The sequence below is a fragment of the Ammodytes marinus genome (assembly GCF_949987685.1).
Source record: "Ammodytes marinus genome assembly, chromosome: 22".
Classification (NCBI taxonomy): domain Eukaryota; kingdom Metazoa; phylum Chordata; class Actinopteri; order Uranoscopiformes; family Ammodytidae; genus Ammodytes; species Ammodytes marinus.
This window is the reverse complement of record NC_137226.1, coordinates 21,395,651-21,512,060: the sequence shown is the minus strand read 5'-3', so window position 1 is coordinate 21,512,060 and position 116,410 is coordinate 21,395,651. Positions and strand designations below refer to the sequence as shown.

Genomic DNA, 116,410 nt, shown 5'->3' with positions numbered 1-116,410 from the left:
ATTTCCAGGTCGGGTGGGGGAAAAAACTGTCTTCAACCACAGAAATCATCTAATAACAAATGAAGAGAACAGCCCACAACCGTACATTTTATATGCTCTTACATGCAAGTTTTGTATATGTCATCAAGTAATTAAGAGTTTTGTAAAGATGAAGAAGACACAATAAAACATGGAGTTTATGATTATTCAAATACAAAAGTGCTCGGAAATAAACAGGAAGAATATTTCCCAGTATGCAATGATGGTCAGTTCACAGTTTATGTTTGTCATAACATCATAATTTGGTTCTTTAGTGTGTATTTCAACTTTTTTTTATTGTGATACTGTGATAACTATGCACTTTTAAGGAGTTGCTCTCTGAATCTCATTGTACTGTGTATAACGACAATTAAAGCTTTCTATTGACAGAGTTGAAATGGGGCAGAGAGGGGAGTGACATGCAGAGAACGACCGCGGGCTGGAATCGAACCCGGGTCCGCTGCTGGCCGAGGCCCATGGGGGGGACGCCCTACCAACTGAGTTAAGGGCTCCCCCACTATTCTATTCTATTCTATTCTAACCATGTGCTGTCAAGACAAGAGAGGAGGTGTCTGTCATAATTCCAATCTGCACAACTGTTGACATTGAGGACATCAAGTAATTAAGGCTGGTGCTGTGTCTAAAAGATTGAATGCATGCAAAGGAATGGCACATTGTCTTAAATATGTTTTTCTCTCAAGCAACTGATAGCAATTCAGAGTATAACAATACACATGTCTGGATGAGTGTATGAACTGTGCATTTTGAAATGTGTCTCATAGATGACTTGGTTATTAGGAAATGCAGATTTCAAAACAGCAAAGGAGCCAACTTAAGTATAGGCTATTTTTGTAAAGTCCATTTAGATATATTGTAAATTATCTTGGCCGTTTTAGTAACTGGGTAAAGATCATTGCCTTCTCACTTTAGAACAGTGAAAATACCATACTGTGAGAAGAAAGGAGCAGTGGAACCTTTCAGCCTGTCTCCCAGTGCGCAATAGGCAAATAAAGAACACTGATTTTTTCTGCATATGAAGGACACCTCTACAGGAGGGGGGGGCATACATACCCAGACCCACACATGGATCTGAATTAAGAAGAAATCAAAGAGGAAACATATTATTTTGACATTATGTTAGGGGGGCTGTGGCGAAGTGGATAGGGTGTGGACCCGCAACTATAGGGTTGGTGGTTTGATCCCCAGTCTCCCCGCCACATGTCCAAGTGTCCCTGAGCAAGACGCTGAACCCTCCTGATAGTTTGCCAGCACCCTGCTTGGTAGCTGCTGCTATCGGTGTATGAATGTGTGCTCCAGTTGTAAGTCGCTTTGGATAAAAGCGTCTGCTAAATGACATGTAATGTAATGTTAGACCTAATACAAATCCAGTTTACTCTAGAACAAATTGAGCCACTTGTATACCTGACTTGACTGTTTTTTTTCTGCTACTTTATACTTCTACTCCACTACAATTCAGTGGAATATATTCTAATTTTCATTCCACTACATAAACTGATAACTTAATATACTAATTACTTTACCAATTAAAATGTTTGCACACAAAGGTGTGTTTGGGGTCGTTATGATGTTGGAATTCTGCCCTGCGGCCCAGTTTACGAAGGTTGAGTGCACGTGCTTAGCGTCATACACAGAGGTTGGCTTTGGAAAATAGATGTATGAGTGCTGCCAGCATTGCTGAAGGGCTTGAAGGGGTGGGGGGTCAACCTGTCAGTGCTCAGACCATACGCCACACACTGCATCATACTGGTCTGCATGGCTGTCGTCCCAGAAGGAAAGACAAGCAGACTACGGACATGGATCACTGGAACCATATCCTGTGGTCTGATGAGACCAAGAACTTATTTGGTTCAGATGGTGTCAAGCGTGTATGGCGGCAACCAGGTGAGGAGTACAAATACAAGTGTGTCTTGCCTACAGTCAAGAATGGTGGTGGGAGTGTCATGGTCTGGGGCTGCATGAGTGCTGCCAGCACTGGGGAGCTACAGTTCATTGAAGGAACCATGAATAACAACATATAGGTTACTGTGACATACTGTAGCAGAGCATGATTTCCTCCCTTCTTGGCCGCAGGCAGTATTCCAACATGATAACGACTCCAAACACCTCCAAGACGACCACTGCCTTGCTAAAGAAGCTGAGGGTAAAGGTGATGGACTGGCCAAGCATGTCTCCAGACCTAAACCCTATTGAGCATCTTTGGGTCATCCTCAAACGGAAGGTGGAGGAGTGCAAGGTCTCTAATATCCACCAGCTCTGTGATGTTGTCATGGAAGAGGATTCCAGTGGCAACCTGTGAAGCTCTGGTGAACTACATGCCCATGAGGGTTAAGGCAGTGCTGGAAATTAATGGTGGCCACACAAAATATTGTCAATTTGGGCCCAATTTGGATATTTTCACTTAGGGGTGTACTCACTTTTGTTTCCAGCACTTAAGACATTAATGGCTGTGTGTTGAGTTATTTTGAGGGAACAGTAAATAAATGTACAGTTATACAAGCTGTACACTGACTACTTTACATTGTATCAAAGTGTCATTTCTTCAGTGTTGTCCCATGAAAAGATATAATGAAAGATTTGCAGAAATGTGAGGGGTGTACTCACTTTTGTGAGATACTGTGTACACTTCTACTTGGGTAACGTCTTCAATACAGGACTTGTATTCATTCCATTCATACCAGAGTCATTTTAACATTTTAGTATTTTTCTTTTACTTTAATACAGTACATGGTCTGAATACTTCCTCTACCACTAAGCAGTACATCTAGCATTACACATTTCATAAATAATCACCCTGATACATAAATACTTTTGAAAATAGGTGGTGTAATAGGTGACTTGTAACAGAGTCATTTGTCTATATTTCTACTCTTACTGGTTTTCAGCTACTCTTCACACCATTGTACCAATCTCTGCATTGTTAGACATATAATTCTGATATTCATATGTGTGCTGTTGTGCAGCAATATGACAACACATCTGTATGTGCAGCTCGAAGATGTCCCAGCAAATCAACAACACACACACAAACTGGACAAAAGAAAATCGAAATATTCAAACCCTCTCTAAGACTTCTCCATTTGGAAACCATGGCAATCTTTATTCCAACGTGACTGTCACAGCTCCATGAAGAATGTTAACACCAGTTTACAGCAGCCAAAGAGAAAAAGGAGAGCAGCCAATAATCACAATCGACTAAACAAACACAATTAAAGAAGGACCAATCAGCTGTTAGTACTTCCTTTTAAGATTATGCATAACTGTTGTTTGACCGTCATTGTCAACAGTTGAAGCAAATGCGTTCACAGCATCTCTCCATATCCCGATGTTTAGTTAATGTTTCCACGGTAACAATCTCACTTTATGTTTTCAAAAGTTTACGCGATTGTTTTAAAAACTTTCATCATGCACACGGTTTCCGAAAAACGAGACAAAAACGTCTTATGGTGAAAATGTGTGCATGTAAACAATTTGTTAACTGTAACCCAAAATGAATGCCACTAACGTTCATGAAGCTTTTGGTGTGAGCTTAGTGTTACAAGTATAGCAAATGACAAGCTTTCTGTCCTCTTGTTTCACTGCGTTGAACTTGTGAAAACAGAAGACATGCTGTTAGTGACTGGAGCGCTGCAGGGCTGTCAGCGGCTACCTTCCTGACCCTTTCTGCTTCAAAATAAAAGTCAACTCACGTTTGTCCAGTGAGATGCTTTTAATGTGAAGCCGTAGCCTTAATTCTGTTTGTTACCAGTTACTTTACTGCTACGCGCTGATCTATAGATAGCCTAGTGTTTTTTTAATGTAGAAAGCTGTGTCCCGGGCATTACCGGTGGTAACGCAAGTTTATTTAGCTAGAAAAGCCGGCAGAGCACACATCTTTCACCAGCCAGTGTGGCGGTTGGTCTCAATGACTGTTTGACAGCAGGAGCCGTGATGTAGGCTAGTTATCACAGGGAACAGCATTGATATTCACATGGTGACGCTGGAGTTGAGTTTTGAAAAGATTTCACTCTGGAACCTGGTTTAAAAGTTTACCTTTGCAAGACTGAGAACGCTGTTATCATGTAAATGATAGGCCGCAAACGTGAAAATACCTTTGCGTTTGTGCCGTTATCTACTGTGTAAAGTGTAAAGTGCCTCTTAAGGACAGAATCACATACATGTCATACACATGTAGTTCCACCATGAAGCCTTCAGAGTGGACTCTTCACTGACTTCAGTATTACTTTTCATATCTGGAGCACAAAGGCTGTACAGTTACCATATACAAATATGTACTATCACAGACATTAATAAACCCGGGCATGCACATCAAACTGTCACCTTTATGCTTTGCTCACCATTTATAGATATGGAAATTGAAAGGGATGCAGTGCAACTGGGGAAATATAAATTATTGATTTTGACAACATTCAACCATCATTTTGAAAAACATTTGAGAATACAGAAGCGGAATGTTAGACCTGAAAATCCATAGAAAAAAATATACGCATTCACGTTTGAATCAGTATTTTTGAAGTGGTGTTTGTATGAAGTACTTCTGCATAGTTAGTGTGTTACCTTATGGAGGTGGGGATGAGTGCAGTCACAAGATGTCACTGAAGCAGAAGTCAGCATTGTACTGACGCAGAGGGTGCAAAGAGAAAAACTTTTTTATTTTCACAGCATACTGTATATAAATGCTTAAGTTTTACACTTAATGTAGGATTTTTTGAGCGCTGATTTGCGAACTGTTTATTTTTGCACTTTTTTCAAGCGTATTCAGCCATGAATTACTACACCTTTTTGCGTTTTAGCAGTGAAAAAATCTTACAGATATTCATTTTTAAGTAAGAACTTATATATATTGCGGAAAAACCTTTTTGGCTGGCCCCATCTGCAACAGTACAATGCTGACTTCTGATCATCTCCATAAGGTTACACACTAACTATGCTTAAGTACCTCATACAACCCCACTTCAATAATACTGAACTGTCCCTTTAACCTCAAGCAGTCCCAGCTCAGGGCAGCAAACTGGTCACAGAATATAAACATTATCACAATGGACATTAATATAAAATCTCTTAATTGATTTCAAGGATAAGGTTTGTGAGATACTGCATTCATATTATTTGCAACAAATCCCATGAAAAAGATCAAAACCGAGCCTGACATTCACTTGAGCCATAGAGCTCTGGAGTTTACTTTAAATCAACCTCCAAAAAGGTTCATTTAGTCGAACATGAGTAATTCACTTGAATGTTCGTATGTATACAGTCTATGTTAAGCAAAAGGTACAAGAACATTCAAGTTAATTAACCTGCGTTCCAATCCCCATACTGTCTACTATTTAGTATGCCAGAAAAAGATTTAGGATGTCCCAATACATGCACGTCAATTGTAGTATGCTGAAAATACATAAATGCCCCACTAACTCCAATAGCATTGTGGAGTATTCGTCTTTATTCTTGACATTTCTCGACATAATGAAAAAAAATCTTCATTATCTGATTTTTTTTCTCTCCCGTGGCCCTAAAACTCTTCTGTACTTTAGTATGTAGTGTAGTAAAAAGAAAGAGTATGTGATTTGGAACGCAGGGTAAGTCAACATGCCACAAATACTCACTAAGGTGACCTGCTATGAGGCCAGTTGGGGGTGCTAGTGGGCTATGTATCAAATCATGTACTGTACCAGTCACTGAGCTGTCATTATGATGAGAGTAGAACTTAAAAAACAAACAAAACTGAGTTGATAGGAATCCACTTAAACAAAAAACACGATCAGCTACAAAGAGTAGGTTGAGAGGAATAGAGTAAAGCACATAAAGCAGCTGCCTGTAAAGTGAAGTTCACCCAGCACAGGCAGGGTAGTTCTTACTGGACATTCCTCTCTCAAATAAGCATGGGCCAGTATGATATTATGACGGGCAAGAATACCACGGTTTTCACAGTATTGTGACTACAGCTCCAAAATGTGTTATTTTGAAACGTCTTGGTGAAAAAACTTTTTTTTTCCCCCCGGCTGAACAAAATCTTTTTATTTCGTAACAGCATAAAGGATATTTAGAACCTTAATAAACATGTATCTTTAAAATCCTGTAGAAGGGTGCTAATACCTTAGAACGGTGCGATGGTAAGTAATAGCAGTTTTAAAAACCTTGACTTTTTAAAACGGCAATATACAGCCGTGGAAAAAATTAAGAGACCACTCAAAATGTTCAGTGTCTCTTGTTTTACTATTTATAGGCATATGTTTGAGTATAATGAACATTTTGGTTTTATTTTGTAAACTACTGACAACATTTCTACCAAATTCACAATAAAAATATTGTCATTTAGAGCATTTTCAATAAATCATGTAGAGATGAAGATTGAAGAAAAATCCAGACTGGTCTCTTAATTTTTTGCACGGCTGTACCTTGAAACCGGTTATTGGCCCATGCCTACTCTCAGATCTCATGTTTGGTGAACTTCAGGGCACTCAACATGAACATGAACACGTGGGGAGGGGGGGAACACAGTTTGCAGTGGGGCATAGGGGCACTGGAGAGCTGGCTAGCTAGCCTCAGTGTTTCTTGAGAGAGTCCAGCACGCGCAGGATGTGCAGGAAGAGGTTGACGATGTCCAGGTAGAGGTTGATGGAGGCCAGCACATGCTCCTCGGGGGACAGCTGCTTCATCAGCATGTGGGTGTCATAGATGATGAAGCCACAGAAGACCAGAGCCCCACCTCCAGCCATCACCAGCTCCATACCATCGCTCTCAAAGAAGAACTGCAGAAGAGAGAGAGCAGAGACAGGCGATAGTACTGCTGCTGTGTGTGATGGCTCTGTCCAAACCTTCACATGGTGCTATGTGGACCAACCTGTTCCACCAGACATCACTCTGGGGCTCGGCCATTCATGGAGTTAAGTTATGAAAATAATATTAGACGTTATGAGTCTCTAACTGACTTGCTAATTGTATTTTTATTTTCATTTAACCTTTATTTATTGAAAAAAAAATAATAATAAAAAGTAAATAAAAAACTTCCTAATTTTTGTTCCTTCCCTGTGGCCCTAATACTCATCTGTACTAACCTGAAGGTTAATACAGAAGGAATTGTTCATAATATGAACAATTCCTTCTTATGTTGTTTATGAAAAAATATTGTTTTAATGTCAGTAATCAACTGGCAAAGTTTCATAATCTTTAAGTTAAAATGTTTACCCTAGTCACCTGTAGTGTGTCACCTTAAAGCCACATCATCGGGCAAGGGAGCAAACATTCTTGGAAGATAACCATAGATTCTGATGGTCACTTCACAATAAACAAAATAAAGATACAATGTGCCTTAACAGAGTTGTAAAGGGTTGTAGTATTTTACAACCCTGTGCAGCCACATTCTGACGGGAGTCTTTCTTTCCTTTCATTTCCTCCTTCATGTAGCTGGAGATAGCTACAACACTCAACACTGTGAACTCTATGCAAAAGCATCATCTTTAGCTGAGAGGTGTGAAGAACATTGGTGTCTGTTCATTTGTAAGGCCAATGCCATTAGGGGAATGCTCCCTCCCGACATTGCTTCCATGTTTCAATGTAATCTCAGCTACATTGAAAATGAGCGCTTGCCCTCAATTGTGCCTCTGAGAATAAAATAAAGTTTGATGATGAGGTAGTTGAACTTACCCTCATGAAGCCTGCTATGATGAGGATCCACAGGCAGGCGAACAGGCTGGAATGAGAGGGACAGATCAGATAACATTTGCCTGTACAGGTTTCTGCCACACCCACACATGTATTAAAATGGTTTTCTACTACATGTTCTTAAAAGCGATTGTATATGTGAAATAAACTAAACTAAACTAAACTAATTAGACTGTTGGTTAGCGCCCTGTGCAGGACCACTGACAGTAGGTCACACGCTCTCACCCTGCTCCCATCCGGCTGAAGTCTCTCTTGGACTGGAACGTGTAGACGGTCAGCCCGGCAAACACAGCGCAGGTCAGGAACAGGGCCTGCAGCACAATGGAGTATTCATAGAAGGTCACTGTGGGGGGGGGGGGGGGGGGGGGAGAGAGAGAGAGAGAGAGAGACCAACAGTCAGGACAGTGTGCTAGAACCAAAAAGAATGTTACATTGACAAGAGTCCTTCAAGAGCTACTTACCAGCTGTGGCCACCGACACTGATTCCAGCAGAGTCTGAAAAACCACACACACACAATTAGTGGCACTGATAGAACAAGGCTACAGTCACTTAAGATGTACATCCAGTTGATTGCATATTGCACACATTGTAAATATTGTTCATCACATTTCATTTTAACTTATCTACTTTTTATATAGTGTTTTTTATCATCATCATCATCATCATCATCATCCTCAACCACTTATCCGAAATGGGGTCGCGGGGGCAGCAAGTGTTTTTTATATTGCACATAAAATGCCTTTGGACTACTTAGTATTTAGAAGTCATCTTATGTAAATATTGTTTATGTTTATCTTATTTAAATGTGAAGTAAGCGGTTTATTTATGTTAATATAAGTGTTAAATCGCTCTTTATTCATACAGTGATCACTTACATAATGTGCGCGTTTCATAAAGCCGATCTCAGTCAGCTGCTTTGCATGTAATCGGCAAATAAACTTATTGGAGTATCCCAAAATTTTTTATCCAATTAGAAGAGAGAACGCTACAAACCGACACTCCATGGTCTCACTGCCGGTGCACGCCAGAGCAACAGATGGGTGAATGTGTATGCACCTACAATGGCGGAGCAGGTAAACATCCTTCCCAATGTCTGTTTTGATGGTTTTTATCATGTTTTATCACACTTATGGATCTGAGATGATGCTAGATAACTTGCTGCTTGAAGACCGCAGTGCATTAATGTGGTGATGTGGGGACGAGGGAGGGGACTGCTAACTGCAGTCACTGACAGAAAGTTAGCTAAAAGAACCATTCCGCTTAAAGCACCTTTAACTCTATATTTTGTTATTGTATTGTTCCAACTGCACTGTGGGCCAGAGATAAACGCCATTTTGATTCTGATGTATGTCTTGCATATATCAGAACTGACAATAAAAGACTTTAATTGACTGAGCAGCTGAGCTAGCATCACAAAGTCAAACTTATGAAGTAATGGGTGAATGTTACAGTCAGGGTTTTAAGAGGAGCAGATGATCTAAATGACACTGAGCTACAACTAGGATCAAACAATTGACTTCTTACAAATACGGAGAGCAGGTAGAGGTTGACTGGATGCTGGTGTCTGTATACAGCCAGGGCACACAGGAGAACCAGGGAGCCCACCGCCGAAACCAAGACCACCGCAGGACTGGGGAGGAAGAGAGAGAGCACAGTCAGGCACAACACGGCCCACACAGACGCCACTTTTAACACATGAACATCAGTACATCAGTTATAAAGACAAGCTACATGATTGTTTAAACATTACAGTCAACAACAGTAATAGGACTACACAAATAATACATTACACAAGGGTCTAGCTTACCTTAAAGATATCCCACAGTTCAAAAATATGCACTGTTTGATATCACTCTGCAGTTGAAGAAATATCATTATTGTGATTTGGATTTGTTACTATTGTCTTGTTTCTACCGAGCAGAGCGCCTTGGTTTGGTGCGGCTCAGTCCGCTTATATTGGCGTTTCCATTGCCAAAAGTTGGGTAGGGTCCCAAAATAAATGAGATGAGCCACTCTGAGCCGCTCCTATTTTCAGTACTCCTCCGCTGGGGTACCTGCCGTCTGAAAGGGTGCCGAAAAGGTGGAGCTACACACTGCCGTCCATTGATTGGTCGAAAGAATCGATTCCATAGATAGTGTTTTTTTAATGTAGAAAGCTGTGTCCCGGGCATTACCGGTGGTGACACAAGTTTATTTAGCTAGAAAAGCCGGCAGAGCACATATCTTCCACCAGCCAAAGTGGCGATATAACATGCCTACGCATGTGTGGAGTGGAGCCGTGATGTCATAGTTATCACAGGGAACAGCAATGCTATTCACATGGTGACACTGGAGTTGAGTTTTGAAAACGTGAAAATACTTTATACGATAACGCGTTTGTGCCATTATTGTTACCCTGTAGAGTGCCCCTTATATGCATTTCCTATTGTCTAACTGACCAAGAACAGAATCACCTCCCAGAAACAGTAAAGAGGCCATGGCCCTATAAGCTCTCTAGGTCTAGTGGGTCATTCTTCACATGTTGTTAGACAGTCACCTGGCATGGACAAACTCCTTGATGGTTGTGGAGAACATGAAGAGAGCCGAGGTGGCCGTGGTCAGGATGATCTGCAGGCTCAGGAGGGTGTACACCTTCCGCAGGAAGTCTGAAACACACACACACACACACACATGCACAAGCATGCACAAGCATGCACAAGCGAACACACACACACACACACAAGCGAACACACACACACACACACACACACACGTTACAGCAGCTGGATGGATACATGTAAGCAACCAGAGGCAATGGCCTGTGTGTGAACTAATGTGTAACACTAATGTTTTACCAGTCTAAAAATCACTCAATAATGGAAGGCCAAAACAATTCTCCGACTTGATTCCTTCCTATGGACCCACTAGACGTCTACGGTCATCTGGAGCCAGGCTGCTAACTGTTCCTAGGTTTAAAACTAAAATATGGGGGAGCTGCTTTCAGCTGGAATAAACTACATAAAGAAATCAGATCAGCCCAAACCGTTTCTGCCTATTAAACTAAAGAGGACCTTCATGTTCACCTGTGCTTTTAACTGAATGTAGCTACAGTGTATTGATAAAGCTGAAAAGAGAGACAGTAGATAATTAATTTTCTCTAATAATAGTGATTCTTCAGCTCCTTTCATTCTTCATGTACATGCTTTTTAATGATGCCCTCCCTCTTTTATTCATCTTTTATCATCTATTTTAAATGTGTTATGTAAAGCACTTTGAATTGCCATCGTGTGCAAGGCCTATTTATCAATTCGCCTTGTCTTTAGAACCACTAGGCTACTGGCAGCTGGATAGCTTTCAATAGTGGCATCGCTGACTCTGGGTCTAGGTTACAATAACGTTGCCCATGTATTAATATAACTTTAGGTTAACATTATATGTTAATAGGAACTGTTCAGCCAGCTAGTAATAACTGCCGTTTAATGATGGCTACAATGACAACAGTACACAGGCACACAGCGTATGACGTCTAGCAGCGTTAGCAGACGTGGCTAGCTGCTATCACGGTCTGGACAGCGCTTTACTTACCCATCCGTATCTGGACACTGGCTGTAGCGACATTGGTGCCATAGTTAAAGTCGTCTTCTATAGAAGAGCGGGGATATTTTTCAGTGCTCATGGTGGTAATGTAGCGTTTCTCAGCCTGATACTGAGTCGGGCGGAGTAGCTCTGCTGTTAATCCACGGAGAAAACACGGAAGTCCTACTGCGCTCGGCCGTGACGTCAGAGAGTTTGAGAATTCACAAATGTATTCAGTACCATCCAAAAAGCTTATACGGAGCCCCTCTCATGACAGATCTGTTCCCCCAGATGTCACCAGAGGGGCTCCGTACTTACATTGTTCACTGAGCAGCTATAAAAAATATATAAAATTTGAAAAACATAGAAGTACGTAAGAAAATGTAATCAATAAACAAAACATCAAATAATGTAATTGAATACATTATAAACCAAAATAAAAAATAAAAAAAGCTAAAAAATAAATAATAAAAATAATAAACTATAGGGATAAAAATTTGAAAGATTTCTAAACATTCAAGGCTTGTTTGCAATTTACATTTTAATTTGTTTTATTACAATTAAACAGTACATTATAGAAATGTTTAAATAATGGTTTAGAACCAGTAAATGGATACAGTCTGTCATAATTTCCTTGTATTACATAATTTGTCCTGCATAACAGTTCCAAATGTAATATAATGAAATTCTAACTTGAATGAATGATTGTCTTTTCCAGAACAACATCAGATAGCTCAGTTTAAAAAAGAATAAAAAAAAGATAGTATTATGTCCAATGGACAATACTAAAATTGAAACTGAAACAAGGGTTCATGTTCACAGGCAGTGCGCGGTTATAGTTGTATAGTTATGCGTTGCTCAACAAGTAGAAAACAGGAGAATGTATTTGTGTATAAAGCAACACTTCATATAGCCGACAGATAATGTAGTTGATCTATGATCCGCTGATTTTTTTATAATAATTATTAGATCATGTATGCTTGTTTTTGTTCTTAGTTTTATGAGCCAACACGGTGAGCTTTTCATGAAATTAATTTCAATTAACAATTAAATAAATTTAATACAATAAACTTGCTTCCTTAAACTTTTGGAAAGAAAGAAAAGTCAAACAGAAGAAAGAACAAACAATATAGCATTTACCATCAAGAGTCACACATAACCAGTTGGTGAATCTTTATTTATATATATATAAAAAACAAACAACAAAAAAACAGGCTCTACGAGTCAGCAAGCAAGGTGACTCAGGGACACATGACCAAGATAAAGAACAGCCATAAAAAACACATTGCTACTGTAACGCTGAGGGGAAAAAGGTGCTTTCCACGCGCATGCACATGCACACTTTGTTATGCACTTCTGAATTCCTATTGTATAAAGACTGATAACACTGGCCTGTGATCTGATGGATTTTTTTTTTCATTTTCTGTCCATGTTTTATAAACGAAACCTGCACATTCACAGGCTGAAAGACATAATACATAAATCAACACATTTCACACATTAATAAAGTATATCCATACCACATCATGTCACCAACAGGACATAATGCAGAATAATAGAAAAGGAAACAGTCAAAGGACATAGACAATACACTACTGTACACTATACATGAGACAGGCTAAAGCAGCTCATCCTCACCTGCTGTGAGGAGGCCGGAGCAACTTCTTTCACCCAGTTTTTAATTATATAAATAACAGGGTAGTACACAAAGCTGCATTTCAGTTCTCTTTGCTTTTGTTTTCTTTTAATGCTCTCTGTCTCTTTGCCATTGTTTCTAACTCTTTTCTAAAGGGCTCAATGGGATCAAACGTTGGGGGGAAAAACTAGTCCACATGCCTGGATTGAAATTTTTGTTAAGAAGGGGGACTGAACAGGCATACTATTGGAGTATGATCTAGAAGGGATTTTTTTCCCTTCTTGCTTAACATTCAGTATAGAGATGAATCAATCAGGTAAAGTTTACGCATCATGAAAATCAAGTCATTTTTCTTTACATAACAACTGTATTTTATTAAAAAAATATATATATATGACAATAACAAAACATCCCATTTGGTGGCATATACATCTGGGTAGATTGAGGATTGGGATTTGGGAACATTGAAATGACTGTCTCACTTACCCACACTCATCAAACAAGAACAGACATTTATATAGCATACGGAACAAGTATTATACTCGTCCTACTGCTCTACCACTAAACAGGAAAACACACTGTGGGCAATTGAGTTATTGCTTGTGACTACAAAAAAACACAGACTAAAAAAAAAGCAAAGACGGCGGGAGAATGACAGAGGGGAGGATGGGACAGAGAGAGAGATAATAGGAATAGAGAATGGTCTCTAAACTGTGGCACTCAAATACACACTTGTTATGGGGCGTTACTGCAGAACAAATGTGTGTTTTTCCTCAGTCTAATGAAGATGCTGAAGAACTAAGGGGTTTTTGATTTTTGGAGAGTTGCCCCACAAACCCTCCCTGTCCATGAAAAACCAAACCTGTCTGCTCATATTCTACCCGGTAACAGTGTAGTGTGAATTACTGATTGGCTGGTGTCAGTGTTTGGTGGGCTGTCTTTGAGAGCCTGACTATATGCACAGCTCTATACTTTCGCTTTATACCAGCTCTGAACTGACAGGGATCACACGCTCCACATACGCGTTAAACTAAACCAAGAATTATGTATGATCTGAGGGTCCTGGTTCTTGCCTTGCTGGCTGTTGTCCACTGCCTTGGGGAAACCAAAATATGTAAGTACTTGTACTTTATTTTCATCTACTTGCTTTAACTTAACTTAGAATACCAGAAACTGCTTAAGTAAAATGGCTCTCGCCCTTGATGGCTGCAGGCACACTTTATGGCAGTTTGATTAATGATTAGGCTCTAATGCTTTTATTAACAAACATACAGAATAGAAGGAATAGAACTGTATGTAAACTGAAAAAGTGAACACACAAACAACGGACAACATTAAATAAACAACTATGGCGTACTCTACTTAACAGGTTTCTAAGGACATTGTTTAAACTAAAGGCAAATGTTAAGCAAAGAAATAAAAAGTCAAAAAGGTGTCATGAAGGTCACTTCAGTACTGTTATATAGTCAAGGAAAGGCTGACATAACTGTCTAAATGTTTAAGCTTTCCCTGAAATCTCATAATGGATGTTCTCCCTATATAGAGTAGAGAACTCCATGAGCCACATATCAAAACAGGGGGCTATCTCCTTATTCCAGAAGTGTATGTATTTTAATAAGTTGCTTCTGATGTGTTAGAAAGCCAGAGAGGTTAATGTAGAAGTCAATGTGAAAGAGAAACATTATAAAACATTTTTTTTTTAATTCGGTGGTATTCCCCTAAACAGTTTGGTTTGCTTTCGATTTCCTGTAAAAACAACTGTGTCACCACCCCCTCCCTCCCTCCCTCCCTCTCTCTATCTCTCCTTCCCTCTCTCCCTCCACTGTTCAGCACACACACACACACACACACACACACACACACACACACACACACACACACACACACACACACACACACACACACACACACACACACACACACACACACACACGGACACTGGTATTTGGATGATCCCCAAAAGTCCAGAGGGTGAATCTCTTAAAGCCACATCAGTGAAATAAACCCTCAGATGAACTGCAGTCAGAAAAGTGATAATAAAAAGATACGGTGTGCCTTGGTAGAGACAGGCTAAGACAGTGGAGGACTATTCCTATTGCTCCTTTTATTCAGCCAGTTAAAGGTAAAGTGATTCTGGAGAATGCTTGTCGTCAAAATAACCCTTTGTCAAAATCCGTGAATATCTCCTCACGATCAGCTACCTGTCCGTACTGTGTGTGCTTGCTGAAAAACAATCTGGTGTTAATTACATAGCCTAGGCTCTGTAAATGGGTAGGTAAACAAAGGGGCCCAGCTATGCTGGAAAGATGCCTGTTTACAGAGCCTAGGCTGTGTATTAACACTGGATTTCATTCAGTGCACCCATAGTACGGACAGGTAGCGGATCTTACCAAATTGAAATTTACCGATTTTGGCGTTTACAGACAAGCGTTATTCCCCAAAATCACTCCAATCCTGAGGAGATATTCACTGATTGTGACAACAGCAGGCATTCTCCAGAATGGCTGACTACGCTTTTTAATGTGGCAGAAAATCAATCAATTGTTATAAGCTTGTGACATCCTTTTCCTTTCCCCCCCCGCGTTGCCTCTGTAGCTCCGCCCAAGGTCCAGGTGTACAGCCGTGACCCTGGAGAGTTTGGGAAGAACAACATGTTGATCTGCCACGTGAGCGACTTCCACCCCCCAGACATCAGCATCCAGCTGACCAGGAACGGAGAGGAGCTGCCCAACGCAGAGCAGACCGACCTGGCCTTCAAGCCTGACTGGCGCTTCCATCTCACCAAGAACGTGGGCTTCACACCCACCGATGGAGAAAAGTACAGCTGCAAAGTCACACACGGGCAGAGCGTTAAGGACTATGCCTGGGGTGAGTAAAGACGGTGCTGATGCCCAAATGTGTGTGGGAAACGTTCTCACAACCAAAGAGTGGACAGGAAAATAAGACCGTATCAGCAGCAAAGTAATAATAGTTATAATAAAACATAGTAGTTTTGTAAAGCGCTTTTGTAGAACTCAGAGTTACTCCAAAAAGAGGTGTTAAGTTAAAAAATAAACTATTTTACATAGTGATAGTAACAGTCTAGGAGAACATGCCTTTCCATAGATTGCAACAAGGAATTAAAATGTGATTTTCATAATATACATTTTGAAGTTTTATTTTACATGCATTTGTATGCAGGTCTGCAGAAAGTTACACAGTGGTATAGGCAATATATTGTGCATATTTTCCTCTTGATTAACTAAATATCTGGAAATATACAAGTGTATCAAATGAATCATACGAAGCATATTAATGCATATGGAGAAGTTTTTTGATAATATGAGATTGATCAAAAAACTTGCGTGTTGTTTTTTTTTCTTTTTCTCACAGAGCCAAACATGTAACTCAGCCGGCCTTCCCTACAGCGGCATTCACTCTGCACATCTTCAATCAACAGGATCTCTCTCTCCAGACCTTCTACCTTTTTCCTTTCCCAAATCCAAACAGCAATATCAAACTACGGGGGCTTGACCAATTCAAAGAATTGGCAGGCTTGCAGCTTATATTTTAGCAGAGTGTGGCCTAAGATTATTTGCACCTTATTTTTCCAACCTTTGATACTGTTTTTCGAGCCTTTGAAAGGCATTTTAGTGTGTACATTTAGGTGAAATGATAAGATGCTTTTGTTTGTTCAGTCTGTAATATGTGTGTGTGTGTTGGGTTGAACTAAATGAAACTTTCTTCTACCTATATGAGGCGATCAGATAAATGATTATTGGACAGGTGAATCAATAAAGGGTTGTTCTGAATGCACCTGACAGGTGTGTTCAACAGTTATAATTTGTTATTTCAAGTCTCTGTTAATGCCCTTTACAAAGTAAATGCCTCTTGAAAATTCATATACGTCTTCATTTTTTCAATTTCAAACCATACAATTTATTATTATTATTTATTACAAATAATCAATGTGCATTGAACTATCTGTATGGCTGTACCCAGGATGTGCCCTTCCACTTCAAGGCCTGAGACACATTTGACCTGCATTGTGGACCATTCTTAGCCTGGCTCCGCCCGCCTACCTACCTCCGCTCAAATTTCATTTTCCCTTTAGTAGTCAGTCTGGGGCTGCGGTGTATTCATGGGTTCCTGCTCGAACAGATTTCTGCCGGTCCAATCAGCGAACAGAGGGAGTGGCTGAGAACGATGACATCAAGGTTGTGCACCAGTTTCAGTTGTAGTCACAGGAAGACAATGGATAAGGATACGAGAGAAGCTATTCAGTCTGTTGTGGCAACGCTGCCGAAAATCGATAAATTAAAGCCCGGAGCAAGAACAAGCTTTGCTGAGTTTTGTTGGTTACCGGCTGGTCCCGGCGCAAGACATACGTCACAACCAAAATGCGATTAGTTATGGCAGATCCGGAGTGGCACTGGGCAGATCCAATCATTTTAAACCTTAACAGACACCTGCCTCCAAGTGAGTGAACGTTTGTCAATTGAGCAGTTCCAGACCTTCTGTACAAATGAAATAAAGTACAGTGGTCTGGTAGCACCAGGCTAGACCATTCTTGAAGGCCTACTTGAGAGAGCATATATATGGGGTTATCCCTGTTCCAAAGGTCCTATTTTAATATGCTGTGTGGGCACTGGGGGTTCCCTACTCACGTCTTCCATCACTACTTGCTAACATTTGGGCCTGTTCACCATTTTTAACAGTTTAGGCTCTTAACTGTTAGGCTAATATAATATTATAGTGCCCACTGCCCATAGTCAGGAGTTGAGTTTTTCATTTTATTGAGACACAACATCTTGCAGGTTACTTCAATGACCACTCTTTGCACATGTTAAAACCTGGAATGCTGGTTAGATGAGTATTGATCATGAATTGACTATAGACAAGGTGTGGAAGATAAATGCTTTTAGCAGTCCATTCCTTATTGTATGTGAAGACAGAACAGAAGGAAATCTTCTGTCTGATGGTAATATTCACTATTGTTCATGCTGATCTTTAAATACCATCATCATAATCTTCCCCAGTGGATCAATGTTCCCTGGCCAGCTAATTGCTATATTTTCGTCGCCAAAGTTGGTTTAAACTGTGTTTATGAGAGTGGCTTTTAGGTGCTTATAAGTCAGAGGAGGAAGCATTGCTGAGGGTGACAAACTGACAAAAGTTAGGCCTATGAGTAGTGTAGAGAGAAAATGAGATAATAAGGCTGTAATAATCAAGCAAAGAGTATTTAATCAAACAAACAGAAGCTTCATGTTCCTGGATCCTAAGAACATGGAGGTCCATCCAATCCAGGAAGCCCCGGTGGCTTCCTGAGCAGAATGGCCAGGAACAGTTCAGGGCTCAGGTCTCTTATCCTGGCAACAACAATGGCTTTAGTTCACCATAACAACAATGCAATGCTCTCAATTGGCCATGGTCATGTGAGGGGGGGACGGTGTGGGGGACAGTTTGAAGATACAGCAGGGGGAGTTCTGAGCATAAAACAATAGAAGAGGTGTGGCCCGTCTGAGTGGTTTGTTGGATACGCATTTGAGGAATCTACATTTCAGTTTAGAATTAAACAACATGCAATATATCTCATTACACGTATAAGTCTATACAAGATAAAAACAATGTTTCCTATTGCATTAATAAGCATTCTAACATTTGAGTCCAGAGATATATATGCAATATCTGCCTCCACAGTAGTCATGTTCAAGGAAAATGGCATAGAGAGGAATATAGGGCCCTAGGAAATATTAATGCTATTTTATAGGCCAGCCTAGGCAACTATAAACATTCTTCACATGATAATCTTTAAACACATTGAGATAACGACTATCTCTGTTCATCAGTCGTTCTCTGCTCTGTAAAGGACATGGCTGGTGAAAAGGGTGGACTTGGACAGAAACACGATGCCAGACAAATGCTATACATGCAGTAGCCTTGGTTCTTTTTTTCTGCAAACACAGCCTGCACACATGCAGTTTAAGCTGAACACTGAGCGTTTCCTGCTGCTTTAAGTGTAACAAATGTAGGCCTAAATACTATAATTAGGCTATCAGTGCATCGGATAGGCTTGGCTATTGAACTTTGTCTTTTGACTGTTCCTGTAGGCATAGGCTACCTTTGTATCTGTCTCCTATATAAAGTAACTTTGCATTTGAAATTACAATTGGTCTATATCAAGTTACAAGTATGTCATGTGTGTAGGCTATGTGGGAGAGTGAAGTAACAGTAGGTATAACCAACAGTTATTGTGAACCAGGCAGTTGGCCCAGGCTAACTCCCAAGCAGCTCAAATACTTCGAAACTGCGCAACCATAGATAGGCTAGTAGGCTATATTTAAAGTGCGCAACAGAGAGCAACATGTCTGAGTGAATTCTACCTGGCAACAGTCGGTCCTAGTATTTCTACTGGTGGAATTATGGGAAGCCATTTTGTTAACAGCCAGGGTACGCCGAAAATAGTCCTGCAGGGCGGGGTTAGAGGCGACCCCCGATTGGTTGAACCGCCCCGACGTCTTCAATCCGCCGGGGCGTACCGATGTTTACCACCAAGCACCTCGGAAGAGAAGACTTTTTACTTTCGATATTGTCGCGGAGCACTTGGCATCTCGCTTATTGGGGAAACTTACAATAGCCTACGTTTCTCATTGTACATCGACCGACTACAAGAAAAACATGAAGAAAGGTGTCTGCGCACTCTTGGTCAGTCTACTCTGCCTGTTGGGCTCTTCAATTGCCAAAGACGGTAAGGAGTCTGTTGTAGCCTACTTGTTTATGTGACAATATATTTACAAATGGCGCTGTCTCACTCTATAATGGCAGGTAGGAGTACGGGCCTTGGATATAGCCTATACAATTGATATTTTATATTTACCCTTTCACTTGGCCGCCTGCTACCAGGCCACATTTGTAGTAGGCTAGGCTTAATTGTAGGCCTGCAGGTAAAGTTCCCCTAAAAGTAGGCAACATGTGAGTTGAAAGGGTAAAGTCCACTTTTTTACCACTGCCACCCAAATAAAAAATCCCCCACACCGGGTTGTTTTTTCAATAGGCTGCCTACATTGTATTCATTTTATGATCAGTCTGATGCTAGGCCTAATAATACACCACAGCATTACATTTTAAACCAGAATTTAAAAAGTAGTAAGCCTATGTGTCTGAAATCAAAATAGTCATTACTCTCCCATGTTTCCCCCTTAAAGGTGAGGTAAGTGATTCTAGAGAATGTTTTTTGACTCCTCACAATATGCTTCCTATCCTATCCGTAGTGTGAGTGTGCTGAAAAAGACATCTGGTGTTAAAGGTGCTGTGAGCAGGCCCCCAGGAGCGGTGCTTTCCTCAATCCAGCAGTGCTCAGTGGCCGAGCCTGGTATTGAAATTGTTTTGTATGGCGGTGGTAAATTCCAAACGAAGCCCGGAAGCAGATATCCCCGTTCACTCCAATACAAGCATCAAACAGGAATGTGTCTCCGCCAAAAAATTCTGGATATCATTCAAAGGCTTTTACTTATCTTTAGACCATGTACTAATACAATTGAAGTTTTCTCTGTTCAAAATGCCACCGCAAGCGTTTAATAGCTGTTTTATTTTCAGCTTTAGCCGTTAGCCCGAAGAGGGGTGGGACCTACGACTTCTAGCTTTACAATGCAAGAGAACGAGAATATTTCTACATCCGGAACGTCATGCTTTAGGGGCGTGTTAGGCACCCATGATGCGAAAGAAATTCTGATCCTGTATGTTGCGCTGCGCCAATGAGCAGCTTTCATAGGAATGAATGGGCGCCATGTTTCAATCCATGTTCCATTTCTTTATAGGTCCCTACGTCACCATATTAATGCACTGCGATCTTCAAGCAGCGAGTTAGCTAGCATCATCTCAGATCCGTAAGTGCTTTAAGACATGATAAAAACCATCAAACCAGACATTGGGAAGGATTTTTACCTGCTCCGCCATTGCAGGCACATAAACATTCACCCCTCTGTCGCTCTCTGGGCGTGCAATGGCAGAGAGACGTATACGTTTGTAGCGTTCTCCCTTCTGATTGGTTATCAGTAGTGGGATCCCTGAAAAGTTTATTTGCCGATAACATGCAGAGCGAGTGACTGAGAGACCTGTGTTATGAAGCGAGCACACTATATAAGTGATCACTGAATGAATATAGAGCGATTTAACACGTATATTAACATAAATATAAACTTCACCTTTAATACACAGTCTAGGCTCTGTAAACTGGCATGTAGACAAACAACAAACAAACAAAATATAAACAAAGGGGACTCACTTTGTTTACTGATCGGTCAAAAAGGGGATTTTGTCAACAAGCATTCTCCAGAATAGCTTACCCCACCTTTTTAATTGTCCCTCTACATGTTTTGAAAAGGTTTGTCTGTTTCCTCTCCAGCGGCGGCCCAAGTCCAGGTGTACAGCCGTGAGCCGGGAATGTTCGGTAAAGCCAACACCCTCATCTGCCACGTGACCAAGTTCCACCCTCCAGAGATCCGCATTGATCTGCTGAAGGACGGCAAGGAGATGCCTGGGACCGTGCAGACCGACCTGGCCTTTGAGCAGAGCTGGCACTACCACCTCACCAAACACGTGGCCTTCAAGCCCACACAAGGAGAGACGTACAGCTGCAGGGTCACCCACCTGGGCAAGACCAATGTCTACCAATGGGGTGGGTGTCTCTCTGCTGAACCGTCTTCACAGTTATTAGCATGACGATAACATTGACATTAAAGCCTCGTTTTTAACAGAGCAGTTGGGGGCGGTACGGGGCGGCTAGCATTTCTTTGCGTTTCCACTGTCAAAAGTTGGGAAGGATAACAACATAAGCAAACCGTTCTGCAACTATAGTCACCTTTTTTGTTGGGGTACCAAGCCATCCCAAAAGGGTGGAGCTACACACTGCAGGCCGTTGATTGGTCGACAGAATCATAATTTCTGTACAAGAGATAAACCGCCGTATGTAGTCACCTCAGCAAGAGTTTAGAGTCTTGAGTTTAGAGAGAAATGTTGGCGCGCAGCTCTTTGTTGTGTGGTGTTTTTTCTCTTCATTGAGTTAATCAGCGTGCTACACTGAGTCCTGCTGCTATGATGTCACCATAGTAGCGGCTATCGCTGTCCGGCAAAAATTCCGCCTATGGGCTAAGGGTGCTGTTAGTAGTAGAAACAATCCAGATCTAGGGTTAACGTGCCCTGCAGAACCCTGCTGTGCTGTTCAGGGGAAAGGAGACATTAGTAATGACTGTTTGATCACAGGATTAATACAACAGTATATGGGAGCTACCATTAATAATAATCAAGAACTTCTAAAGGTTGTTTTTTGGAGGAGCTTTTCTAACATGTTTTTACTTCTCTCTATAGAACCAGATATGTAGGCTCCATGCTCAGCCTTGGCTCAGGTATGTTCAATATCCATTCTCTAATTCTCTTTTTAAATTCAGTAAGAAAGTGTGAACGACTACAAACTGTTCTTGTCCTCTGTTTGATGACCGCAGGTCTGCTGGGGGTCAAGAAGACCATCGGAATGTTTGATGTGAAATCATGGGTGATGGAGTAGCTGAAAGCATAGTATCATTATGGGGCGTTATCATTTGAATCAGGAAGAAATCTACATGTGACAAATTGGTATTTTCGCATGACATCAATTTCAACAAAGGAGCCATGTTGTCTTATCTTTTTTTCTTTTTAATCTTGTGGTAACAAACGTGTCGGGCAGAAAACCTCTGCGATCCAATGAGCCTGAGGTGGGTATATATGGAACAAATCTTACTTGGTGGAGCCTTAATATAAGCATTGACACTGATGATTGGAAAAGTCAATGTTTGAATTCCTTTGTGTGTTTGATAAGACTTTCATCTCGACTGTTCTCCTTGGGTTATTCATGTAAATGTCAAAATAAGTTTTATAAAATGATCCTGTGCACTATTTAGCTTTTTATAGAATATGATTAGGCGTATTAATAACCAGTAGAGAGATGTATTATGCAGAATGACTCCAAAACCTGAGCACTTTATTTTCTGAAATCTATGCTAGCAGACTAAATGTATTTTATTAGGGCTGTCAAATTAACGTGTTAATTTCGATTAATTAATCACAGAAAAAATAATGCAGATTAATCGCGCTTCTATAGTGCCCTTTGACCCGGTGCGTCAAAAGGGGTGTGATGATTGCGCAGCTGCACCTGTAGTTTGAGGACACGGCCCACACGGGATTAAAGAGTAAAGAAAGAAGCAGGGGAAAGGTCTATGGATGTGTTATGGGATGCTTCGGGCAAATAAGCATAAATGTAGGAAGACATCTGATGTTATTCTGCGCTGTGTCTGTGCATTATTGATTTAGTGGGTGCCTAATTAACAATGTAGGTTCAAAACTCTCAGTATCTCCCAATCTTCCTTCGTGTGTCTCACTTTTGTTTGCTAGCTGCCTCGTCTCCCGCATGAATGATGGCTACAATGGAGAGAGAAGGCTATACCGCTGTTTATAAACAGGGGTAAAAGTCTCATATAGGTATGCGATTAATTTAGATTAATTAATCACAGAGCCTGTAATTAATTAGATAGATTTTTTATATCGCTTGACAGCCCTATATTTTATATTACATTTTGTGTAACAAATGTGTTTATGAGCCCTGATAAAATTAATTTGGAAATAAATGTGTGTTGTCTTTCTGCTTCCATCAGAGTTTCACTGAATGAATCCCAAAATGTCCTCCCTGTTCACTTCATTGAGTTGTTAATCTTAACTTTTATAATATGTCCATGATCCATAGCTTATATATTTTACAACTTAAACCTACTGCAGCATTTTTGCTTTATATCTAGCAAAATAAAATGTTATTTTTCCGTTTTTAAATTTGTACACAGCTAATGGGAAAAAATGGATGATTGTTTATAGGGGAGAACGGGGTAATCTGAGCCACTTTTTACATTTGCTCCCCTCTAAGCGAGCTAAAATGATTTATCACTCAAATTTACACATTTCCCGTTAATTCAGGATGTTTCCTAGATATGGGCATTAGCAGAATTTTTTCAAGACAAAGGGCAATGAAAATATGATTGTTTTAAAAAAAGTTGTCATGTGGCTCACTTTACCCCAGCTGTGGGGTAAACTGATCCACTTACTTTTTCCACTCTGAAACTACCATAACAACACTTGTAACAATAAGAATCCTGAAAGCTAGCCACACATTCCAGAACTAATGTCGGACTAGTAAAAGAATGATGGGGTTTGGTCAATTTGGCAAAGCAAATTTTCTAAATTAGTAACTCTGAACAAAATCAAATACAACATATTATAATTCAAAAGGTTTTAATAAGATTCAAATGAAAGATAGAACCAGTTAGATTAGAACGCAGTCTGGGGGTCAGAATACAGGACCCTTAGAGCCAGCTAGTGTCTGGGGGTCAAAGCATAGGAAAATCAGAACCAGCGAGAACAGCCTGGGACTCAGAACACAGGAGAAGACCCAACTGGATTATAACATCATCATACTCTACAACTAGGCCTATCCTACATTCCAGCCCTGAAGGTTACAGGGACAGATGAGAAGGTGCTCTTTCCGTGTGGTTGCCCCAGGTCGTCTTCCTGGTGTATTTCCTTGGCATGATGGCTTTTCTACAATGTGTATGACATTAAAATAAAACATATGTCATGTAATATTACATTAAAATATGTTTAAGACTAAACTTAACTTGTGCCTCATGGTGGGGGAAAGTGAGACAGTGGCTCACTTTCCCCCACAGCATTTAGCTCACTTTCCCCTACCACCACAATTTGAGAAAAAGCTACCTCTTTTAGCATTTCAGGCTAATCTTCAGTTATCAGCATCACATGGTTTCATATGTTGGTAGTTCATCAACACGTATGATAGAAGTTTTTCTACGTGAATACATTTGCTTTGGCACAACAGTTGATTAAGTTTACAGCAAGAAAATTTACTTTTACATGCAAAATACCTATTTTGGTGAAAAAAACATGCTTACCACAGCACCATGAGGTCCTCTCTTTCAGGGCCATGGGGAAATGAGAGGGGCTTGAAAACATATATCTCACATGACCACAAATGTTTTCCGTTGCCTAGATACAAGGGGTGGCTCACATTACCCGATGCCTCAGATTCCCCCATTCTCCCCTATGTCTTATATTCAAAAGTATATAAAAGATGCACGAGTTCTTTCAGGAAATCAGAATCCTTCAAAACACTTGAAAGCAATGGTCTCAGTGAAAGGGGGACATTCTGTGTGTGAACAGTGTTTATGTTATAAGATGGGTGCTGAAGCCTTGTGGCTTTATTTTTTTTTTATTTTGAATAAAACTGAAAAGACAGAACCCTGCTCATCATTATTCTATGTTCTTTTATAGATTGTCGGTTACATTCCAAGCAATTGCCAAATTAGTTGACACAATGTTGTTATCGGCTACAAAACTCTCTCTGTATTTCTCAGTATGGCAGTGTTTACAAACTGGTGTCGCCCCCCTTGGGGTGTATCTTAGGGTCTGGAGAGTTCCCCCAATATAGAATGACAGCTTTCGCTGGGATCTCTGTATGAAAAGCAACAGATTAGATTAAAGGCTCAGTAAACAGAATGGTCAGTTTAACTAACCTCCTGTCAGTGACTGCAGTTAGCAGTCCTCTCCCTCGTCCCTACGTCACCACATTAATGCACTGCGGTCTTTTAGCAGCGAGTTATCTAGCATCATCAATTCGTAAATGTGATAAAACATGATAAAAACCATCAAAACAGACATTAGGAAGGATTTTTACCTGCTCCGCCATTGTAGGCGCATAAACATTCACCCATCTGTCGCTCTGCACGTGCACCGGCAGTGAGACGGGTGCCAGTTTGTAGCGTTCTCTCTTCTGATTGGTTATCAGTAGTGGGATCCCCGAAAAGTTTATTTGACGATTACATGCAGAGCAGGTGACTGAGAAATCGGCTTTATGAACACACGCACACTATATAAGTGATCACTGTATGAATAAAGAGCGATTTAACGCTTATATTAACATAAATAAATCGCTTCTGTCGTGTGGTGACCGAATCTCCCCCATGCTGACAAAGACAAAGGCGAGGCTGGACAATTCAATGTTCCAAGTTTATTGCAGGAGTTTCCATCAGACAATACAGAGGACTTGGTGGTAGCATGAGCAAGGAGGGCTGTCCCCCAAAAGCTAGCTAGCCCACACCTGTGCGTAGTCTTATATCAAACCCTTGGCATGCTGGTACTCCCTAAAATAGGCATTTGGTTTCATATCACAGGTCCCAGCAACAGATGATGTTTATCTATTTAAAAGGTTGTTTTCGTCTCTCACTGTGACCTCTAACATTTAAAGGCCTTTGCTCAGCAAACTCTGGTATTAACCATTCAAAATCCACCACACTTACTTCACCTTTAACTGTGACTCTATTTTCCTTTCTGAGGCGATGGCTGATGGTATTCTTGAATGGGACTGTACATTCTGTCCACCCCCTTTCAAAGTCCTGGCTTTTCATAACCATCAATGCTACTGACTATTGTTGTAGCCTAATCATTAAGGTTTTAAAAGTGTAGAAAAAAAGGCTAGACACTGCAGGTGGATGGAGTAAATTGTTTTGATCATTTTTCATCATACATACAACATTGCCAGTTGTTAACTGGCTACAATGAAAGAAGTGTTTCAGAAATGTTTGAATAAATGTGCAAATTAGGCTATATCTAACTAATTATAGGCCTAAAATGACATGTCTTCAAAAAACAAATATCTAGATGTTGGATAAAGCCAGAGTTCAGATTTAGGCTACATGAACATGTCATGTTTCTGATGGTCGATTTTAGGATTTATTTGACCTACTGTATATACCTTCATAACATGTCTTCTTTCATTTATCAAAGGTCCAAAACTTAGTCTACATGTAGGTGTTCATTTGACAAATCCTTTTCTGTTTGCCTCTGTATTTCTGCTATATCCTTAACCGCCATTATCCGAACATTAGTTTGTTCAACACTCTGAACCATACATCTCAACTTCTAAAGCACTTACATCAACTTAACTTTCCATAATAATTTGAAGGATTTGTTCATATTGTTATTTGTCTGATTTAGGCCTATAAGACATTTTCTTCTTTTGAAAACACAAGACAAGATCTTTACATAGGCCTAATTGTTTCGTATTTTTATTTATAAAAATACAAACACGCTGTAGGCCTATCCAAAATGGACTCTATTATGTTGTAAAAATTAAATAAAGATTTTAACTGTGGCTTTATCCAACATAAATATGCTAAATTATACATAATTAGTTAGATAATGTAAAATGTGCATATTTATTCAAACATTTCAGAAATATCGTCAAATAATAAATAATTGTTTTAATCAACTGGTAAAATCTTGTGATGATATCTAGGCTATAAGTCATAAAGTGTTCCATATTCACCTGCAGTGTCTCGCCTTAAACTTACCTTGACCTTTGAGGGAGACTATTAATGTGGATGTTTTTCAAAGTTACATTTGTGCAATGTGCAAATGGTCTGTATCTTTCCCTGCTCAATGCTGCGAGGAGGAAGAGCGCCTTGCTGCGATTACATCAGTGCGACAGCAGCCAACAAGTAGGCCTACTAAATTCAACATAAAAGTTTTCAATACTAAATAAATACATGAATAATTGTGAAATACATTATATACTAGGCCCGCTCGGTGAGGAGAAGTTTTGCTCAGACTTGCGCAATTATGACGCCTGTCTGGCTGAGCGCACAGCATTTTTGCAGCATTTTTGCTGTGCGCTCAGCAAGACGCGCGTCATAATTGCGCAGGTCTAACCAAGACGGCTCTTACTCAAACGAGGCTATTGTTTCCTTTCCAAGTGGAACACGGTGTTTGAATACCCGTAACTTTGGGATTTTCTCTTGTCATTCTGGGAGATTTGTCCTTTGACTCACCGCGCAGTGACTTCATCTGCCATGGTGTGGCGTCAGCGGCGCGTCTACTTGCGGGTGGTGGGGGTTTCCGTGTTTGAGCCATGGTTTGAGCAACCTTCTCTCAGTGTAACTGCGGGCTTTGCTCTGGACCAGTGTCCCTCTGTGTGAGCGAAAGAGAAGATGGATTCCTCCGTGTTCCTGTACGACGCCCCGCCGGCGCTCATAGAAACCTTCTGTCAGATCATGGACACGGGCAATGATAGGTTCGGCTGGCGGGCTCTAGGTAAGGAACAGCTGGATTGATTGCGGATTGTATGTAGCCTACTCTTGAGTTATTATCTATTAACATCTACCCTATGTGGCCTGCACTGCAGCCTGTGATGTATTTCTGGATTGTGTTCTAATATAAGTTTTATTTTAGATTATATTGTGTAGCCTATTAGGACTAGACTACTGTATATTTGAGTTATGCTCAAACTTTTCACTAGGCTATTTTCTCACATTCTCTTTTTCCACTCTACTGTAAAAATAAAAAAAGTGAGGAAAACTCAAAATGTCAAGGCAACTGTCTTCACTAGATATTTGAGTTTTGAGTTCAACAAGTATTAAAGAGAACTGCCTACTGTATATATTAGCCAATTATCTTCTGTTTAGATAACTTTTCAGGCATAATGTAAGTTTTGAGTTATATGGCTAAGAAGTCCTCAAAGTAAAAGTTCAGCCAACTTATCATTTTTTTCTGTTGAGAAAGTTTTGCCAGACAGTTTTACCATCGTTTAATGTTTGAATCCACATTGTGACCCACTTGGTGTTTGTTTTGTTTTTCAGAAGGTTCTGATACATATAGATACAATCATATTACATATGAATGACAAGTTATCTCAACAAAATATAATGAGTGAGCTCCAAACTCTAGTGGACACAGATGCCTTTAAAACTTTGCTTTTTCTAATTTTTATTTTTTTACAGAACTGAGTGATTCTCTTTATAGGTTTCATGTTGTAAAGAACAACAACTTATATTATAGTTGTGCACATGACAACCAAAGAAGTTTCAACTTTGAGATGGACTTATGTACACTGCCTCAGCACTGACTTTAACCTGTGTTAAACTAAAAGAGGTCAAACATTCTGACAGTTGGCTTTGTGGTTTGTGTTATAGTGTCTAACAATATAAGGAAGCATGTCTGACACACACACACACACACACACGCACACGCACACACACACACGCACACAAACACACACACACACACACACACACACACACACACACACACACACACACACACACACACACACACACACACATGACATACATCATAACTTTCTGTGGTGGTTGATTAGGAAGACTGTGGAAGCAATTTGAAGTGATCTTTATATGCCAGTCAGTTTCTGTACTAATGTTATATATCTGTGTGTGTGTGTGTGTGTGTGTGTGTGTGTGTGTGTGTGTGTGTGTGCGTGCGCGCGTGCTTGTGTGTGTGTGTGTGTGCGTGTGTGTGTGTAAAGGAAAGGGACAGGTGGACCTGATTTGAAATTTTATTTCTGTCCTGAATCTATCTTTTTTTCTTTCCTTGTTTCTCTCTTTGCTCTTTGTGTGTATTTCTGCTCATCTTTTGATTGAATTGTTTCCTTTATTTATCTACTTATTGACTTTATGGCTTGTTGTTTGATAGGTTGAAAAGGTGGATTATCATTTTTCCCTGCGATGAATTGTATAGTTTAATTTATAAATTGTGAATTGTAAAGTGGAGAATCATTTTGGAAAAAATAAAGCACAAATATGAAAATGTTTTTTAAAGAATCGTTAGCCTCATAGCATAATTGCCTAAATCATATTTTCTCTACTCGACTTTTACTCTACATTTACTCAATTCTACATCTATTGTACTCTACTCTACATGTACTTTTCGTTACCTTAATAGCATAATTGCCTAAGTCATATTTCAATGGTTATAGAATAGGGTAAAGTAGTTGTGGAGTAGAGTAAATATGATTTAGGCAATTATGCTATGAGTCTAACGCAATGTGTGTTGGGCTCCAGCGGTCCAGATCTCCCCCAGCTTGTTGGAGGTTCGCATGTTGGAGCGCATGGAGGCGTCTGGCCGCAGTCCCACCAGAGAGCTGCTGTGGTCCTGGGCCCAGCAGAACGCCACAGTCCAGGACCTGCTGAGGGTGCTGGGGGACATGGGCCACCACAGAGCCCTGCAGCTGCTCCAGGGGACACACCAAGGTACCTCACAAACACTCAGTCGTTTCCATGGGACAACTAGATTGGATTAAGACATATACCGAACTTGCCACTCGAACGGACCGCGTCACTTGTCTGAGTATACATGGCCTTTCAAATATTCGATAAATGGCCGGAGCATAGCTGACTCTGCTACGCTAGGTGGCGCTGTAGCCCTTTCAACAAGTGGTTATAGAGCCACGTCGGGTTCCTTTCTACTATTTATTACGTTGTCTCCTTCTACGTCCTTTGACATCAATTACAGCTTTATCTGCACAGCTCATCTCAAATAGGCTGTGTTCGAAAAGCCATGCTAGCGTCCTACTCATACTAATTTTGATGTCAATTTGAGTATGTGACGGTTGTGTATGCGAGTTTGTGTAGGCGAGAAAATGCCCGGAGGAGTACTAACTTTCTTCCGGGAAGATTTTGTGTATGGATCGATAGGTTAATACTCCTACTCAACTTCCCCACAATGCATTGCGTCTTTTCGACTGATTTAGGAAGTTCTTTTTTTAAATTCTTTATTGCTTCTGTATACTTCAGTGTAAACGGTCCGACGAACCTCGCATACACAATCGATCGTTGACATTGTAGTATGTACATGTTGAGTATGTAGGAGGGAGGACGTTATAAGGCCGTTTGGAACACAGCCATTGCCCTTCTGTGTACCATTGTGACAGAGCACAGGGTGAGTGTTAAGATCACAGTATAATCCAGTCCTAGGCTGTGTTCGGAAAGCCATACTAGCGTCCTACAACCTACATACTCACCATCTATATACTGCATACTGTCTACTCAAAGATCGATTGTGTATGCGAGGTGCGTCGAAACGTTTTCAGTTGAAGTATACTCAAGCAATGAAGAATTTATTCTTCTTCTTGTAAGATTCAGGCAGTTTAGACGCTGTTTAGCGTATAACCGCCCTCTACAGGTTAGATATTGAACTAGATTTTTACAGTCCTGTGTTCATCATCTGTGTTTTAGACCTCTTATTTTATAATAATTATGTTTTGAGGCGGAGGGTCCCTCCGATGCTCTCTGTCCGGCTCATCAGCACTCAGCTATCTGTGAGTTGAGCTGGACGAGCCGCGGTGTGTGGAACAGCAATCTGTTCTGTTCTCTCTCCACTATCAGACTCACATCACTCATTTCACTTAGTGACTCTAATGTTGTTAGGTATTTATCTTCATCTCTTATCTATTGTAAGAGTTTATGAATGACTGCACGAACAGGCATTATGGGGGCGGGACCTGATAAGCCTTTGGCTTCTTCCGTCTCCCTTCGGACAACACAAAGTATGATGTATGAAGATATGCAAGAGAAAATTGTGTATTGTGTGGAATTGTCCGAAAGAATAATAAATAAATAAATAAATAAATAAACAGTTGTCAGATCGCGGACCCCAAACAATGTCGTTGCCTAGCAACTTGCTCGAAAATATTTCATGTCATGGGCGGGTAGAATTGACCCAGTGCATTATGGGGCGGTTGAGTAGGAAAAGTATACAATCGATTCATACATTTCCACCGGTAAAGTAGGTCTTTAAGCATACATTTGCACCACTTTAATAACCAAAAATCTAAATTTGAATATCTTAATTTAATTGTTGCACCTTTAGAGTCCAAGGATTTTACAGAACAGATTTTGGATACAGGCATTTTTCATTTTAAGAAGAAATTGTATCATAAATCAGAAAATTAACAACATATGAACAAATCCATTTGGACTTGTTATGTTATACTACTATGAAAGAAGACACGTTAGCCAAAACTGTCCAAATTGACCAGCGCTTGAAATAACAACGTTGTGGCTTGCAGTGTCTTGCCTTGATGATAATAAACGCTTGGCGGACTGGGTGGGCGTAGAAGGAAATGTCGTTAGTACATGCGGTCATGTCATGGTTCCTCTTTGTGTGATTCATGTCTGATGATGTCAGAATACCATGTTGTTGTGAATTTTATTTTTGATTTCATAATCAAATGTCTCTATTTCAGTCTCACCTTTACCCCAGAGCAAACATCATGTGACGTCTTCAAGTCCAGCAGTTTGTCCCAGTAAGTAAAGTCTGTTTCTCTTCATACACACCAGTGGCAAAGTGGGTAAGGTCGCCTCTGGAGTGCAGGGTCGGAGATTCGATCCCCTGCCTACCCGCCACATGTCGAAGTGTTCCTGGGCAAGATTGCTCCAGATGGTTCAGAGAGCGCCTTGCATGGCATGTGGTATGAATGTGGTAAGAAATGTAAAGCGCTTTGGGGCTGAGAAAATCAGCTAAAAAGCGCTATATAAGTCAAGTCCATTTACCATTTTAGTGGAATTTCCACTGTGGTCATGGCTGGTGTTGAACTTTAAATGGTAGACTGAGGCAGTGGAAGTGTGGGGGCCTTGACTTTGCTCTGATTCCATGTTCCAGTCAACCCCCCAGGAGAGACCCCGCCCCCCACAATCACCTACCATGACATCATAGAGGGAACCAGAGATTTCCATCCCGATCTGAGAATAGCAGAGGGACACTTTTCAGACGTCTACACAGCTCAGATGGGAAATAGGACATTTGCAGTGAAGCTTTTTAAACAGGTGATTATTGTTTTACATGTATGCTGTACCTTATTAGTTGTGTATTCATTGTGTATTTGTTTAACCTACTAATCCTACTAATGACTTATCCTGTTTTACTTTTCTTTATTTCTGTTTCTCCGTATTTGTATATAGCCAATGTTTCTATTGTATATCTTTGTCATTTTTATTGTGACATCAACCTGCCTAATGGACTACAGATGGAAATGATCCCCCGGGCTACACTCTAGCATTTTTACGTGTACTGCTGTACATGTTCATTAATGTGCATTGTCCTGAAATCAATCAATCAATCAATCAATCAATCAATCAATCAATCAATCAATCAATCAATCAATCAATCAATCAATCAATCAATCAATCAATCAATCAATAAACATATTCTGAGCAGAAGTGGAAGTCAGCTCTCAACACAGACGCACGTCCTGTCACACACTTCCTGTTTTTTTTCCTGTTGTGACATTGACAGCTACTTCTGTCTTCCTTCTTTGCTTGTCTGGCTTACTCTCTTTGATCTGATCTGTTAATACCCCACTATTTGTGCTCATCAGTTTATGTCACTTCTGCAGACATACTCCCTGCATTCCAAATCACATACTTTTTCTTTTTACTACACTAAATACTAAAGTACAGAAGAGTTTTAGGGCCACAGGAGAGAAGAAGTTTTTTTTCATTGTGTCGAGAAATGTCAAGAAGAAAAGACGAATACTCCAAAATGCTATTGGAGTTAGATTTATGTTTTTTCAGCATACTACAATTGACATACGTATTGGGACATCCTAAATATTTTTCTGGCCTACTAAATAGTAGGGAAGTATGGGTATTGGAACACAGGGTATATGTTTCACTTTGGCAAGTTTTATTGAGGGCATCCTGCTGCCTGGTGAGCTCGTCCTGCCAGTTTGCCTTTTCACTGTTCATGTACATTTTTCCAATTTTATTTATATTTGAGAGATCAATTGAGGGGTGACCCTCATTTGCAATGATGTAGAGTCAAACAAATTCAAAGTGAAAACAACAATACAAACACAATATACAATGCAAATACATGAAATATACAACAACTGATGAAGTGAAAAAAAAAAAAAAACATTTAGACAGAGATATTAAAAATAAATAAAATAGAAAGGTCAATATTTTGGTTAAAAACCTCAAAAGGTTTATATTACTCCACAGAAGCCACAGTGAAGAGGCTGCCTGTAGTGTCTGCCCACATTATTATTATTTTCTTTGTGGGTACAGATATGTGCTGATGCCCATTATTTCAAAATGACATTAATCGGCCCGCTCCGTCTCTGGTTTCTCCTCTGTTGCTCTTTTTGAGCTTTGTATCATTTCTTCCTATACTAGGGCTTTTAAGGTCGTTTTCCCTTATCCGAATCTTCTAGGACATATGGTTCCGTATGCACAACCCCCCCCCCCCCCCCCCCCCCCCCCCCGGCGATATACAATTGATTTAAGGGCGGCAGTGGCAAAGTGGGTAGGGAGATCGCCACTGGAGTGCATGGGTCGGAGGTTCGAGCCACCGTCTCCCCGCCACATGTCGAAGTGTCCCTGGGCAAGACACTGAACCCCAAATTGCTCCCGATGGTTCAGAGAGTGCCTTGCATGGCAGCTACTGCCATTGGTGTATGAGGGTGTGTGTGAATGGGTGAATATGGTGGGAAGTGTAAAGCGCTTTGGGGCTGAGAAAGTTGGCTAAAAAGCGCTATATAGGTCAAGTCCATTTACCATTTGATTCTGATCCCTTATGCCTGTCTTCCAGATAAATAAGGCGTCCTGGAGTAAGCAGTGGGACACCTTCAGAAAAGAGATGGAAATTCATAACTTGTACGTGTCGACCCTCATGTTCAATATATCTGATAATAGAGTGTGTTCCGTATATAATGTGCTGATGTGTTTACAGGTACCAACATCCAAATATCTTAGCCCTGTTGTGCTGTTTCTCCAATGCGGGCCGCTACTGTCTGATCTACCCTTACCTGCCCAATGGGTCACTGTCCCACAGGCTACACCATCAGGTACTGCTGTGTGTCATGTATGGCTGTCTGCTTTGCCCGGCTGCCCTGTGGCTTCTTCAAGCCAACCACAGCAACATAGTTGCTAGGCAATTACCTGCAATACCAGAAAACAGGAAGTGAGATTGTTTACACACACGTGTAGTACGTTGTGTGCTTTTTTGCAGAACTTGAAAAATACTTTTATTATGACAAAATACAATTGAAACAAGAACCAACATAGAACTCATTTGTGCACAATAAATACCCTGCGTTCCAATACCCATACTTCCCTACTATTTAGTATGCCAAAAAAAGATTTAGGATGTCCCAATACATGCACGTCAATTGTAGTATGCTGAAAATGCATAAATCGTCTTTATTCTTGACATTTCTCATCATAATGAAAAAAAATCTTCCTTATCTGATTTTTTTTCTCTCCTGTGGCCCTTAAACTCTTCTGTACTTTAGTATGTAGTGTAGTAAAAAGAAAGAGCATGTGGTTTGGAACGCAGGGTTAGTATGGTGTTGTTCATATGTCCCGGAACAACATAGGCCTTATGGGATACTAAGAACATTTTAGCAAGAAACCTTCATGTTACAGATGAGTGCAGAGAGGCGGTTTTGGTGTCTTTATCTTACCACAGTGTCAACCACAATTTCCCTCTGGGGATAAATACATTACCCTTATCTATATACGGTGTAGTGTGACAGTTTGTGAACCCCTTGAACCTTTTGTAATTTTATTTATTTTTACCATTATTAATTCATTGTTATCAATACCAGTATTTTTTATATGAAATAACAGATGTTTATCAATTAATTTTTTTCTTTTCCAGAAATCAATTGTTAAAACAGATAAAACAAATTGTTTGACAACTATTGTATGTGCAAAAGTTTGTGAACCCTAAGCTGCATTGCTTAAATCGAGCAAGTAAACACAATCAGATGGGCCAAATTGAGTCATGAAATGGACCAATGTAGTGAGAGATCTTTAGGAAAGAAATTGGGCGGCACTAGATAAAACAGAGATAAAACCAGGTCAGTTTAGGCTCACCAAAGTGAACCCATACAGGTCAGACATGCTAAAAGGGAAACAAATCTCAGAGGATCTCAGGAATAGAGTTGTGATGCTGCACATTTGTCTGGGGACAGCTATAAATTATTTAAAAAAAAGTTTGAGCTCCATCGGTCCACCGTGAGGCAAATCATCTACAAATGGAGAGCTTTAAGAGTGACTGAACATCTGCCTAGAAGTAGACTTCCTTCAAAAATATCCACAAGCGCCACAAGAAAAGTGATTTTTCAGTTAAAAGCCAACCCAAACATTGGCAAATCATTTGTCTTTTAACAATTGATTTCTGGAAAAGAAAAATGTTCAATTGATAAACAAACATCTGTTATTTCATATAAAAAATACTAGTATTGATAAAAATTAATTAATAATGGTAAAAATAAATACAATTCCAAAAGGTTCAAGGGGTTCACAAACTTTCACACAGCACTGTATATATATACAAGGCCGATGGACTGGGGGTATAAGTTAGACAGGCTTGGGGGGGCCAGTAAATTTTTGTTAATTTTTGAATAACATTGTTCGGGGCCACGAAGACCAGGGGCCCATACCGAGCCACTAAAAAAAAAAAAAAAAAATCTAAGGTTGCGTTCCGAATCGTATACTCTTTCTTTTTTCTATTCTACATACTACATCCGACGATAAAAATAATCTAGTTAGGATGCAGTAGGCATACTATTGGGACATACTTTACTCTCTTATTTCATCATAACATTGCGCCTTGATTTTGCCTCTTGCTTTTATATCCGTCGCATCCCCGTTTGTTTTCATATGGAGGCTTCGTCGATGTGACGTCACTTCACGTGCGCACTGGATTGTGGGTCAGAATTTCCCAAGTAGGATGCAGTTTTCAACACTAACAATCTTGGCCGCATGAAGTAGGACATCCGGGTACTTCTAACCATCCTAAATCTGGCCACAAGAATCAGGACATCCTAAATCTTCTTTCTACATACTATATACAGTAGTAGAAAGTATGCGATTCGGAACGCAAGACTTCAAAGAGAGAAGGAGCTTCGGGATAAGGGATTTTTTTTTAATTCCCGAAGCTGATTGGATTTTTTTTACATACATGTACATGTTTTCTTTCTGCTTTTTGGTAATTCTGTGTCTCCAAATGATTCCAGAAAATAGTACTAAATAGCTCACATAGGATGCTCACACAGTTGATGTAGCCTTAGTTTTCTTCTCAAAAGGCACCAGATTGATGAATTTTACTTTAAAAGGTTCAACATTTTCTTACGAGGAACCTAGAAGGTTCAGGGTCCCCACCACAGTCTCCCAAATTCCTGTGAGAAACACTTTTATGTTTGTATGGTTATAAAGTCATTAGACGAGGGGTTGTGTTTATGTACAAGTAACGATTTGGTCATTCTTCAATAGAATTATTGTGGTGTTATCTGGCTCGGAGAGGGAACAGTCACTCATATGTTTTGGATTATAGACAAACATAGCTTTCACACGTGTATTGTAAGACAGCCTCTCAGAGGGCCCATCAGGACTTCTTGTATATAGGCCCGGAATTTGGTGCTACGCCCCTGTGTAATAAAAATAAATATACAGTATATATATCTATATCTAGCACTTTAATAAACTGTGCTATCACAGGACTGAACAACACTAGCGCTGTTACACACTGTGCTACTATGTATCTGACTATTGCACTTTAACATACTGTGCTGGGGTCTTCCGTTCAACTGTCATGTTGTTTGTATGTATTTATGTTATCTGTTTCTGTTATTATATTATTATCTTTGAAGCCTATTCTTGATTGTTCTCTTTACTCCATATGACTATCATGGGCTGGAGGAAATTATATTTCTTATAAGTATTAATGGTATGTATATGAATATAGAACAAGTCATATTGGACTTGTTGTCCTACCCACTTTTAAGGTGCTAAACTGTTTTTCTCTGCATGCAGGTGAATTATAATTATTATTTTTTTTGTCCCTCCATAGCATGGAGAGCCTCCTCTGTCCTGGACTGAGCGTCTCACCATCATCAAGGGAATGGCGAAGGCCTTACATCACCTCCACACAGCCCAGCCCTGCCCTGTCATCTGTGGAAATATCTCCAGGTACCAGCCACCAAGCACAGCTTCACTCAACTAGCACCCACACACTGATTCACTAACCCACACCTGCTCCAATCCCGATGGCTCAAATAACATGATGATGCCACACGTCCACACAATATAAAAATTACTTTCCTAAAATAAGTGTTTATTTATTTTCATTAGGGCATGTAACTGTGCTGTGTACTAGCTGGAAATGTGATTCTAATATATCTCGTTAGCCTACACAAAGTGTCTTGGACTGTAATTATGAAGAAGTACCACAGTGGACACATTATTGGTGCGGCTTTGGCGAAGCGGGTAGGGCGGTCGGCCACTGGAGTGCAGGGTCGGTGGCTCGATCCCCCGCCTCCCCGTCACATGTTGAAGTGTCCTTGGGCAAGACATTGAACCCCGAATTGCTCACGATAGTTAGCTTGCACCCTGCGTGGTAGCTGCTATCGGTGTATGAAAGTGTGTGTGAATGGGTGAATGTGTGCAAAACATTGTAAAGCGCTGTGAGTCTGTGAAAGACCAGGGAAAGGAGCTACAGTATCTCACAAAAGTGAGTACACCCCTCACATTTCTTCACATTTTTCTTTATATCTTTCCATGGGACAACACTGAATAAATGACACTTTGATACAATGTCAAGTAGTCATTGTACAGCTTGTATAACAGTGTAAATTTACTGTCCCCTCAAAATAACTCGACACACAGCCATTAAAGTCTAAACTGCTGCCAACAAAAGTGAGTACACCCCTTAGAAAAAATTTACAAATTGGGCCCAAAGTGTAAATATTTTGTGTGGGCACCATTATTTTCCAGCACTGCCTTAACCCTCTTGGGCATGTAGTTCACTAGAGCTTCACAGGTTGCAACTGGAACCCTCTTCCACCCATTTATGACAGCATCACAGAGCTGGTGGATATTAAAGACCTTGCGCTCCTCCACCTTCCGTTTGAGGATGCCCCAAAGATGCTCAATAGGGTTTAGGTCTGGAGACATGCTTGGCCAGGCCATAACCTTTACCCTCAGCTTTTTTAGCAAGCCACTGGTCGTCTTGGAGGTGTGTTTGGGGTCGTTATCATGTTGTAATACCACCCTGCGGCCCAGTTTACGAAAGTTGAGTGCACATGGTCAGCGTCGTACACAGAGGTTGGCTTTGGAAAATAGACGTATGAGTGCTGCCAGCATTGCTGAAGGGCTTGAAGGGGTGGGGGGTCAACCTGTCAGTGCTCAGACCATACGCCGCACTCTGCATCATACTGGTCTGCATGGCTGTCATCCCAGAAGGAAGCCTATTCTAAAGATGATGCACAAGAAACCCCACAAAAAGTTTGCTGAAGACAAACAGACTACGGACATGGATTACTGCAACCAAGTCCTGTGGTCTGATGAGACCAAAATACATTTATTTGGTTCAGATGGTGTTAAGAGTGTGGAGCGGCAACCAGGTGAGGAGTACAAAGACAAGTGTGTCTTGCCTAGAGTCAAGCATGGTGGTTGGAGTGTCATGGTCTGGGGCTGCATGAGTGCTGCCAGCACTGGGGATCTACAGTTCATTGAATTCTAACATGTACTGTGACATACTGAAGCAGAGCATGATCCCCTCCCTTCATAAACTGGGCCGCAGGGCAGTACTGCAACATGATAACGACCCCAAACACCCCTCCGAACGACCACTGGCTTGCTAAAGAAGCTGAGGGTAAAGGTTATGGACTGGCCAAGCATGTCTCCAGTCTTAAACCCTATTGAGCATCTTTGGGGCATCCTAAAACGGGAGATGGAGGAGCGCAAGGACTCTAATATCCACCAGCTCCTTGATGTCGTCATGAATGGGTAGAAGAGGGTTCCAGTTGCAACCTGTGAAGCTCTAGTGAACTACATGCCCAAGAGGGTTAAGGTAGTGCTAGAAAATAATGATGGCAAAACAAAATATTAACACTTTGGGCCCAATTTGGACATTTTTTCTTAGGGGTGTACTCACTTTTGTTGCCAGCAGTTTAGACATTAATGGCTGTGTGTCAAGTTATTTTGAGGGGACAGTAAATTTACACTGTTATACAAGCTGTACACTGACTACTTGACATTGTATCAAAGTGTCATTTATTCAGTGTTGTCGCATGGAAAGATATGATGAAATATTTGAAGAAATGTTAGGGGTGTACTCACTTTTGTGAGATACTGTAAGTGGAGTCCATTTACCATAAACCTGCTTCTATCACAATCAAAGTTTTGTATCGGGATAATACAGAGCCAGTCAACAGGTTAACACAGTGCCTTCTCTGCACAGTTCTAACATACTCCTGGATGACCTCCTGCAGCCCAAACTGTCTAACTTTGGGCAGGCTCGTCTGCGACCTCACTCGCCAAACAGTTACTGTACGGTCACCCTGGATACCAGTTCCCACAGCAACCCAGGCTACCTCCCTGAGGAGTACATCCGAGACGGCAAGCTGTCCTGGAGCCTGGACGTCTACAGCTTTGGAATGGTGAATATCATGCTGTGTAGAGGGGCTTGTTGGATCAGGTAGAACAAATGGAAAAATGCACAATATGAGATGATTAAACATAACAAAACCAACATTAGAAATACAATATGTACTATATACACTCACCGACCACTTTAGGATGGCAGGATGGATCCATGCTTTCAAGTTGTTTATGCCAAATTCTGACTCTACCATCTGAACTTTGCAACTGAAATGGAGACTCATCAGACCAGGCAAGATTTTTCCAATCTTCTATTCTTCTGTCTATAGCTGACAGGAGTGGCACCCGGTGGGGTCTTCTGTTGCTGTAGCCCATCTGCTTCAAGGTTGGATGTGTTGTGCATTCAGAGATGGTATTCTGCATACCCTGGTTGTAACGAGTGGTTATTTGAGTTACTGTTGCCTATCATCTCAAACCAGTCTGCCCATCCTCCTCTGACCTCTCACATCAACAAGGCATTTTATTCCACACAACTGCCGCTCACTGGATATTTTTCTTTTTTGGGCCATTCTCTGTAAACCCTACTGATGGTTGTGCATGAAAATCCTAGTAGATCAGCAGTTTCTGAAATACTCAGACCAGCCCTTCTGGCACCATCAACCATGCCACGTTCAAAGTCACTTAAAACCCCTTTTCTTCCCTATTCTGTTGCTCGGTTTGAACTTCAACAAGTGATCCTATCCAGGTCTACATGCCTAAATGCATTGAGTTGCTGCCATGTGATTGGCTGATTAGTTTAATGTGTCAACAAGAAATTGAACGGGTGTAGCTAATAAATAATAAAGTGGCCGGTGAGTGTATATAGTCCATATTAAAGTCACTGTAATGGAGATACAGTAGGACTATGTTTTCTGATGGGAACATCATTTATTGGTTGTTTCATTGGCATTGACCCAGTGTGCTCGCTCTCAGGTTATAATGGAAACAGTAACAGGACGGAGGGTCATAGAGGACACACCCAAGCATACACGACTGGTGAGTCAACACTCAAGCTTGTTTTTTTGTTAAGACTTTTTAACACTATACATTACGGTGTCTTACAACAGAAGGCCTACGGTTGTATTCAGTGATGTACCAGGGTCCAAGGAAATGGAAACAATCTGTTGCAATAGATCCAGCCTTCATAAAGCTGATATTTTTTAGTTTTAGGTGAGACTGTCCCTGTGTTCCAAATCACATACTTTTTCTTTTTACTACACTACATACTAAAGTAAAGAAGAGTTTTATCTAAAAAATCAGATAAGGAAGTTTTTTTTCATTATGTCGAGAAATGTCAAGAATAAAGGCGATTACTCCAAAATGCTATTGGAGTTAATGGGGAATTTATGTATTTTCAGCATGTTACAATCTTTTTCTGGCATACTAAATAGTAGGGAAGTATGGGGACTGGAACGCAGGGTGTGTCAGAGAGTGGTTTATTGATGCCTACTGTGGAATGCTGCCCAATGGAAGGCTTTCCTTCATTCCATTTAAATTTAAAGACCCATCTAATTGGAACAACTTACCCGTCTCACTTAGGATAGAGATTCGAATCCAAATACCTCAACCGCTCCACTTGTTCTCTTTGGTCCCTCCCCTATGGTCCCTCCCTGACATGCTCTAGTCTACACCAACAAAGTTGTGCAAAGTGAATGGACAGTCCCAACTGCCAATTAGAACAGAGAATCGGAGCCTCGCTCTGATTGGTCAAAGTGTACAGCTCATGTTAACTTTGACCAATCAGAAATCACATACCCCAGCTTTAACTCGTTTCATTTCCTTCAAGAGATCCATCTTTAAATATATTCAAACATGTTATTGTTTTTTTTTAATTTGACATGACACGGTTATTTTTTATTTATATATTAATTTTTTCATTTATTTTTTATAATTTATAGGGGAGAGTGGCCTGAGTTGTGCCAGTGGGGAAGTTGTGCCACCCCTTGTTTCTAGAAAACCGTGGAAGAAATTGGAAATGTGACCACATATTTAAGAAGAGCCATCCATTTGACTCATCTTGTAAAGAAGGGAGACACAAGGAATAAGATATAAGCACATTTAAGCTAAAAAAAAACTGTGTTTTGCCTTTCAAAGTAAAATTTCCACGATCAAGGTTTTTTGATTATTGTGTCTGAACAATTATAGAGAAGTTTGAAAACATTTGACACGTTTTGGTGCTTTAGTATGCTACATTTTGAGTATATACAGTTAGAACGATGTCAGCCCTAAACTGCTGCATCATGCTAATTATCCAAAATTCTGGGGTTGGGGTGATTTATGCCAAAGGGCCTAGGTGAGTTACAAGTAAGTAAGTAAAATGTATTTATAAAAGCACATTTATAACAGTTTGCACTGTCCAAAGTGCTGTACATAGTGCATTCAGTAGGTAAACAATGAAGGTAAAATAACAATAACAAAAATAAAAGACATAAAGCCCATGCATCCACATATAAACAAAGATAGTAGTGCAGAGGTAAGATAGTTAATGGGGAGGAAAAACCAGGGTGTACAGATGGGTTTTGAGCCTTGATTTAAAGGCAGAAATGGAGGGGGAATCGCATATGTCAGGTGGCAGTTGGTTCCACAAGCATGGAGCAACTAGTGCAAAGTACATTTCTGAGAGTTGTGCCAGTGGCATGGCTGTATACGCTGGTCACCAAAAGAAAGTGATTGTCTACAGTAGCTCAGAAGAGACTGACATCTCCATTCCACTTAACAACACCACTGACAAGAGTTCAGATGGCCAGAAAGATGATGATGGTGACTTTGTCATTGTGAGCTTTGCAGGCAAAACCACCTAGATCTGCTAGGCCTTGTCTAAGAAAATGTACCTTCAATCTTTGTAAAATATTTACTTTATTTACTTTAAATAAACCTTAAATAAGTGATTGTCTTATGGATTTGTCTTGCATTACAGTTTATGAGATATATATCAATGGCACAATTTACCCCATGGTATTCTCTCTTGTGGCACAACTTACACCACACCAGGGGCAAGTTGTGCCACAAGACAACTTTTTTTCCGAAAGCCATATTTCTTAAACAGTTTATTCCAGATCCAAAGTTTTTATTGCCAGGGATGCACAACTAACTGACATATATGTACATATTTGAGTTGGAGACATAACTGTCAAGGCCTCACTTTAAAATCACTTTGAGTAAAAAGTGGCACATCTCACCCCACTCTCCCTCTAGTGCAGGGGTATTCAACTAAAATTCAAATAGGTCCAGTTAGAGAAAATGTCCTCAAGCAAAGGTCCGGAACATCATAATGTCTAACTTGCGTTATGATTCAGTGTGATATATAGTGAAGTAGCCTAGTAGTTGTATCAACGTCTGCATGTAATTAACAACTGACTGTCAGATCAATATAGAAAGAACAATTCAAAAACATTTCAACAATATTTATTCTCACTTTTAAATAATTATAGATATATAATACTGAAGATATATGTATTATTTAAGTGACTCAACTGAAACTAATCTCTTCATAGAGAAGGGCTGCATTTAAAAATAAAATTGTGAAAATAAATATAATAATAATCTTAAAATAAAGATAAAATATATAATTCATTTTTGAAAAATTAAATAATTTTGAGAAATATTTTCAATGTATCATTTCTAAACTTCACTATACCTACTATGTTTGTTTAACATAGTAATCTCCCACTTTGTCTAATACTGGATTTTTATTTTGCCATTTTGAAAAGCTCTGAAAAAGTGACATGTCAGAAACTAAACCCCTGTAGGAGGGTCTGAGGGTTTCCCCCCCAGTAATTTTTTTTTGTGTTTTTAGAATGTAATCGGAGCATTCTGGTGCAAATAATAAAAGAAAAGGTCAACATTTAATATAGTTAAGATGAATAGAAAAATTAACAAAACAACATAACTTGCTAGCAGCCAGATAACTGGACTGAGGGACGGATGACCACTAGCTTTCGCTAATGTTAGTGGGGGCTACTGCCAAATATCTTGCTAAAAAATTAACCTGTATTTATAAATTCTGCCATTACTAAGAATATGTAAAACTTAAAATGTAGATAATTGAAACTACATACAAATTTTTTTTTTAAATAATGTTTTTCCTGTTGCTGTTGTGGGCAGTAGATGCAGTGCTGCTGGCGATTGGTGATTATGTCAATCTTATGTCTGTGTCATTCACACATAGGTTTACATCAGGGTAATAGAGAGTCCACATGATTGCACCTTGACCGGTTTTCACCAGTCTTACAAAAGGGGAAAAAACCATAGATAGTAAATAATAGGAAAAAACTCAGCTGTTGATCGCTCGTTAACTCGCTCGCGACACACGGAGCCGGTGAGCGAGCGGGCGAGCGAGAGAGAAAGCTCTCTCACTCTCCTCCCGCTGTCTTTCTCACTCTAATCTGACTTATTTCGCTGAAATTCTCGTAATTCTTGCACTTCTCTCTGTCATCTCTCGCATGATAGCTCACTGTCTCTTTGTCTGTGAGCCAGCCTGAGCCGGGAATGCACAGATTCGATTGGCTGCCTGAGTAGCAGGAGGCGGGATGGCTTAACTCGAAAGCATTTCCTGATTCGCTAAACCAGTACCGTAAAGTCTAGAAAAGCTGCGCCGGTCAAAAAAAAGCGCCCCGTCAACATTTTAAATACTTAAATAATTGATTGACTACAGGTCCGGGTCCGTATAGGACGGCGTCTGGGTCCGGACCCGGACCGCGGTCCGCCTGTTAGTGACCCCCGCTCTAGTGGGTGTTGGAGTAGTCAGGCTTGGGAGAGCTTTGTATATGTGAACATGTATATTGTGTTTAGAACTTTCTGTATATTTGTGATGAGGACCCCCTCGGACATGATTTGATTCATCTCAAGGGGTTTATCCTAATGGTAAACTAAGTGATTTCATCCAACAACCTTGTGAAGTACTTACCAAGCGCATGCTCTGCTCCCCCCTGTGTGTATGTGTGTGTGTGTGTGTGTGTGTGTGTGTGTGTGCTCTGTCAGAGAGATGTGCTGGTGACTGAGGTGGAGGACAGTGGAGGTGTGGACTCTTGTCTGCAGTTTGTGGATGTGTCGGCGGGCCGCTGGCCTGCTGCTGTGGCCCTCAGCCTCCTGCGTCTGGCGCTGGACTGCACTGCTAGCCGCCACCGCAGCAGACCCAGCATGGAGAATGTAAGCATCAGCTGTTCAGATATGCCTTTAGGAACAGTAGGACTCAATATGCTCAACTCAAAGGTCATCATCCTAGCTTTTGGTGCATTCTACTCCATCTCACAGTATTCCTTCAGCAAATGAAGCTGGTTCAAGTGATAACATGTGGTTGAATAGTGAGAAAGATGAAGATCATATTAGTCATAACAGGTTAATGCATTGTCATATTGGAATAAAAAGAAAACTTTGGTTATAGCACTATGCTGTTAACTTGGTGAGATCAGCCTGATGTCGCGTGAGCTTTACATTGGTGTATCTCCCCCAGATCAGTCTGGACTTTCTCCAATCTTCATGGGGAGGAGCCCGGCCCTGTCTGTTGGTGGAAGGAAGCCCCTGATTGGTTCATGTAGTCGTCAATCTAGCCTTCAGTCAGACAGGGCCCTCCCCACTTTCTGTCTGTTAGTGGAAGGCAGCACCTGATTGGTTCTTGGAATTGTTGTTGACGTACACACGGATGGACCAATAAGCTTGTGAGATATGGCTAGTCTCAGGAAGCTAGATTGACGACTACATGAACCAATCAGAAACTACCTTCCACTTTAAGGGACAAACTTTAAGTCAGAACGTGGGCTCTGAATGGAATTGTCATGTTTTGACCAGGCTCCTCCCCCTTAGGGAGATTGGAGAAAGTCCAGACTGATCTGCGGGAGAGAGGCAACAATGTGAAGCTCTCAAGATCAGGCTGCTCTCACCAGGCTAACATTCTGTTGCATTGGTGGTCAGAGCCATGGGACTGCGGGTACAAGTGCGACAGTCTTGGGGCGGCCCAAGGCAGAGGGGGGCCCATCAATTTTTTTTTTTAAAAAGCTCAATATAGGCCCCCGATCTCCGAAGGCCCCGAACAATGCCATTCCAAAAAACTAAACAATGTACTGGCTCATGATAGGCCCCTGACCCTTGCAAGGAGATCAGGGACCTATCATGAGCCAGTACATTTTTTGGTTATTTTTTAGATAACATTATTCAGTGCCACAAAGACCAGGGGCCTATATTGAGTCACTAAGAAAAAATTAAAAAAATACTTCAAAGAGGGAAGTAGCTTTGGGATTATTAAAAAATTCACAAAGAGGACTGGATTTTTTAAACCTGTAAATTTTTTCTTTCTGCTTTTTGGTAATTCTGTGTCTGAAAATTATTCCATAAAATAGTACTAAATAGTTCACATAGGACACAGTTGATTTAGCAGTAGTTTTCTTCTAAAAGTGCAACAGATTGATGAATTTTACTTTAAAAGGTTCACATTTTTCTTCCCGGGGAGCATTCCCCCCCCCTAGGAGGTCCAGGGTCCCCAACACAGTCTCCCAAATTCCTGTGAGAAACACTGTATGTGTGTATGGTTATTAAACATCATTAGACAAGGGGGTGTGTTTATGTACAAGTAACAATTTGGTCATTCATCAAATGAAATATTGTGGAGTTGTCTGGCTCAGCGAGCCATGTGTATTGTAAAGCCCAGGACACACCAGCCCGATAATCGCCGTCGTCAAAAAAAAAGACGAATCTGTTTGGTGTGTGCCGTGACGTCGGCCGACGTAGAGGTCGTCGGGCTTGTTTTGAGCCTGTCGGCCGCCGATTGAACATGTTCAATCGGCGGCCGACCGTCTTTCATTTGGAGCAATTTGATTTGTGGAGGGCTAGCGAATCAGTGAAGCCCGGAAGTGAGGCGGGTAGCACAAACAGCTAACAACAGCTAGCCATCGTTTTAATGTGTTTGTTCGTTTCGTTTTGCGAGTACTCACATGCATCAACCCTTGTTGACTGCTCGACACCATGCTCGACACTCTCTGCTAAAAATTGTGCTCTTATGGTCCATAAATATAAATACGTATTTCTATCTATGTTTATGCTCTAGAGAGATGTCCAATCATTTCCGGCTTTCGTATTTTTTCGGGCCACAATACAGATTAGCGCCGCCTGCTGTTGTGGAGACATTACGTCCCACGAGCGTACGGAAAATAAACAGTCGTCTCGGTGTGTTCTTTGGCCCCGACGGGAAGACTGGAGCTTCCTGAAACGGCCGACTCCATTTTTTGCGTAGTCGGAACATGTCGGACTGGTGTGTCCTGGCCTTTAGACCGCCTTTCAGGAGGCCAGTCAGGACTTTTTGTAAAGGGGCCCAGAATTTGGTGCTACGCCCCTGCTGGTGATTACAGTTAGCCTTCAAATCCAGATCCATATCTAGAACGATAGAGGGTCTGGCCACGATCAATAGTTATTCCAAACTCAAGGGGCGGCTCCTACTCGATTTCAAATGCCACTGCACGCAATTGGATAGCACTACTACAACCAATCAGAGCAATGAACAAGGTGACGTATTAAGCCCCGTTCGTTTAGCGAACAGCGGGATTAGCTGTTAAATTAAACTTTTGCCGTGGTCGTTCGGCAAAACGGAACATCCCCCTCTCCTTACACCAGAGGACTTTTAAAAGACTTTGAAAAGACTGAAGATTGAAACCCTCTCACATCTAAAGACAACTAGTCATTAGTTTTCAGTCACAGAGTGAGATTTTGAAAAGACAGGGGGTCTCATATTGCAAGACTACAACTAGATTCCTTTTGAGATTAATATTAATTCCGCAAACGCGATTGTGATTATTTCATAAAAAATAAGTTAATTATATATTCCGAGCGGGGGACTTCCTTTAGTTATTTGGCCAGCTTTATTTGCTGATCTCGTCCACCAATAACTTTAACTCCTAACCCTAAAGGTGTGAACACACCAACCGCGTTGGGTGCGGTGGCCAAAGCGCCCAACGCACCTGATCTGGCGCTTGGTCATTTTGTGTCAAAAAATGGTTCAACGTGCCCAACGCTACGCAGCTAGTCTCCCCCCCAATATATTTATTCGCCTAATCAACCATGGCTGCGATCAGACCCGACCCGACACAACAGCGTTCATGTCCACACAAAAACAACAACAACATGGCCAACAATTGTGCCAAAAGACAAATAAACAGCAACTGAACGGAACAAATAGCCTTAAAACAGCATTACAGACTCACGCCACTCGGAAATGAACACAAACAGCAAGGCAGCACCATACCAAACACATTTACAGCAGCATTGTGCGCGGGGCATAGAAAATAAAGGCAAGTAGCCTACATTACCCTACCTGGCTGTGACGGGACCGTGGCTGGCGTAGATATAGGCATAAACACCGGGGCTTCGCTGTACTCGTTGTGAAAGTTCCCCGGACTTAGCCGTTATGTTTGGGTTCATTATGGAGGTGGTGGCCGCACACAACTGGGTGAGTTAACTAACGCTATCCGACCGGTGCTAACTTGGTTTATCGGCTAAAGCACAGCCGCACATATTCACTGAATTAACCAGGAAGCCCATTCTCCTGGCTCACTTTCCCCACGTCTTCTTTCTTTCAAAGGTTTTTTTATTCATCAAAAGATTTGCGAAGTAAATACAGTACAATGATTACGTTTTTCCCCTTTTTTCTTCCCCCGAACACACCCCGCCCATATCCCACCCCCCACCCAACCACAAACAATCCTGCATCAAAAAAAAAATCAGCACAAAAAAAAAAAAAAAAGAAAAACAATACACAATGTTAAAAAATTACATAAACGAAATACACGCTACAAGAAACAAAAATAAGCAATCGATATGAAAAAAACATAAAGAAATTAAATCAGATAAGAGAGGGGAGAAGGTAGCTACTCTTGTATTGTTGTTGTTTTTTTTTTTTAAATAATTTAGGAAGGGGTGCCAAATTCTGTCAAATTTATTCTCGGATCCCTGGGTAGTATAACGTATTTTCTCTAAATTCATACATGCCATAATGTCTCTAATCCAATGTGAGTGGGAAGGAGGAGCAGGATCTTTCCACTTGAGTAAGATAACCCTACGAGCAAGTAATGAAGTAAAGGCCAGTACCTTCAGCTTCACTTTAGGCAAGCCCGGATTTGGAGCAATGCCAAAAATTGCAGTGAAAGGGTTCGGCTCCTTCCCCACGTCTTCTAACCCAACCCCGAGCGGCTTCATATCACCAGCCAGCCGCATTTCCTACTCGGTGTTTCTCAGCCTCTGTGTTGTCCCCCCACCGTGCCGATGTCCGTAATGTCGGGTCAAGCTCACCGCTGATTGGCCAACGCGGCTAAACGTCACGCGATGGAGCGTTAAAAGTTAAATTTTTTGAGCTCGCGCGGCGGTGCGATGGTGCGTGACGCTTTGGTAACGCGGCTACCGCGCCCAAAGCGCCGCTTTACCACGGCCAACGCATCATCGCGCCTAAACCAATGGTTCCCTATGCAAAAATAGGATTTTTCAACGCCGCCACCGCACCCACGCGTTTGGTGTGTTCGCACCTTAAGTTTGACGGTAAAGTGTTAAGGTTGCGCAGCTGTCAGCTGGTTCTCCAGCCGAGTGTCCGAAATAAGCAGGTGGACACAGATTTTTACTTTTTGCTGCTGGACGCGTGGCTCGCGAGAAGAATAGGCTCAAGCTGACTCACAGCTGATTTAGCCGTGTATCAGCTGGGTGTCAGTTCAGCGCAGCTCAGCTCCAAACTGACACGAGGATAGTATTGACGGTCCCGTTAACATGGCAAGAAAAAGGAAAACACACAATTCATGCAAAGCGCAGCGTGAACCTGTTGGCACTGTGATGGAGACGCTCCCCTCTCCTTCATCTGATCACTGAACACATCACCATGTTTACGCGTCTCTATCAAATGTAATATTTTCGCTCGGGGCACCCGGTCAAACCACAACTAATCTTCCTAACAATGAATGGCGACAACAACACTTTCCCATAATGTGAAGCTGACGGCGATTTATTAAAAAAGAAAATAATTAAAAGGCACAGTGCTTCCTGCATTTGGATCGGATCGAGTCCGGACAAATTCACACCTGAAGAAAATTAGTCATTAGTTTTCAGTCACAGAATGAGATTTGCGAAATAATTTAATAGCGTTTGGAAGCGCATCGAGACCACCTCTTCAGCGGGGTCTCGGAGTGCTTGTTTGGTCCGCCCTTACCTTCCTTAAAGATGCGCACCGAAGGCAGAAGTGCACCTGAGTTCGTTTCAACTGAACTAAACACGGCAGGTGTGAATACACCTTAAACAACATATCCACAGCCATCTTTGATGTTTACTATCACGGCATCGACAGTGCTGTCATCCGGTTAGTTTAGGATTTCTTGATATATTAAATGAGCTTCAATGGAGAGTGTCCAGACCAACAGGTGCAGCAAATTTAATTTGCCAGCGACAAGTCTGGATTTACAGTCATAATAAGATACAGTATTGGAGCTATCTCCATTCATCCTTGTTTTGCCGATATACTGTATGTATTATTATTTACATTACAATAAGGGTACATTGATTAACTGCAGTTTATGCATAGTTAATGCTATAAACGGTTAGTTAATAAGTAGTCAATTCTTATTAAGCATTAACTAACTGTTATTGCTTTGTTATCAACGGTATTAAGCATTAACTAAGCAGTTATCAATGATTAGCTAAATAATGCTAAATGCTAACGGTTGATTACCGGTAATGTACCCATATTTTAAAGTGTTACCATTTTGCCTGAATCTCTTGATTTCCTGATTCAGGTCCTAATGGCATTGAGCCAGCTGCTCCCTCCACCTGGCTGCCCCCCTGCTGACCAGCCTCACAGCCTGGATGCTGGCAGCCCTCTGGCAGCCCAGCAGAGCCCCCCACCCTCCCTGCAGGATGGGCCCCACACCCTGTCCCCCTCTCCCACACAGCCCGGGCCCTGTGAGTGCAGCCAGTCAGAGGTCACCTACCTGAGTGACTGTGCCAGCGCTGGTGGTGAGGCGGGGTTGGATCTGTACAGCAGCTGGCCCGTTCAGTGCAGCTGTGCGGCCCAGGCAGACGGTCCCGTCTGTGAGGACTGCAGAGCTAACGGCTTCACCCCCGACCATCCACACAGTCACCACAGTGAGTGTGTAAATGGAATTGGTGTTTTTTTCTGTACAGACTTCGGTAGAGATGGAATATAATATTCATACGTATGTTTGATTTAGTGTACTTGCAAATAAAAGTTGAGACTTTTTTTTTTATCTATATAGGAGCTATAGCGGTTTAGCAAAAAAGATTGTTGGAAGATTCTCAATTCAACATATGAAGGTTGGTTGGAGGGGCCCTCCTACCAACCTTCATATCCATTATGTAATAAATAATAAGACCAAAAAAATATATAAAAGAACAGTCAAATCTTAGATAACTTCAATGTTGTCACATTGTATACATGATAAGGCCATACATACATGAAGCAAGCAAACGCATAAGCCATGAAAGAGGTGACATGTATGAAAACAATCCCCTTTCGGGGGGTCATGGGGGCATCTCTCCCCCCCCCCGGACGAAAATGTTGTAATTTGAACATGTAAAAGAAGCAATTTGGTGTTTCTGGTCAAGAGGATTAAGGACAAAGAACTTTTATTTCAGTTCAAATAAATAGTAAAATGAGAAACACAAGTACTTACCAAAAAAATAACTGAAAAACAGCTTAAAAATGGTAAAATTGTGAAAAACAGCAGTTTGTCAAACTTCTTTTGGCGTGAATGAGAGAGAAACGACATAAGCTCCTCTTTCTTTTCGCCTCGTAAGGTTTTCTCGCTGTTGCTGACATTTTTTTAAAAAGGCGGCCGCATCCTATAATACTTTTTCAGCGGATCATGATGCATTTCATCTGCATTTTGTCTTAAAATCGCAGACTCCAATCAACCAGGCTGTATAAGCTTTTACTGGCCCTGGGCCATCGGTAGGGTTGCCACCTTGGATTTGGGAAAAGAAAGGGACACTAGGTCAAATGTTTGGGGTGGAGGGCTCGGCCATTATTATCAGTTCAGACTGACCAATTTGATCCTTTTAAAGTAAAATTCATCAATCTAGTGCACTTTGAGAAGAAAACTAAGGCTAAATCAACTGTGCCCACGGTGAGCTATTTAGTACTTTTTTCTGAAATAATTTGGAGACACAGAATTACCAAAAAGGAGCGTGATTCAGATTTTTCAACCGCTGAGTCAAAAAGATAATCGGTTCTCAACTATTTTAACAGCTCCTACGAGCACACATGCAGTGACAGTTCCACGGGAGTGCGCACGCTTGTTGTGGCGCCTGACAGAACGCTGTGCCTTCTCTCTGCCCACTCGCCTCTCCATTGAGAATGCATTAGCAGGCGCAACAAACGCCTCCCGTGTGAAACAGCCTTAACTGCAGAACAAAGGAAATCAAATGAGGTTTTGGCAATTTTCCCCAAAAACCAGACAAATTGTGTCCTGGGACAGCTGGTGAAAAGAGAGAACAATTCTGGGAAAACGGAAAGGGGGGCAACTCTAGCATCGGGCCATCGGACCTGACTGATCTAGAAAATTAGACAATTTTACTAAACAAGTGAGCCCGTTCTCTAACGGATTCGCAGGCCGTGACCGAGTCAGTTTGCTCCATGTGGTCTCAGTTCGCGGTCTTAGTTTCACCCCATTAGGTAAGGAAGGCTAAGGGGCCCCTTAAGGGGGTTCTCTCAACTGTCACAGGTTGGCTGTGAGCGAGTCTCTTGAGTGGGCAGCGCTCTGCCGCCACTCAGGATAATAGCGACGGCGATCTGGTCGCAGCCTAGCTTAGCCTAGCTTTTCCAATTCATTGAATAATTTGGTAAAACTGGAAAATGAAGCGTGGGGGTTTGGATTGAGCAGTGGACCTTATAACCAGCTAGATTATACGCCGTTACTTTTCTTTGTCGATTTTTACAGGACATCAGCCCGCCGTGGTTAATGTTAAACACATTTACAATTCTCCCTCCTATGTGATATTTGCTTAACAATCCATCAACCTTCAACTGCTAACATTGTCGCATGTTTAGAATGTAGGCTATACGTCACACTCGCCCCGTTCTGCAACAACAAGCAGACACATTTATACAGATAGGCGCAACAGATTGTGTCTGCAATATTTCTACCTCAGAGGTAGTAAAATTGGGACATGATGGGACATAGTGTGACACTGTGTTTTGTGTGTGTGTGTGTGTGTGTGTGTTTTAGGTGACTTCAGTGTGGTGGAAAACCCAGCCAAGCAGAACCTGAGGAACAAACTGAGTCTGTATAACAACGGTCTGATTGGCACAGAGGAACTGTTCTCTGAGCAGGCACTGCAGTAGAGAGCACAGACCTCCTGTTTAGGCTATACTCTTCAACAGCTCACAGTGAAAACACCTTCTCATCATAAGAATTTAATCACTGGAAATAACAGGACTGCAAATAAAACAAACACTCACAGACACACGTAGATAAGCTATCAGCAACATTTGACTTAATATTAGTAGTTGTAGTAGAGTATAGAGTAATGCCTTAAAGACCTACATTACCGGTGGAAATATGAAGGTGTATTGAACTCTGAGATCCTATGTAGTATAAATGTGCAAACATTTAATAAATCGGTTGAGAAAAGGCAGAAAGAGTGTTTTATGGTCTCACTGTCTAACCCTACATTTTACCATGTCTGACATCACACATGGTAAAATGTAGGGTTAGGATAAACAGGACAGCTGGGCCAAGGGAAGGCTGAATAAAGACTGAGGGAAGATTATAATAGTGATATTATAATGATACAGGGCTGTACAGTGCGACAGTTTTGATCGCATTTGCTACTGAAATTGATCACGTGCGATGATGAATACAACTCCAATCGCACTCGTGCTAGTGTTGCCACCCGTCCCGTTTTTCCCAGAATTGTTCTCTTTTTTTCACCAGCTGTGACCCGTTTTTTGGGGAAAATGCCAAAACCTCATTTGATTTCCTTCCTTCGTTCAGTAGTTAAGGCCGTCTCACACGGGCCGAGGAGTTTGTTGCGCCCGCTATTGCATCGGAGAGGCGGGCGGGCAGGGGCGGTCTTAACGATCTCGGGGCCCGTTTCAAGACCCTGTGTGGGGCCCCACACTTTTTTTTTTTTTTTTTTTTTTTTTTTTAATAAATAATGCTTGTGCATGCTGCCCGCGAAAATAAAAAAGATTGTGGAAACCAGTTGGTTCATAGACGGATTATGAGATAATGGGCCCAGACTCTTTGTACCGTTTTAAAGTTAAATGCATCAGAGCAGAGGAACATTTTAATCAAATCTTGAGCTGCAGAAGGAACATTATTTTTCTTAAACAGGCACTCTTTACTCTGCAACTGTGAAAACAGTACAGTAGATTGGTCTGCAGACTCATGTTATATGATGGAGGGGCCCATTGCAACATATACAGGGTGGAAAGCTACTTTTCATGAACAGTATAGAATTTACACATAGCAAGCTTATTCCTGTTTGTGTGTGGGGGGCTTAGCTGTCCCTCATGAAGCCCCTTAGACAGAGCTAATAATGCTTTTGTTTTGCACTTGCTTTTCTATTTGTCACCTAGTTGGGGCCATGATGATTTATTTCCTTATATTTAGGCTATTCCTTGTTGGACCCTGTTATTGATATGAGTGACTGAGCTCTTTGACAATGCAACATTTAAAGTTACTATCAGTATTTCTGGCTTAGGCCCCCCCCCCCGAGCCCTTGGGCCCCTGGGCATGGTTGCATGCAATATTATTCTCAAAGTGCACCAGATTGATGAATTTTACTTTAACAGGTTGCATTTTTTTCTTCCGGGGCCCCCCTACAAGGTCCAGGGTCCCCACCCACCTCAGTCTCCCTATTTAGCCTATACTGTAAAAAGCACTGTAGGTGTGTATGGTTATTATAGGTCATTACACTGGTCAGTCTGAACTGGTAGCCTAATAATGGCCGAGCCCTCCGCCCCAAACATTCAAGTGTCCCTTTTTTTCCTAAATCCAAGGTGGCAACCCTAACTAGTGCGACAGCCTGCCAAATTGCAATTGGCAGGTTAGATTATTTTGTCTAAATTGCAATCAGTGCACCCCTATTAATTTTTCTACAATTATTACTGCACACACTAGGAAATAATATTAATTGAGAATCTCAAATGAGACCAAGATGACATGCTCAAAGGTAATTAGAGCGAAATGCAAGGGTTAAGGTTATGCAAGTTTTCGATCATACTTTGTGTGCTACCAAATTTATTTTTGTGCTACTGATTTTTTTTGCTTGCTAGCACCAGTGCTACCACTTTAAAAAATAAGCGTACAGCCCTGCGATAGAAGGCCGGTTCAGTATGGGTGAAATATTTAAGGCGAGACACTGGAATGTAAATAGGTTAAAATGTGAAACTTACTCTTCCAGTAGATTACTGACATCAAAACTATTATTTTCTTCACAATGTGTTCAGAAATATTTTAATAAATATGCATATTCTGCAATATCTAACTTAAATATGTGTACGTTTATGTGTACATTTTCTGTTGTGATGTAATGAAATATCTGTGTATGAAAAGCATAATGGACTGGTAAACATTTTGCCTAAAATATTTTAGATACATTGATATGTACGACTAGATACGTCAAACGTATCCAGTTATTATTTAAAGAGCACCTGTATTATGCTTTTTTGTCTTTTCTGACCTATAAATGTTGTTATAATGTGTTATAGTCATGTTAAACGATACCAAAGTGTAAAATCATGACGTACATCCGTTTAGACGTATTTTCTGCCGACCGTCTGGGGTGGCAGTGCACAGCGCTCAACACTAGGGACGCGATTCATTTGTTCAAATTTCCTGGATCACGTGACGTGAACAAAGCAGATTGTCCATGTATGGTAATGCTGCTACACGCTCAGGCCCGCTCCCTTCGCAGGTCTTCCAGAAGGTAACCAATCACAACGGAGTGTGTTTGGCGGGAGGGGGGCGGAGAAAGACGAAGCGTGTTGACAGAGAATGCAGAAAGCCCCCAGATCTCACCAAAAGAACCCAGTCTGTTTGTGTGAACAATAACATCTCCAGCGCCATCTCCCTGAACACCGGTTCCCCCCAGGGCTGTGTTCTCAGCCCCCTGTTGTTCACCCTGATGACGCAACTGTCGTCCCAAATTCAGCACCAACCACTTTTTGGAGAATCAATAAGATCACAATAAATAAAGTGCAAACCTTCATAAACAAATGTCTCAGAAGAATACTGAAAATCTACTGGCCGAACAAGATCAGCAACAACGATCTGTGGACAAGAACAAAACAACGCCAGTGACCGTGAACTCTGGAGGTCCCTTGTCGACGGCCTATACCCCAGTAGGGGTGTAAGGCGTAAGTACTTTTTGAAGTATGAGGACGACACAACTGTTGTCGGCCTCATCAAGGATGACAATGAACTGGCCTACAGGGACGAGGTGAAACACCTGGTGGACTGGTGTAAAGTCAACAACCTGATCCTTAATGTTGAAAAGACAAAGGAGATCATTGTCGACTTCAGAAAATCTCGGCCTAGTCATACTCCACTCCACATCAATGACGCTGCGGTGGAAGTCGTCAGCAGCACTAAGTTTCTGGGGGTCTAAATGACTGGCAAGCTAACCTGCTGCCTCAACACCACCTCTCTGGTGAAGAAGGCACAGCAGCGCCTGCATTTCCTGCGCCGGATGAGGAAAGTCTCCCTCCCCCCTCCCATCCTGATCACCTTCTACAGGGGCACTATCGAGAGTCTGCTGACCAACTGCATCTCCGTCTGGTTTGGGGCCTGCAATGCCTCGGACTGGAAGTCTCTGCAGAGAGTGGTGAGAACAGCGGAGAAAATCATCGGGTCCCCGCTCCCATCCATCTGGGACATTGGGCAGAAGCGCTGCCTGACCAGAGCCCAACGCATCTCCTCTGACTCCACCCACCCTCACCACAGACTGTTCTCCATGCTGAACTCTGGCAGGAGGTTCCGCAGCATCCACAGTAGGACATCTAGGTTCAGTGACAGTTTCTTCCCCCTGGCCATTAAACTGTTGAACACCCACGGACAATAAATAAACCATCCACCACCGCCCCCCCTCCCACCTAACCCTCTTAGTATTTTACTTCATGCCATCTTTTTATATTCTGTCTCCACTCCACCGTGACCCAAGGCAACGCAATTTCTTTTAATATGTGCACTAGTGCATTTATTGAATGACAATAAAAACAAGTCGAAGTCGAAGTCTAAGATGACAGAAAGAGTTTCCCCACAATCTACATAGTTTTTTGTGCAGTGATTCGTGTCAGGCTGCTCTATACGAGTCATTAAAGGCCTACTTCACCGGTTTGAATATGAAGGTGTATTTAATTCTGAGATCCTATGTAGTATAAATGTGCAAAAAAAATTAAAATCGGTTAATCCTAGCCTGAGAAAAGGCAGAAAGAGTGTTTTTTTAACCCTATATTTCTCTTTCTTGTGACATCACAGAAAGAGAAATATAGGGTTAAAAAAAACTTACTTTGTAAATATTACTGTGATGTCTTTTACTGTGACATAACCGGGTTAAAAAAACACTCTTTCTGCCTTTTCTCAGGCTAGGATGAACCGATTTAAATTTTTTTCGCACATTTATACTACATAGGATCTCAGAATTCAATACACCTTCATATTCAAACTGGTGAAGTAGGCCTTTAATAAAAAATTAAGACCAGAAAAGTAGTGACATGAATCCTTACTTAGTGGTTATGATTAACTCCCAGACTCATGTTGTAGAGTTAACTGTTTAATATTTCGGCTTTAAGTAATACACGGACATTGCATACTGAGCTCAATAAAACATGTGACCCTAACACATAGCTCAATAACCTTTTGAACTCCCTACGAGAGCATGTAGCGCCCTCTAGTGGCTAACATAGAAATAGCAATGTATCAACTCACATCACATCTCCCCTCTTAGTAAGTTTGCCCAACAAGCTTAATAAACAAATATTATGATGCAGCTTCTTAACAAAAGGTCAAGTATAACAAAATAACTATTGAAAATCGTTGCAATGTTTGAACACAATAACATGTATATTGCTTGACAACTGTATTATTTTCCATATTTCTTATAACCATTATTGTCTCTCACACCTCACCCCCCCCCCCCCTTTTTTAGAGGGTGTTGCATTAACCGGAAAATAAAAATATCAACATGCTGCACATTTACATCAAAGAAGATAGACATCTCTACTTTGAAACACAGTCCTTGAACCTGACAGGTGTTCTAACTTATCTCCCAGCCAATGTTCTCCTTGGAGAAAACCCTGGGCTGGTGGGTACCACTGTAGCTGGAGTGACAGGGGCAACAGGAGACATCGGAGTGGAACCCGTGTCACAAGAAGAGTCATGGTTTAGCTCACTAGTCCCTTGTGCTGATGACTGTGGCCCCTCCTGGATATGTCTCCTGTTCCTGCGGGCGACCGTGCCCTGCTCAGTTTGCGCGTAGTAGGACCTGGGCTCCGGTGCTTTTGCAATGACTTTCGCCGGAGTCTTCCAGGCTTTTTGTCCATCCAGTTTGACGTTGACACTCTGACCCGGCTGGAGAGTAGGCAAAGATCATGCTGATTGACGCCTGTTGTAGAAGAAGCGATAGACATCTTTGGTCTGCTCGTCTCTGAGTTTGACAGCTTTGTGGTCAATAGGACTTGGATGCAACTGCTTAGGCAGCATGGGGACTGTCGTCCTGATCTGTCGACTAGTCATAAGTTGGGAAGGACTCAGACCTGTTGCAGTGATCGGGGTGGCTCTGTAGCTCATCAGAGCCAGGTGAGGATCAGGTTGACGCAGGATTATTTTAGCTGTGGCAACAGCCCTTTCTGCCGCCCCATTAGCCTGTGGATAGTGGGGGCTGGATGTTAAATGTCCAAAGTTATAAGTTTTGCTGAATTGCCTGAACTCTGCTGAAGTGAACTGGGTACCGTTATCTGATACCAGTTCGAGCGGGATCCCCCACCTGACAAACATGCTCTTTAAGCGAGCAATAACCTGTTGGCTACTCATGGTAGACAGATGTGCAATTTCGATGTCACGTGAATAATAATCCACCACTACAAGATATGTAGTGGTGGATTATTATTATACATTTGCCAACTTGTTCGCAAATGTCTGCTGCTATTTTCTGCCAGTGGCGTGGTCATTAATGGCTCTTTCCTCTGAGTAGGTTTGTTTCTCAGGCAGAACTCACATGTTTTGACCATTTCAGTAATGTCTCGTCCAATTCCTGGCCTCCACACAGTCATGTTTGCTCTCTCTCGACACTTAGTGAGGCCCTGATGACCTTGGTGTATCTGAGACAGTACATGCTTTTGCTGTGATGAGGGAACAACGATCCTGTCGTCGTGTAGAAGGAGTCCCTCAACTTCTGAAAGATGGGCTCTGGCTGCATGAAACTTATGCAACGTATGTGGAATGTGCGTCAGCTCTACAGGCCAGCCTTCGTTTGTGTAGCGGGCAGCTGTCTGCAGAGACAGCTATACTCCAATCTCTCAGCTGTTATTGGTCTTGTTGATATCACCCCCTGTACATAAGCTTTGACCTCGTGTTCTGTGTCGGACTCACCACAGTCTGGCAGAGGGTTGCGGGACAAGGTGTCGGCCACAATGAGCTGCTTCCCTGGAACATGAACAGCTTCAACATTAAACTTCATCAGACGCATTAATAACCGCTGACATCTTACATGCGCTTTGTCAAGGTCGTATGACTTTATCAGGGGGACGAGCGGCTTATGGTCTGTTTGCAAACAGAACTTTTCCATGCCCTGTCGGTACCTCACAAAGCGCTCACACGCCCAAACACCAGCAAGGCATTCTTTTTCGATCTGACAGCCGCTCTGTCTCAGTCAGTGATCTTGAACAAAAGGCGACTGGCTTGAGCCCCTCTCTCTGCTCCTGAAACAGCGCAGCTCCCAGACCGAAGCTGCCGGCGTCTGCACTAACCACTGTTGGCTTGGAGGGGTTGTAATGTGCCAGGACCGGTGCAGTGGTTAGCATAGTCTTTACCTGTTTGAAAGCTTCTTCCTGTACTCCTCCCCATAACCACGCAGTCTCCTTTTTCAATCAGCTGTTAATGGGGCGCATGATGGAAGACAGATCTGGGAGGAACCGGCCCAGGTAGTTGTTCATCCCAATGCACTGGCGTAGTTCTGTGACGTTGGTTGGACTGGGCATATCTGAGATGACTCTGACTTTTTCAGTGCTGGGTTTGATGCCATCTTTTTTCAACAATGTGTCCAAAATACTTGATCTCTGATATTCCAAACTGGCACTTTTCTTTATTCAGTTTGAGCCCTGAAGCCCTGACCGTCTGCATAACTGCTCTGAGGTTGCGGTCATGCTCTTCTCTGTCCTTACCAAAAATCAGGATGTCATCCATTGTGCTTTGTAAAAACACTAAATTATCGGGGTATAGCTCTGTCCAAAGTGAAAAGCGTCAAATTCCTCCTATTGATTGGTGTCCGAATTGAAAAATCTAAATGTAATAGTCCTTTCTTTAAACTTTATTTTGACCCAGACCAACTGTTGTGGTCACAGCAGCCCGCTGTGTTTTCCTCGTCTGTATCTGCCACTCCCCCTGTCTGTCTCACTTCGCACCTGGTCCTCATCTGCAATCACGCTCACCTGGTCTTCACCTCCAATCAACTCCCCTTCATAACCCGTGGATTCCTTGCTGTTGGCGCCAGATCGTCCTATGCGCTACCGTGGTAACTATAACGTACCTGGCTCCAGTTTACTGTCCCTCGCTCTCGCTTACTCGTTTCTTGTTGCCTGTAGCTGTTGACCACAACCTAACTTTTGGTTTCCTCTGCCTGCAGTATCCGGATCACTCTCTCCAGCTTCCCGGTTTTGGTCTCCCCCTGGCTCCCTCACCCACTACCTGCTTCCCCACACCATATATAAAATAAACCTTTTTTATATAAATCCTACTTCGTCTCTGTCTGCTCTTGGGTCCAGCATCGTAACCATAACACCAACGTGCCGATCTAATTTTGTATAAAAATGAAAAGTAACTTTTTTTGTATTACAAGTTTCTTTTGAAATGAATTTGAATATGCAAATTTTTTTAATGTGTTTTTTTTAATCCAGCCTGGATCCTCGACCCCTTCTCTGTGGCTCTTGGTTCTGACACCCCCTATATCAGTTCCTGGTTTGTTCTTTGCTTAGTTCTTCCCCTCTGGGTCATATTCATCTGATAAATCAGGCAACTGTGAGTTTGTGCAGCTATACCACGACATTCTCCGCAAATGGCAGTGCAAAAGAATCCATGTTTTTTGCATGTGCATTTATTTGTGCTGCAGTCTTTCTTGCAACTACAGCGGACTACATCTAGTATTTCTGATGGTGCCGCAGGCTCATCGTCATTATTGGCCTAAATCTCCACTCCAAAACATGCCACCCCCAGTCTTTTGGGTCCATCATTTGGTAAAAGACCCGAAGATTATGGAACTTTGCAGCTGAAGTTGGAGGGAGAGTTTGAGGTTCCACTGGAGATGAGTTACTTTATCACAGAATCGCCTGTATCTCAGCATATCCAGTGATTCATCTTTTTGGCCCCCATACTAGAGCTTTTTCACCTGCTGCAATGATGATGCCTTTTCGCACATTTTCCGGTGACTGGCTGAACACCTTAGCTTGTTCGAGAAAGCTAGTGTCATTCTTTACTTTTTTCAGTGCCATTCCCTTTCCTAAGCCAAATAGATGAGACGTAGAATCACAGCCTGAAATGGCATGGAGAAAGAGGAGGTTGTCTGGTTTGTGTTGCTTTCTTTGGTTCTGGTGCCAGAAACAGCTCCTGTGCATTCAGATCAGCATGATGCAACAAGAGTACTAACAAGTGACAGTTGTGTATGCGAGTTTGTGTAGGCGAGAAATGTCAGGATAAGTACTAACTTTCGGGAAAATTTTGTGTATGGATTGATAGCAAGACGGACACACAGACTTACCCTGCGTTCCAGGGGCGGATCTACCGGGGTGGCATGGGGTGCAGAGGCGGATCTAGAAAAATATTCATGGGGTGGCAACCTGTGGCGGATGTATAGTATGCCGATTTAATTAAAGCCATATAAATAAATATTTACTTGGGAAAGCCCCCACATTTAGATATGTTGACTAAATAACATCATACTTAATGTATTGTAGCACGAGTGAAGCCTTACATTTAAACATAACATTTTTAAAGATTATTATTACTGAATAATTACTACATTACCTGCCTCACAACAATCACCTGCACTAATACACCAGCATGGGGCTCAAAATCTATGCAAATAGGGCTGCAATAAGTACTTACAGTCATATGAAAAAGTTTGGGAACCCCTCTCAGCCGGCAACATTGCACTGATTTGTTGAACCATGTACAGATACACAATCTGCAGCCAGATGTTCTTGCAGGTCTTTGGAGGTGATCTTTGGGTTGTGTGCAACCATTCTCACAATCCGCCGCATATGCCGCTCTTGTACTTTTCTTGGTCTGCTAGACCTGGGTTTAACTGCAACTGTGCCTGTGTCCTTCCATTCCCTGACAACGTTCCTTACAGTAGAAATTGACAATTGAAACCTTTGGGAAAGCTTCTTGTAGCCTTCCCCTAAACCATGATAATGAATAATCTTTGTTTTTAAGATATTTTGGGAGCAGTTTTGATGGTCCCATTCTGTCTCACTTCAGCAGAGAGTCAAAGAGAAGTGCAACTTGCATTTAGGCACCTAAAATACATTTTCTCATGATTAAACAGACATTTCTATGAGGTTCAAGGCTTAACAACATAATCCAACCAACTTTGTGTTTAAAGTCATCAGTTTTACATGCTGTTACAGGCATTAAAATCAACAAAACCACAAGGGTACCCATATTTTTGCACAGCCAGTTTTTCACATTTTATTTTATTTCACACAACCAAATACTGCTTTTCAAAAAATCTTTGTTTGGAAAACATCCCAGTAGTTAGCTGTTCCTGGTAAATTAAAGACATACCACTTTTATCTTTTTTTTTGTGAAAGCAGAGTCAATTATAATGCCGGCTGAGAGGGGTTCCCAAACTTTTTCATATGACTGTAATTAACAGTGAGTCTTTGGTATTTGCCTGTGTTAATATGAGATACTCCCATCAGATGTCAATCATCAGTCAAACTTGAGTGCAAATATCAAGTTATTCAAATATTCTAGTAATTTACATACAATACAGATACAATCATTCATATAAATATTGTGCGGCATTTTCCTATGTTTGGTCACAAACAGTGACCTGTTAAACACACTGTAAATGGGAAGAGGTTCAGTAATGTCACACAGAAATAGGCCTACTGGTTATTATGAGCAATCGATAAGCACAACCTAAGACTTTAATTTAAAATAGTGTGATAAGGATTAGGAAGTATCCTTGTACAAAGGCCTATAGATAAAATTAAACAAAATAATTAATGAATTTCAAGGGTGTAGGTTATGATTAAACCTCGGTTTAGGACACTTTTTAAATGGGGAGTCTGGGGGTGCCAGACCCCCCATTTCCTGCATTCTGGTGAATTTGTTTGCATCAAGTTTATGTAAAGTAATTGACAACATTTAGTTTCCCAGTAACAAAAATAGAATAGAATACAATGCAGTAATATTTCAAATATTTATTCTTCTCTATTGTTAAAAAAAGAAGAAGTGATTATTCACGTCTATCATTGAGAATGTAGTGGCTGGTGTTATTTTACTTGCCTGCAATCTTCAAATATTCAAAAATAATAAAGTGCAAAATGATCCTCATGTACTTCCTTTAAAGGTGCAGTGTGTAATATGACATCATCAAGAAAGTTCTACAAAGTTCTAGAATGCAACACTCCCTGGGTAACCCCAACCCTTTTGAATAATAACAGAAGCTACAGTGGCCTTCGAGGACAAGAACAATTCTAAATGTTAAACAATGCACCTGATGACATTCCAACTATGACACTTTCAAGATGGCGGCACTAGGCCTTGGTCCAAAATATGCAGAAATATGGACATATATGAGACCATTTCTAAGGGAAAAAATAATAATTCAAAACATTTTTTTCAGCTATTATGCACTAAATTAAATGTACTTATGGATATTATAATTACTTTCTACAAAATCTGCTAGGAAATAAAACCCAAAATTCTACACACTGCAGGTTTAAGCTACTAGTGACTAAGTGTGCAGTGGACAGAGGGAGGAAGAGATATCTTTATTTTAGAATTTAGCTTTTTGATTTGTGAGCGTGATCCTCGCTGACTTTAGACTGACTCGTGCTGTCTGCTCCGTGAGGCTCGAGCCCTTCAGCTGAGCGAACAGCTGTCCAACACGGAGATGAAAAACCAAACTTAACTATCCTGTCCTGACTTAAGGTGGAGGAACCAAATATAAATGAATAAATATTGTACTAAACTGTGACACAAGTAATGAGTTGTGGAATTTGGATCAGTAGCCTACAGTAGTGCACAATCTTCGCTCATGTGAACGTTATTATAGTTTTTCCGAAGCATTCACGAGTTCCTAACGTTATTATTAACCTCTAGTCATTGTCACCACAAAGCAGCATATTAACTTTATAGGAAAACTACAACTCCATTAGCCCTGCTCTTTTCTCATTATTGTCATTTCTTCATAGATAGACAGTTCAGCAGTAATACCTCTCCAGGTATTACTGATATACTTCCTAATTCTTATCACACTATTTTAAATTAAAGTCTTAGGTCGTGCTTATCGATTGCTCATAATAACCAGTAGGCCTATTTCTGTGTGACATTACTGAACCTCTTCCCATTTACAGTGTGTTTAACAGGTCACTGTTTGTGACCAAACATAGGAAAATGCCGCACAATATTTATGAATGATTTTATCTGTATTGTATGTAAATTACTAGAATATTTGAATAACTTGATATCTGCACTCAAGTTAGACTGATGATTGACATCTGATGGGAGTATCTCATATTAACACAGACAAATACCAAAGACTCACTGTTAACTAAGTACTTATTGCAGCCCTATTTGCATAGATTTTGAGCCCCATGCTGGTGTATTAGTGCAGGTGATTGTTGTGAGGCAGGTAATGTAGTAATTATTCAGTAATAATAATCTTTAAAAATGTTATGTTTAAATGTAAGGCTTCACTCGTGCTACAATACATTAAGTATTATGTTATTTAGTCAACATATCTAAATGTGGGGGCTTTCCCAAGTAAATATTTATTTATATGGCTTTAATTAAATCGGCATACTATACATCCGCCACAGGTTGCCACCCCTTAAAATCTCCTGCCACCCTCTTGCCACCCCATGAATATTTTTCTAGATCCGCCCCTGCTGCGTTCCAATCCCCATAGGCTACTTCCATACTATTTAGTATAGCAGAAAAAGATTTAGGATGTCCCCATACATGCACGTCAATTGTAGTATGCTGAAAATACATAAATGCCCTATTAACTCCAACAGCATTTTGGATTATTCGTCTTTATTTTTGACATTTCTCACCATAATGAAAAAAAATCTTTCTTATCTGATTTTTTTCTCTCTCCTGTGGACCTAAACCTCTTCTGTACTTTAGTATGTAGTGTAGTAAAAATAAAGAGTATGTGATTAGGAACGCAGGGTGAAGCTGCATTTCAATACTAGTTCCACTTCCCCTCGTTCACTTCCCCTCAGCCCTTGGTATGACGGAGGGAGAGTGGAGGGAGAGTGGGTGGGAGAGGAGCGGGGGATTTAAATGGAACCCACTTGCCCTTGAAGTCGCAATGGACCGTCGGTTACATAGGTAGTTCTGAATGCAAATAATAGAGAATTATAACATTCTACTAAAGTATATTGCATAAAGCCATTTCCAGCTTGACAAACTTGAATATCGACATGATTACTCAGATGATCAATATATTGTTACTTTACACTTTCTAATTGTTTGGTCGGACATATTTTCTTACCAAGCGCATGCTCTGCCCCCCCCCCCTGTGTGTGTGTGTGTGTGTGTGTGTGTGTGTGTGTGTGTGTGCTCTGTCAGAGAGATGTGCTGGTGACTGAGGTGGAGGACAGTGGAGGTGTGGACTCTTGTCTGCAGTTTGTGGATGTGTCGGCGGGCCGCTGGCCTGCTGCTGTGGCCCTCAGCCTCCTGCGTCTGGCGCTGGACTGCACTGCTAGCCGCCACCGCAGCAGACCCAGCATGGAGAATGTAAGCATCAGCTGTTCAGATATGCCTTTAGGAAAAGTAGGACTCTAGCTTTTGGTGCATTCTACTCCATCTCACAGTATTCCTTCAGCAAATGAAGCTCAAAACTATTATATTTTGTATCACAATGTGTTCAGAAATATTTGAGTAAATATGCATATTCTGCAATATCTAACTTAATTATGTGTACGTTTATGTGTACATTTTCTGTTGTGATGTAATGAAATATCTAGTGTGTATGAAAAGCATAATGGACTGGTAAACATTTTGCCTAAAATATTTTTGTTACATTGATATGTAGGGGAGAACGGGGTAATCTGAGCCACTTTTTACATTTGCTCCCCTCTAAAGGAGCTAAAATGATTTATCACTCAAATTTACACATTTCCCATTAATTCAGGATGTTTCCTAGAAATGGGCATTAGCAGAATTTTGTGGCTCACTTTAGCTGTGGGGTAAACTGATCCACTTACTTTTTCCACTCTGAAACTACCATAACAACACTTGTAACAGTAAGAATCCTGAAAGCTAGCCACACATTCCAGAACTAATATCGGACTAGTAAAAGAATGATGGGGTTTGGTCAATTAAGCAAAGCAAATTTTCTAAACACTTGAAAGTAACTCTGAACAAAATCTAACACAACATATTATAATTCAAAAGGTTTTAATAAGATTCAAATAAAAGATAGAACCAGTTAGATTAGAACACATTCTGGGGGTCAGAACACAGGACCTTTAGAGCCAGCTTGTGTCTGGGGGTCAAAGCAAAGAAAAATCAGAACCAGCGAGAACAGCCTGGGACTCAGAACACAGGAGAGGACCCAACTGGATTATAACATCAGCCTGTCATACTCTACAACTAGGTCTACTCTACATTCCAGCCCTGAAGGTTACAGGGAAAGATGAGAAGGTGCTCTTTCCGTGTGGTTGCCCCAGGTCGTCTTCCTGGTGTATTTCCTTGGCATGATGGCTTTTCTACAATGTGTATGACATTAAAATAAAACGTTTGTTATGTAATATTACATTAAAATATGTTTAAGACTAAACTTAACTTGTGCCTCATGGTGGGGGAAAGTGAGACAGTGGCTCACTTTCCCCCACAGCATTTGGCTCACTTTCCCCCACCACCACAATTTGAGAAAAAACTACCTCTCTTAGCATTTCAGGCTAATCTTCAGTTATCAGCATCACATGGTTTCATATGTTGGTAGTTCATCAACACGTATGATAGAAGTTTTTGTACGTGAATACATTTGCTTTGGCACAACAGTTGATTAAGTTGACAGCAAGAAAATTTACTTTTACATGCAAAATACCTATTTTGGTGAAAAAAACATGCTTACCACAGCACCATGAGGTCCTCTCTTTCAGGGCCATGGGGAAATGAGAGGGGCTTGAAAGCATATATCTCACATGACCAAAAATGTTTTCCGTTGCCTAGATACAGGGGGTGGCTCACGTTACCCGATGTCTCAGATTCCCCCGTTCTCCCCTACGACTAGATACGTCAAACGTATCCAGTTATTATTTAAAGAGCACCTATATTACGCTTTTTTGTCTTTTCTGACCTATAAATGTTGTTATAATGTGTTATAGTCATGTTAAACGATACCAAAGTGTCAAATCATGACGTACATTCGTTTAGACGTATTTTCTGCCGACTATTTGGGCTGAACACTAGGGACGCCGGTCGCAATTCATTTGTTTAAATTTCCTGGATCACGTGACATGAACAAAGCAGATTGTCCATGTATGGTAATGCTTTGCAGGTCTTCCGAAAGGTAACCAATCACAATGGAGTGGGTTTGGCTGGAGGGGGTCGAGGGGGCGGAGAAAGACGAAGCTGAGTGTTGACAGAGAATCAGAAAGCCCCCAGATGACAAGAGTTTCCCCACAATCTACATCGTTTTTTGTGCTGTGAAGACCCTTAAAAGTAGTATAATAAGAAGGGCTGTCAAATTAACGCGTTAATTTCGATTAATTAATCACAGAAAAATTAACGCGATTAAAAAAATTAACGCAGATTAATCGCACTTCTATGTTGCCCTTTGACCCGCTGCAAAATAGGTGAGACGATAGCGGAGCTGCACCTGTTGCTAGGGGACACGGCCCACACGGGATTAAACAGTAAAGAAAGAAGCAGGGGAAAGGGGTCGAGGGCTCTATGGATGTGTTATGGGCTGCTCCGGGCAAATAAGCATGAAGGTAGGAATATGTCTTGTGTTATTCTCCACAGTGCATTATTGATTTAGTGGGTGACTAATTAACAAGGGCCGCGTTTCCCAGATTCGATCGTTCTTTGGGACCAAAGAAGGCTCGAAAGAAGGGTTCGCCAAAGAAGGAGAACTAAGATACGGGTGTTTCCCAGATGCCGTCTTAAGTCCCTTCTTTGGAGAGCCGTAAGATGAAGCGAAAGAAGCATCGAAAGACGCTCTCAGTGGGAGCTGTCCACCGCGGTGGTGCTGAAACTGAATAAATCGATGCCAGGTGAGTCGATCACCCACCTCTTTATCAGCGCATAAGTCACACACAGCGCCCCGTGGTCTCCCCCACACAGGTGGAATTAGACTACGCATGTATTGTGTGTGTGTGGGGGTGTGTGGGTGCGGGTGTGAGTGTGGCAACAAGTGTATCCAAGTAGTAATCAAGCCCATTAGCGCATATATACCCCCGTGGATATAGGCACACACATGTGAGAATGGAAGAATGCGGCAGCAAAAGAAACAAGCGGGCACCGCTGTTTACCGCGGAGGAGATTGGCGTCTTAGAGGACGAGGTCTGGCAGCACCGGGGAGTTTTATTCGGGGGAACAAGGGGCAAAAGGAACATCACGGTGAAGAACCGTGTTAGGCAGGCCATAGCCGAAAATATGTCCCCCTCCAGCCCATGTGGCCTGCGTGACTGGCGTGCTGTTTTGGGTTCAAATCCGGCCCGTGGACCTTTACTGCAGGTCATCCCCCCTCTCTCTGTCTCCCCATTTCAACTCTGTACTATCTAATAAAGCTTGAAAATGCCAAAAATGAATCTTTAAAAATAAATAAAAATACTTGCAAATTATTTTGTGGATACGATACTAAAATGAGGCAGATTGGAGCTATTGGCGCACACAATCCATTCTTAGTGGATGTGGCCCAAAGAGTTTAATATACAGGTAATAATATACAGGCAAAAAATCACACATGAGCTATGGGGTCCTTGGAACACGGAGACCAGCTAAAGAGGAGGGAACGGACCAATCAGAGGACAGGGAACCACTACTTTACAACAAGTGAGTTTTTTTAAGAGCCTGAAGCTACACAACTTCAACAACAAACCAGTGTCAATATTCCCATATTCATGTCATAATGGTAATGTATGTGGAGAGGTGGAGATGGATGTATTATGACAGTAATTTACTAAACACTTTGTACATTTTGCAGCCCAGCATGGTTTCAACAGGGGTAAATTGGGGCAGAAATTGTGCCTTCAAATAGAGTTGAAATGATAAGAAGGTTTGGAGAGCAAAAGAAAATTCTTAAAATATATCTTTCAAGAAAATGCCAAATATGCACTGGTTCCAGTTAGAAAAAAACATTTGCTGCAATTCATTTCATGTTTATTTGATAGGGACAGATGCTACTACATAGCCACTCAAACCACAAATCTCCGTGTATATCTACAGCTTTATTTTCAATGCCTGTCCCTAGAAGAGCTTTTTTTGTCATAAAAACAAGCACATACATATTAAAAAAGGGCACAAAAGTACACCTGTACCATTCCCACAACCAATACAGGTCTGATTATCACCTGTCAGGCTGCAGAACATGCCTCTAAGCACATTATTGAACAACTAAACTTTCTATAATAATTTTACTTATTCTGAAGGTTGGTGGTGGTAGGATGGCCTAGAGAGGTAAGGGGGCCGAATAGTAACCAATGGTTCGATCCCCGGCACCGGACAGGAGGGTGTTGTTTGTAACACTAGGGTGGCTGGTATTACATCTACGATGCCCACCATCTCTACCATGTGTCCTTGAGCAAGACACACCCAAAAAACTGTGCCATGATCCCCTATACAGTGCCTTGCAAAAATATTCATACCCTTTGAAATTTTCAACATTTAGTCACGTTATAACCACACAGGTACATTTATTTTATTGGGATTTTATGTGATAGACCAACACACAGTGGCGCATAATTGTGAAGTTGAATGAAAATGAAACGTGGTTTAAATTTTTTTTATAAATAAAAAACTGAAAAGTGTGGCGTGCAAAAGTATTCAGCCCCCTGAGTCAATGCTTTGTAGAACCACCTATCGCTGCCATTACAGCTGCAAATCTATTTGTCTCTACCAGCTTTGCCCATCTACAGACTGATGTATTTTGTCCATTCTTCTTTAAAGATTGATGCTAAATTAAAGATTTAGCATCAGATTGGATGGAGAGCGTCTGTGAACAGCAATTTTCAAGTCTTTCCAGAGATTCTCAATTGTATTGAGGTCTGGACTTTGACTGGACCATTCAAACACATGACTATGCTTTGATTTAAACCATTCCATAGTAGATCTGGCTGTATGTTTAGGCTAGTTGTCCCTCTGGAAGGTGAACCTCCACCCCAGTCTCAAGTCTGTTGCAGACTCTAACAGGTTTTCTGTCCTGTATTTGGCTCCATTCATCTTCCCATCAACTCTGAGCAGCTTCCCTGTCCCTGCTGAAGAACAGGACCCCCAAAGCATGATGCTGCCACCACCATGTTTCACAGTGAGGATGGTGTGTATAGGGTGATGTGCAGTGTTATGGCGCTTTTCCACCGCAAATGTAGCTCGACTCGACTCAACTCGACTCGACTCAACTTGGTTTGGTAGCAGCACGGGTCGTTTTCCACCGCAAATAGTACCTGCTGAACGTGGGCGGGGTCGTCGTAAGGGGCTGGAATCCTACTCCGGAGCAAAGTAGCAGAGCAGAAATTGCGAGCAGTGTTGCACTATTAACTGAACCAACCGCCAAGAACACGGATGAAAAATATTTAAGAAATACCCCCCTTGTATCTGTTTGCTAAAAGAAGTAGAAGAATATTGCTACGGGCCATTAAAAGGGATGGTTGTTGTCCCGATGTGTGACTGCCACACAGTCAGCTGTAGGGATGCGTCACGTACATCCCTATGCACGTAAGCACGGGCATGATAAAGTTGACTGTTTAGTGCTTGTTTCAGGATACGTGTTTTCAAATGCAAGCCGTGTCTCAGCCTGAATATTTTATTGAGGTAATCAGTTCAGTCCGAGGCTTGTAATGTAATCGCTCGCTATCATGTCTGTCCCAGCTGGCTACTATTAGCCTAGCTGCTAGCTGCCCTACATGTCTCCTCTCGTATGATAAGTAACTTCCCCAACAACCAACACTGGGTGAGCTTAGCGAATATATGGAAAATAAATTCAGATCTGTGATGCAAATCAAATGAAAGAGAGCCAGAGAAGGCTGCACGCGGCGTAAATACACTCAAAAGTCCCGGAGAGTTGGGGAGAATAAACAACAGAATGAAGCCGGTAGTCTCTGGCCACTGATTGGCCAGACAATAGTCTCTGGCCAATCAGTGGCCGGCCGTCTGCCGACGTCACCTTTTAGCATCGGCTCAGCTCGCTTGGAACCTAGAGCGAGGCGATACCAAAAAAGCAGCCGCTACGTGGTACCAGGTACCATGAAATTGCGGTGGAAAAGCCAAAAATGCGAGTTGAGTCGAGTCGAGTCGAGCTGATACCATGCGGTGGAAAAGCGCCATTAGTTTCCGCCACACATTGCATTTTGCATTGAGGCCAAAAACTTCAAGTTTGGTCTCATCTGAATATGCTGTCCCCCCCGCATGGTTTGTGGCAAGGGTTGGAGGAAGGTGCTCTGGTCAGATGAGACCAAAAAGGAAATGTTTGGCCTTAACGCAAAGTGCAATGTGTGGTGGAAAACTAACACTGCACATCACCCTATACACACCATCCCCACTGTGAAACATGGTGGTGGCAGCATCATGCGTTGGGGGTTCTTTTCTTCAGCAGGTACAGGGAAGCTGGTCAGAGTTGATGGGAAGATGGAACGAGTCAAATACAGGACAGAAAAACCTGTTACAGTCTGCAAAAGACTTGAGACTGGGGTGGAGGTTCACCTTCCAGAAGGTTAAATACCCTAAACATACAGCCAGATCTACTATGGAATGCTTTAGATCAAAGCATAGTCATGTGTTAGAATGGCCCAGTCAAAGTCCAGACCTAAATACAATTGAGAATATCTGGAAAGACTTGAAAATTGCTGTTGACAGACGCTCTCCATCCAATCTGATGCTGAATCTGAAGCTTGAGCTATTTTGCAAAGAAGAATGGGCAAAAATATCAGTCTCTAGATGGGCAAAGCTGGCGGAGACATTACCCAATAGACTTGCAGCTGTTATTGCAGCGATAGGTGGTTCTACAACGTATTGACTCAGGGGGGCTGAATACTTTTGCACGCCACGCTTTTCAGTTTTTAATTTCTAAAAAAAAATTAAAACCATATTTCATTTTCATTCCACTTCACAATGATGCACCACTGTGTGTTGGTCTATCACATGAAATCCCAGTAAAATAAATGTACGTGTGTGGTTTTAATGTGACAAAATGTGGAAAATTTCAAGGGGTATGAATACTTTTGCAAGGCACTGTATGTAGAACTGCATGTGTGTGTTAGAAATGTAGGAGGGGTGAGCTAAATGTCATTTGGATTGCCATGTGTGTGACTCACCCTGCATGCGTGTGTAATTGACAAAATAAAGACTAGACTTAACAAAAGGACTTGTTTTATGTTGTTCATTGTCTGATTCATGGGACATTGTTTCATCTTAAAAAGGCTGAACCCAAATCTGTTCTCTAAAAACATTGGACACTAATATGTTGTAAAATCAAAATACATGTTTTAGCTCTTTGTCCAACATCTAGATCTTTGTTTTTTAAAGAGATTGAAACTTAAACCTGATTAGTCAGATATTGACAACTTTGCATATTATTTCAAACACTTCTGAAAAAATTGTAGAACTCATTTTGTTAATGTCAGTAACTATCAAAGTTTCATGGTGACATCTATAAGTTAAAGGTAACCTTCGGTGTGTCAGGGAAGTGAACATTTTCTAAGTTATATTCTCAAAACTGAAAAAACAAAGGAGAATTGTATCCTTTGGGAACACTGCTTGAAGTTAGAAAGCTTCCTGAAAAGTTACTGTTTCAATGTTGTGGCACACAGTTTGGTTTACAAACATATATCTAGTCTGACGTTTGGTTCCAGGTGCCTCGAAATAATTTAGTTTTTTTACTTATAATGTTAGAATTATTCAATACTAAGAAATACATGTATGGTAAGTATGTTTTATAAACTAACGGCAGGCTTTTGCAAATGTAAACAAATCCTCCTCCTATTAACTGCATAGTGCACCTTGTCATTCTGGAGACTACATGAGCGTATTGACTTGTTGCTGTGTGGAAGGTCATCCCTCAGAGTTCCATACTGTGGGCGTGCAGCGGTGCTTTCTCCTGGATGAGGCTGACGTACTCATGTTTCTCCAGGCAGCCCAGACACTCTTCTCCCCACGAGGCTAAGATGTTCCTCAGCTGGGCCACACGCAGGTTCTTCAGCCCGTCACTGCTCAGGTCCTTAGGCTGAGGCTCTGGAAGAGAACGACCGGGGTTAGTATGACCAGTGTACCAGTATGACTGTGTGTGAATGAATAGAACCTGGATCCCTGTAAAGTTGAACAGTTTAATACGTTGCTGAAGACTCACTTTTGTTGCATTGGCCTTTAACACAAGTTGAGACTTTGACACTCCTAACTTTTTTCTCATGTATCTTATATGTTATTTTGTATTGTGTCTTGTACAGCACTTTGGTCAACTGATGTTGTTTTTAAATGTGCTATAGAAAGAATTTTGACTTTGACTTTATTAGATTGTGTCCACACAGTAAGGAGGGCTGGTCCACGTTGAGTATTTTAACCAGTCTTTTACAATATCTCCTTTTTGATATATATATACTCAGGCTTTGTTTTTCATTTTCTACGATTTACAATTTATACATTCAAATGTACAGTTCATCGCAAGGAGAAATTACAATCCACCTTTTTTATTCTAACAGACAACAACACAACAGTAAAATAAGTAGGTCTACATAAATAAATAGAGTTGAAGGCCTACTTCACCGGTGGGAATATGAAGGTGTATTGAATTCTGAGATCCTATGTAGTATAAATGTGCAAAAAAAAATTAAATTGGTTCATCCTAGCCTGAGAAAAGGCAGAAAGAGTGTTTTATGGTCTCACTGTCTAACCCTACATTTCTCTTACTGTGATGTCACATTTATACTACATAGGATCTCAGAATTCAATACACCTTTATATTCCCACCGGTGAAGTAGGCCTTTAACATATAAATAATAAAATAAATTACAAATAAAAGTGAGAATAAAAACATAAAGACAAAAAAAATAAAAAATAAAGGAGCGCGGGTATGACAAACTATGCACATTAATTCCATTCTGCTACCCATTTTTTCCAAGAGTAAAGAAAAAAAAGTGACAAAATGTATAGATTCATATATATAGATCCAGAGCCGGCCCGAGGCATAAGCGAACTAAGCGGCCGCTTAGGGCCCCCGACTGCCTGGGGGGCCCCCTAAAAAAAAAAAAAAAAAAAAAAAAATTTTTTTTTTTTTTTTAGTTTGTGTGTTTGATATTAACATCATACTATGCAAATGTGAGTTATCATAAATAGAATAAAATAAAATGTTTTGGTCTAGATAATTAATAGCCTAAAAATGTAATCAGTTCATCTGGGAGGAAATCCGAAATTATCTGATCATGTCACGTTCACATCCATGCACAGTGTGTATTGAGTTTATTTAAAACAATTGGAAATGGGGCTGCCCTCAGTTGCCCATGCAATGTGTATAGTCTATAGCCTATGTCAGCCTTGTCTGTGGAAAAAAAGATACAGTAGCTGGACAACAGAGTTCTTCTGCTTCGTTCCTCACACTGCATTTAAATGCATTCATTATAGTACAGAGAAATATGTCCCGTAAAAGAAAAAGAGTTCCAAGCTCAACCCATAATATTTTATTTTATATTAATATTTTTATGGAAAATCCATGTGTCCTTCTTCAATAGCTTCTAATTCATCTGACCCAGTGTCTCCAAATTATTTGTTCACACAAAATTTCTCAGATTTAGCCTCTTAATTTTCCTCTCAAAGTGCACCAGATTCATTTCACTTTAAAAAGGTTAAAAAAAATCTCCCGGGGGGCATACCCCCGGACCCCCCTAGGAGGATCTGAATCTCGGCAGTCTAATATTTTCGCACAGCCGCACAGTGGAGGCACTAGCGGAAAACACTGGGTGTGTGAATGATATTTAACAAAGATCTATAGTTTCAGCAGCGCTAACATTGGAGAGGGGCCCCCTAATCATATTTCGCTTAGGGCCCCCTGAAGGCTTGGGCCGGCTCTGTATAGATCCATACTCATCGACCGTGGCTCAGGTGGTTAAGCTGGTTGGCCAATGATCCTAGGGTTGGCGGTTCGATCCCAGCCCGGCCACTTGTGTCATGGTCGTTGTGTCCCTGGGCAAGACACTTCACCCACCTTGCCTCGTGTGAATGTGTATGACTGCTGTATGTTTGAGGTGGTGGTCGGAGGGGCCGATGGCGCTGAATGGCAGCCTCGCTTCTGTCAGTCTGCCCCAGGGCAGCTGTGGCTACTATGGTAGTTTACCACCACTGGTATGACTGTGTGTGAATGAATGGAACCTGGAACCCTGTAAGCGCTTTGAGTCACATAGAAATAAAGCGCTATATAAATCCAATCCATTATTATTATTATCTTGTTACCATATCTGAGCTGGCAGATCTGTGTGTCTCTGCTGTTGAGCCTCTGACAGATCTTCTCCACGGGGACGTGGGAGGACAGGGGGCCGGACACTGACGCTGTGACACGGGTCGCTGCATCACTACTGGCTCCCAGGTAGTAACACTAGGACAGCACACACACACACACACACACACACACACACACACACACACACACACACACACACACACACACACACACACACACACGTTTTCATCACTTCCAAGGACATTACATAGACTAACTTTCATCTCCTGGAGACCTGCCATAACCATAAACAATACTTGTTACCTTTACCCTAACCCTTACCTTAACCTTACCTTAACCCTACCCTTACCCTACCCTTACCTTAAAGCAAGTCTTCACCCTAAAATGTCATTATTATGTTATGGGGACTTCTATTTTTGTCCCCGAAAGGAAGGTACGTCCCCATAGATCAATGTGTACAGAAAAATGTGAGTTACACATGCCCCCACGCACACGCACGCACGCACGCACGCGCGCACACACACACACACACACACACACACACACACACACACTTCTGATCAGCCCTGCATTCTGTGAATTATGCTTCATATTTATCAAAGCAACTGCCGACCTTCCAAAGTTAACAAGACTACTGAAGCCTCAACTTTTTTTTCACTTGTATTAAAGATGGAGTCAGTGATTCTGGAGAACGCTTGTTGTCAAAATCACTTGATGTCAAAATCAGTGAACATCTCATTCACGATCCACTACCTGTCCATACTGTGTGTGCACGCTGAATAATATAATGGTAGGCTCTGTAAACTAGCATGTAAACCTAGGCTCTGTAAACTAGCATGTAAACCTAGGTTCTGTAAACTATCATGTAAACCTAGGCTCTGTAAACTAGCATGTAAACCTAGGCTCTGTAAACTAGCATGTAAACAAAAAGTATATAAACAAAGGGGACCACCATAGCTAGCAACATACCAGTTTACAGAGCCTAGTCTCTTTAAACAGGCATGTTTCTAGCTACAGTGGGCATCCTTTGTTTACATTCCCGTTTAGATCTTTATATGTGTGTCATTATCTGGTGCAAATAGTTTGCCTATATGGTCAGTTAAATAAAACTGAACTGTCAAAACATCAAGCAGTCAGAAATGCACAAAAAAAGGGAGTAGCCGCCAAGGTTTTCGTTGACAAACTATTGAAAACACACTCAAATAAGCTGCTGTGTGCCGCAATGGCTGGATGAATAAGTGAAAATAGGAATCTGGGGCTGTGTTCGGAGAGCCATACTAACGTCCTCCCTCCTACATGCTCAGCATCTATATACTACATACTCTCTACTTAAAGCAGCTCCGAGTAACATTTAAATATCTTTTAAACAGCCTCATGTTTCCTCTCATAATCATAAATTACCTTTAACAGCAAACGAGACCATCAGTGCAAAGAAAGACGTTTTTATATAGTTTTTATTACTGCATTTGGTCTGGTCGCACACCCAGTCCGATTTTCGGTTCACGCATGCATGCTCTATGGTCACATATCCGTATTGGTCGCAGATTTCAGTGTGGCGCTGCAACGCGATTTGAGAAGCCTATCCCTCCAGGTGAGGGAAGGGGAGCGGGAGCCTTGTTTGAGACAGTTGTTTGTCGTCATAACGGGGCTGAACCATCAAAGAAAAAAAAGAAAATGCAATGAAGAAAAGCTAAAAGGGAGAGATAGGCGGGCGGGAGGGCGTTGCCAAGCAACGTATACACAATTTCACGGGAGCAAACTAGACTGCAGTGTTTACTCCTAAATGAATGAGTGGTAGCCTACTGAAACAAAGTTTACTTTGCCTCACCAGCATCATCAGATGACCATTATTCATCTGAAATAGTCATTATTTACAACAACATAAACACATTACCTCATCGTGATCCATACTAACTGCCGTCTCTCGTTCATTCGCTTTCTGTGAGGACACGTAATCTTTCAGCTCCGTGAGAGGTGACACTGCGTCAACTCATTGCGATCAGGTGTGTGTAGCACTTACTGGCATTAGTTGATGCTGTGTCACTAACCACTCTCACGGAGCCGAAAAGAGTCCGGTGCCCTCACACTTTCAACACACGGACATGCACTATATTGCTTCCTGATCATTTGAATCTCGCACGCCTGGCACGAGCTAGAAAACAGCTTCACGACGGTCGTAAAAATACTATCGCTTTTGTCCAAAGGGGCCGCCAACGTGCCATGTTACTCGTAGTGGCTTTTAAGATCAATTGTGTTTGCGAGGTGCGTCGAAACATTCACACTGAAGTAGGCTATACTCAGCAATAAAGAATCTGTTCTTCTTCTTGACGCTGTTTAGCGTATTACCGCCCTCCACAGGTTAGATATTGAACTAGATTTTTACATACAGTCCTGTGTTGTGCAGGAAATGCAGAATTGTAAATAAAGAATTTAAAAAAAATCTTCCTCGTCGTTTGAAAAGACGCAATGCATTGTGGGGCGGTTGAGTAGGAAAAGTATCCAACTGATCCATACCCAAAATCTTCCTTGAAGTTAGCATACCCAAACTCGCATACCCAAACCGTCACATACTCAAATTGAAGTCAAAATGAGTAGGACGTTAGTATGGCTTTCCGAACACAGCCTAGGATGTGTTGAAATTGTGTGTGTCCTCACCAGCCTGGCCTCCTTCCCCTGGGCTACGGCACAGGCCCGGGTCAGCTCCCCTTCCACCAGGCTGGGAGTCAGCTCTGTGTAGGCCGACGTCACACTGCCATACAGTCTGTGGAGGAAGCCAACACACACTGCACACACCACTTCAATGTTAGGCCACTTATACCACTCAAATCTATGTTTTATTTTTTAATATTATTTTTTGGCATTTTCAAGCTTTTGATAGTACTGAGTTGAAATGGGGAGACAAAAGAGAGAGGGGGGATGACCTGCAGTAAAGGTCCACAGGTCGGATTTGAACCCGCGACCACTGCAACGAAGGCTGGAGCCAATATGGCACGCGCTCGATCTACTACGCCACTGGAGCACCCCAAAATCTATGCTTTATACATTTAATAATTAAACTCAGTCTGCACATTGTGCAACCTGGTCATTGTCATGCCCTTATTTCTACAATTCCAATTTCTGCAGTGTACTATATTTCACACATTGTAAATGGTGTTCTTCATATTGCACATTTTCAATTGATGTATTACTTTTTTATACTGTTTGGTTTTGCTCTAGAATAATTGATTGTATATGTTACTTATCCTTTTGTACTTATTGCACCGTGGGTCTGAGTTAAACATATTTTCAGATCCTCTGTATGTCTGGCACATGTTGCAGAAATTGACAATAAAGTTGACTTGACTCATGGCATATGATGGCTTAATGACAGACACATCAGTCAGTGTGTGTGACACAGGCTCACAGGAGATGTTCTGTATTTGTATGAATATGTTACTTTGAACCCTATGTGTAGATTGTAGATGTGTTGCTACATGCATATAGACTCAGACATAGGCTATTGCTTTGCTTATGGGCACTGCTTGGTGTATTATAAATAAGAGAAATAAACAGAAATTAGATTAAAGGTTTGGATGGCCTGCTGATCACATTCATTTAACAACATAAAAAATCAATGTGCTAGGCATTTATACACTATCTATGGTGCTAGGCTATCAGGCCTGTTGGGAAATACTGTGCAGCCGGACATGAGAACTAACCCTGCGTTCCAATTCATATACTTCCATACTATTTAGTATGCCAAAAAAAGATTTAGGATGTCCCAATACATGCACGTCAATTGTAGTGTGCCTAAAATACATAAATGCCTCACTAACTCCAATAGCATTTTGGAGTATTCGTCTTTCTTTATTCTTGACATTTCTCGACATAATGAAAAAAATCTTCCTTATCTGATATTTTTTCTCTCCTGTGGCCCTAAAACTCTTCTGTAGCCTACTTTAGTATGTGTAGTAAAAATGATTTGGAACGCAGGGTCTGTATAAGAAGGTTTTTCTTACACTGTTGGCTTTGAAAGAAAATATCTTATGTGGGCCATTTATTTTTTGTCTTTAAAAACTTGGTTGTCTAAAATCGTGTTACAAATGCCACAGGTTGCAGCCTAAGTTCCACACATGCATGGCAGGTTTGTGTCGACAGGCACGGCATGGCAGAGTGTGACGTTTCAAATAAAGGTCTGTTAATGACAGTAGGCTACGACGCACAGTGCAGTAGCCTACTTGGAAACTATACAGTCGGGCTCTACACAACTTGTTGTCACACACCATGCTGTCTAACCTTCACAGTTGGCCGCCGCAGAAAAATGATAGCCACTGAAAGCCAGCAGAATGGAGAGGAGTAACAGCGACATGGCAGCGCGTCTCGTTATTATTAGCAGCGCACGAGCTCCAACAGCCCCGAGGCGCTGACGTCACCACATGACAACACTGGATCAATGCACACTGAAGATGTCGACCTCTAACACTGATGTGGGCTATTCTAAGTACTTTTTATATTTCAAGTGCATTTGTCTTAAAATACTATCTGAACATTTAAAAAAAACTCAGACCTATTTTGTATTTTTCATAACATTGTGCTAGCCTATTATTTTTAATCAAGTGAACCGGCCAGACACTTCTCCTTCAACGGTAATTTAGTAGAAAAGTACGTTGTTATCCTCGGATATTAATTAAGGGATCTACAGCTGAATCTACGAGTTATGGTGGTTGGTCATTTGGTTTCAGTTTATTTCTGGAAAAAAAATGTATTGATGAAATAATCATTTTTTTATTATTATTATTATTATTATTATTATTATTATTATTATTATTATTATTATTATTATTATTATTATTATTATTATTATTATTATTATTATTATTATTATTATTATTATTATTATTATTACAGTCTATGCAATGGTTATTATTAGGATTCTGCGTTCGGTATGTTCATAGAACCCTAAAACGCATTTGTTCTGAAAAACGTCTACCGGAAGTTGTTCCTGGAAGTGGAACACGGTGCGCCTGCGCGTTGCCGGTCTCTGTGAACTGAGGTCTTTCAGCATGGCTGCCATAGGAGTTCACTTCGGCTACACATGTGCCTGTGTGGCGATATTGAAGGTGAGTTAGCGCCCTGTGGACTTCTGCCGACCGCTTACTCTCTCTCCTTCTCCTGCTAGATATGTTATTTAGTGGACGGGATTATTCTCAACACTCAAACTCGGCTAATGTAGCGCCCAGCGGCTATGAATAGAATCAATGAGCTCTGGTGGCTATCTGACTTCAGGCTAAATAAAATTGTAGATCCGTTTAGGACTTTAACAAAGTTTTGAAACAAGTCTCTGTTAACAGTAGGGCAGCAGGCCTGACATTACTTTAAATATTTTCATAGCTGAACCTCCTACCTCTAATATTCCCTTGTCATATCCGTCATAACTACCGGTACCTGTAGTTTTGTCTGGCTGTGCGTGACTATCCAGTGTATCGTGTGTATGCTACACTGTACAGTAGCAGCCCACTAGATATGTGCTGCGTTGAATTGATGTTGTGCAGCTGAGATGCTCAGTAACAATGAACACATCTGTGTGTGTGTGTGTGTGTGTGTGTGTGTGTGTGTGTGTGTGTGTGTGTGTGTGTGTGTGTGTGTGTGTGTGTGTGTGTGTGTGTGTGTGTGTGTGTGTGTGTGTGTGTGTAGGATGGACGGGCTGATGTGGTGGCTAACGACGCAGGAGACCGGGTGACCCCTTGCGTGGTGGGCTACAGAGACACTGAGCAGGTACACCATGTTGTTTTTCTATTCTCTCTACATCTATCTTCAAGGTGGCTATCAGTGGCTACCATTTTCTAGCTCTTTTTATTTGCCATTTGTCTGCTCTACGATTGACTTTTCTCCTCTTGCAGATCGTGGGCATCGCGGCGAAGCAAGGCCGGGTTCGCAACGCTGCCAACACAGTGGTGAAAGTGAAACAAGTGCTGGGGAGAAGGTGACACACTTTAATACAAGACTGCTTGGCATTTTTAGCTCGGCTCACTCGTTCAATGTTAAGCCCTAAATAATTTGTCAGTAGTTGGAATCGTTTTGGCTGGAATGTCTATTAGCCTGTCATCAACGACACACCTTTTTGAAAATTGACTGAACCGTCATAGCAGCGTGTGCGTGTGCGTGTGCGTGTGCGTGTGCGTGTGCGTGTGTGTGTGTGTGTGTGTGTGTGTGTGTGTGTGTGTGGCATTCAGATTTAGTAAGAACACAGACTGATTGTTGAGTTGTTTGGAGTAACTTATAGATTGTCTCTCTGTCACCGTGCAGCTTCAACGACCCAGAGACACAAGCTCACAAAACAGAGACCAAGTGTCAGGTGAGTCAAAGTCTTTCCTCTCCAAAATGTCTAATGTGATTCAAGGCGCTTTCACACCTGCTGCGTTTGGTTCCATTGACATGAACTCTATTTCGTTTCTAGCGTAGAAATCCAGACTACACACACTCTCCATTGAAGCTCATTAAATATGTCAGAAAATTCTGAGCTACGTTTCAATTGGTTCTATCTGATATGGGCGGGCCAGAGCCCTATGTATGGTGCTCTGGGGCGGACGTAACCGGATAACGACAGTGCTGTGCATGCTGCGTCGAAGCCGTGATAGACACTTAGCGATTTGGAAGACGGCACTCAAATCTTTCATTAGCAAGTAAGAGGAATGTTCTGTTCTGTTCTGCCGACCGACCACGGCAAAAGTTTGATTTAACAGTTAATCCCGCTGTTCGCTAAATGAACAGGGCTTAATACGTCACCTTGTTCATCGCTCTGATTGGTTGTAGTGCTATCCAATTGGGTGCAGTGGCATTTGAAATGCAGGAGTAGGAGCCGCCCCTTGAGTTGGAAATTATTATTGATCAAAGCAATTCAACTTTGGTGCGCATCAAAAACCAACAACGTGTACCAAGACCTTGTTGAAGAGGTGCTCTCAGTACGCTTCCAAACCAACTCCGGTGTGGTTTGATTGTGGTGAGAACGTGTTGTCCGAGCCAACTGCTGGAAACACTGGGTATAAGTCTCCCATAGCCAGCTACGCTATGCATTATAGGATGTCATTTCTTACTGTAGTTTTCCCGCATGACAATTCTGACCAGTTATAGAGCAGTTCAGGAACAACCTTATTGCTCCGCCCCAGATACATCTGACCAATGATGAAGAGAATCATTTAAATAATGTAGATATAATTAAAAGCCTTATTTGGATTATGCCTCTGCATTTTGGTCCACTGCACTGATTCAGACCAGAGTAGGCGCTAGGTGTGAAAGAGAACCGAACCTGGTGAAAAAACAAACTATATATAATTTTCTCATTTGGTGCAAACTAGAAGCAGACTATCAGGTGTGGAAGCACCCTAATGTCTCGTTTGCACCACCAGCTCAGTCCGCTTATATTGGCGTTTCCATTCCCAACAGTTGGGTAGGGTCCCAAAATAAGCCAGCTGAGCCGCTCCTATTTTCAGTACTCCAAGCCGCCTGAAAGGGTGCCGGAAAGGTGGAGCTACGCACTGCCGTCCGTTGATTGGTCGAAAGAATAATTTCTGCGTTAAACCGCTGTGTCGTCACCTCGGCAAGAGAGAAGAGTCTTGTGTTAAGCGAAAAATGTCGGCGCAGCACTCTGTTTATTGTGTGTTTTTTTTTCTTGTGTGGTATTTTCCCTCTTCATTAAATGAATCAGTGGGCTACACTGTGCCCCGGTGCTACGATGTCACCATAGTTAGCCTGTAGCTGCCCCGGTGCTACGATGTCACCATAGTTAGCCTGTAGCTGCCCCAGCCAGCACTGTTCGCTCACTGTGCCTGTCAGCTTGCACCGAGCCGTCTCTGTGCATTTACCGGCGTAATACGCTCACAACACGGCGGGAATAAATATAGGAGCCGCTGGTTTGGCCAAGCAAAAAGCAAGAGAAGGCAGGCTTGACCACAGTCGGATCACGGCCCGATACCCATATTATGGCGGCGGCTTTCGCCCAGCCTAAACCCCTCCTGCTCGGTGGAAACGAGTCATTAGTGTCCTTCATTAACATGTATGTTTAGTTGTGAAGGAGATGCTTGTTCTATGTGCAGGTGGTCAACAGAGAAGAGAAGCCTTATTATGAGATCACTGCAGGAGATCACCCCAAGTATGTCGCTCCAGGAGACGTGGCTAAACTCATCTTCAGCAAAATGAAAGGTAGTCTGTGACACACACACACACACACACACACACACACACACACACACACACACACACACACACACACGGATGTAAGCTAATAAAGTCAACAGGAAGTTGATGTAACAACATCCCCATTTCCACAGAGACGGCTCAGTCAGCTCTGGGCTCTGACGTAGCCGATGCAGTCATCACCGTCCCTTTTGAGTTTGCACATGCTCAGAAGAAGGCTCTGAAGTAAGCAACAGTTCAGTTCTACTCACCACTACCCCTGCACTATTGTGTTGTTAGATATTAAGAGTGTGTGTGTGTGTGTAGGGAGGCTGCTGAAGCTGCAGGGTTCCATGTGTTGAGGCTGATCCATGAGCCGGCTGCTGCTCTGCTGGCCTATAACATTGGACAGGACGTTTCCTCTGGGAAGAGGTACAGCGCTGATGTGACATGTTGTATTGATCTACTGATGTTGGATTTTTTTTCATTCCAAGATCAGCCCTGCATTCCAAATCACATACTTTTAATTTTTACTACACTACATACTAAAGTACAGATGAGTATTAGGGCCACAGGAGAGAAACAAAATCAGATAAGGAAGATTATTTCTCATTATGTCGAGAAATGTCAAGAATAAAGACGAATATTCCAAAATGCTATTGGAGTTAGTGGGGCATTTATGTATTTCCAGCATACTACAATTGATATGCATGTATTGGCACATGCTAAATCTTTTTCTGGCATACTAAACGGTATGGAAGTATGGGGATTGGAACGCAGGGCAGATCTTTACTCAGATTGCTGTTGAGCATTTTATAAGGGTAATCAAGCCCAAACAAATCTAAAGTTTGAACCTACATTTATTACAAATTTGGATTCAGATCTAATACTAAGTTAAGTTATCTTTTATCAGTCAATTGAAACGAGGCAAATTCAAATTCGTCTTTTCGCAGATCCCCTCTCAAGTTCCCACACTCCAGAGGGGGTCCTCACACAGTCAGCCATAGTACAGCGCCCCTGGAGCAGGTTGGGGTTAAGTGTCTTACTCAAGGACACAATGGTAGAGATGGTGGGCACCGTAGATGTAATAGCAGCCACCAATAGTTTTAGAAATAACACCCTCCTGTCCGGTGGCGGGGATCAAACCGGAGACCTCATGGTTACTGGTCGGCCACCTTGACTCTAGGCCATCCTACCACCCCAAAGACCCACGGGGGCGTTCGTGATGTAGTTAGATCAGTTCTATGTTCAAAGTGTGGGCTGTGGGTGCATGGACTCACTCTAATATGAAAATGTGTGCTCATACTGCTGTGTCCTGTGTGTACAGCCATGTTCTGGTGTATAAGCTTGGCGGGACGTCCCTGAGTGTGACGGTGCTGCAGGTGAATGGAGGGATGTACCGTGTCCTCAGCACACACACTGACCACAGCCTGGGAGGAGAGAGCTTCACCCACGCCCTGGCACAGCACCTCGCCGCAGAGTTCAAACGGTAAATAGCCCCCAGAGCTCGCACACTCAGAAACCACACTATGAACACAGTTTGAGTCAGAGAGGGGTTCACTTTAATATACAGTGCTGCTTGAAAGTATGTGAACCCCTTGAGCCGTTTGGAATTTTATTTCGTTTAACCATTATTCATTAATTTCATCAATACCAGCGTTTTTTTACATGGAATAACAGATGTCTGTTTATCACAACTCTATTTCTGAGATCCTCTGAGAATTTCTTTCCTCTTGGCATGTCTGACCTGTATGGGTTCACTTTGGTGAGCCTAAACTGACCTGGTTTTATCTCTTATTCATCTAGTGCCGTCCAATTTCTTCCCTAAAGATCTCATTACATTGGTCCATTTCATCACTCAGTTTGGCCCACCTGATTGTGTTTACCTGCTCGATTTAAGCAATGCAGCTCAGGGTTCACAAACTTTTGCACATACAACAGTTGGAAAATCATTTATTTTATTTGTTTTAACAATTGATTTCTGGAAAAGAAAAAAGTGGAATTGATAAACAGACATCTGTTATTTCATATAAAAAATACTGGTATTGATAAAAATTAATTAATAATGGTTAAACTAAATACAATTCCAAAATGCTCAAGGGGTTCACATACTTTCAAGCAGCACTGTAGGTATGAATGGGTATACCGCTACTCACAGTAACGTGATGGTAGGAACAATGTAGTATCATGATATTACAAGGGTTGATGGAACTGAATGATAATTTTGGACTATGTGGTCTTAGCTGCTGTGTCTGTATTGAGATATACAAATAGATGATTCTGTTCATTTCTCCAACTGTTTCTATGAGCCAGTGTACAGTATATCCCCTTCATGCTTACATTACAACAAACTTCTTTATCCATCCAATAAATGAAATTCATCATTTTTTTTCAAACACACATTTTTCATGGAGTAATATTTCTCCAACTGTGAATACAGTTTATTATTTTGTGAACATAAATAAGCAATAAGTTATAATAATGTACAATGGTGGCAATACCATCAAACTCATGTAAATGCCAAAAACGACAGCTGAACACTTCAAATAGCCACACACACAATAGTCAGTGTAACACTGTATTACATGTACATTAGACTCCCTTCATTGTGTTTGTACGTGTGTGTGTGTACGTGTGTGTGTATGTAGCACCTTTAAGCAGGATGTGAGCAGTAACGTGCGGGCCATGCTGAAGCTGATGAATGGAGCCGACATGGCCAAACACACTCTGTCCTCGTTGGGAGCAGCCAACTGCTTTGTCGACTCTCTGCACGACGGCATGGACTTTGAATGCAATGTCTCCAGGTAAGGATGACACAACTCTATTGAAACAAAAATACTTCTACCCACTCCTCATCTAACCTAGCCTGGTCCAACCAGACCATCGTACTTCATTTAATTTGTACAGAAGGTCTGGAAGTGCTGTAATTGGCAAACGTTCACCCACTTGGAGGCGGGTGTCTGTCGAAGTTTAAAACTATTAGATCTGCCCAGTGCCACTCTGGATTAGCCAACCAATCGCATCACGTTTGGTCGTCACGTGTGTCATGAGCCGGCTTCTGACGGTGCGTTCCAGTTGGACAGGGAACTCGGAAATACAACATATTGTAGTCTATGAATCTACCGGTACCTGGCAACAGTAACTTGTTAGAGCCTAACGTTTAGTTATTTGGACGAGAAAGGTTTTAGGCGTCCATACTTTCACGAGCAGATGCACTGGAACACAGACAGGTCGGAACTACCAAGTCGGAAATCTCCTTCTTCCGAGTATAAAGGAACGCAGCATTCAACTGAAACTGGAGCGCGACTTCGACGTCATCGTTCTCAGCCACTCGCTCTGTTCGCTGATTGGACGATTGTAGATTCTCCGGAGAAAACTGGGAAATGCACTGTACACCCAGACTGACTACTGAAGGGAAAATGAAATTTGGGCGGAAGTAGGCGGGCGGGCGGAGCCAGGCTACATCTAACTTGTGCATCTATCTAAACATCAGTGTGTTTTCCCCTCAGAGCTCGGTTTGAGTTGCTCTGCTCCTCACTCTTCAACAAGAGCCTCCAGCCCATCAGGCCCCTGCTGGAGAAGGCAGGACTGTCCACCAGCGACATCAACCAGGTACTGACCACGAGGCAGACATTCTGGACAACTGTCAAATCAGTGAATCATGATCCACTACCGGTCTGTTCTCTGTGTGCGCTGAAAAAAGAAAATCTGGTGTTAATAGACAGCCTAGGCTCTTTAAACGGCCATTTTGCTTGCTAAGGTGGGCCCTCTTTTTTTTCATACCCTTTGAGTTTACAGAGCCTAGGCTGTGTATTAACATTCTTTTTCAGCACACACGGAGTACGGACAGGTAGCAGATTTATGAGGAGATATTCACTGATTTGACCAAAAGGGATTTAGTCCACAAACATTCTCCAGAATGGCTAACCCCACCTTTTTATGGATGTTAATGTGAGCTAAAGAAGCTAAAGCCTTAGCTCCAGCAGTAGTAACCTGCCTGTGCTGTGTGTGTTAAGGTGGTGCTGTGTGGAGGCTCAGCCCGGATCCCTCGGCTGCAGCAGATGATAAAGGACATGTTCCCTGACGTGGAGATGCTGAGCTCGGCTCCCCCCGATGAGGTGATCGCTGTGGGGGCGGCGCTGGAGGCTGGCCTCCTGGTGGGCAGAGACAACCTGGCCCCAGAGGAAGAGTCTGTTACTGTGGATGTGTCTGCCACTGACATCCTGGTCAAGGTATTACTGCTCAATCAGTCTCAATGAATTTAGATAATGTGCTTGTTTTGCATTATATTAGAGCTGCAACGATTAGTCGACGAATCGATTATTAATTGATTATTAAAATAAAATAATAATAACTATTTTGATAATCGATTAATCGTTTCGAGTAATTTTTTTATAAAAAATTTCCAAATTCTCTGATTTCAGCTTCTCAAATGTGAATATTTTCTGGTTTCTTTAATCCTATTATGACAGTAAACTGAAATATCTGTGTGTGTTGGACATAATACATTTGAGGACGTCAACATGGGCTTTGGAAAATTTATCAACATTTTCTGACATTTTATGGACCAAAACACTAATCGATTAATAATCGATTAATCGAGAAAATAATCGACAGATTAATCGATTATCAAAATAATCCTTAGTTGCAGCCCTACATTATATCAGTACAGGGTTCCCTGTGGATCCGTAAAACAAAGTCTTCAATCCAATTAACTGAATTTTAAGGTCTAAAAATGACTTAAACGCAACTTTGACGGGTCTTAAAATGAGTTTGGATTATAATATTAAGTTTACTTTTAACTTAAGTCTCCATTTTTTAATGTGCTGTTGGGGAAATAATATGTATTGATCACAATGTTAAAAAACTGCCCATTCAACATAGAACCTAGCCTGGCACCGCCCGCCTACCTACTTCCGCTCAAATGTCATTTTCCCTTCAGTAGTCTGGGGCTGCGGTGAATGCATGTGTTCGAGCTTTTTTTTTCATAGCTTCACACATTTCTTTGGCCAATATGGACGTGAAGTAGGTGATTGCATCATAATGGTTTTAAAAATATTGATGTTGGTTTATAAAGCCCTAAATGGCTTAGGGCCGAAATACATTACTGATCTGCTGATACGTAATGAGCCGTCCAGAGCCCTTAGGTCGTCTGGGACAGGTCGACTTACAGTCGCCAGAGTTAGGACTAAACAAGGAGAAGCAGCTTTTAGTTTGTATGCACCAAATCGCTGGAACAAATTCCCAGAAAACTGGAGGTCTGCTGCTACTCTCAGCTCTTTAAATCAAGTCTGAAGACTTTTCTGTTTCCATTTTAACCAGTAATTGTATTGTATTTAAATGTTCTATTTCTACTCATTAGCTTTTAAATGTTTTATTTCTATTCATTCGCTTTTCTAATGTGTATTATGTATTTTAATCTTGCCCCTGTAAAGCACTTTGAAAGGCCTTGTGTCTGAATTGTGCTATAGAAATAAACTTGCCTTGCCTTAAAAAGGTATAAGAACCCCACGGACCCTTAAAGTCTGAAAAAGAATGCCATTTGACTTGCCTTAGGCTTCAGTCACCCTGTAGTTAATCTTTCTCTATGTGAAGAATGTAATGCATTAATGTGTGCTCTGTTGTAGGAGGTGGATGACTCTGGAGCGGAGGTGTTCACTGTGCTCCTGCCGTCGGGCACGCCCCTCCCCGCCCGCAGACACCACACTCTGAGCGGAGGGGGGAAGCTCTCCTCTGTCTGTCTGGAGATCTACCAGAGGATTCTCACAGAGGAGCCCGAGAAACTCGCCAAGGTCCCAAAACCTTCTCTTTCTATACCTGTTTTATTTCTGATCTTTATTGATGATATGATAATGTTTCTGTGTGCCTAGGTCTGTATGTCCTCTTACTGGAAATAGGGTCTGCTTTATTTTTCCTTGTCAAGCACTTTGCAAAAGTGTTAATAAAGGTGATATATAAATAAATGCATAGAAGATATATAAAATAACACTTGTTGCCCATGCTATTGGAATGACTTGAGTGTGTAGTAGAAAAGGGAAGAGAGAGAGCTTTATTAAGCTTTTTAAAGGTGAAGTAAGCGATATATTTATGTCAATATAAGTGTTAAATCGCTCTTTATTCATACAGTGATCACTTGTATAGTGTGCGCGTTTCATAACTCCGATCTCTAAGTCAACCGCTCTGCATGTGTACGGCAAATGATATCCAATCAGAAGAGAGAACGCTACAAACCAGCACCCGTCTCACTGCCGGTGCACGTGCAGAGCGACAGATGGGTGAATGTTTATGCGCCTACAATGGCGGAGTAGGTAAAAATCCTTCCCATGTCTGTTTTGATGGTTTTATCATGTTTTATCGCACTTATGGATCTGAGATGATGCTAGATAACTCGCTGCTTGAAGACCGCAGTGCATTAATGTGGTGACGAGGCAGGGGACTGCTAACGGCAGTCACTGACAGGAAGTTAGCTAAACTGACCATTCCGCTTACTTCACCTTTAAATTAGACCATCTGACTTTAGGCTGACTATCTGACACACACACACACACACACACACACACACACACACACACACACACACACACACACACACACACACACACACACACCTGTTTCTATAGCATGGACAACCAATACTTTTCCATAAAGGTAGGGAATATTTAGTACATATAAAAATTTGATGCGGTGGTTTAAAAGATAAAAGATTGATATTTGAGATAAAGCATTAATCTGTCTGTATGTCATTTCTAGATTATCCTGAGAGACCTCCAGCCCACAGAGGAGAAGCACAACATTGACACTGTGGTCACCATGAAAAGGTAAAAAAAACTCCAGGATCTGACCATCTAACATGATGCAAAAAAGTTCCTCCAATTACTATTGTTTAAATGATTATTGAGTAGGGCTGTCACAATACAAAAAACTCACGATTCGATTTGTATCACGATTTTTGACCCACGATTCGATACATACAACGCTTTTTGAAATTTCTATTTAAATAAAATGTATAATGCCATTTAATTTAATGTTACATTTGACAACAAATAACCTGAACAGATTTGAACACGAACAACAATATAAGCAACATGAATAAATAAATAACTAAAGATATAACATTTCTCTCTTCTCAAAATAATACTGTTGAAAAACAAGAAATATTGAACTGTGCTGTAAACCAAAAATCAAGTTAGAAAACAAATAAACATTTAACAGCTACAGGTTCCTTCACCAAACCTGTAATCCAAAACTAAAGCCTAAAAAAGAATCGCCATTTTGCCGTCTCACACCGCGATGCGGGATCGTGGCTCTGTGTCGCGATTCTCGGTTCGATACACACGTTACAGTCCTATTATTGAGCCATATGATCACGAAACAGGCCAACCTACTTTAAGCTACTTGGATAAGGTTATGGAAATTGGGTAAAATTACATCGATACATTTTTAAAAATGTATTGGTAAAAAGGTGTGGGAACCCTGGATGTCACTGCCTGTATATAATGATGTGTGTGTGTGTGTTGCAGGGATGGCTCGTTCCATGTGTCCTGTGTGGAGCAAGGCACTGGTAAACCAGAAGTTCTCACCATAGCAGCTGCATCATAATGGCACTGATCCATAGCCCCAAAGTGCAATGTTTTTCTTAGTTGTTTTTTTTCACTCAATAAACATAACCAAACTCAAACCATGTGCCTATATTTATTGCCTCCTGGATTTCTATTGTTATGGAAATGAATATAATCATCATAATATAATAATCATGTACAGTCATATGAAAAAGTTTGGGAACCCCTCTCAGCCAGCTTTATAATTGACTCTGCTTTCACAAAAAAAAGATAAAAGTGGTATGTCTTTCATTTACCAGGAACAGCTAAGTACTGGGATGTTTTCCAAACAGAGGTTTTTTGAAAAGCAGTATTTGGTTGTATGAAATTAAATAAAATGTGGAAAACTGGCTGTGCAAAAATATGGGAACCCTTGTGGTTTTGTTGATTTTAATGCATATAACAGCATGTAAAACTGATGACTTGAAACACAAAATTGGTTGGATTATGTTGTTAAGCCTTGAACCTCATAGAAATGTCTTTTTAATCATGAGAAAAGGTATTTTAGGTGTCTAAATGCAAGTTGCTCTTCTCTTTGACTCTCTGCTGAAGTGAGACAGAATGGGATCATCAAAGCAGCTCCCATCTGAAAACAAAGATTGTTCATTGTCATGGTTTAGGGAAAGGCTACAAGAAGCTTTTCCAAAGGTTTCAACTGTCAATTTCGACTGTAGGGAGCGTTGTCAGGAAATGGAAGGACACGGGCACAGTTGCAGTTAAACCCAGGTCTAGCAGACCAAGAAAAAAACAGGAGCGGCATAGGCGGAGTATTGTGAGAATGGTTGCACACAACCCAAAGATCACCTCCAAAGACCTGCAAGCAGTGGCGTTTTCTCCCGGAGGCCAAGGGAAGCCAGGCTTCCCTGTTTTTTAGGCTGTAGTTGTCATCCAATAAAAACATTTATATTAACAGTTTCGGTAATCTTTGGTGCTGTGTTGCTGTCATTTCTTCCCCATTTCTCTCCTCACGTTGAGCATTTCACAATGCGCGAAACAGCGCCCCTTTACATTTAGATTCTGAAGACGCGGCGAAACACGACACTGCACACTGTATGTCTGCGAGGAAGCCAAGGGAAGCCAGGCCGATTGGTAAAAAAAAGAAAAAGAATTGACCAATCAGGTGAGGACACTGCCCTCCTGTGATTGGTCAGGAGGGTGTCATGAGGGTGCCAAGGGAAGCCACTCGGCCTTTGGCTTCACACCAATCAAATCAAAGCATCATTATCAACGTCACTGAAATTTAACAACAATAACAATAGCGGGAGATTAGCGTGTTTGCATTGTTATCATATTAGCAAGAACAGTTATGGAGGGTGGAGATTTTGAGTATTTAGTAACAAATTATTTTACCAAACTGCCAATTGAGAAGCCATTAAAAATCAAATCTGACGGCAGGCCAATGCGTGTGGAGAGAAAGAAAGTTTATCGCACTTTCCGTGAGGAGAACTATGTCTGCACCGAGTGGCTAGCTGGTAGCGGCAAACTTCAGCTAATGGCCTTCCTCTACTAATAGTGAGTAAAATACACACTTTCTCCCGGCGCGGGTTAACTGTTCCCTTAACTGTCTGTGTAGCTATGTGTGTTGTGTTATTTTATTGCTAATTGTGCCTTGATTGCCTGGATTAAGTTGCATTGGTAGGCCTACTGTATATCCACTGAAGTTGTTCTGGGTTGTCTTAAGTAGGCTATAGTGTTGTAATGAATATTTGGCTTAAACGAAAAGGATGTCTCGAAAGTGTGTATGTCAAGCACCTACAACTGATTGTGTGAGTCGTGTCTCACGTGAACGTGAAACTTAAAATAGCCTAAAACGTCCCCTAATTATATTGTGAATGAATTCGAATCTGCATTGGGCATTAAGCGGCTAGTTGTGCATTCCGGTCGGGGTGGGGGGGTGCATTTATAATAAAATTTATAATTTAATAAGACGATAAGGAGGTGTGTGAGTGAGAGAGAGAGTGAGAGAGAGAGAGAGTGAGTGAGAGAGATAGAGAGAGAGAGAGAGCGAACGAGCGGTGTCGGACAGATTACAGGCGTGTAAATCCTGGTAAAGTGACCAGGCGCTATAATAGCTCTTGTAGTTACATTAAATACAAGCTGCGACGTAGCCTACCCTTTTCTGTCCCCCACCTTCCAATAAACATGTAGATTAAAGGTGTTGTCTCACTTGGCTTCCTCAAAAAAAATCCCCACGCCACGCCACTGCCTGCAAGAACATCTGGCTGCAGATTGTTTATCTGTACATCGTTCAACATTTCAGCGCAATTTGCACCAAAACATCTGTATGGCCGGGTGATGAGAAGGAAGCCCTTTCTGCGCCCACGCCACAGATACAGTCCCATGGAGTATGCAAAAGCTCATTTAGACAAGCCAGGTTCATATTGGAAGAAAGAGCTTTGGACTGATGAGACAAAAATTTAGTTATTTGGTCATTATAAAAAGCGTTTTGCATGGCGAAAGGAGAAAACTACATTCCAAGAAAAACACCTGCTACCTACTGTCAAATTTGGTGGAGGTTCCATCATGCTGTGGCCACTTCAGAGACTGGGGCCCTGGTTAAAGTCGATGAATTCAACCCAGTTTCAACAGATTATTCAGGATAAAGTTCAAGCATCAGTCACAAAGTTGAAGTTGCGCAGGAGTTGGATATTCCAACAAGACAATGACCCTTAACACAGTTCAAATTCCTGCAGAGGGAAAAGTACAATGTTCTGATATGGCCGTCGCAGTCCAATGACTTGAATATCATCGACAATCTATGGGATGGTTTGAAGCGGGCTTTCCATGCTCGGCAGCCATCACATTTAACTGAACTGGATCGCTTTTGTGTGGAAGAATGTTAAAAATACCTACATCCAGGATCCAGACACTCATCACAGGCTACCGAAGGCGTCTAGAGGCTGTTATTTTTGCAAAAGGAGGCTCAACTAAGTACTGATGTAATTTTAGTTTTGGGGTGCCCAAATTTATGCACCAGTCAAATTTTGTTATGATGCCTATTGCATATTTTCTATTATTCCAATAAACAAAATGACACTGCTGAATTGCTTCTGTTTACCTAAGGTATGTCATATATGAAAAGGAATTTGCTTCTTTGAAATCCCAACTAATGATGAACAAAAATGCCCAAAATTAGAAGGGGGTCCCAAACTTTTTCATATGACTGTATATAGGGTAAGGCTCAGGTGTCATTGTGAACCTAAATACAAATAATCTAATTGACAAAGAGTTCTGACCTGACCACATGGTTAAGGTTATGGTTTGAGATACTAAAAACTGTTTAAGAGTATGTATGTTTTGACTAAGGATGGGTCCAATATGGCTGCAATCTACGTATCGGATAACGGACTGACAACTCCGATTTAAAATCCGATTATTTATTTATTTTAACAATGAAAGAACGAGCAGGCTCCGACGTTCAGTGGAGGGAGAGAGGACACCACTCTCCAGTTAGACATACAGTAGATATCAGTGTGTTAGCCACTGAGCTAACCAAAGCTAACCCCAGTCAAGGAAGTGGAGAGGCTTCTGAGGCCTATTGCACGAAAATGGAATTCAGATATCCAGGATGATTGATAAAGCCAGCCTTGACAAAGTCTATTCTGGGCACCTTGGATTAGTCAGTTGCACAAATGCCAATCCAGGATGAAAAGGGGCCGCTTTGTCAAGCCAAGTGTAAGTAATTATGTTAAGTGCCAGCCCACAGCTTTCAGAAGTAGACCCACGGTGAATCTCAATTCAGGGGTTACAGTCTACGAAGGCTGCATTTGAAGACCGATTGCGTCATAGCGGCGCGCAAAGGCTTGTTCCATTCGCAAGGCTCCTTCATATGCAGCCGAGAAATGCAGCCTTCGTTTCACGGTTTTGAAGGCTGCAACAGATGGATCCTTCGCGGCCCAACATATCCCAAGATTCATTGCGTTTTTTTCAGAGATGGCATAAAATAAAATAACAAAACAGAAACTTGTTGCTCCATCTTCTTAACTTTGATCTTCCTTTCTTTTTCTTTTTTCCTCCGTTGACAAGGCTGTCTCCGTTGGCAGCAATCAGGGTTAGTCGTCATGCAAACCGGAAATGCTCGTGAACGGAGACCTGCGGAGACCGTCTCGTTTAACAACTCCAGAGATTGAACACAGCTTTACAGATTTTCCCACAATGCCTAGCTATTTTAAACCATAAGTGAAGGGGCTCTTCATTTCATAGACAGCTGTAATCTTTGCCAACTAATCTTGATGCCCCGGCATTGATTAATGATAAAATAGTTGACAACGATATCAGCTTGTAACTGATTAATTCATATCAAATTTCATTCCAGTAACAAACCAGCAGGGTTTAATGTGTGTTTGGTAAAATAGCTGGTACTGAATGAACCCCCCAAAAATGTCCTCCTATTCTTTACTAGTGAAAAGGAATTTTTGCGAATTTTGGCTGAAGGGAAACACGACAATGAGCAATAGTTCATTTATGTGGCTTTGAGGGGAGGACTGTTGAGGTCAGCTGTCTCATCTTTCTCCTAGAAACCAGCGTATGGTGCTGATTTGCTGTGACTTGTCCCAGACTCCACACTGTCCTCTTCCCATGTGTCCTGAATTGGCATACAACGTGACTTGGTGACTCAAGGTAATCATGGTCATTGTGTGTTGCTAGCAAGAGTGTTAAAGACTCACTACAAAAGCTGAAATCCTTTCAATTAAACCTTTTTAAAATGTGTGGGAATGAGATAATTATGTTGTGGATACACATTTTCTATTTAATATTGCAAGGGTGACAAAGTGCAGCCTGGCCACAGGCAGCATGTGTCAGTTGGCACAGAGGGGGGGGGCAGAGCATAGATAGTATATAAAATGGATGTAGCATCCGGGCTGATCTCGGTTATTTCAACTGCATCCAATCATCCTGGCCTATGCGCGTCGCCATCTTGTTTGATTTTTACTCTGCCTCATTTTCTCTTACCGAAAAAGGGCATTGATGTGACGTCGGGGGGAGGGAGATACGCCCATCTAGTTGACGTATACCTCTGAGGCGAAGTGAGGGCTACTTTATTAGGTACAGCGGTTAATTTTCTTGTTAACACATAGAACTTATCAGCCAATCACATCATGGCAGAAACTCAATGCATTTAGGCATGTAGACCTGGACGGGACAACTTATTGAAGTTAAAACCGAGCAACAGAATGAGGAAGAAAGGGGTTTTAAGTGACTTTGAACATGGCAATGTTGAGGGTGCCAGAAGGGCTGTTCTGAGTATTTCAGAAACTGCTGATCTACTGGGATTTTCACTCCAAACCATCTCTAGGGCTTACAGAGAATGGTCCGAAAAAGAAAAAATATACAGTGAGCGGCATTTGTGTGGACGTAAAATGCTTTGTTGAAGTCAGAGGTCAGTGGAGGATGGGCATACTGGTTCGAGATGATAGAAAGGCAACAGTAACTCAAATAACCACTCAATACAACCAGGGTATGCAGAATACCATCTCTGAACGCAAAACACGTCCAACCTTGAAGCAGATGGGCTACAGCAACAGAAGACCCCACCGGGTGCCACTCCTGTCAGCTGAAAACAGGAAACTGAGGCTACAATTCTCAAAGCATCACCAATATTGGACAATAGAAGATTGAAAAATCATGCCTGGTCTGATGAGTCTCGATTTCAGTTGCGACATTCACATGGCAGGTTCAGAATTTGGCGTTAACAACATGAAAGTATGGATCCATCCTGCCGTGCACCATCATTCATGCCACGGTCAAAGTTGCTTAAATCCCCTGTCTTCCCCATTCTGATGCTCGGCTTGACTTTTTTTCTTGAAAAAAAGTTGTCTTGTGGCACAAGTTGTCCCCGGTGTGGTGTAAGCCACAAGAGAGAATACCATGGGGTAAATTGTGCAATTGATATATATCTCATAAACTGTAATGCAAGAGGGGCGACTATGGCTCAGTTGGTAGAGCGGGTCGGCCGATGATCAAAGGGTTGGAGGTTCGATCTTCACTTCACCCACCTTGCCTCGTGTGAATGTCGATAGTTAGCCTGCTATCGGTGTATGAATGTGTGTGTGAATGGTAACGTGGGAAAGGAAAACAGGTCTCCCTTGCAAAAGAGTCTTCGGTCTCAATGGGATTTACCTGTAGAAATAAAGGTTAAAAAAAAAGACAAATCCATTAGACAATCGTTTATTTAAAGTAAATAAAGTAATTTTTTTACAAAGATTGAAGGACAATTTTCTTAGACAAGGCCTAGCAGATCTAATGGTTTTACCTGCAAAGCTCACAATGACAAAGTCACCATCATCATCTTTCTGGACATCTGAACTTTTGTCAGTGGTGTCGTTGAGTGGAATGGAGATGTCAGTCTCTTCTGAGCTACTGTAGACAATCACTTTCTTATGGTGACCAGCGTATACAGCCATGCCACTGGCACAACTCTCAGAAATGTACTTTGCACTAGCTGCTCCACCCTTGTAGAACCAACTGCCAACTGGCATATGCGATTCACCCTCCATTTCTGCCTTTAAATCAAGGCTCAAAACCCATCTGTACACCCTGGTTTTTCCTCCCTATTAACTATCTTACCTCTGCACAACTATCTTTGTTTTATATGTGGATGTCTGGGCTTTATGTCTTTTATGTTTGTTATTGTTATTTTACCTTAATTTTTTACACTATGTTCAGCACTTTGGGCAGTGCAAACATTTATAAATGTGCTTTTATAAATACATTTTACTTACTTACTTACTTACTTACTTACTTACTTATGGCGCTTTTCCACCGCATGGTATCAGCTCGACTCGACTCGACTCAACTCGCATTTTTGGCTTTTCCACCGCAATTTCATGGTACCTGGTACCACGTAGCGGCTGTTTTTTTGGTATCGCCTCGCTCTAGGTTCCAAGCGAGCTGAGCCGATGCTAAAAGGTGACGTCGGCAGACGGCCGGCCACTGATTGGCCAGAGACTATTGTCTGGCCAATCAGTGGCCAGAGACTACCGGCTTCATTCTGTTGTTTATTCTCCCCAACTCTCCGGGACTTTTGAGTGTATTTACGCCGCGTGCAGCCTTCTCTGGCTCTCTTTCATTTGATTTGCATCACAGATCTGAATTTATTTTCCATATATTCGCTAAGCTCACCCAGTGTTGGTTGTTGGGGAAGTTACTTATCATACGAGAGGAGACATGTAGGGCAGCTAGCAGCTAGGCTAATAGTAGCCAGCTGGGACAGACATGATAGCGAGCGATTACATTACAAGCCTCGGACTGAACTGATTACCTCAATAAAATATTCAGGCTGAGACACGGCTTGCATTTGAAAACACGTATCCTGAAACAAGCACTAAACAGTCAACTTTATCATGCCCGTGCTTACGTGCATAGGGATGTACGTGACGCATCCCTACAGCTGACTGTGTGGCAGTCACACATCGGGACAACAACCATCCCTTTTAATGGCCCGTAGCAATATTCTTCTACTTCTTTTAGCAAACAGATACAAGGGGGGTATTTCTTAAACATTTTTCATCCGTGTTTTTGGCGGTTGGTTCAGTTAATAGTGCAACAACTGCTCGCAATTTCTGCTCTGCTACTTTGCTCCGGAGTAGGCTTTCAGCCCCTTACGACGACCCCGCCCACGTTCAGCAGGTACTATTTGCGGTGGAAAACGACCCGTGCTGCTACCAAACCAAGTTGAGTCGAGTCGAGTTGAGTCGAGTCGAGCTACATTTGCGGTGGAAAAGCGCCATTACTTACTTACTTACTTACTTACTTACTTACTTACTTGTAACTCACCCCAGGCCCTCTGGCACAAATCACCCCAATCCCAGAATTTTGGATAATAAGCATCATGCAGCAGTTTAGGGCTGACATCGTGCTAACTACACTCAACAAAAATATAAACGCAACACTTTTGTTTTTGCTCCCATTTTTCATGAGATGGACTTAAAGATCTAAAATTCATTCCAGATACACAATTGTACCATTTCTCTCAAACATTGTTCACAAATCTGTCTAAATGTGTGATAGTGAGCACTTCTGCTTTGCTGAGATAATCCATCCCACCTCACAGGTGTGCCACATCAAGATGCTGATCTGACATCATGATTAGTGCACAGGTGTGCCTTAGACTGTCCACAATAAAAGGCCACCCTGAAATGTGCAGTTTTGTCTCACAGCAAAATGCCACAGATGCCACAAGCATTGAGGGAGCGTGCAATTGGCATGCTGACAGCAGGAATGTCAACCAGATCTGTTGCTCGTGCATTGAATGTTCATTTCTACACCATAAGCCGTCTCCAGCAACTTCGCACAGCCATTGAAGAGGAGTGGACCAACATTCCACAGGCCACAATTGACAATCTGATAAACTCTATGCGAAGAAGATGTGTTGCACTGCATGAGGCAAATGGTGGTCACACCAGATACTGACTGGTTCTGAGTCCCCAGACCCCCAATAAAGCAAAAAATTTCACATTTCAGAGTGGCCTTTTATTGTGGACAGTCTAAGGCACACCTGTGCACTAATCATGATGTCAGATCAGCATCTTGATGTGGCACACCTGTGAGGTGGGATGGATTATCTCAGCGAAGCAGAAGTGCTCACTATCACACATTTAGACAGATTTGTGAACAATGTTTGAGAGAAATCGTACAATCTCATGAAAAATGGGAGCAAAAACAAAAGTGTTGCGTTTATATTTTTGTTGAGTGTATATAGACACAAAGTGTAGCATACTAAAGCACTAAAACATGTGTCAAATGTTTTCAAACGTGTCTATAATTGTTCAGACACAATAATCAAAACACCTCGATCATGGAAATTTTACTTTGAAAGGCAAACAACAGTTATTTTGAGCTTAGATGTGTTTATATCTTATTCCATGTTTCTCCCTTCTTTACAGGATGAGTCAAATGGATGGCTCTTCTTAAATATGTGGTCACATTTCCAATTTCTTCTATGGTTTTCTAGAAACAAGGGGTGGCACAACTTCCCCACCGGCACAACTCAGGCCACTCTCCCCTACCATTGTTTTTAACCAGTGAAGGGTAATGGGACCGGTTTTGGGCGCCGTGCCACAGCGCCACCTACCTAATTGGATGACCACACAAGGTCACTGTTCAGCCTCTAACGTCATGTTAACTTCAGGCTGCAGCCAATACACATGTTCGGCAGTTATTTTTTTCTCATTGTAATTTGTTATTTATTTTGGGATAATGACATGGTTGGCTGGCCAGCTAGACCTGTTGTTAAACATATTATATTGACTGATTACATTTAGTGTTTGTCCAGTGTGCACTATGTAACTGACTTTTAAATCTAGCTAGCATTACATTAGCTCTGTGTCTAAAAGCTGAGCCCAAAGGTTGTGTCATCTGTGAGGAACAGTTTACCTCCCGCTGCTAGAGCGTATTTATGGCCAGTCCTAATTACTGGAGTACTGCACTTTATTACATTTGAACCTTATGGGATTGCAATGACCCACGAATGTTAAGACCCAAGCAAGGACCAAAATGAAGCTGTTCCTTCTAGATCATAGGGGCATTTGAGCATGTGTGTCACCAACCAATATTCACCCCAATATCTGGGGGCTGTTAGCACAAACGCAAGCCTTCCTGAAAAGTGCAGTGTGTACCCATCTGTAGAAATGACAAAGAAACATTGCATACATTTTTCTTGAAATAATTTATATGATATCACTATATTTACACATGATGGGGCAATGCGTTAAACAATATCGAGTATATAACAACATCCACACACTCATTCCATCCTGTACATACTCGGAGGGGGGTTGGGGCAGAGTCTTTGGGATCCATGGGCACTGTAGTCACAATAGCAGTGTGAGCACACAGTGTGTATCAGTGCACACCCAATCATCAACATCCCATACATACCCTGGCAGATAGAAAAGACACAACTAAAAACTACAACTTTATCCGTATGTAGTTTTTTTGTAACCGTATAGCAGTTCCATCCCAACCAAAGGGCTGATATTAAATCTCAATCTTGGGCCAATCTTTCTCTGGGCCCTTTCAGCATCCGTGCTCTGGAACAATGCGACACTTGAGGATCTTCAGGTAGTTCTGGACCTTGTTGGAGTCTCGGCGGAAGCAGTAAAGCAGGTCGTGGTCCTTCATGAGGCGCCACTCGGCCGCGTCCGAGGGCAAAGAAGCGTCGGGAGAAGCCAGGCTGCTCACTGAGTTACTGATGATCCCCAACGACTGCATCTGGAGCGCAGAGGACAAACAACAACAAGTCTAGCAAAACACATTCACAAGAATGCAGTGCACTATACTAACAAGGAATCGGTACATACACTCATGATGTATTCCTATTATTTTGAGACCTCTTTTTTTTTTGTTGTATATATTTTTTTTGGGCATTTTTATGCTTTATTGACAGTGTAGAGACAGAGTTGAAATGGGGCAGAGAGGGGAGTGACATGCAGAGAACGACCGCGGGCTGGAATTGAACCCGGGTCCGCTGCTGGCCGAGGCCCATGGGGGGGGACACCCTACCATGGGGCGACCGTGGCTCAGGTGGTTAAGCAGGTTGGCCAATGATCCAAGGGTTGGCGGTTCGATCCCCGCTCTGCCACCTGTCTCATGGTTGTTGTGTCCTTGGGAAAGACACTTCACCTTGCCTCGTGTGAATGTGTATGACTGCTGTATGTTTGAGGTGGTGGTCGGAGGGGCCATAGGCGCTGAATGGCAGCCACGCTTCCGTCAGTCTGCCCCAGGGCAGCTGTGGCTACTATGGTAGTTTACCACCACCAGTATGACTGTGTGTGAATGAATGGGACCTGGAACCCTGTAAAGCGTCTTTGAGTGCCTTGAAAAGTGCTATATAAATCCAATCCATTATTATTATTACCAACTGAGCTAAGGGCACCCCCTTATTTTGAGACCTCTTAATAATAGAAACACCTGTCAGTTTAACAAGCATGCTACCCTCTGCACCTGTTGTAGTGAACAATTCCAAAACAGAATCTACATTATAGATACGCAATACCTTAATTCAGCACAACACAGTGTGGGAGTCCCATACGCCAACCCTGGTTAAATACACTTGTTTGAATAAAGATTTATAAAAGGGCACTGGGGTACTCCAAACAAAAAGGATCAAGGGCGGTGGTTCATCTGAGGGTGAGCGGTGCAGTTTGGTTTTGTTGTGTGACCTAAGAAATGGTTCATCTGTGTTTCATTCTCATTTACTATGATTACACAACCTGACAACAAGCTTCCGCCCTGCAGCTACATGACACAGCAGCTCTGTGCATTCATCACACGGTTCATTTGAGGTAGGATGCAACGTCACAGACTCATGTCGCAAATGAAAAAACTCTAAAACTCTCTTCGGGTCCCAATGGTCTTTGAGGCCCAGACTTAATTAAAGGTGGACTCATTTCTGGAGAATGCTTGTTGTCAGATTAATCTTTTTTTTAAATCAAAATCAGTGACTATATCCTCACGATCCACTACCTTTCCGCACTGTGTTCACTGAAAGAAATCCAGTGTAAATACATAGCCTAGACTCTGTAAACGGGCATGTTGCTAGCTACGGTGGGCTCCCCTTTGTTTACATATCGTTTACATTGCATAGGCCAGTGCTTCATAAATGGTGGGGCGCGCCGTGAGTTGCCAGTTTTTTTTAGCAAGCGTGATGTGTGCTTGTGTATGGTCATATCCGCGCAAAAGGCCGTGATTTGCAGTAAATAAATGTCCACATGTGTCTCCAAGTGTCTCTGTAGGCTATTTAAAAAGAAATCAAGCAAGTAGACTAATAATAACATTAATGAATTATTGGTTATCGCATCACAGAAGGCCTATTGGCCTATAATAATAAAAAAACACCACCTTAAAGGCCTACTAAAAAAACTTACTTTGTAAATATTACTGTGATGTCTTTTACTGTGACATCACAGTAATATTTACAAAGTAAGTTTTTTTTAACCCTATATTTCTCTTTCTGTGATGTCACGAGAAAGAGAAATATAGGGTTAAAAAAAACACTCTTTCTGCCTTTTCTCAGGCTAGAATGAACCGATTTCAATTTTGTTCGCACATTTATACTACATAGGATATCAGAATTCAATACACCTTCATATTCAAACCGGTGAAGTAGGCCTTTAACTATGTTTACAGTTTAAAAATGTTTTGAATGAAATGCAAACCTCAGTGAATCATTTGCACTTGTTTCTCTGTCCTGAGATGCACACTGACTGAGCAGTCTTGTTTAAATGTTACAAATTGAGCTAATAAACTGAACTTTGAATTGTTTTGCTGCAGAAGTTATCTCAGCTCATTTTTTTAATCTAATTTAATAATAATAATAATAATAATAATAATAATAATAATAATAATAATAATAATAATAATAATAATAATAATAATAATAATAAGGTATGCAGAATGCTCGTGCCAGAAACTCATACAGTGGTTTTGTACAGATAAATAAATAAATATTAGCAGGTTCTCAATAGTATTTCAATGTAGGGGGGGGGGGGGCGAAAAAATTCCTGTCCTCTAGGGGGGGCGTGACAGAAAATAATTGAGAACCACTGGCATAGGCTGTGTAATAACACTGGATTTCTTCTTTCAGCACACATGCAGTACGGACAGGTAGCGAGTCATGAGGAGATATTCACGATTATGACTCCACCATTATCGCCACGATAAGAGCAAGCCATGTTATTTATGTAAGCGGCTGTGGCGAAGCGGGTAGGGCGGTCGGCCACTGGAGTGCAGGGTCTGTGGTTCGATCCCCCGTCTCCCTGCCACATGTCGAAGTATCGTTGGGCAAGACATTGAACCCCAAATTGCTTCCGATAGTTAGCTTGCACCCTGCGTGTTAGCTGCTGCTATCGGTGTATGAATGTTTGTGTGATTGGGTGAATGTGTACAAAACAATGTAAAGCGCTTTGAGTCTGTGAAAAACCAGGGAAAAGCGCTATATAAGTGGAGTCCGTATAAGACATACATGTACAGTCTATTACCTTCTCTGCCACTTTCTCCACACCTTTGCGTAGCTCGTGCACCATGTCGCTCATCTCCAGGGCTTTGTTGGAGCTGAAGTTGCTGAAGTCATGGTGGTGGTGGGCCATGCTGTGGTGGAAGTGCCACAGAGGATCCCTCCACGCCACCAGCAGCTTCAGGATGACCTCAGTCAGCTCCTGTCTCTACGGCCACAAACAGGACACACATAATGAATAAGCCGATAGGGCAAATTGAACCAATCACAACAGTTGTGTGCACTTAAGGTGACATTTGTATCACTGAAAGTCAGTGGAAGGTTGGGATGATGCAACAATAAAAGTAAAAGGATCGGACAGAAATAGAATATATAAAAGTGACATAGATTATCGAAACCATCAGAAATACATACAAATGTGATATAAACATGGAATGTTTCTCCCATGGAACATCTCAGAGGTAATGTTAAGGTGAAACACTGCCGGTGAGTAGCATTTTTTCTTTTTTTTAACTTATAGAGATCATCATGAAACTCTGCCAGTTAATTACTTACAGTAATCAACTGGTTATGGAAAGTTTAGTTGATGTAAGTGCTTGAGAAGTTAAGATTTTTGGTAAAGACTATTAACAAAAAACAACATTGGTAATACTTTACAATACGGCTATAATTAACTGTTAGTTACTTACTGTGTAGTTAAAGCTCATTAAGCATGAACTAACTGTTAGTGCTTTGTTATTAACAGTTAGTTAATGCTTAGTTAACTAATGCATAGTGAAGCATTAACTAAGCATCAACTAACAGTTCATTCATTATTGTAAAGTGTTACCCTAACGTTGAGATAATGGGCCGTTAAAGATGGTTGTATAGGAAACAAATGCAAACAGACAAGGTTTAGTCAAATAAACGCCTAAATGTAGATGTTGGACCTTTGATTTATACTAGTATGAAAGAAGAAAATAAAATCTCAAAATTAACCAGTGTTTGAAAAGACTGTGTTTTTCTCCTGCAGTGTCTCACCTTAATGTAAATATTTAAATATGCACACATGCATACATTGTGAAATGTTTCAAACATCCTTGCTGACGTGCAGTAGAGGCAAACAGACTCAACGTGTGTTACTGTAGAGTTGATGGGGTTGCGATGCATGGCTTTTCATAAAGGTTAACTCACGGCAATCCTCTGAGCGTTCTCCTTCCCATTGGGGGTGAGGATGGTGGAGGTGTGACAGTTGCGACTGACCCGGCCGATCTGATTCTTACTGGGCAGGAAGTATTGCTCCTGACAGGACAGACATGGACACGGAAAAATGAAATGTCAGAGGCTGCTATCCTCCTAAATGTCAGCTGAGGATACATCTCCGAAAATGGGATGAATGAAAATAGCTCAATGGCCTGCTATGGCAAATCATTGCAAATCGTTAGCCTCATAGCATAATTGCCTAAATCATATTTACCCTACATCTACTCTATTCTACATCTACTCTACTCTACATCTACTTTTCGTTAGTCTAATAGCATAATTGCCTAAGTCATATTTTAAGGGTTATAGAGTAGGGTAAAGTAGATGTAGAGTAGAGTAGATGTAGAATAGAGTAGATGTAGAGTAGAGTAAATATGATGTAGGCAATTATGATATGAGGCTAAGGAAATGCCAAGTTGCCATTTCATTCAAGTATAGACCAAAACAGTCTAATCCAATAGTCATTGTAACAAATCCTCCATTCATAAATGAGGCGTTTATAATCATTGACACAAATTGGGTGGACAAATTAATAGAAACACCTGCAAGTCCTGTTACACTTAATGAGTTGTAGCATGGTGTACCTAATACAACTGCTTACAATATCCTTGTTGGTCAGTTTGTATGAAAATAAAATTTAAAACAATCAGGCTTTGCACATGTATATAGCAAAACATGTTCAAGGAGCATCTACACAATTTCTCAGGTTTAAAGCTAGAATTTCTATTCATTCCAAATAACACACACTTCTAAATCAACATGACCAGTTCAAACCTATTTATTAAATCATCATTATCAAAAAAGCATTGTCAAACAAGTTGCACGAGGAGACTTACAAATTGGGAGTGAAGGTCATTTGAAATGCCGTGCATCCTGGCCGAGTGCTGGATGACCCGATCAAACAGGTTGGCCAGGGAGAGGACGTGGCAGCCTCCGTGGGCGTTGGTACAGATGGGCGCTGCACCCACCACGCTCAGTCTGCTGCACAGCATCAGACAGACCAACAGCAGCCACACAACAGACACTAGGACACACCAGAGACCAAGGGTAGAACACAAGAAACTACGTCAAACAAAACCTTGCTGATCCACAACACAGAGCAAGTCTCAACCCCAATAATATCGTTATCTGAAGAATGTGGTATAACTGAAATAATGTCCTCATCTTGTAAAAAAAATAAAAATAAAAAATAGAAAAAGTGGATGAAATACAGTAATAAAAGCATAATAGAGATACGAGTTGGGGAAAAAGGGTGAATGGTAAATAAGAAGAGAACAGAATTGAAAAAAAAGTACCAAACAAACTTCTTCTCTTTTGAATTCCTTATTAATGTAAAGTTCTTAAACAACTACCTGATCCGATGCTTCCAGTCATCATGCAGAGTGCGGAGGAGCTCCTGTGTCTGGGCAGTGTGAAGTGCAGAAGCTTTTGGAAATCAAAGACCCCCGCACCTTCATATAAGGGTCCCTCAGTGACCATTTCCCTCTCAGCCAGAGAGAGGGAGATAGAGAGGGGGCCAGTGCATGGGTTCATCTCCTGTGAGTCAGACGGAAGTACTGCATCACAAAATATTACAATGCGTACACTACATGTATATTTACGTCACTGGAGGTTTTACCGAGAGGGGTTCTCAGGCAATAGATATTGACACTTTATTCAGGCAAATTACTTATTCATCGATTTATTTCATTTCTCCAGTGTTTACAGCTGTCTAATTTTTCGACTGCAGTCCTTAACTGTTGATTGACTGTTATTTAATACTTAAAATAATTGCATTACATTACATTTTGTTTCAGTTAGCTGACACTTTTATCCAGAGCAACTCCAAAGAAGTGCAAGGTTGTAGGCTACCTTCAACCATGAACAACCAGACTCACACAAGAGTATTAGCTTCAAATAAGCCTTATTACAAGGTGCCACATGTAAGTGCTACTGTATATGAAGATGCAACCTAGATTTCTTTGCAAAGATTTTCGGTAACACTTTACATTAGGGGGAAAAATTTGTTAACTGATAGTTAATGCTTAACAAGGCTAACAGTTAATGTGTTAAGTGATACTAGATGTTCCCCTCATGCCTTGGTCTCCTGTTTGTCGTGTGTGTGCGTGTGTGTGTGCGTGCGTGCGTGTGTGTGTGTGTGTGTGTGTGTGTCTGTGTGTGATTAAGTAAGTAAGTGAGTCTTATCATGTGAAGTGCGTTTGAGTGAATGAAACTATAATAATAAAGTAACCTCCAGCAGTCTGTAAGAGCAGTGACATCATTCACTTATGGATGTCATTCAAAGACAGCATCATTGGACTGTCTGTCAACACACTTCTTTAGTTGAGAATCTATTATTAAAGTCTATACGTCCTGCAGCTAGAGACAGACACAGCCTATCAAAAGGTCAAGTAGAGCGCTCCAAGCACTAACAAGAAGAGAAGAGTACGCCGAAACGTGAGCTTTAATGTGAGCTCAGAATGACACCATAGGGCAGCGATAAATGAATGTCATGTTGTTTAGAAAGTCAGTGGAATGAGGTCAAGGAAGCGTAGCCTAGGACTAGTCTGAACTCTGTTGTAGGCAGTTGACTCATGTTCCTATGGGATGGTCAGGCGTCATCTGACAGCTAATAGGGAACGTAGCAGGAAACTAGAAAGGTTAGGACTCCTGGAAAACAATGTTTGGGCTTGATTCATTCTGAAAAGGAAGGCATTCAAATCCATCAGCAGGAGTTGCAAACTCTGGGCCTTTAGAATCAGAGCCTAATGTACAGATGACCATCTTCAAAAATAGTAATAATAATTTATATAGTGATTTATAGATCAGGGTCCAACATAACTCATGAACCAGGCAGGGAAATAGGAAACCATCCAATATGTGTACGGTAAGGATGGAATGCTGTTGACCTCAACTGAGGAGGTAATGTGGAGATGGAAGGAACTCTTTGAAAAAACTCCGGAATCGTACTAACACACGCTCTATTGTAGATGCAGAGCTGTAGGCTGATGAAGGATCAGCATCAACAACTCCACAGTGGCAAAGGCCCAGGGATTGATGAGATTGGAAATGCTGGGTGTAGAGCGGCTGTGTCGGATGACACGTCTCTTCAACATACATGAAGTCTGGGACAGTGCCCAAGGGGAGTGGCATGCTGGGTTGGTGGTTCCCCTTTTCATAAAGGGGGACCAGAGAGTGTGTGACAATATCAGGGGTTTCACACTTCTCAACCTCCCTAGTAAAGTCTACCCCAAGGTGCTGTAAATGAGGCTTTGGTGGAAAGTCGAACCTCAGATTGAAAAGGTACAATGCGGATTCCGCCCTGGCTGTGACACACAGTGAAGAGTTGGCGTTACTGGAGGAGGCGTACGACCAGGTACCCCGAGGGATATTGTGGGAGGTGCTGCGGGACTATGGGGTGACTCGGGGTCACTTCTCAGGGCGATCCAAATCTCTGTAAGCCATAGCTGTGTCCGGGTTCTCTGCAGTAAGCCAGACTTGTTCCCAGTGGGGGTTGGCCTCCACCAGGGCTGAGCTTCATCAGCAATCCCATTCATGATATTCATGGACAGGATATCAAGGCATAGTCGTGGCGGGGAGGGGGTTGCAGTTCGGTGGGCTAAGGATCTAATGCTTTTGCAGTTGGTGTGGTTCTGAAAGCATCATCGGTCTGTGACCTTCAGCTCTAACTGGATCAGTTTGCAGCCAAGTGTGAAGCGGCTGGGACGATGATCACCATGTATAAATCTGAGCTCATGGCTCTCAGCAGGAAACTGGTGGATTGCCTCTAGTACCTCGGGACCCCCCAGTTAGAGCTAGTTAATCCACCTGACCCTGGATCAGTGGGTGGAGACTGGAGAGGATGAGAGGTGTGAGAGTGATGTCCTCAGGAAGATAATGTGGAATCTAAGGCTATTCCAATGTAAAGCATTGTTTTCCTTATTACTTGTAGTAGCATCTACATACCACGTGTGTCTTGTCATAATGAAAAAAAGATCTGTTGTTCTCATAAATAGTAACTGAGTAGATTTCTGACTTTTGATGGTTCATTCTGTACACATGACATCGATTGTCTCTCCGTCTTTGTAGATGTATCCTTCCTCCACTGCTCTGCCAAAAGTTTCTTAAAGTTTCCACCTTTACAGCAAGCATTAAAACACGGCTGTCCGACAACTACAGTCCCCTCCATAAGTATCGGAACAGTGAGGCCAATTCCCTTATTTTTGCTGTAGACTGGAAACATTTGGGTTTGACACCAAAAGATGAATATGAGACAATAGCTCAACATTTCAGCTTTCATTTCCAGGTATTCACATCTGGATTCGATACACAACTGAGAATATATCATTATTTGTAAAGGAACACCACATTTTTAGGCGAGCAGAAGTATTGGAACAGATAGACTTTAAATAAATTCAAGTGAATAAAACTTACTATTTTGTCGCAAATCCTTTGCTTGCAATAACTGCATCAAGCCTGTGACCCATTGACATCACAAAACTTTTGCATTCTTCTTTTGTGATGCTTTTACAGACTTTCACTTTGTTTGTGTTAGGGGGTTACTCTCTTAAGTCTCCTCTTTAGCAGGTAAAATGCATGCTCTAGCGTTTAGGTCTGGTGATTGACTTAGCCAGTCTAAAACCTTCCATTTCTTGCCCCTGATTAACTCATTTGTTGTGTTTTGGGTCAATTTCTTGCCGCATGATGAAGGATCTTCCAACCAGTTTGGTTGCATCTTTCCTTAAATTGTCAGACAAAATGTTTGTGTAAACTCATGAGTATATTTTGCTTTTGCCATCATGTGTTACATCATCAATGAAGAATAATGAGCCCATCCCAGAAGAAGCCATGCAAGCCCATGCCATGACATTGCCTCCACCGTGTTTCACAGATGAGCTTGTATGTTTGGGATCATGAGTAGATCCTTTCTTTCTCCAAATTTTAGCCTTTCCATCACTTTGGTAAAGGTTCATCTTGACAACAACACAGTAACACATGATGGCAGCAGCAAAAGGAACTTAGAAGTCTACAGAAACATTCGGTCTGCCAATTTAAAGAAAGATGCAACCAAACTGATTTTGAAGATGCTCCATCATGCAGCAAGATAATGATCCAAAAAAACTGCAAAAACAACAAAGGAGTTCATCAGGGGCAAGAAATGGAAGGTTTCAGACTGGCCAAGTCAATCTCCAGACGTAAACGCTATAGAGCAGGCATTTTACCTGCTAAAGAGGAGACCGAAGGGAATAACCCCCCAAAACAAACAGCAACTGAATGAGGCTGCGGTGAAAGCCTGGAAAAGCACCACAAAAGAAGAATGCAAAAGTTTTGTGATGTCAATGGGTCACAGGCTTGATGCAGTTATTGCAAGCAAAGTATTTGCGACAAAATATTACGGTTTATTCACTTTAATTTATTTAAAGTATATCTGTTCCAATACTTCTGCTCACCTAAAAATGTGGTGTTCCTTTTAAAAAAATTATATCTTCTCAGTTGTGTATTAGATCCAGATGTGAATACCTGGAAATGAAAGCTGAAATGTTGAGCTATTGTCTCATATTCATCTTTTGGTGTCAAACCCAAATGTTTCCAGTCTACAGCAAAAATAAGGGAATTGGCCTCACTGTTCCGATACTTATGGAGGGGACTGTATAACTGCACACATTAATCTCTGTCAGACGTGATGTGTGTGTGTTTGATGTGACAGTCTTAGTCATAAGCCCCTTTTAAACAGAGATTGCGGCATATTGACGGAACAACAGCACGCCAATATGCCGGCTTTGCTTACTTCTGTGTTATTTACACAGAACCAAGCAACGCCGGCCTGCTGGCGCATCAGTGTGCCATTTTACACAGCGTTCCAGAATGAAAGAGGTACTTGTAAGCAGCGTCAGGTGTGACGTAAACATTTAGCGCCGCACCGGTCAGCTGCTTTACAACAACAACACTGGCAGGTGAATTGAGAGCAGAAGTGCTGGAGCTTGCAGTAAGAGGGCCGTATTTTACTGTCCCCGTGATGTGCCGGTTGATCTCGCTACGCGCTGAGTCCAACATCTCTGGAACTGTTAACCAAACTGACAAAATCACTCCGCTCACTGCTTCACCTGTGTGTGTGGGTGTCTGTCTGTGTGTGTGTGTGTGTGTGTGTGTCTGTCTGTCTTTGTGTGTGTGACAGGTTGGCTGTGAGCGACTCTCTTTGAGGGCAGCGCTCTGCCATTCAGACATACACATACACACAGTGTGTGAAGTCATGTTACTGTAGACAGAAATAAAGTGTGGATATACACTCAGACTTACGATAGTAATAGCGGCGGTGATCCGGTCGCAGCCTAGCTTAGCCTAGCCTAGCCTAGCTTTCCCACTTCATTGTTCAACTTCCCCCGGGCAGAAATAGACTCATAAACTCGGCAAAATGAAGCGTGGGGGTCTGGATTGAGCAGCGGACCTTATGACCAGCTAGATTATACGCCGTTCCTTTTATTTTGTGATTTTTACGGGACATCAGGCCGCCGTGGTTAATGTTAAACACACGTAATACAACTGCTAACATGGTTGCATGTTTAGAACGTAGGCCATGGAACGTCAAACGCCCCCCTGTTCCGCAAAAAACAAGCTGGACGCATTTATACAGAGAGGCGGAACTGATTGTGTCGGCAATCTTACTACCCCCCGACGTAGTAAAAATCTGTTGCGCCTCTCGGCCCCCGTTCCGCAACGGTCGCATTTATACAGCAGGGCGGAGGGCCGAAATTCTGGCATATTCCCGGCTTTCACTGGCTGTGTAAAAGGGGCTAGTGTTGCTGCCGCTCCAGCTCTAAACTAAACTAAACTAAACTCTTTAAGACTCCCTGAGTCACATTTGTGATACGGGGCTATATAAATTAAATTGACCTAAATTGACCTAAAACCAACCATCCTGCCGTAGGTGTACACACATCTGTCCCGTAATGAAAGTTTCAGTGATGACTAGCTGCTAGTGCTCCACGTGTCTCACACACGCACACACACACACGCACACACACACACACACACACACACACACACACACACACACACGCACACACACACACTCAACATAATGGAACATGGCGTTGTTGGGCAGACGGTTGTGTGTTGTCATATTCAGGCTGACCTACAGGGAAACAGGGTGATTTTGCAGCCGGACATGCCCATTGGCCAGCAGCCTCACAAGCTTTGGCCTTTTACTCCATTTTTAAACACAAGAATGACTCGTGTGATGACACATCAGCAACTGAAGATACCTTACTGAAGAAGGCTTCTTTAATAACCTTTGATTTGTCTTCCAAGAAATTCCTCACCACACTACTTTTAGCTGACCTAGTTCATTTACTGTAGGCCTATTGTATGTCAAATGAGATTTGAGGTGAATAGACCCCTTATCAGTCTACGTCACACAGCGTCACTACCCGCTCAACTGCGCATGCCCAATGCAGAAAGAGACAAGAGCGAGACGAGCCACAATCATGTCTTGTTGTGCTGTTGGATGCACAAACCGTTTATTTTTAGTTTGAATGGTGATAAAGCTAGTAAATGCCCAAATGCACCGCTGTATAATTACATAAATGAGTTGTGAAATGTTTACAATAAGGACAGTGACCGGAGACGAGGCTATAGCAATGGAAAGCAATGGAGGCTTATTTACAATGACCCACGTTATACATCTCCGTCCTCTTCCCTTGTGTTTGACTCTATGGTTTGACTAGGCAGTAGGGGTTTACACGTGTACACGTGTAGCCGGTAAGTAGGCTAAATCATACCATTTAGGAAAAATCAATAAACGAAAACCGAGTGGGGTCGACATGTGCTAGCCTACTGTAGGCTACTAAAGCAGATAACACAACACATTATTGTGTTTGGTTATAATATTTATTCATTTAACTATTTAACTGCTCCACCATAAGTTTCACTTTCCTTTTCATCTCCGTCTCAAACAGCTGGTCTGATAAGCTGGTCGGCTCGTGAGCCCAACGGCCCCGAAAGCAGGAGTCAGTCTAAAAACAGATGATCACGGCTAGTTAAGATCACTTTTAAATCAAAAAGCTAAATTATGAAATAAAGGCATCTCTGCCTCTCTCTGTCTATCTGTCTGCCGGTCTTTACTGTCACTCTCCAACAGCAGTCCGGCCACTGAAGTCGTTGGGGCCATTTCTTCTCATCATTTATCTACTCAACTGCCGACAACGCGTATGGGTCATTAAGACGTATCTCGTTCAATAGTGTTAATGTTTCCGCATAACCAATGTTATCACTCGCTGATAAACTGTTTTTAGTAAGCTGACAACATCGCTATTTAGCACCATGGACCTATAAAGAAACACCGCAAGTGCAATATAACCAAACGGGTAACCATGGCGACCAGCCAAACAATTTTTCTTTCTGCAGGATGGCAGTGCGCGCATCCGCCGTGTTGATAAACAGAAAAGGGGTCTATACAGGCATCTTGGGACACTTTCCGAAAAAATATGTTTTGCGTTATTTGTGAGTATGATTCCAATGTTTTTGCCCATCACATGATACCATTCTAAACAGCTTACAACAGAGGAGAAAAAAGAAAAGAAAAATTCAACAAAGGATGACCAATACTACATTTTTCCAGGTACTACTGTCATCTTGTGACACCTGTTAATTAGCCTGGCACCGCCCGCCTACATACTTCCGCTCAATTGTCATTTCCCTTCAGTAGTCAATCTGGACCTGCGGTATATTCGCGGGTTTTCTCCGCAAAACTTTTGGTGGTCCAATCAGCGAACAGAGGGATGAGTCAGTGTCTGAAAACAATGACGTTGAGTTTCAGTTGTAGTCAGAAGCCGGCATATAGAGACAGTGCATGAAATAGGCCACGCCCATCGCGGGGTAAACCGTTGAACACCGTTTCATTCACTATGTATTGAAGGAGACCTGTCTTTTCCAAACAAACTTAATTAAACTTAATCAAACATCCATTTAACAAAAAAACTTTACTTTCTTTAAAGCCACGACTCTTGTCTGTCTATACGAGCTGTTTTTGTGAGAAATGATTGAGTCATTTTCAATATTGAGGTGTTTTTTCCCGTCCGACCGAGGATGGAGAGGATGGAGTATACGTGAGGGTTAGCCTACAGCAGAAGGCTAACATTAGCATACATTATAGTCCAGGCAAAATAGCGTTTTACGACAGACTAATAGTAAAGGATTTTTTTTCAGCTCAGGGGCCGTATTCACAAAACATTTTATCTTAACGCTAAGAGCACTCCTAAGGAGCACTAAAAGTTCTTAGTGAGTTATTTCTTAAAACCTATTCACAAAGCTGATAAGACCAACTTTTACTAAGGAATGGGAGGGACTCCTAAGCTAAGACTAGAGGGCGGGGTTGACCCTGTTGCTATGATGTCATGTTCATACCACCTATGCCCACAGTGATTGGCTGAGAGGGAATGAGAGCTAAGAGTGAATTTATGATAGAAACACTGTGGGAGATATCCATATCGTGTCGCTGTATTAAAGTAAAGAGTTTTATATAAAATTAATGTGACATTGATTTAACATGAAACCAAGATACTGCAGGGTTTCCCACACATTCGTTCACAATTAACCTACAATAGCATCACATAGGTCTATTAATTTTAAAATTTACAATGATTTGAATCGGAAAAATATCCTCATTGAACAGCTGCATGCCACTGTATTTCTCTCTACGGCGGACTATGCAGCAATAGTCAGACAGCGACAAACCAGGAAATTCAAAACAACACCCGGGGAAATCGTAAAGTGCATGCGGAAGGAAAAAGGCGAGACGCGCAACTATACAGTAGTGGACCTGTGGAACAGAGGAGATGCTGCGAAGCGCCACATATAGGCCTTTCACACCGCCGCAAAATCGGAGCTAGTTCCGGGCTAGTTCGGAGCTAGAGCCAGTGTTTTGGTTTCACACCGCCAGAGAGCCGGCTCCGGGCTGTAAAAACCGGTTCAACTCAAACCCCAGGATTGAGCAGGGTTTGAGGTATGAACTGCTTGCGACAGCGGCCGGGGGAGGGATTATCCTGACCAACCAGACCAACTCAAACCTCATGCCCGCCATATTTAAAAACACCGCTACTACGAGACGTAAACATAACATAATTACCGAACATAGCGATCAAATTGACCGGCGAAAATACGCTGTATGGGTCCTGTTTTAGCAAAATAAACTTGTGTCAACTTGTCGCAAACAGTCGCAGCCCAGTGAGATACGGGCTTTAGGAGTCCTCGAGAGGACTCCTA

General features: G+C 41.7%; 6 protein-coding genes across 6 annotated transcripts; 3 read left to right on the top strand and 3 right to left on the bottom strand.

The window, feature by feature from the left end:
* Positions 1-4,409: 4,409 nt before the first annotated feature.
* On the bottom strand, positions 4,410-11,447 carry tmbim4 (transmembrane BAX inhibitor motif containing 4). The gene is made up of 7 exons (XM_080051008.1): positions 11,264-11,447; positions 10,236-10,344; positions 9,224-9,329; positions 8,160-8,193; positions 7,924-8,041; positions 7,681-7,726; positions 4,410-6,785 (listed from the first exon to the last, which is right to left on the bottom strand). Exons 1-7 carry the CDS (start codon positions 11,352-11,354, stop codon positions 6,579-6,581), a joined length of 711 nt encoding a protein of 236 aa, XP_079907134.1. The 5' UTR covers positions 11,355-11,447; the 3' UTR covers positions 4,410-6,578.
* Positions 11,448-13,851: 2,404 nt separating this feature from the next.
* Positions 13,852-23,548, top strand: b2m (beta-2-microglobulin). Its single transcript, XM_080051076.1, has 7 exons — positions 13,852-14,004; positions 15,486-15,758; positions 18,719-18,732; positions 19,335-19,617; positions 21,274-21,546; positions 22,236-22,273; positions 22,370-23,548. Exons 1-6 carry the CDS (start codon positions 13,935-13,937, stop codon positions 22,247-22,249), a joined length of 927 nt encoding a protein of 308 aa, XP_079907202.1. The 5' UTR covers positions 13,852-13,934; the 3' UTR covers positions 22,250-22,273; positions 22,370-23,548.
* Positions 23,549-27,927: 4,379 nt separating this feature from the next.
* On the top strand, positions 27,928-53,971 carry irak3 (interleukin-1 receptor-associated kinase 3). Its single transcript, XM_080050698.1, has 12 exons — positions 27,928-28,052; positions 29,816-30,004; positions 31,999-32,058; positions 32,415-32,578; positions 34,344-34,408; positions 34,485-34,599; positions 37,611-37,729; positions 40,002-40,200; positions 41,114-41,176; positions 45,161-45,328; positions 50,935-51,283; positions 53,386-53,971. Exons 1-12 carry the CDS (start codon positions 27,950-27,952, stop codon positions 53,499-53,501), a joined length of 1,710 nt encoding a protein of 569 aa, XP_079906824.1. The 5' UTR covers positions 27,928-27,949; the 3' UTR covers positions 53,502-53,971.
* Positions 53,972-73,669: 19,698 nt separating this feature from the next.
* On the bottom strand, positions 73,670-80,573 carry cdnf (cerebral dopamine neurotrophic factor; the record flags this gene model as incomplete). The annotated part of the gene is made up of 4 exons (XM_080051075.1): positions 73,670-74,010; positions 76,219-76,360; positions 78,881-79,008; positions 80,501-80,573. The coding sequence occupies 4 exons, from the start codon at positions 80,571-80,573 to the stop codon at positions 73,838-73,840; spliced, it is 516 nt and encodes a 171-aa protein (XP_079907201.1). The 3' UTR covers positions 73,670-73,837.
* A 680-nt stretch (positions 80,574-81,253) lies between these two features.
* Positions 81,254-92,048, top strand: hspa14 (heat shock protein 14). Its single transcript, XM_080050917.1, has 14 exons — positions 81,254-81,324; positions 81,899-81,979; positions 82,105-82,187; positions 82,511-82,559; positions 84,298-84,403; positions 84,532-84,622; positions 84,704-84,808; positions 85,704-85,865; positions 87,025-87,180; positions 87,886-87,988; positions 88,393-88,608; positions 90,004-90,168; positions 91,127-91,194; positions 91,897-92,048. The coding sequence occupies exons 1-14, from the start codon at positions 81,268-81,270 to the stop codon at positions 91,973-91,975; spliced, it is 1,521 nt and encodes a 506-aa protein (XP_079907043.1). The 5' UTR covers positions 81,254-81,267; the 3' UTR covers positions 91,976-92,048.
* A 9,943-nt stretch (positions 92,049-101,991) lies between these two features.
* Positions 101,992-109,707, bottom strand: LOC307268443 (prolactin-like; the record flags this gene model as incomplete). The annotated part of the gene is made up of 6 exons (XM_080051074.1): positions 101,992-102,186; positions 104,955-105,137; positions 106,103-106,210; positions 107,008-107,195; positions 107,524-107,707; positions 109,507-109,707. 6 exons carry the CDS (start codon positions 109,705-109,707, stop codon positions 101,992-101,994), a joined length of 1,059 nt encoding a protein of 352 aa, XP_079907200.1.
* Positions 109,708-116,410: the final 6,703 nt, after the last annotated feature.

What these genes read in the sequence shown, in the direction of transcription:
- irak3 (XM_080050698.1), top strand. Translation starts at nt 27,950, where the DNA reads ATGGATTCCTCCGTGTTCCTGTACGACGCCCCGCCGGCGCTCATAGAA. An exon ending in GCTCCAGGGGACACACCAAG is followed by an intron (nt 30,005 to 31,998) that starts GTACCTCACAAA and finishes TCTCTATTTCAG; the next exon opens with TCTCACCTTTACCCCAGAGC. An exon ending in CACCCAAGCATACACGACTG is followed by an intron (nt 41,177 to 45,160) that starts GTGAGTCAACAC and finishes GTGCTCTGTCAG; the next exon opens with AGAGATGTGCTGGTGACTGA.
- tmbim4 (XM_080051008.1), bottom strand. Translation starts at nt 11,354, where the DNA reads ATGAGCACTGAAAAATATCCCCGCTCTTCTATAGAAGACGACTTTAAC. An exon ending in CAGTGTCCAGATACGGATGG is followed by an intron (nt 10,345 to 11,263) that starts GTAAGTAAAGCG and finishes TGTGTGTTTCAG; the next exon opens with ACTTCCTGCGGAAGGTGTAC. An exon ending in AAGGAGTTTGTCCATGCCAG is followed by an intron (nt 9,330 to 10,235) that starts GTGACTGTCTAA and finishes CTTCCTCCCCAG; the next exon opens with TCCTGCGGTGGTCTTGGTTT.
- hspa14 (XM_080050917.1), top strand. Translation starts at nt 81,268, where the DNA reads ATGGCTGCCATAGGAGTTCACTTCGGCTACACATGTGCCTGTGTGGCG. An exon ending in CCACTGACATCCTGGTCAAG is followed by an intron (nt 88,609 to 90,003) that starts GTATTACTGCTC and finishes GCTCTGTTGTAG; the next exon opens with GAGGTGGATGACTCTGGAGC. An exon ending in AGCCCGAGAAACTCGCCAAG is followed by an intron (nt 90,169 to 91,126) that starts GTCCCAAAACCT and finishes TGTCATTTCTAG; the next exon opens with ATTATCCTGAGAGACCTCCA.
- b2m (XM_080051076.1), top strand. Translation starts at nt 13,935, where the DNA reads ATGTATGATCTGAGGGTCCTGGTTCTTGCCTTGCTGGCTGTTGTCCAC. An exon ending in CCTTGGGGAAACCAAAATAT is followed by an intron (nt 14,005 to 15,485) that starts GTAAGTACTTGT and finishes TTGCCTCTGTAG; the next exon opens with CTCCGCCCAAGGTCCAGGTG. An exon ending in CTCTTCAATTGCCAAAGACG is followed by an intron (nt 19,618 to 21,273) that starts GTAAGGAGTCTG and finishes TTTCCTCTCCAG; the next exon opens with CGGCGGCCCAAGTCCAGGTG.